The sequence below is a fragment of the Corvus hawaiiensis genome, chromosome 3 (genome assembly GCF_020740725.1).
Source record: "Corvus hawaiiensis isolate bCorHaw1 chromosome 3, bCorHaw1.pri.cur, whole genome shotgun sequence".
NCBI classification, from domain to species: Eukaryota; Metazoa; Chordata; class Aves; order Passeriformes; family Corvidae; genus Corvus; species Corvus hawaiiensis.
This window is the reverse complement of record NC_063215.1, coordinates 60,959,717-61,103,895: the sequence shown is the minus strand read 5'-3', so window position 1 is coordinate 61,103,895 and position 144,179 is coordinate 60,959,717. Positions and strand designations below refer to the sequence as shown.

The window sequence follows — 144,179 nt, the reverse complement described above, 5'->3', positions numbered from 1 at the left end:
ACAGGCTGAGCAAACTCCATTGCCATTGGGGACTACAGACACTGCCTTTCTCAGGAACTGAAGATGTGCCCTGTTGCAGTCTTCACAGCCTTTGAGCAATCCAAAACCAGGTTAGTGAAAAGGAAGGTGGAAAGATCCCGTTTTCAGGAGTAATGAATCAGAAGAGGAAGAAAGCATTTGAAGTTTTATTCTTTATTCTTAGCATTTCTTCAGCCTCCTCAATAGGGCATGCAGTCTCAGTGGAAAAGGGCAAAGCAAGGCACCTTCCCAGTATCATCAAAGAACTGGACTGGCATGAGAATGCAAGGAAAAAACCAAAACTAGTGTAGAGATTTGAAATTCAGGATCTGTACAAGGGCATTTGATACAAGAATAAAAAGGACCTTCTACATTGGGGCAATACAAGAGTGTTGCTGTGTTTTCCTAAGCATATGAGAGTTTGTATATCAATATTCAAAAAAATGAGAACTGGGCATTAATGACAGGCAGGAGAGAACAGATTATTTTTCAGTCTTATTTCCATAAAAAAATGAAGGAGGAGTGGATGAAGATAGACAAAGTAATGCCCTAGAGCAATGGTGTCACTTTGAGGACCATGTGACATTACATGAGAGCATTCATGAAGCCAGAAGCAAGGAAATGGATGGCAAATTGTGACAAAAGCAGGTAAGTCCCCACATCCACTTTTTATGCCTATCCCAGAATGTAACAATGTCCTGAGCTGGAAATTGCAATGGTCAACAGATTCACAAACTCACCAAGAGCCTGTGTCTAGCTTAATAAATATATAATATTTTTTACTTGAACATCTTTCTTCTTCTTAAAATTTTCTTAATTTATTGACATCAGTTGTTGACTTTTTTTTGTTCTCGTGATTTTTCTTGCTATGGGAAGTTCAGCAATTTTGAAAACCAGATCCCAAGTTTTCAGTCTCTTTCCTTCTTAACGTCAATGAGACTTCTTAGGATAACAAATAATTCTGTTAGCATTTATATACATCCATGTGTATAAATGTTTGCAATATCAATGTCTAAATATGAACAAAAAGGATGCATATCAATTTTCTACCTACCGACTTCTAGTGCCTTTCAGAATCCCTGAGATACCATGCCTGGCCTGCAGTGTGGCTCCATAAAAGCCTAATTTTCCTGTGGACATATCTGGCAGTTCTGTGATGATATCTTGAGTATCCAAAGATGCTGCATTGGTTTTGGCTGGGATACAGTTAACTTCTTTCATAGTAGCCAGCATGGGACTATGTTTTGGATTTGTGCTGCAAATAGTGGGAATAACACAGGGATTTTTTTGTCATTGCTAAGCAGTGATTGAGCCCATTTTTTGCAAGAGTCTGATTTATTTCCATTAATTAATAACTGTTCTGTTATTATTCATCACTTATGAATTCCAATTTTAGTTCAGTGCAGTCATCCATGTAATATCTAAAACATGGTTTTATTTTGTTTCATTGAAGTAAAAAACAAGTATAACAAATCAAAACAAAGCATAAAATAGTTTTAGAAATAAACCTCTCACAGAAAAATATTTTTATCATCATTCATATTTTTAAAGCTTCATTAAAGTACCAACTTTCAATTTTCCATAGTTACTCACACTCTGTCAGGAGCTAGATTAGCATTGCTTCATATCCTTTCAGATTACCCTTAACACCAGCAGCTGCAGTTTTTGTGCCCTTATAGTTCATAGCTCTTCATGCCTAATGATTTTTTACTTCCTCAGGCTCCAAATCTTCACATGCTGATAAAGAACGCATTTCTTTTCATTTCATATTTTGGGTGTTGTAGTTGATAACAACCATCTTTGCAATAGAATTGGTTCTCTCTCCACAGTCACAATTTCCATTGCAGAGACAAGTGAGATGCTGTCAGGCTACAGAGAATAAAAGGAGGATGATCACCCCCTTAGATCAGCAGTTTCAAAACAGAAGCTATTTAAATAAGAGTGTAATGAGCTTCCTGAACCTGGACTTTCCTCACCCTTGGCTGCATGAACTTGCTTTGGACATTGTTTCTGGGTGTCCTACTGTCAGATCCTAAGCAAGTGAGGTCCTTCGTAGGTGATAACTTTAAGCCCAAATACCAGACAGATTTGAACTCCAAGAATAAGAGAAAGATGGTCTCTAAAACCTTTGCATTTATCTAAAGCCTCCGATACAGTGAAAGCCATACCCATTGCCTGAGAACAAAAAATACCCCTTCTGTAAAGAGCAGAACTAGAACTGTAACCAGTTGATTCGATTCTAAACTTGCCCTCCAGGGCTTGTAAACATTTATGGATGTCTTAATGAAAGTGCTTGATAACTCCATGTTTCAGAGTAACTTCGCATCAAATAATTTTACAAATGAAATGTATTGAGATGACACAATTTATCATAATAACAGCACAAAGTAGGCTAAAGGTGAGCCATCCAAAAGATGCATCCTATACTCCAGTGGTGACAGGGAAGGGAGAGCACTGATTTGCCTTGTTCTTCCCATTCTCTCTGTATGGGCAGGAAAAATAATTGCCACTGAAGCTGCACTCCCTCTTTAAATGGTCTTACAGCTTGGTTTTCTGAAGGTAAAGGGAGGTAATAAAGAAAGACTAGATATGTTAAGAAGCTCTGCACAAACCACCATTGCTATTCTTTTATTTTGTTTTCATATCAAGATTACAATGACTCATGATTTCTGCCTGACCCTAGTATCAGTTGACATCTCCTTGTCTTTCTTATAGTACTTTACATGAAGTATAGAGAGCTATGTCCTAAAAGGGGGTGTGCTGCCTTTGTTCAATATACTGGATTTTTCAAGTAGGGAAGACTAATGAGTTTTTTCCTCCCACCTTGTTACACACTTAAAAATAGAATGTGAAAGAAGCTTAAACAACTCTCCATTATGGTGAGTCAGTGAGTACAAAGTTTCTTGGTGTCACTCCATATGAAGTTTATATCTTTCTAAAAAGAAAAGCATCACTGCTGCCTTTTGAATGACTCAAAAAATGCTGCTCTGTATCTGTCAAGCACAGATCAAAAACAAAACTGAAAGAGAAGACTGTATTTGTAGGTCAGAAGTTCAGCTCCTGCCTCTGCAGGAGGTGACAAAGCCCCAGGTCCAAATGAATATCTGTACATGTACACTGAGTTTAGACAGAATCTTAACACTAAATTTGAGTTTGCAGTGCTCACATCTTTCATACATCTGGTATCTCTACTCAGAAATGCTAAATTTCCCAAGTGCCTTAAAATCTGTACCTTATTGTGCCTAAAGTGCAGACATTTCTTGGCACCTTATCAACCCGTCTGTCCCATCAAGAACCAAGGTGTTCCTCACAGTATTGCCCCAGGAGTCAGGTTGTAGACAGCACTCTTTGGGGAACATCTCATGAGTCAAGTACAATACACAGCAGCATCTTTCTTTTGCTGCAGCACTTTATGGACAGACAGAAGGTCCATAAGGAAGACTGGCATTCAGCCTGGTTTTCAGCTTCAGGGTGACTCTCATTGCCAAGGAGATAACTTACTGGTGCATTTATTTGAGTGTTTGTGGCGTGGGAAATTCTTCCATCCAAAAGTTTCTTCAAATACATAGCATCAGACCATCACAAAATAGAATATTGGACTTTTGGAGTCCCAAGGAGTTTCAAATGACACAGGTTTGAGGTGAGTAACTGGCATTTACTCCAGTTTAGAGTAAACTATAGGCAAGTCCTTGTGGAATTTTCGTGGGGAATAGGCCTCAGTCAAGCTGCAAGGGTAGCTGAGCCAAGTGAACCCCAGAGTGCCTTGTGTTTGAAAACAGGGCTGTCCCTCTCCTTTATGTGTACTGAATTTGGGCTCTTGGGATTGGGTGGGGTTTTCCTGAGTGAAAGGATCAGGCCTGTAAGTGGTCTGAAGAGTGTGTGTACACCTAAGGATAGGACTGATATCCACCCCTTCTCCCCAAGGCAGCGGTTGGTTGATTTAGCATCGCCCTCCTGAGGCTTTCTGCATTCCCTGCAGGATTTTGTCCCTGGATTGCTTTGGCAGGGAGAGGGTGGTGAAGCAGGATGTTCCATTTCACTGAGGGAGCCCAGGCCTCCTCCAGTCACATCCAGCAGCACCTGATGGAGAGGCAGCATTTTCACCACGTTGTTGATGTAGGTCAGAAAGCTGTCCAGCATCACATCCCCAGTGAGAGGAAGGCCACTTGTGGCTTCTGAAATGCAAAGTATCAAGCTTTGTTTCTTTAGAGGCTTAAGCACAGACATCTGGCATCTGTCCACTCACTAAAAAAGCAGGCCCCTGAGAGAGAGGGGCCTCAGGACAAAACATGCAGGATGATTGAACATGCAGTCTGATATTTTATTTCTTCTATGACTGTTTCTATGAAAAACTGCATGAAATTCATGGTGACATTGGTTTCAAAAGGATTATCAACGTGATTATACTGACTAGAGAATTAATTAAACACTGACATTTGTCAAAAAAGTCATTGAAATTCTATTACTTCATTATTAGCATAATGAAGAGATTGTGTTTGCCCTCTCTGGCAATCAATCAAGCATCTGGGATGCACTCCAGTGTCGAGGAACTAAATGTAAAACCAGAAAGTACTTGATTTTGAAAAGGGGTTATTTTGCTTGTTTGATGGGTGCTATACACTATTTTTCAACAGTTAAGTATTTATTTTTGTTTTTCAGATGATAACTGGTAAAAGTCAGAGATCACAGATGGCAAAGTGAAATGGCTTACTTACATTAAGGGAGCAATTTGAACTAGAAATATATAGGGTAAAACTATTAATTTCCTCCATGACTTTCTATCTGGAGGTCTCGGTGTTTTATTACAGAGATCAGTATCATCCCTGTTTATCAGTGATAAAAGTGACAAGAGAAGTGAAATGATGTGTCCTTAAATAACAAAGCCAAGACCTGAAATCAGCACTTGAGTTTGCTGCTCTGTCATCCAAGTAAATTGAGTTAATGCCATTTTCAAAATAAATGGATGAAATTGTCCCTCACTCACTACTGAAGCAAAAAGTACTACTTAATCACAGCAAACAGCAACATAAGCATAGAAACCAGTATCTCATAAACATGCTGCTTGACTGCCAGCAAAGCTAAATACCTTCAGTCAGAAGCAAGGCAGAATCATCAGGGTAATTTGTTCTCTTGCTGTCAGAATGCAGACACAGTTACCCTCCATTGCTAACTCTCTATTTGAATCACAGTGCCACATGTACTTAAGGCATAGCCACGCAGCAAGTCCTGCAACTTGATGCCAGGAATTGCTTCATCTGCTGAATAGCAAAGGCCCAAATGAGCCTGTTCAACAGCATTCCCTGAACATTCAATTGAAACTCTTTTCAAATATTGAGATTTCTGCAGGACCTTATAATTTTTCACATAGCAGTAAGATATAATTTATTTTTCTGGTCCCTCAGAGACATGGAAAAACATGAAAACTTGAACAGAAAAGAGCAGCTGGAGCTCCTCTACTAGTAGTCTCTCGCTAAGTGTGACCACTCATATTAGTCACAGGGCTGTTGGGTCTTTTCTCAATCTATGGTAACTGTGATGGCAGCAAAGATTTATAGTTTATATATCTTTTTGCTTCAGCTGTTATATTGAGGTGTAATTCAGGTGGTGGACAGGATGATAAAACTCAGCTTACCAATAAGGGAGGATAAAACAGATTAAATTTTAGATGTGGCTCAATTTTGGCTTAAAATCAGATAATTTATGACTCTGCATGACTAAACATGACAAACCCTCAGATTTCTTTTAGGGCATAATCCTGGGGATTTCAAGGTCCATTTCAGCAGTTCCTGGTAGTAGAGATCTTCAGGCAGCTTGGGTGGATGTCAGAGCTGGCTCTCTCTGAGGAGGGGTCGCAGCTGCTACAGCACCCAGAGCTGAGCACTGCCCTGGAGCAGGGCCTTGGCCAGCTGGACCAGCAGTGTGGGCACAGGTACAGCAGCTGGTGTGGCATGTCCCAGAGCAAGACTTGTAGCTCAGGGCAGACTGGCAAATTATGGCTGTTGGTGGGATGTTTGCTACTGCAGAGTGGTGTGCTGGATACTCATCCGGCCTCATTTCCTCGTGTAGCCTCTCTGCCGAGTCTCACTTGTGCTCATTCCGGCTCTTGGCATGATATCTGATGCAGGTTGTCCCCTCTCCTTATGATCATTTTTTCCCCTTCTTCTCCTATTAGCACAGGCAGGGCTTAAACCATGACTGAGTTTCCCAGGTTGTTTTAATACGGTTTTCATGTCTGCACTTTCATGACAAACACAGGTTGCTGTAGCCTGGTGGTGAAGAGGATTTTTACTACATTTTACCATTGCACAGTTCCATCAGCAAACACAGATCTGCACCACAGAAACTGCTGTGAGGAAAGAATGAGGTGGGGACCTAGTACAAATTAATTATAGTGTTAGACTAAACATTTTTTAAGTGTTTCACATTTGCTTAAGCCTTTCCTTTGAATTTTAACTTTGCATTTCAATTTCAAGCCATGAAAAAAAATATTTTTGTAATGTATTCAAAAGCAAGTAAGTAAATAAGCTTTGGAGTAGTGAAGGCAGGAAAAAATAGCCTTTTTGTATTTCCAACTTCTCAGTGAAAATGGATCATTTCCCATTCAAAACTCCAAGTTCTATAGCTTTTAATTTTTACAAAATAAAATGCCACGTCTTAAAAAAATATATCCAAAAATGTATTCTCAATCTGAATGATCATAATAGTGATGAAAGTGAAGGGGGAATATTGCACAAAATACAGGCCAAAGTTAACTACCCACTTATTAGAAGATGAGCAAAGTTTCTTGTGGATAGCTGTAGTTACCCTGTGGTTATTGTTATCACTGCAATCCAACATCCTTATTTAACACCTTCTACCCACCCTGCCAAATGGTCTGTGGCTGTAGTAGCTGTGATATAGATAAACTTGAACTATGAAGACCAGTGCTATTTTGGAGATTTTATCTGTGTCTGCAGAGACTCAAAGGCTCTCCTTGTGAGCCTCTTCCCCTATTCCTGCAAATGGTCATCAAAAATTATATTTCATACACTTTTTTAAAAAACCACATGTTTATGTACTATTTTTATTTCGTTTCAGTGTTATTGGTACTGCACTTCTGGATTGGTTAGGGTTACCCTGAAGCTTGGAGGTATTTTCCTTCTCTACTCCCAGCAAGATGTTCAAACATCCAGCTTTAAAATAAGATGTCACAAAAAAAATCTTTATTTCTGTGCTTGTTATTCCCCATTTGATAATTTTCCCTAAGATGTTTCTGCATTATTTTTCCACACCTCATTAAACTGTCTCTAAACCTCTACTTTGCTTTGTGAGCAATCACAAAGTTGCAAATTTTCAAAGCTGCTACTCAGAAACCTATGCTCTTTAGCTTCCTTCAGCTTTTCTTTTTCTTTATGGCTTGTGGGCTTATTCACACCTTTATAGAGTTTTAAAAATAACCTAGACCTGATTCCATGCTCTAAAACTTGAGCCAGACATAGTTAATTTTGTACCAATGCAGCTATTTTATTTCCTCTTAAAAACTGAGCTGCTCTCTGGAAAAAATGAAGCACCAACCCTGTGAAAGAAAGATTTGCCAAAAATGAACATTTGCTTGATATATGAATTTTTTCTTTTTTCTATATACTCTAAAGGATAATTTTAAAGTCACTTTATACCTCCAAAGTAGTCTCTACTAAATGAGACATGCTTTTCAAACCTAATTATTTGGTGTATCCGTAACAATTGGGCTTTGTTCATATAAATGATATTCTAAGTCTGTAATTTAGAAAATTATCTGCTATTCTAGAGACAAATAGGGGTCATTTTACTCATCTCTAACTTCTTATCTTATTTGTCCCTATTTTTTGCTATGTATATATTTTCTCCCATTGCTAGGAAAAGAGAAGATACTTTGACTATTTCATACTGAGAAGAAAAAAATAAAGCTTTTATTTAGGCTAAGAGTACATTTGGCATTTTACCTCATTTTCTTCTATCAGAAAGTTAAGTGCTCAGCTCTTTCCAGAGTAGATACCTTCCCCCCAGAAATACCTAAAAATCACGGAATTATAGAATTATTTAGTTTGAAAAAACCTCTAAGATCACTGAGTCTGACTGTTGGCCCAGCACTGCCAAGTCCACATCTAAAACCGTGTCTGTAAGTGCCACACTTACACACCCTTACAATACCTTCAGGGATAGGGACTCCACCACTTTTCTGGGCAGCCTGTTCCAGCGCTTCACAACCCTTTTCATGAAGAAACTTTTCCTACTATGCAATCTAAATCACCCCTGGAACAACTTGAGGCCATTTTTACTTGTCCTATTGCTTGTTACTAGCAAGAGAACAATCCCAGCCTGGCTATACCCTCCTTTCAGGCAGCTGTAGAGAATGGTAAGGTCTCCCTGAGTCTCTTTTTCTCCAGACTAAACAACCCCAGCTCTCTCAGCTGCTCCTCATCAGACTTGTGCTCCAGACCTTTCACCAGCTCCGTTGCCCTACTCTGGAAATGCTCCAGCACCTCAATGTCTTTCTGGAATGAGTGGCCCAGAACTGAACATAGGATTCAAGGTGCAGACTAAAGACAGAGTGATGAGTACAGAGGGATGATCATTGCTCCACTCCTGCTGGCCACACTATTTCTGATAAAAGGCAGGAGGCCTTCTTGGCCACACTGATGGCTTTTTTTCCACCAGGCAGTTTTTCTGATCCTCTGCCCCAAACCTGGAGCACTCCCTGTTGTTCTTATGACCCAAATGCAGGACTCAGCACTTCATCTTGTTGAACCTCATAAAATTTGCCTCAGCCCATTGTTCCTGTCCAGATCCCTTTGAAGAGCCTATCTACTCTCCAGCAGATCAATATTCCCACCCAACTTGGTGTCATCTGCAAACTCACTGATGTTGCACTCCATCTCCCCATCCATAAAAATGTTCTAAAGAGCTACAAAGATATCCTCATTGATAAAGCTGTTAAACAGGACTGGTCAAAACACTCAGTCCTGGGAACAGCACCTATGACTGGACATCAGCTGGATGTAACTCCATTAACCTCTACTCCCTGGGCCCAGCCATCCAGCCAGTTTCTTACTCAGCAAACAGTACATCTGCCCAAGACATGAGCAGCCAGCAGAATGCTGTGGGAGACAGTGACAAAGGCTTTACTAAAGTCTAGGTATCAAAAATGCTAAAGAATTTTGTGTCTATGGGAGCCAGAGAACCGAAGTGGTGTTTATGATCTACATACAGAAGTTGTTGGGATATCTTTATTATGCATATTTTCAGCTATTTTGGGAAAGATCACAACAAAACCTCATTTTCATCTACCACGTGACAAAAAGATCTCATGACTGTTGGAAGAAAAGTATATTTTCTAGGGTTTTTTTAATCAAGCAAAACAGAAAGGTAAGGAATGCAAAACAGCAACACTCTTATGTGATGTGCCTTGGCACGGCTGCTCTAACATATTGCAACCGTCTGTAAAGTCTCCATCAGCTCAACACAGACACACCTGGACTTCTGACCCTTTGTCCAAGGCTTGTGTCCAAGGGCTGGGCTTTGGGTAGTCATGCTGTTTTATCTGATTGTCTTATCAGTTTTTGAAGAGACTTTAAAGTCCCAAATCCCCATTACTCTCCCTCTTTGCCATATTCAATGAGATAAAGCTTCTTTCAACAAGAATCATTTCACCTTTGTTTTTTCTGTGAAGAATCCATTGTATTTTTGAATGCTATGGAAACTATAGCACAACAGCCACTTAGAGATACTATCTTCTCTTTACTTGCTTGCCAATCTTGTAGAGCAGTCTTGTCTCTGAAGATTAATGTCTGAAATTGAAATACTTCTCAGTAATTTTGGTCTGGACAGGTCCTGGTTTTGTTAGACTATTTTGTTTCAAGTTGCTAGACTGTCATCTCTCCAGGCTCTATACAATTATTTTATTCACTTGATTTGCTACAGGGAGGGAATTCACATTGAATTCAGGCTGAGAACGAGATTTTCTATAAATGAAATTTCATATTTTCATTTAATCTTCTGCTTCTTCTTTTCTGTTTCTCAGCTGTGGTTTTAAAAATAAGAGCTTGCAAACTCCCCAGTAGTCATTCAATGAAATCATAATCCCTTTTCTGTCAGAAGTCTGCTGCTGAGACACAGCTTAAATACTGCCTTTTGCTGCACAGATGAAAGGCAAGAATAGGAACTTGAAAAGAGAACTCAAAGACAATACAAACACCAATGATCTTTATAAAAGGTAAAGGGAATAAAAAACCAAAAATAGACACCTAGTAAAACAATAAAGGTATGCTATGGATTTAAACTTGACTTATCCCTTAAAGACAGAAGTCTCTGCAAATTACAACAAGGCTTTATTTCTCAGTCACCCAGTGAAGGAATATCTATCTAAAGGATGGAGTTTATTAACTCTCCAGTCACAGCCAAGTGACACTTTCAGTTTGGCAGACAAGGTGTAAAGCTGGACATCATGAACAAGTTCTGGTTTGTAGGTATTTTTCTCCATAGCCCTGTGTGGGTAACTAAACTGGAATTAAAAAAACAAACAAACAAAAAGTTATTTTATTTCATGGTAAAGATTTGTAGAACACAATGAAACGTGGTCTTTTTTCTTTACAGCATTTTGATCCTTATATATTTATAATTGATAGTTTTATATTTATTAAGAGCCTTTTGATCTTTATAGCCTTTGCAGAGGGAAAGTTGTGGGTACTGCTCAGTTGCTGGACTGACTGAAAAAAAGCTGGCATTTGTTGAACACCAACAGAAGCTTCATGAGGCATTTAAGTTTTCAAGTCCAAAATGTGTTCTTGTCAATTAAAATATATTTAATGGACTCAGTCTTTCTTCTTTTTTTTTTTTTTTTAATAGAACCATTAATACATTTACCCATTCTAATTACAGAACTCATTTCTATTCCTATTGATTTGAGCAGTAATTTTCCCATCAGATTTAATGGTGCAGTACAAAACTAAAGATTATCATCAGAATTAAGTCCCCTGATGCAACAGCTTTTATAAATTTATGTGCGTCAAGTATGGTAGGCACAACACATTCAAGTTGCTAGGGTCAACTACCAACTGTTTTCTTCCTATCAAAGCTGCATTTTTTGTGTTCCTCTGCTCAAAATTATTCTACATATCTGATTTACACTGTTTCACTGTGACTACTTTGTGACATCTTTTCAGGTCCTGAGTTAGTTTAGAAACAAATAAATAAACAAACAAACATAATAATAATTCATTTACAGAGAGAGGTTTTTTCAATATCTCCACTATGTGAATTGTAGCACTTAATACTTAAACCTAAGCATCAAATAATTTTCTGGCTATCAGTGAACATCTGTTTTAAGTGTGTTTAGTGTGAAACATATATTCCTTCAAGCATTCTATATACACCTTATTTTATACACCTCTTCTACTATATACCGTAGTATTTGGGCTTGGTGTACAACACTGCCTAATTAAGTCTACCACTTGCATTACATAACCATGCTGATGGCACCACTGATTTTCAAAGAACCTCCAAATTGAAGTTATATATATTAGTTGCATAGATCTATATATATATAAATATTCTTGGTAATTTTTGGTGACTGTTTATGATAATCTTGTACATCTCTGGGCATTCTTGAAGTCTTCCTTTTAGTCCAAAAAATAAAGTTGTTACATGTCTATTCATGTCTATTTTTGTAGATACTATTACTATGTTCTTTATGAACATTATTCTCTAACTCAACAGAAGGCAGAGGAGGAGCAGATATGAAAGGCACACATCATCTAGAAAATATGTATGTACCTAGAGGTATTTAAAAGACACAGTGGATTGAGCAATTTGCTTCAGGAATTCAACGTTCAGTAGCTAAGGAGTTGCAAGCCTGATTTTGCTAAAACCTAAAGGCAATTCATTAAAAAACCCCAAACACTAAAAACTTTTACAACAATCCTTGAAAGAGAAAGAAGTTTCTAGGAAGTTTGAAATTATGCATATTAAAACAAAACAAAATGAAACAAAAAGCCCCCACAGAAAATATTTTGAGAAAGAAACCCCTTAGTAATTGATAATTGTCATCAATCTGTCACTGTCAGCAATTTGGATAAAAATTCCCAGGGAACAAATTTCTCCATAGCGAAACAGAGGAACATATTGTCTTCGGTCTCCTGGAGCACCACATACTGGAAACCTTCATAAAAAAACAAGACTGGGGGATCAGGCTGATCCAATATCATAGTTTCTGAACCAGTATTGGAATTGCAGCTTGATCTGATAGTGAAATTTACAGAATAAATTGACTTTGGCAACTTAAGGAGCTTCTGTCTTTCCCCTCCTATTCCGAGTCTTTGATGTCTTGTCCTTACTCCCATTCAACACCCAGTGTTGAACAACTGGTTTTGCAAGTCATTCAGAAAGCATCCAATTTATATTTGATTTTGTAGAAGATTGGACAAAATTAATTTCTGAATCCAGTGTAACTTTTCAAATTTATTGAACAGTTTATATTTGAAGGTACCTATCGATTTCATCTTGTCCAATTTCCTACACATGTAAGTTATTCTGGCAGAATTCATGCTGTTACAAATTTTCTGGAGAGATGTTGGACTTAGTACCACGGAGAGGTCCTATCTCTGAGCAATTTTCCCTGTCAAGTTCATGTGGTGCATCACCTTTTCTTGAAGAGATGATGCAGAAAGAACATTAGTCTGAAATACTTCCAATATGTTCAGAGAATTTCTTGTGTCTCCAAACTCAGAGCTCTGTGAGCAAATTTCCTTCAAAGTTTTTTGCCACTTGGACTGAGTCCCCTAGATAGAGGATGAGATTGATTTCATCCCTACATGCCTTGAGCACCAGCATGGTAGCAAGACCAAGTTAGACCTCTATTGACATATCTCCTTTTTCTTCTGAAAAAATTAGCCTGTGCTTGTCCCATACCTAAATATCTGAGGTATTCTCTGCAAGCTTGTTAATGTAAATTGTATTGCTTTGATGGGAATCTCATTAGCACCCGCTGCCCTTTGAAGTGCTAGCACTTAGAAATTGTGGCCATCAAAACAAAACAGAACCACTCTTTCTACACTGTTCTGCATCCCTTATGCATCAGAGTAAAGTAAATGCAATATGAAATCAAATGCTGCCACTGGTTTCATCCCCTTAATCTCATCCAGATAGATTGCTTTGCTTCATCTTGCTATGCCCCTTCTTGATTTATGGGGAGCATAATAGCGGAAGACTTTGACTAAAGATGTTCTTGCTGGGTTACTTAGTATCTCAAGGCCATATTCTCGTACTGATTATGTAAATAGAAATCCAAAATTACCCTATGAATGTAAGCGAGATTGAAATACACTGCTTCTTTTTGCCTCACTTTCTTCAGTGTATTTAATTCTAAAACTTCTTTATAATATGCAATAAAAGACTCACTCTGTTGTGTTCTTTTCCAGGATCCATACCATTGTTTCGATTTTCATGGCAGTAGATGTTTTTTCCCTTTTGATCAGATTATGCAACTACTTGTCTATTTCACCAGGGAAGGAGGCCCAGGACTAGCTGCCTGCAGCTAGGCTTTTCTCATCAATCTACAAGGAAAACCTGCACTCCCAAACACAGTAGAACACTGAGAGATGCTTGCACAAATGTAAATGATAACTAAAAGCATGATGCACTTAATAATAGCTTAAACAACACTTTATTGTTTGCTGTTAACTTGTGCCGCGTGTCTGTCTAGAGGAACATCAGTAGTGAACACTGATGGATGAAAAACTGCAGTGTTTTAGTGCCTTCTTGTGCTGATGCCTAGAAGTGCAGGTAAGTGAAACATTAGGATGAATTTCATTCTGCTCAGACATAAGAAAAGAACAAACTCCTGCTGCATTTTTCAGCTCTTTGCTGATAATACCCAATAACAACCTAAAATTTCTCAGATAAATAGATTATTTTCTTCAGTGACAGAAAAACATTTTAACTCAGCCAGCAGCCACTCTAATAGTTGGCTCAAAAAACCCAAACAAACCACTTTTATATTAAAAATGCCTGTTCTGGAAAAAGGTGTTGCCTGGAAAGGTGTGATGCTATGGGAATTGCTCTTAGTCCTTTAGACCCCACAAGTGTCTTGCTCAGAGTTGTACCCAGACAAGTCAGTCACATGGAAAAGCCTCCCTTTGCTGTGAGCTGGATATTCAGGTCAGCAATGCTCATGAATAGAATTTAGGCAAACTTCATACCCACATAAGCATGTGAGTGGAAAGATTTGGAAGTGAGTTAGAAGGACTAAGGAAAGGGCAACTGAACTGAATGCACAATGTCATCACTTTGTTCCAAAAAAGCAAAGGGCAGCACCATTTCCCTCAGTAGGCTCAGGGTGCAGCACTTCATCCTCTCCTTTGGGCATAACCATGACAACTCCCAGCCTAGTTCCCTGCTTTCAGAGCAAGAACACAAACAAGGTCAAAGTCCCTCTAGCTTCATCTTCTTTTTGGTTGTCTGGATAACCCGGAAATGCAGAGAAGTTAGCGTTTTGCAGACTCATGCTTTCTTTGCAACATGAGAGCAAATCACTCCTTTCCTCAAATCCCCACCTTCTGGGCTCAGTATCCAGTCATGTTTCACTCAATGGTATAGTCAAAAGGCTTAAGAAACAGAAGGCAAGTAAGATTAGCAAATTCATTCTCTTTGTAACTTATTTTTAAATTTTCAGGCTACACATCAACAATGTCAACAGTGTCACTGTTTGAGAATTGTTTTTAGTCTGCAAAAGTAATTTTCTGCCTTTCTTATTATGGAATTTTCCATTTTCTCCTGAAATATGTTGCAGGGTGTTAAGATAACATCTCTTTCTGAGGTATAAGTCCACTACATACTGCATAAAATATAATGAACTGACTTATAGAAAAGAAAATACATACAGACTCTGGAAATATAGATCAAATACATGGTTTGTTAATCTCTGGAACTTGCTCAAAGAAAATCCCAGAGGAAATTCAAGCTCTTGAATCATTTTGAATGCAGTGGCATTTCAAAAAGTAGCTTGGTAACATTGATGTGTTGAAGATTGCTGAGACTCAATTATTTCACAGGCCTATATTCTCAAGATGTCCCTGACAGCTGTCAGCCCCGAACACTCAGCCTGAGAGCTAAGGTACAGGCTTGATTATTTCCACTTTGCACATTGTCACCAGCAATAAAGATTGCCCCATGTGAATTATGTCCCCAGAGATACCTATGTCACCTCTGTGGCTTTGCACAGGGGTAGTCGACAGAGGCACTGGAGATGTTTCTTCTTCTGAGCCATGAGAATGAATGGGTCCTACAGCTCAACTTCTGCCCATTTAGCCTCCCAGGACCACAAGAAACAAACTAAAAAAAAAAAAAAACAAACAAAAAACCAAAAAAAACCCCAGGAACACAGGATCAGGGGATTTGGTTTGGGGAGGTTTTTAAATTATTTCAGTTAACCAAGAAACCATTTATCTTTTCATTAAAAAAGGGTAAAGGGGATGAACTGCACTTCTGTGTGGTACTATTTTTTTGTGAAACTATTTTTACAGAGCCACCGAAAATTACTCTAAATTAAATATCCTGAAATTTTCCTGCACAGGAAATAGTAATTTGTTCACAGAAGATAGACATAAAAGACATAATGCACGTTTTCAAATCTAATTACTATTAAGTTCTCTACCAGTTTAGGATGTATTTCAGGAGATGTTTATAAAAAACCTTACTTTTAAAGGCTGCACTTATTTCATTGAGAATATTCTGTCACTAGTTTTCCATCAGGCCTCCAGCAAGCTAATCAATTAAAGCCTCTTTGGAACAACAACAAAGTTCCAATCCATTTGGGTCACCGTGTGAATTAAAAATGTCATTACTGTGGGAGTGCCTTTGTCCAAATGCAGAAATATGCTTCAGCCTGGAGCCAGTTTTCCGCAGGTCAAGACACCAGCTGATGTCAGTTTGAAGCAAGTTATTTTATTTTGCAGTAAAACGGAAAGAGGAGATGCCAGTCCTCTTAACAGAATGATTCTCTTCTTGCTCCAAATAAAGGCCCAGCTACTGGCAATGCATTTCACCACTAATATTCTTAACATTTTCTTTGGTTCTGTTTTCCACCATGATAAGAAGTGGTTTCAAAAACTGGCCTCAATCAATCACATTTTTAAAAATTTCAGTGGAAGAAGTTCCTTTGTAGTTTTGATTCTCAACACATATTTAGACTACTTTGAGGGTAACAAAGATAAATTAAGAACTTATCATTTCAGATGCATCTTTATACAAGATTATAGAAAAATTCAGAAGAGAAATAACATGTCTTCTGTTGTTTAGTATCGACCTAGATCATTCTCAGAAAAGTCTGCAGTAGCTTGTGCATCTTATTTATATAAATATATATATTTATATAAATTACTAGCTACTAACCAGGTATGAGCACTCTGTTATATCTCATATTCCAACCCAGTAGAGGGCATTGTAAGTATATGCTCAAAAGCTAGTGTATTATGCAAAGCCAGAGATTTTCTACATCATCATTTGAGTTCCTAATTGCTTAGAACAAGTAGTAGAAAAGTAGCAGAAAGAGGCAGGCTACGGAGAAGAAGGGCAGGCACTGTTCTCCCTGTGTGTTGTAGTTACAACTATAAGCAATGGGTGCAGATTAGAGCAAATCATTTTTAAGCATAAGAAAAAGTCTTCTAAGTGCAAGGACAGTTCAGCATCGGAGTAGACTTCCTGAATGTGGGATGTTTATCACTGAAGATCTCTAAGAACTGACTGGACAGATGTCTGTAAGGAATGGGTTAGGGATCCCCCTGGGGAAGATCATGGAATAAGCAAGCTCTTGAGATCCCTTACAGCCTTGTTTCCTATGACTGGTTCCAGTACTAAGTGGTTTCTCAGACATACTATAAATATTTCTTAGATAGGCTCTCCATATTAGGGTGCAAAAGCCCAAAATAACCCCTACTACTGGTTTTGGAAGAGAAATGTTGTTACTTAGTAACTGAATGAACATTACATTATAGAGACATAACTGAATGAACATTACATTATAGAGACATCCCTATATAGGTGAAGAATAGTACCCATTTCAGAAATGGCATTTGATCTATGTTCACACTTAGGTAAACAGGGTCAGATTAAGTTTACGGTTATGTGTGGCAACCAAGAAATGATTGCTAAGGAAATGATTGTTAAGGAAAACAGAAAAGCACACAGCTAGGAAATGTATTAAAATTTATTTCATTAAGTGGGTTTTTTTAAATCCTGTTTCTGTAAAGTTTAAATTATATCTGGATGTTTGATAAAAATTATCAAAAGGAGGTAAGAAAGAGAATGTCTTATTATCATTTTCTTTCAACCTGTACTTGTCCATGGGATTGCCCCAACCCAGGTGTAAGACCTTGCACATCTGAAAAAAAAAAGTTATTCTATGCAGAATAATCTTAAAGAATATTCTGGAAGCATCACAATCAAACATCCAAAGCCAAAACTTAGCAGGGTGGAATGGTAATCAAAAGAGATATAAAACTGTATATGCTATACTTCAACCATTAAGTGAGTCTACACTCCTAAAGCAGAATTAGAAAGAATAGAGGAAAAATATATTTTGCATTTAGACCTGGGTAAAGCGCATTCTTCTATTTTGTCTTCTTTTTTGCTTGTTGATATTCAGAGAGTCACAAATGCAGGCACAGTGGCAAAACAGGAGGATACCTGATGTTCAGAGTAAGAGAAAATGAAAAAGTGGATAGGAGAAAGCAAAGGAAAAACAAAGAAAACAGCAGGAGATGGAAAGCGCCAGAAAGTATCTGGGCTCACTTTAATTTACACCATTCTAGAAGACATTCAAGCCCCTGAGGGAAACAGTAAAACAAATTCATTAAAAGAGGTATAGCTTATTAATCTAGCCTTGGAAGAAAAATTGATTTTTCTTGAAGAGGAAGGAAAAAGTAGTTTACAGAAAAATATCTCCATGGAATACAATTCACGTATGGAAATTAGTGCTGCAGGCTATTCTGTTGGAAAACTGTGCATGGAAAACAAAAGTTCTGTAAAAAAGATCAGCTTTGCAGCTTAGTCTTGTATAGACAACACTGTGATAGTTACCGGTGTTTTTCTTCATACTGCGAAGTACATAGTAATTATCAGCTACGTTTTTGAAAAAATCATACATCATGTGACACAATTATATAAAAAATATTTGTGTTTCACCTGTCTGGAGCATTCCTCCACCAAGGGAAGAGAATACTAAGCTTAGAGGGACAGGAGTAGTAGTAGTAGTAGTAAGGTCTTTGCAATTATTTTCTTTGTTTATCATTGAATCATAGAATGTTGGAAGGGACCTTGAAGTTCTGACCAGCTTCCCATGGGCAGCAACACCCTCCACTAGACTATGCCCAAAGCCCCATGCACCCTGGCCAGGAACACTTCTAGGGATAGGGCATCCACAGCTTCTCTGGGCAGCCTGCTCCAGTGCCTGTATTGCAGAAAGTGGTGTTCATCATAGATAAATAGTTTAATTATTTGGATGTAAGCCTTCACTGTTCAGGCCATTCAAGGTAGTTACGTCCGCTATTTTTAGACATATATATGTAGGAACCTAGTCTGAATGAGTTCTGGTTCTCACACCAGTCCAGGAAAGGAGATAGGCAGAGATGCTCACTCAGTCCTAAAACTGGCAGCTAAAATACAAGCAATGCCTTTCAGGAGATGCCCTAGCTTCTCCAAAGACTATAGGGAGAACTATAAGTATTTTAGATCATATAACGAATTTTTAGGCAGTTACAGAATCACAGAATCAAAGCATGGGTAAGGCTGGAAGCGATCACAGTGGATCATCTGGTCCAACCTCCCTGCTCAAGCAGGGTCATCCTAGAACACATGGCACAGGATTGTGTCCAGATGGATCTTGAGTATCTCCAGTGGGGAAGACTCCACAACCTCTCTGGACAATCTGTTCCAGTGCTCAGTCACCCACACAGTAATGAAGTTCTTCCTCATGTTGCCTATTGTCCTACTGCTTGGCACGACCAAGAAAAGCCTGGAAATGTCCTCTTGACACCATTCTTTCAGATGTTTATAGACACTGATGAATTCTTCCCTCAGTTGTCTCTTCTCCAGGCTGAACAGGTCGAGTTACCTCAGCCTTTCCTTGTAAGAGAGGTGCTCCAGTCCCCATCATCTTCATTGCCCTCTGCTGGACCTGCTCCAGGAGCTCCATGTCTCCCCTGTCCTGAGGAGCCCAGAACTGGACACAGCTATCCAGATGAGGCCTCACCAGGGCTGAGCAGAGGGACAGGATCACCTCCCTCAACCTGCTGGCAGTGCTCTTCCTAATGCACCCCAGAATACCATTGGCTTTCTTGGCCACCAGGACACACTGCTGGCTCATGGACAGCTTGGTGTCCACCAGGACCCCCAGGTCCTTCTCTGCAGAGCTGCTTCCCAGCAGGCCACCCCCAGCCTGTGCTGGTGCCTGGGGTTATTCTTCCCCTGGGGCAGGACCCTGCGTTGGCCTTTGCTGAACTTCAGAGAGTTCTCTGCCTCTCTCTCCAGCCTGTCGAGGTCCTTCTGAAGGGCTGCACAGCACTCTGGAGTATCAGTCATTCCTCCCAGCTTTGTGTCATCAGCATACTCTCCAAGAAGGCATCTGTCCCTTTGTCCAACTCACTGATATTCATAGAATTCAAGTTAAGTAATACTGTGCCCATTATGGAACATTGTGGGACACCATTATTGACAGGCCTCCAACTAGACCAACTAGATTGTGATCCTCTGGGATCTGCTGTGTTTTCAGTCAGTTCTTAATCCATCCCACTGACCACTCATCCAGTTCACACTTCCTGAGTTGGCCAGTCAGGATTCTGTGAGAGAGTGTCAAAAGCCTTGCTGAAGTCGAGGTAGACAGTATCCACTGCTCTCCTTTCATCCACCCAGGCTGTTGTTTCACTGTAGAAGGCAATCATGTTCATCAAGCATGATTTACATTTAGTGAATCCATGCTGACTGCTCCTGATCACCTTCTTGTTCTTCAAGCAGATAGAGATGGCCTCCAGAATGAGTTACTCCATCACCTTTCCAGGGATGGAGGTGAGGCTGACCGGACAGTAGTTCTCTGAGCTCTCCTTGCCCTCTTTGAAGATCAGGATGCCATTTGCTTTCTTCCATTCCTCAGGCACCTCTCCTGATTTCCACAACCTTTCAAAGATGATTGTGAGTGGCCTCAGTATAGTCTCTATCAATTCTCTCAACACTTGTGGATGCATCTCATCAGGACCCACAGACTTGTGGATGTCAGCTTTGGCTAGGTGTTCTCTAATCCAATCCCCCTGGACCAAGGGAATCTTCCTTGCAACATTCCTTTACCCTGGTCTTCTGGGTCAGAGATTCCAGAGAGCAGGTATTGTCAATGAAGAACAATGAAAAGAAAAGGCATTCAATAGCTCTGCCTTCCCTGCATCCTCTGTTACCAGGGTCCCACTCCATTTAGTAATGAGTCCATGTAATCCTTTCTTTTCCTCTTGTTACTGATGTATTTGAAAAAGCCCTTCTTGTTGTCCTTGACATCCTTGGTTCAATTTAAATCCAGAGGGGCCTTGGCCTTCATTGTCTCATTTCTACTGGCTCTGACTGCCTCTCTATATTCATCCAGGTGGCCTGACTCTGCTTCCATCTCCTGTGCATTTTTTGTTTATGCCTGGGTTATGACAGGAGTTCTTTATTCATCCTGTCCCCTTTGCCCAGTTTCTTGCTTACCAGGATGCAACATTCTTGAGCCCAAAGGAAGTGACTCTTGGATATCCACATACTCTCTTGGACCCTTCTTCCTTGCAGCACCTGATCCCATAGGATTCTTCCAAGAAAAATTAAATAATTAATTGAAATTAAATTTGATCTTCAATTAAATGAAGATTAATCACTTCTTTAAGGTCATATCCTCCTCAGTCACTGAATTCAATCTGATATATTTATTAAAATATATAATGCTATATATATAAAATATAGATATTATACATACAGCTATACTATATATATATATATATATATATACTATATAGCAGCTCCACTAAGACAGAGCTCCAACTCTAGCACAGTGACATTTCATCTACTATATAAAAATCAGGGAGGTTCAGGTGCTGAGGCTGAAGAAGATACTTCATGCGGCTGCGTATGTGTGTACCAACACCCACTCGAGTTCTATGCAGAAACAAGGCAACCTTGAATTTACTGCTGTCTTTGCAAGGATACTTAGTTGAAGATGGTTGTCTCTTGATTTTCACCATTACTCTAACAGTGTGGTAATCCCACTTAATATGTGGAAAGGAATATTGCCTCATCTACAATTCCTGTCATGACAATGACAAACAAAGGGATGACTTGTCTGTGGTGCTATGTCCTAATGCGTGTAGCAGCTGAGACATATTCAATAGATACAGCACTTTCAGAAGTTGGTCTTGCTTCTGCCTGATTCTGAGTTTCTAAATATGATCATGCAACATTTTGTTGCGTCTGTGAGCACAAATATCTAATGGTAATCATAATGGTAATGATGATAATGTTAATGATAATGATAATCAGCCCTACTGCCCTTTCCAAAGAGCCAAGTCCCACTTGTCAAAGCACTTAAAAAGTTCGCTGAAGATATAGTCAACAAAAGCTTCTGAAAAGTTCCCGATATTCTACAAGCTTTAAATGACCCCTATTCCATACACTTTTGAACAGTGTCCAATAGGATTACCTAATCATAAAAGAGGGATGCAGAAAAAAGAGAGGGGAAAAAATTTGAATTTATCTCTGTCACAATTTGAATGTAGATCTGTCCCTGGATTAAAACCAGTCATTTATTTTTAAAAAAAATTTTAAAAAATCAAAAGCCTTATCAAGCAGAATAACCATTGTAACCATACCTCTGTTTCTCTCAGGAGTATGAGAAATATCACATTGATTGAAATCTTTCACTCTGTCTCAAGAATAACATCCACAGGAATCTTTTACTGATTTTTAGTTAGTTAATCAAAGTGCACTGAGGACCAGAAACCAAAAAAAATAAGGTCTTTTGAAATCTTTCAGGAATTTGATTTTGCTATTTTTTTATGAAAGGCAACAAAGCACCATGAGAACAGCAGCATATAAGAGTGCATTACACCATAAGGAAAGGGGTTAATATATGAGCAGAATGAGACCTAAAGTGGTTTCAGCTGAGCTTACTTACTGATCCACTCAAAAAAAATTAGCTTTTAATGCTTTTTGAGTTAATTTTCACTCATCTTTAGTTGTAGCTTTGCTCGGCTTTGTAAGACACTTGAACAATTAGAGATAAATTTTATAAAAATATGCTTGCCTTCCTTGGAAAAATGCTGTTGTTGTTACTTTCAAGAACATCTACACACTTAACTCCTCTTGAAAATCCCAGTAGGTACATACCTGCATATTTTCATACTCAGGTACTTGTGTGAACTTGCATTATAACTGAATTTTCCTAAGCTGAAGAAACTTTTTTTAAAGGGACAAACCATGAGTATTAAGTGCTCAGCTTAAATCATTAGTTATTTTTATTTGCTATCTTGTCCAGGTCCTCCCATTCTTTTCTGCCTTCTGATTTAATATTTAAAAATTGTTAAGCAATTATTGCTGATTTAGAGGAAAACAGGCTTGTACAATAGTGATGATCCTTACAAGATTTCATTCTAGAATACCAGGAAAGCTTTGGTGCTACATGTACATATTTCTATAAATAAGAGCTATACACAGGTAATTTGTAAGTCCCTACAATAATGTTTCATGTAACCCAAAAGAAAACCTTTTAAATTCTGGTCATTACAACTACTGATTCAGGAGCCAAATAAACATCTTGTATTTGATGAAGTAAGATAATTTTCACAGTCTTAATATTTAAGGAATTATTCTGTGCAACCCATTAAAAACACTTTCCTAATATTTAAGAGTATCAAAGGAAAACCACATCAAGAGCACTTAGAAATCTTGATGCACCACTGTAAGGTAACCTAGGCTGGATTTCAAGAGCATCTTCATTGCGTTTATAGCTGAGAACTTGCTGAGACCACCAGAGCATTATAAATACTCTATGACATAGTTTTACGGCATTATAAACACTCTACCAAATGTTGCAGTGCATCTACTGGTGGCCATTGCTGCAGAGCACTCAGAGTCATGGAAGACAGGCCTCCAGAACACCAAGTCTAATCCTCACCCCGTGGTTATGGCAAGTTCCCACGTTCCCAGTGGATCTTCGTTTACATGTTTTAAGTTTATTGGTTTAGGACTTCTCCACCCAGTTTTATGTAAAAGTTCATGTTTATGCATTTTCCTTAATTGCCTATGTATTAGTTCTGGAAAGTTCTCCCACTGTCGATGCCCCATTGGTCTACTCATGTAATTCCCTCCCTTAAGTTATCCCTATTGGATATTCCTCTGTTGTCTCCTCCTCCTCAGTCACTCCCCATTGGTTGGTTCCCTTTGTTCCACCCCCATATAAAATACTGCATTCTCCCTTACCCCTGATCTTTGTCCCTGGACTCTCCAGGTGCAGTAAACCGGTTGGGACTTATACAAAGACCCGTCTCTCATCCTTTGCCTCCGCCGATGCTTTTACATCATCTTTTTTTGGGGCTCTCTCCTTGCAAAGGAGTCAGATTTCCCTGCTTGCTGCAGCTGACACCAAGGACATCTGCAGCTGGATGCTGTGCTGCCTCGGGCAGCCCCAACAGTGTCAATGAAATAGTTTTAATTGATATATTCCTTTACTTAAACATACTCAGTTAGAAGTGATCGTTTTGCAATTTCTAACAGACATTTTCTAACCAGACTGCTCTTTTCAGTGTTGTTAAAAATGTGATGTACAGCTGATCCTATCAGCCTCAACTTCGGCTGAGAAACTTTAGCTTTAGCCTGAAATATTTTCTTTTTACATGGTAATAAACGAAGTCTTACGTTTCTATGGCAATTGTTAATGACTGTGAATATGTTGTGTTACACAATTTAGTGTTGTGCATGAGTTTTGTTAAATACTAGAGTTAATATATCAGTTTTGATTTTGTTTTCCACATAAAATGTATGTTTTAGATTTGTTTTGTTTTTTAACAGATAAATTTCCACTTACTTCTGTAACTGTTCCATGTTTTGAAATATGTAGTCATTTTCATAATTCTGGTGGCATTAACATCACTTCTTGAGAAAATAAATTTCAGAAAGCAGTTTGAAAGAGATGACTTTCCACTAAACAATTATTTTTCTCGAGTTTTGAAATAAACTTATTACAAGAATTAATCTGCTGCTCTGATGACAGCAATTAAGTCAATGTGAGTCACATGAGGAAAAAAAAGTTTATAATTCTTAAGGACAATGGCCTGAAACTCTGGAGAGAGAAATTTTCCCACTTAACATGGAGTTATATTTATAATAGTAGGCTTAAAATTTTTTAAAGATCTGGCCCAGAACTTTGATAATCATAAATGCTGATTTTTCAGTAGGTGTTACAAGAAAAGCAGATTCCAAAGATTTGGAAGAAAAACAATGTTGTTCCAATAACTGGGAAGTATAAATAGAAATTATCTGCCTATTGATGGGTCTTTCAGTCTGATTTTGTTCACGAAAACAAAATGGAACTGTTCAATCTGGACTCAGTTAATAAAAAAAGTCAGTAGTCAATAAATGTGGCTCATTTAAAAAAAAATTACCAAGTTTTTATTATACCGATTAATTTCCAAGAAAAGGGGTTAAAACTAGAAATCTCATCTCTGTGTTTAGTAGTGATATAGTTGAAATACAGTTGCTGTCCTCATTTTTTGACGGTTGCACTGCAAGGAAAAAATATTGCTACGTTGGGAGAAACTTATAAAAGATCCACAAAGATGATTAAAGGACTGTGAAACAAACATTTTTACCAAGGATTAAGAAAAGATGGAGTTAGGACAGGTAATGTTATCACAGAGTAAAATCACCTATAGGCATTTAATAATAATGTCTTAAAATGACTGGCAATAAATAATTATTATAGCAGAATGAGATATAGCAAAGCTTGGTGACTGGGTGAAGAGGAAGTTAGAGAAATGCACAAATATGCAAAAAAGATGGTATCAAAAAATCTGACCAGTTGTATTCTATTGTTCATCACAGTAATTTATCCATAAAAGATACGTGTTCTAGTTGAAAACATATGAGTTACAGTATATACATTGATTTAATCTTATGAAAGTTTAAATATCACCATACTGTGACTCTATCAACTAAGTCAACGAGAGCTCCAAAGCATCTAAACTAGTGTTAGATAGGGTCTACTCAGAAAGTAAAGTGCTGCATAAGGAAGGATGGAACTAAATAAAACATATTTCACTTTCTCATTTATATAATACACATTTGTATCCTAACTTCTGTCTTACAGTCTCCAGCTTGTGCTTGCATAGTATTTGACATGAAAGCAGTGCTGTTTGCCCCATTTAGACTCACTAAACCCTCTCCTGAAGGTAGTAGGTCACTGTCTATTCTATTGAATGACCCATTTGGCCCAACAGATTGATTTTATTGATAAACCATCCACTTGCCCAATAGTCATCATTAGGCTGAAGCCATCTAGGGCAACTCAGCAGTTTATATCTTTCATAAATGTGTAAATAAATATATCTTTAATAAAAATTTATTTGTGCATTTTTCTTATAATTGCAGGTGACACAGATTTAGAAGGTCAAATTCCATTTTCAAAAGTCCTTTACACTCTAATCCTCAAAGAAATTTAAGTCTCTAAGAGTCATTAAATGACAGAAATATCTTACAGTAAATACCACTAGTTAGTAAATGAAATATCAAACATCACTGCTGAAAATATGACTGGGCCACCTGAATCACTCAGGCAACATCAAGTATGTAGAAACCATGATACTAAATTCTGGTTTTCAACATAGTAGTGAGTGTTTACATATGAATTGCCTGATTCTCCAGTAACAGTAACTTGTCTTTAAACTATTCTTCAAACTGTAGAAAAGTTTAGAATTCTATAAAGTTCATGAACTTCATTTACTAAAACTTAAGGATCTGAGTAAGGTCAAAATAGCAGAGAAATTTCTGTGTGATCTCATGAAGAACCATGGTTCTTACATATCTGTAAGAAACCAGTGTTTATAATTATCAAATCCCTTATTGGACAGATGTGAAGTGTAATAGTCTCATTTCTTCCGTGTAGGAGTTACACCCACTTCTAAGTAACTTGTTGGTCTTCTCAGTCCCACTTCTCAATACCAAACAGCAAAGGCTGTACTCTGATGTCCTTATCATCACATTTGCATTTTAAGTATAGTTGATAGCACTGCAGAAAAACTGCCTGAGGACCATAGGAGGGTCCTTGTCATTGATAAACTCATTAGGTCTAGCATTACAAGACACATTGATTAACTTCTAGGAAAATAAAGGAACAAATAAAAGAAGTTCTGGTACTGTCAATTGGATTACTATCATAATGAGAAATACTTTCAGAGACAGAGTAACACTGCTTTAAGAGAAGCAGTTTCACTGCTGATTTTACATCTGTGGGTACATGATGTGGGTACATCACCTTACGGAGGGTATGTGAGTCACCCACAGCCCTTCACCGGAGTGCTTCTCTGATAAAGCAGTCTTCCAGAGAACAGAGAGAGTAAATTTTCGTTCATGTAAAATTGTGCAGAGCTCCACTGAAAGGAGAAACTCAGCATGCCCAGGTAACCTGTCAGTGCTCCTGCCCTTGATTCCATGAACTACCATTCAGGTCTTTGGAATCAGAGTTTGTAGGGAGGCGTTCAGTCCAGTAATGCTTTTTTGGCATGATGGGATTAATGATAGTGGGGGCCTGAGACTGAGAGCCCTGTTACTGCAAAATGTTTGAGGTTTCAGAAGTTTTGTGCATATTACAACAGCATGAAAGTAAAGCCTTCAGAAGATTTACCAAAAAAAAAAAAAAAAAAAAAAAAAAAAAAAAAAAAAGAAATCATAATGATGACTTCATTTATGATCAAAAGGCTCTTTTTTTTTCATGCAAGTTTTCTTCTTTCCCCTGAGAACAGACTGGAGACTATATGTTGAACTGCAAAGGAGTTTTCCCTTAGGTAAAAACCAGTGTCTCTAAAGACATCTTTTTTTCAGTAGAACAATGCTTAACAATAAAAAAAACCCATTTTCTGAAGGTGATTGTCTGTTCACTTGATGAATTAGGCAATAGTCTAAGGTACTTGGATAACACAGAGCCTCTGTTATCCACAGAGACCAGATAGGTCATAATTCTAATTAGCTAAAACATAAAAATTTATGTGGAATTTGGCTGCAAGGTTATGTTTGTGATGACTTCATAGGTAAAACAATATTAAATACATCTCTCTTTTTGCACTACCAACGGCATTCCTGACTGTCTGTCTTGCAATTCATTTTCAAAATTCTCAGTGGTAAAAACCTCAAATGGGATCCCTCAACTCTGTCTGGAGATACTCTTATTCACTTGAAAATACTTCATTAGAGCTGTTAGACTTGTCATGTGTTTCTTTTCCTCATCTGCTTCCTTAAAGTAGTCTACTTTGGTTGGAAGTGACTGACAAATAGAAATGAACTAGGTTTTTTGTTGTAATGATTTAACCCCAGGTGGCAACTAAAAGCCATGTAGTTGCTTATTCATACTCCCCCCAGGTGGGACAGGGAGGAAAATTGGGTAAAAAAATGGTAAAACCTATGCATTGAGATAAGAGCAGTTTAAGAACTGAAATAAAATAAAACATAAGAATAATAGTAATTATGAGTGGGTAATCAAGCTCAGGTCATATACATATTCAAAATTAATATACATAGTCTCAGATTGTTGAAAATAGGTAGCAATATATGCATAATAATTTGCAGTAATAATTTGGTAAAGAGGTGAAATTCAATTCAATAGGAAGACATTTGAAAATTTATTTAGGTTGCTTTTGTCAGAAGAAGTAAACCTTCAGGGAAGTTGGATCTTTCAGCAAGAAGAAAATTTGCTCTGAAATTTCTGCTCTCACAGAAATCAAATTAATGCCTATTATTTCTTTTTCCCATCCTATGTAATGTCACTACCACAGTCTTCTCTACTGCATTGGTAAAATCTTTCTAGTAAACTTAATTTTCCATGCTATTCTGAACAATTACAAAAAAAAGTGTGATCAACCTTTGCACTGAATTGATCAGAAATTCATAATATAAATAATTGGATTTTAATTAGTTCTTTCAATAGTCTATTTCTGAAATTTGCTACAGATAATCAGTCACTATACTAATGCAGACCAGCAGTAATTAACATTCAGCTTTCTGGCACTAATCGCCGGAACCATGGCTTGCTTCTTAGTATTTAGGGCAGTCCTTGAAAATAATGTGATAAAGCACTCAAGAGTGTTCAACCAATTAGCGTGCTTGGATGAGTGAGCTTTCCAAGCCATCTGATTTTAAAAGTGGGTGCCTCATGCTGTGGAATATTCTCTCTGCTGAATTTCCAAAAGACTGTTCCATTAAATAATGGGGCTGGAGAGGAAAACTGGAATCAGAATATATTAACCTGAAATGAAACTCTGTTAGTTGGTCAAAGAAAATGGATGCCACTTAAAAAGGAAAAAGAAAAAGAAAAAAAGAAAAAGAAAAGAAAAGAAAAGAGAAAAGAGAAAAGAAAAGAAAATAAAAGAAAAAAGAAAAGAAAAGAAAAGAAAAGAAAAGAAAAGAAAAGAAAAGAAAAGAAAAGAAAAGAAAAGAAAAGAAAAGAAAAGAAAAGAAAAGAAAAAAGAAAAGAAAAAAAAGGTGGAAAAAAAAAGTAGTGTCTGGTAAAAAAGGGTCTGGTTGCACTTGTGAATTTTTCATTCCATTCCAAAAGCCAGATTTGCATCATGATAGCAAACTTATAATGGGTAGGTAAACCATGGTTATGTTACTGTGAGAATTAACCTTTCAGAATGTTTTGTGGAATCAAGAGGGTTACACTCTCTGTGTTGTTTTGCTTATGATTTAAGAGGTTCAGCAGTCTCTGAATGCAGTGTTCTTCTTAATATTTATTACAAAGATTCACATTTCATTGAAAAAGCATCCCACAAGTCTTAGGAAAAGTTCCAACATTTTCACAAGATCTAAAAGCAGCTGAAAATTCCTTTTGGTTAATACATGCCATTAAATAAACAAAATAGCTGTGTTTTCTGTGTTGGCTAAATTTGCACACAGCACTCTAAAAAATATATCTTTTATTCAAAGTCATGCTGTTAAGCAGAACCTGCAAATTATAATCTGTTTATTCTCAGGTGGTTTTTATCTAATGTACTAAAAAAGTGTCTGATTTATACATTTGAGTTTTTAAAGTTTATAATCTGCTAATAACATAGTACTTAACTAGAAAAATCTCAATTAAAATACACTTTTAGGATTTTTTTCCTAAAGCTCTTGAAAATTGTTAGTCTATGCTTTAATGGGGGGAAATGAGATCTATAGGATATTATTGGAAAAAAATTGAACAGTTTTAATCTAGATGATAAAGATCATTTATGTCTATGCTTTCTATGTTACATCTGAAAAGTAATAAGGTGTATGGAACTGTGAACTGCATCATTAAGTCTCACCCATACGCACATGCCTTCATTTTCATGCAAAGAAAATGTGAGTATACTCTAGGGAGAGGAGCCACTGCAGAACATCTTGAAAATTACGTTTGAACACAAGCCTATAGGCTCATCCATGGAGAGGAATTTTTTTTGTCTATGCTGACAAGTGAGAAGTTTCAGGATCACTCTGATAATACTGTGGCTAAAAGCCCCAATATGCTTGCTCCATTTTCAGTCTTAGTATTTCTTTCAATCTTTCTGCCTCTAATATGACATCTGAATTTCAAGGACTGTCTTTAAAGTTGCACAAGTGCCTGTTAGACTGTCTTTATCTTGTGGGAATCACACAGTACACAAGCCCAGGAGGCCTAAGTTGTATTCCCCAAATGCAAGCACAAAGCTGAATACTGGTAGTTCTCACTATGACTGTTGTATTCACCACTGAATTGAATTAGCTGCACATTTTCCTTAAAAAACAAAATAAACCCAAACAAACAAACAAAAGCCAAAACTAAACAAAAAAAACCCACAAAACCAAACCAAAACCAACCAACCAAAAACAAAACAAAAAAACCCCACAAAACAAAATCAAAAAACTGCAACACCCCCCCCAAAAAAAAACCAACCAAACAAAAAAGAAACCCACCACATGCCCCCCCCCCCAAAAAAAAAAGTGCTAAAATTGATTGGAAGAAATGACTGTGAGGAGCTAGGATGTGAGATGACTACATAGAGTTCTTTCAATAGATTTTGCTCTTTCAGAGATAAGCTCAGTGATGGGGAAGGTCACTTTTAGCTCCTAAAATCCTCACTAGCTGCTGTGAAAAATAATAGAGATTAAAATGTCAAGGAGCTCCCTGAGATGTAGGAGATCAAGAAAAATTTGCTGAACATTTCCTACATCCTGAAGATCAAATCTCTCAAGAAGATACCACACAACAAATGGTAGGCAGCAATGTGGAGAAATATTCAAAGAAACCCAAACCCAGCAAACCAACCAACCAACCAAATGAACAAACAAAAAAAAAAAAAAACCTGCAAAAAAGAATCTCCTTCCAAGAACTATAGAAGACAAACTCAGGAGATGTGTAAAGCTAAAGATTTCTGCAGTAATTTTAGCTTCCTTGAATATGCTGTGATTTGTCACACACATCCTCATCAAAGGAATGCAAAACAAGATTTCTACCTGGAGGTACTAGCTCAGTCCTCCTGCCTTCACTATTATCCATGTGGAAAATCTTTTTCTGCATTTGAAAATAGAATTGAATGGTTTAAGATGTGCATGCTCTTTCCTAAGCCCTTTTTGTGCTCACAGTCCTGCAGACCAAGGGGGGTAGGTGGTATGATGCTTCCTGAGCTCCAGCATAATTCTCATAAATTCCTGTCTCTTGTGTGCACTTGTGAAAAAGAGAAACACATGGGTCTGCTTTCCTACTTTAATCATCCCAATCAAGTCATTCCTTTGATCAACATCACAAATCACAGTACATTGCATATTCTACAGCAAGTAAGGGAAGGGTGTGCTGTAGATTGATATTCAAATGGCACATAAAAGATGTGGAGCACAGATCAAAGAGGAGAATGTTGTGTTTGGGCTTGTCAGTTGTGTTGTACTGTATTACTTACGTCTTTGGTTAACAAGGGTTCTGAAAACAGGCTGGGTCAATGAGCTGCTAGGGGAAAACTCACTTTCTGTTGGCTATTCAGAGAGCTATCATGCCAACCTTTTATTGACTCTGTTTTCTAATTTGATCACAAAACAGCTGAAGAGGCATGAAAATATGTATCCACACAAGGAACATCTAAAACTTTTACTGTGCTTTGGGTCGCACAACATCATTTTTCAGCCCATTAAGTCCTTATATATTGTTTCCATTTGCATGATGCTTATATATGGCTTCCATTATCATGCGAATCTGGTGAGACATGGAAGTTCTGCTACCCCCTTCACAGATGGGAGACCTGAGTATCTAAAGCTTAAGATCAACACTGAGCTTCTTTTGCCCAATTCTCTCTACAAGATATGCTATGCCCTGCAAGGACCCCACATCAGCTCCCCTTCTGCACTCTGAACATACACATCACCAAATCTGTTCCTATCACATGGTTGTCAATTAGCATTAGCCCTTTTTTATCTCTCTGAAAATTAATAGCATGGCCCTCCTGTTCAGTTCTGTTCCTTCCAAAGCACTTCAAGCCTTCATTTATGCATGTGAGTATTGAGTTTTTTCAGGTTTGTTTTATTTATTACTATTATTATTATTATTATTATTATTATTATTATTATTGTGGTGGTAGTGAGTTAAGCATTATTTTTGTTTGATTTTCCTTAATAAATGAAGAATCACAGAATGGGTGAGATTGAAAGGGGCCACAGTGGATCATCTGGTCCAACCTCCCTGCTCAAGCAGGGTCATCCTAGAACACATGGCACAAGATTGTGTCCAGATGGCTCCTGAATATCTCCAGCAGGGAAGACTCCACAACCTCTCTGGACAATCTGTTCCAGTGCTCAGTCACCCACACAGTAAAGTTCTTCCTCATATTCAGGTAGAACTTCCTGTGCAGCAGTTTCTGTCTCTTGCCTCTTGTCCTTTTGCTTGCCACCACCAAGAAGAGCCTGGAAATGTCCTCTTGACACCATTCTTTCAGATATTTATAGACACTGATGAATTCTTCCCTCAGTTGTCTCTTCTCCAGGCTGAACAGGTCGAGTTACCTCAGCCTTTCCTTGTAAGAGAGGTGCTCCAGTCCCCATCATCTTCATTGCCCTCTGCTGGACCTGCTCCAGGAGCTCCATGTCTCCCCTGTCCTGAGGAGCCCAGAACTGGACACAGCTATCCAGATGAGGCCTCACCAGGGCTGAGCAGAGGGACAGGATCACCTCCCTCAACCTGCTGGCAGTGCTCTTCCTAATGCACCCCAGAATACCATTGGCCTTCTTGGCCACCAGGACACACTGCTGGCTCATGGACAGCTTGGTGTCCACCAGGACCCCCAGGTCCTTCTCTGCAGAGCTGCTTCCCAGCAGGTCACCCCCAGCCTGTGCTGGTGCCTGGGGTTATTCTTCCCCTGGGGCAGGACCCTGCATTGGCCTTTGCTGAACTTCAGAGAGTTCTCTGCCTCTCTCTCCAGCCTGTCGAGGTCCTTCTGAAGGGCTGCACAGCACTCTGGAGTATCAGTCATTCCTCCCAGCTTTGTGTCATCAGCATACTCTCCAAGAAGGCATCTGTCCCTTTTTCCAAGTCACTGATGAGTAAGTTAAGCAATCATGTGCACAGTATTGAACCTTGGGGAACACCGGTATTGACAGGCCTCCAACTAGACCCTGTGCCACTGATTGTGACCCTCTGGGATTTGCTGTGTTTTATTTCTTAGAAATCCAATACTTTCATCCTCTAAAATCTTTAAAATTTACTGGCACAGATTGTCCACTCATATATGTAAAATTGACCGTATAAAATAGCCCATTTGCATATAAGTAAGCACATGCAAAACTGTTTGCAGAATCATGGCTTCACTGTGCACATCATAAATTTGGAGAGGGCTGCCTGTGGCTCTGGCTGGGCAGCTATACAAATGGCTTGCAAATAAGGAGCCAGCAGACACTTCCTTTTCCTTGCTTTTAGGAGTGGTCTACATCCCAAGGCACATACCTATTCAGTAAAAGAGAAACGCAGGCACTTCTTCCTGTGCTTCTGTTTCTCAGATTGAGGTTTGGGAACACTTACAGTGGGACAAGTAACTTATGCCAAGTCACAGTGGTTATTTGCATTGTGATCATCAGGGTGCAAGGCATGATTGGATGGTGATTCTCAGAATTAAATACTCTCCTTTTCTTGGAGTACTCAGTAAAGAATGAATAGCTAATTAGTAATTTGCTTTGGTGTTGTATGGTCAATGTAACTACCCTTAGATTTGTCGTTTCATTCAGTTGGGAGGAATTGAGCTAAAATAATGTGCAAAAAAGACTTGTGTGGGGTTTTTTTTGGTTTTTTTCTTCCCTAATCCATTTCAAAGCCTTGAGCTCTTACACAGGGCCTTTTGGCATATCTGAATGCCTTTGTCTGATTAGCTCTCAGAGAATGATTTCATGGGGGCATCCTTTTTACTGGGGTTCATGTGCTGGTAGCAAGATGTGTCCTTACTGGGCATTTTATTTGCTGAAGATTGAGAAAATGCTTGTGAAGGTGAGATACCGGCATGCTCATCACCTTTTACTAAGCATATTTCCATATTTCACCAAGGCTTTGTAAGTACTTGGTACAGAAACAGCTCTGTTTATTGGAGGTGCTTGTTCCCCAACCTCCTGGGACTGTGCCCAGTTGCAATCACAGCAGTGTTAGAGCAGTTCCTTCCTGTCCCTTTGATGTAGCATTTGCTTTTTAAATTCCTGCTGCTTTCACTCATTTTTCTCAGTCTGCTTTTTGGCTTGATTTCTGAAGGTACTGGAGCTCTTTCAGGGACAAAGCTTTAATAGGGAGCGCATGTTCCTCCCACCTCACTGTTTTGTTAATTCATAGTGTTAAAGCTTGAGCTATTTAATAGCTCAAACAACCTCTGCAAGGACTGCAGAGATCTGCAAGGACTACATCAAATACAGCATTCACGACATAATGCTTAGGAGAAGTCAGCTCTAATAACCAAGAGACTGAACTCTGTTTATTTCCCAGTTTCTCTCCTTAATCCTTCAAGTTACTGCAGGAGTTTAAAGAGTTTAGGGCTTTGGACGAGGCACTTGGTGCTTGCAGGATGAAACTATTAGATGTCAACTGCCTTGCAGCAAAAAGTGTAAGAACATCACTGTTAGAAAAACTGAACAGACTCTTGTATTTACTTTCATGATCCAAGAAGACCAAGGTGCAGATGGCAAATCTGACATCAACACCAGATCTAAATAGGTTATAAAGCATTTTGATTTAGACTGTCCAAGGTGTTTTATATAATTACAAAGCTTGTGTTTACAATTTTTTATCATAAAATTGGCAGAGGTCTTACAGCACAACACATGGATATTAGAGAACAACAGGCATTTTTCTCTCCATATACAGAAGAAGAATGAAGATATAAAACCCAAACTGAAAGCAGAAGGCATTGAATCTAGTATTTTTCCCCTATAGTGTGGCTAAAAGCACAATATATATTCCAAGTATACCTGGTATACCTGGAGGGATTTATTTTCCTTTAGACAACTCTTTTAAACCAACTTTTTTTCTTTTTTTTACAAACACAACATGTGAGAGCTCAGGATTTCCTAAACAAATGTACTGTAAATTAACAGTTGGAGTGAAAGAAACTGTAAGTGTTGTTTAATGGACTCAGCACACTTATTGTTCTTTATGTGAATAGTGTTATCTCTTCATTCATGGTTAAGCAACTTACATTAATATTTTAAATGGAAACAACACTCATTTCCTTTTAACATGTCCTACCTCCGTAGGATCAAGGTCCCAGTCCTACTCCAATGAAGTCTAGTAGGAGGAGGATCCAAGTTAATTTTAGGAACTGTCAGACAAATTTTGCCTTCAGTTAGACCGTATGGGCTTCTGTGGGAGTAAGTGGGTGGTACAAGAAGCAGAATTACTCTGTTGTCCTTTCTTATTCATACTGTGCCAATCATCACAGCATCTGAACACTTTCCCAAATTAAGACTAAACAAAGAAGACTAATGTCTCTGTCATGTGAAATTTCCTCTCTGTTCCTCCCCCACAGAGAAAAGTTATGTGAATTCTGTGTGGGAGGGATGTTGTGATAATCACATAAACAAAAAAGGTAAATGTACATTATAAAAAAAAAGGAAAAAACCAGCAGACATGCTTATTTACTGCATGTTGGGAAAGAAAAGCCTACATAAGTGAGCTTTATAATTGAACCAGAAATGCTTCTAGTTTGTTGATATACTCTTCCTTGAAACAGATTTTCAAAATCCAGACGTGGTTTTCACTCACTGTAAACTTTCAGTAATGAACACTGGAGTCAAAATGGGAAGCCTAACAGTGTCAACCTAACAGTGGAAAGTATCATTATTACACACTAAAAAAAAAAATAAATGTAAAGGACATCTTATAATAATTTGAATTATTCACTAAAATCTACAGTGATAATATTTATATTTATTTAATAAATTAAATTAATTGATCCATACGACAGAGAAACTCTGCAGCGTCAGTTTGTTTTGGGGGCTAAATGCAATGCAGAAGAAAATCTTGTCAGTTACATTTCAAGCCATCCATCCCAATACTTAGACTTGCATGACCTTAGGTACAAATCTTCTAATGATGTTAATTAACCCTGTGTTAATTAATTCCCCGGTTTCAATGTTCCTGTGAATCTATTGATTGATAGCGTGCTTGCAGAAATTTTGCAAGTTCAAGGGACAACATCCCACAAAAAGGAGAAGACAAGGCAGAGACCAGGACATACTCCAGTCCAACACACATTACCAATCAGATAATCTTGCTGCTGCACTAAACGTGGAAAATGCTGGACTATTTAAATAGAATCTAGGCTAATACCTCATCATACTGAAATGGCATTGTCTTTGCTAGGCAGAAAGCAGGGATGCTACAAAGTTCCTAGAGAGAATCAAACCAGCCCTTTCCCTAGGTATAAACTCGGCTTTCTTCCAGGTTTCTGTGACCACACTTAACACTGAGCCCGTTAAGTGCTGGGTATCCTGGTTTCAGCAGTTACAGCTCTTTCTCCATAAAACAAGCACTGATGTGCACAACTGTCAGTCCTGATGGTCTATGCTGGTAGCTCCTTGTGCTAGTTTCATCTGGGATAGAGTTGATTTTCTTCATAGTATTGGGCTATGATATTATGCTGAATACAGACTGTTAATAATATTGAGATGTTTTTTGTTATTGCTGAGCAAGGCATACACAGAGACAAGGCCTTTTCTGCTTTTCATACTGCCATACTGGTGAGGAAGTTGGGGGTGCACAGGAGGCTGGAAGGAGACACAGCCAGGACAGGTGACCCCAAATGACCAAAGCGTTATTCCAGACCATATTACAGAAATATTAAGTGGAGGGAAGAAGGAGGAAGGGTGGGACCTTTGGAGTGGTGATGTTTGTCTTCCCAAGTCACTGTTACACATGATGCAGCCCTGTCCTCCTGGAGATGTCTGAACACCTGCCTGCCCATGGGAGGCAGTGAATCAATGCCTTGTTTTGCTCTGCGTGTGTGAGTGGCTTTGGCTTTCCCTATTAAACTGTCTTTATTTAAACCTATGAGTTCTGTAACTTTTACCCCCCGATTCTCTCCCTGATAGTGCTGGGGGGGGGAGTGAGTGAGGGACTGCCTGGCACTTGGCTCCTGGCTGAAGTTAATCCGTGACAGTCCTTTACACAGAAATGTTAAGCTCTCTGCCATTAGCTTTTATCCTCTCCCTTTTTTCCTGTCTTATCAGCAAAATTATCCCACTCCTACAACTGTATTTCTTGTGTGTTGATCAGGTTGTTATTCTCTTAAATTGGATGTTCTCAAGCATTGCCTTTTTATTTACTTTGAAATGCAAACTTCATTTCCAATTCCAGCACAATAGTTCTACACCAAAACCCAGGGGAGCTGTGAGTGGGTAAGGAATAAAATACCAGATTCACTTTAGACATATATATTTTATATAGAAATCACATAGCCTTTGGTTTCACAGTCAGGATTTTTTTATAGTCTCCTACATTTAGACTTGCTCCATCCCTGGAGCTACTCAAAGCCAGGCTCGATGGGGCTCTAAACAACCTGACCTAGTGAAAAGTGTCATTGCCCACGAAAAGGGAGTTGGAACTAGATGATCTTCAAGGTCTCTTCCAGCTCATGATTCTATTTGACTGGATGACATGATTTGTGATTTGACTCACAGCAAATTGATAGATTGAGCCAGGGCTTAAGAGTTTGGTAATTAAACTTCCCTTCAATTTTCTGTATGCACAAACAGATTACCTGGTGATTCAGAGATTCTTACAAATGATAATCCAGCTGTCAGCATCACCAGAAAAGTCGGACACCTTTCCTTTGTTAAGTTTCATAATAGGATATGATCTAAAAACCTCTAAAAGATGCTGTTGAAGAAATCGCTCCCAAGCGTGGTCAGAGCTGAGGAGGTGGGATTTATCATAAATCAGATGAGGTCTGGAAGGCACTGAGCAAATCTCAGGTACAAAAGCAGACTTATAAAGCAGTTTTCTCAATCTTGTGTAACTGAACTACATCTTCATCTAGGTTGTGAAGCAGAATTGAATTTGGCGATTGACTCCCAGACTGAGCTTGTATAATTGAAAGGACAACTTTATCCAAGATCTGAATTTATAAAGGGCTGTTAAAAGAATGACCTGGATAGTTGCTTGAGTAATTTTTTTCATCAAAATGATTTCACAGAAAGCCCACAGCACCAAAGGCATTGTGTGTCTGTGCATGCATGTGCAAAACCATTTGTATTATTTTCTCCTATAGCCAGTGATTATGTATGTCTCTCAGAGGCTGCTACTGCATGTAACACTGTGAGAAACAGAGCAGAAATAATTTTAAAAATACACAGGCACTGCTTATACTCCTCTTTTCTTACTCTTATTGCCTCTTATTGGAAATATCAATCCTATACTAAAAAAAAAAAAAAAAGATTTTATTGTTCATTGTTGGTTTGCAGGGGTTTTGTTGTTTTGGTTTGGTTTTTAAGGTTGTATACCAAAGGTCCCTTTCTTGGATTATGTTCTTACCCATTAGGGATTTATATGACAAAGAAATGTTTTCATATTACTGACTATGGGACCTAAATGTACTGTGAACTTCATTTGATCTAAATTAAAATAGCACTACTATATATACATGTACTTTTATATATATATATATATATATATACACATACATTACTTCAATGAATTCTATTAAATTTGGTGGAGTTGTTTTTTAATTTATAGTCTTTTAACTGAGATCAAACTATGACCATGATTTTTATAAAATGGTAAGTGAATTAGAGGAACCAATTTAAGATGTTTCTAGAAGATCATCATTACAGAGCAGACCATGCTTCTTTCCTGTCCTTTCTCTTTGGGTGTCTTAGGTTGTTAAGTCAAAATAATGAATAATTTCTGAAATACTATTTTTTTTAGTGTTGGCAACTTTATCTATCTGCCTTTGACAACACATCAATCATGAGAAATACCTGGATCTCATAAATAACAGTTGGTCAGTATAAAAAAAGATCTGCAGTTTAAGGTGCTTTGATGTTATTTCATTTTATGTCCTTTGATTTGATTCATAAAGTGGTAGTTAGGAATTCTTTGTAGTACTCCTTAACTATATTCCCAGATGCTTTCCCTCTACTATAGCTTTGATTATATCTCAGGAGCAGTCCTTTTTGATTAGAAGGTGCCAGTTTTAAACTTCCATTCTTCAGGCTTAGTTTGCTGTTCAGGTTCTGGTCTGTTGCCTTCTGGGCTGTGACAAGAATTGGTCTCAAAAAAAACAAATCATTCTCAAAAAGACTCTTTTTCAGCTTGTTTCTTCTTTCTAAAGTATTTTATTGGGCAATATCAGCCACATGTCATTTTTTGAATTATTAGACTTCAGAGAGATTTACCAAACAAAGGATTGACCTTTAAAAGCTTGATTTTTACACTTGCAAAGAGTGATGTTATCCACAGCACATTTATAGTTCTATCTTAGTTTTGAGACAAACTAGAGTTGAAAAGACGTTGGGTTTCATTGTGGGGAAGAAGAACAAACTTGGTGAGCAGATTTTGACTTTATACAAATTTCCCAGAGTTTATCAATTATCTTTTATTATAGAAGATATCATGAAACCTAATTTACCACACTGTGATTCTGGATTCTGTTAAATTAAACAAAGTTTCTCAGGATTTACAGTAATATGCCCTAAATTAGGTTCTAGCCAACAGTTTCAAAAGGGAGAGAAGGTTTTGGCTGATTTCATTTTAGGAGCTCACAGTGATTTTTCTGGAAAAAAAAAGTGTGAGTTCACATTTCTCTGTACAATGTTATTGGGTCATGTTTATGGATTAGGTTCATCAAACTGCACAATATTAAACAACTGACACAATGGCAAGCTCCTTCCCTTTTTTTAAAGTGCAGTAGGCATATGTGTTAGAAAATAAAGATGGAGTCTTCCTTAAGAGAAATGACATATGAATTCAAAACAAGGGTGACAGAAGAGGAAAATAAATACAGGAAATTTTTAAGGGAGGGAGGATAAAAATGAAATAACGAGCTGATGTGGCTGTCTGGTTTTAACTTCAGAATTGCTTTATCATTTTAAGATAAATAAAGACCAGTCTAAAAGTCTTTAAATAAAGACTTATCCAGGAGTCTACTACTGAGTTTTGACAGATAAATAATAACCATATATGAGAAATAAGCATGTATGAGAGTAACCTGATGAAGCCTGTTGGTTTCCAGTCAGGTACTCAGGTTATTGAGACACAATGACAAATTTGGGTGGCAAATTTACAAGTCTTCTTATAATTTGGATTGATGTTGTAATTATGATATACTCAAATAGAAATGCTTTCGGTTCTGCAAGTAAGGCAAAGACCTTCTTCTTTACGCTCTAAATGAACCATAAGTTTAGGACATAAAATATTACTTTAAAAATTAAGAATGAAGTCTTCAGGACTTTGTATCATCTAAAATGATACATAGCTGGAATAAAGGACCACTTCCTTTTCTTGTTAGTGAGAGTGCAGCTTCCACTCTTCCAGAGTCATAAAGCCAGAGGTCCATAAGATTGCAAGAGTGATAACAGAAACAAAAAGCTGAAAAAGTCCAAATGGAGCCATAAAAAGGCCATTTTGCACAAACCAGCATATTTTCTAATTAATTCTTTACAAATCATTGGATTTACACCCATTCCCTATTTTTCACCTGCAAATTTCCAAAGGAATTAGGGATGCTGTTGGTCCAAACCTGATGCAGTTTACAACAGTAATGCTGGCCAAGGAAAGCTTGGTATAAGTCACTACTTACCAGCTTGGGATTGCCACACAAAGTGACTGTGGGAAAAGAGGAAACAGAACACATCCTAGATATCCTAACACCTGCAACTGAGAGAAGAAATTAAATTAGGAAAAGCAAGCTATATAAAAGCATTCTGAATTTATGCTAATTTTGGGCTGAGTGTAGCAAAACTGCATGAGCACTGGGATGTTCTCAAAAAATTTTAGATGGTCTTTAATAGGAAAGTTTGAAAAGCACCATTTTCTGATCAGCTGCATATGTCACTTGCAGGTCAACGTCACTCTATTGTTCTGTGAGAAGGACATTGAGGTAAAAAACGTCCTGATCTCTCAGCATTTTGATAAAGCCATTTGTTTTCAGACTAAACAGTAAATTTATCATGCAAGAAAATCCATCGGGGGACTGTCTCTTGATTTTCAGGAGAGTATTTCAGAAGTCAGGAAATTGCCACTAGGTTTCCAGTATTCTGCATAAGACTGAAATTGGAAAAAAAATAAAAAGTCAATAACTTCAATGAAAGCCACAGTGCTTGCACATGGCATATCCCTTCTGTGAGGGGAATTAAACTTACTGAAACTATTCTTGCTCAAGTAGGCAGAAAACACATTTCTGTTCTACCTGTGACCTCTCACCAGGTCAATTCCATGCCCATCTACAAAGTCTGTTGTTGGCTAGCTAACCTGTGGGTTGTGTCTTAAGGTCAACAAAGTCATTGATTTGTAAGGACTGATGGAAATTTCTTTCATAACTTTTATTAGAAGGTTATTTTCAAATAAAAAGCATTGCTTTTTTATTATACAAATTCAAAGTTTTCTGACTAGGGCAGTAACCACTTCATTGTTCTTGCGTCATATACAAGTTTTGACATGACACTGCTTTTCAAATATTCAGACAAGTGATCAGACACAGCCAAAAACAATTAATTAAGAAAATGACACAAGAAGAGCTTCAAATTTTCTTGTGGTGGTCAGACTAAATAAGCCCTTGCAGTACATTTTGCGGCCATTTGTTCTGGTTTTATAAAAATGCTCCAATCACTTTTTTCAGTCTTTATTGACAAGTTCTTAAAACAAACTAAATCATCTGGAAGTGTTTGTATAAGTGCTTACAAGACAGAGAATTAAGTTCATACTTCCATTTATTATTGGCTTGAAGATGGGATACCCCAAAAGGATGTGTTACAGAATACGAGGCATCCTTCACAAGGACAATTTAATGACATTTGCTAACTCTCTTGGCTAACGTTGCTCACCTAAGCCACCTTGTGTGGACTCTCTTTGGCTGTGTACCATTTTACTTCAAAAACTTTTCATTTTATACATCACAAAGAGGAAAAAGCAAGCACTGACCAGAGAACGGTGTCTACATGGTTGTTTATATGCAAATAAAATACCATTAGAAAGACCTGACATCGTCTAAAGAGGAGTGTGTTAGAAGTAATCTACTGTGTTGAATCACATAACTAAATTATTTGCCCCCACATGAAGGGCTCTAAGTCCGCAGGTAGAGCACAGTGGCCAGGCCCCGGAGAGGGAGAGCTCTGCCTCCATCTCTTGGTGATCGAGAGGAAGGGCAGCCAAAGGAGACTTTTTCATCTGGATTCTTCGTTGATCCAAAAGCCGGGTGAGCAGATGCTTGAAGGGAGAGGACAGCTGTGCTGTGACACACAGGGAAGCTCAAGTAGAGATCCATTCATGTAAGCTTGTCGCCCAGGGCCTTCCCACCACTGCTTTGGGACCCACCCTAACTGCAACCAGAGGCTGTGGAGCTGATTCAAGAAGACAGGAAGAAGGTCTAGTTTGCGGTAAGGAATTTTTTCAAATTACTATCAGATACTGATTCCCAGTCATTAAAACCCATATGAATTTGGCAGGGTTCTTCAATATGCAGTGACAAAGAGGGAATCAAGAACAGAGAAATGCCTTTGCAATGGGATATGACATTTACTGCTGAAGCCAACAAGGTTGTCAGCACAAGGACCAAAGCTAAATCCTCGCTGCAGTGCTAAAGGGTGCAGCTGCAGATGATAAGCCCGGGAAACATCCCAGCTGCCTGGAACCAAGGCTACCCCATGTGTCTGGAGATGGTCGGAACACACAAACCCCTGTCACCAGCCTTTGGCACCAGAGCCAGGTGGGAAAGCTGCCTCTCTGATGCTGGTCAGCTCTGGGCTGAGTTAAAAAACTCCTGCCACACAAAATGGGGATGATTGATGGGGTGATACACCACCCATAGCAGAGGAAGCTGCTCACCCTGCTCCTTTGACCATACAATAAAACTTCTGAGGCTGAGAGCTGTAAAACCTGCCTTACAGGGTGCTGAGGAAAGGGGAAAGTCTCAGCCACAGATCAGATCCTCGCTGCCTTGCCACCAGCTGCATAGCATAGGCAGAAATATGCAGGATTAAAGCCACATAAATGTCAAAAGCTTCAGGTTAAACAACTTTTAAAGATATACCATGACCCTTTACTTCCATAACATATGGTGTTTCATGGTTTTTCTCCTTGAAAAAAAGTTCTTAGTTCTCTCAGAAACCCCAGGTGGTCACCTATATGTGCTCCCAATCCCAAGTCTTGCTACTGCTACCAACTTTGGAAGAGGAATTAAATATATTTCAAAAATAACAATTTAAAAAAATGGGCTCATCTAATTGCTAGACACAAAATTCATTTCTTCACATTATACTGAACACATTACCTGTACTTATAATAGAGAACAGATACCACCTAAACTCACAAAATAAGATAACCAACTTTATTGCAACACATCTACCTTGTTCTATATTTAGTTACAGTTTTCCACCTGGAATATTTGCCTCTTTTGAGAGGTGGGCTTGTATTCACCCCTATTCTGTGGTTTCAAGTGCTCAGAGGTTTTAAGTCAAATCACGCCACTTTGAATTTCAACAGTATAAGCTCCTATAGCCACTCTTGTGCTATGACCTGGAGGGGGTTTGGGGCTTTTTATCCACTATTATTTGCACTCTGACTTTTAGCTTCAGCTTAACTGAGATTTTCATGGAAACATGAAGTAGACCAACTAAGGAGAAATAATATATAAAGCACAAGTCTTTGTTATTTCCTTTTACCTCCAAAAAATATATGACATTATAAACTAAGTAAAAGACAATGAAAATTACAAACTTCTACTTGAGAAAGTAATCAATATGCTATTCTTACAAAACTTCTTAAGTATGGAATTACCACTGAATCTCTATATAAGCCTCATTTACTGAGAACAAGCATGTGCTTAAAGGTTTTCTTGAATCAGGGTCAATTTTTAAAAGTAATTATTCACTGAGAAAAAACAAAGTTTTAGGGACATCACGTTATGATAATCCCATGACTTTAAAGGGTAGGGATGATATCGTGGATGTCAACATTAAAAAAGAAACATTAAAGAGTTTGTGGATCAGCACACTAAGTAAAAACTAGTATTTCATTGTTTAACCTTAATCTTGATAATTTATTGTGAATTTGTCAAGATTCATTAACCCTGAGATTCTCAACCACTAAGGAAACAGACATGTTCCAAATACTTCATGCTAAATGTCATTTCTTGGGAGATACAAGTGGGGTTTATGACTCCTAGTCTTAAAATCTTACCATTGGTCCTTTCTGCTCAGTGCCACTTTAAGACCAGAAATGTTTTGCTGCAGAGCTCAAAGATCACTTGGTTACTGAAGCAAATCTCCATCTCCTGCTTTTGTGCAATGAAACATTTTAAAATCTATTCGCTCTAGCTGCTAAAGAAAGGGAATGTAATACATTTAGCTCTAGGAATGGTGCTAGGAATCTGCCTAGCTTGCAATGAAAGAATATATTTGGTGAAATGGTAAAATGAAAATACCACTTTACTATTGAGCTGTGATCGAGACCACCAGGGCAGCTCAAGCCCGTATGAAGCCATCTCAAGCACTAGAGCTATAGTTCAGTTTGGTTTAGTGGCAGTGACATTTTTCTTCTGAGTCAACAGACTTTTGGTTTTTGGTGGCTGTTGGCACATAATAGCAGCCTTTGAAACACTGATTGCTCAGCCAAAGTTAACAGAAACAGCTGCAAAACAAGATGTCATTATCTCTGGGTCTAGCTCTGAGTAAGATACAAGAGCATTGCCATCTGTAAAGAGCAGTTCTTTAATAAGGGGACTTCTGAAGCCTTTGTTTTCTGCATACAAACAAGCCAAATTATAAAAGTCGCTTGGGGAAATCTGAAAGTGGACTCTCAGAGACAGACTCTGTGTTCAATTTGCTGCTACTGCAAGAAAAAAATCTCCCTTCCACTGAGATGCTGTAGCTCTAATCACATTTTACAAGCCAGCTTTCCATGCAAAGAGCCAACAGAAGATGATGACTTCTTTGACTCATTTGCTTTGGGATGAAGAGTTAGGTGGGGGAGTTAGTGGTAGTTTGTTTTTTTAAAATTTCATGGTTTTATGTATAGCAGCACAGAAATGTCTATTTAATCCTTTAAATGAATCTTAATAGTGTCAAATAACATTAGACAGTCTGATAGTTATTAAAAAACCATGCCTGATAAAGAACCACAGTATTGCACAGACATAGATAAGAAAGATTTTTGCATGAAGCCAACCATAAACACACATAAATACATCTCTGTAACTGCAGGACATTTTACTGACCCATTTCCCAGCTGACGCTACAAATATAAGTGCCTTTAAGCTGTTACAGTACTGCTGCTTACAAACAAGAAGTAACACATTTTAAATATTTCATTTTGTATCACATTGAAGTCATGCTGGGGCCACAAAAGAAGATCATGACTTTATGATCAATATTAGGTCTTCAACTATTGAGTTGTTTTAATGTTAGCCTTTGATTTCTTTTATGTTGAAGATATGCAGGGAATACTATTAACTGACTCTAATCTTGAAGAGTTCATGACCGTGACAAGTGTTAAATGCCTGGATTTCTACAGGTAGAATATAAAGTTGACTGAAATTATATAGCCAACCAACAATTGTGTAGACTTAATACTGGAAAATAAGGGACCTAGCTTCATGCCCTTTAAATTTTACAGACATTTAATGCTGAAGTAAAATGATTTTATTAGAATTATTTGGACTCTTTGTTCCAGAAGGCCTTCGCAAGTACATGTTTTTATAGATCTTCACAAGTTGTTTTATAACACATTTCTCCATCCATTTCTATTTTTTCAAAAGACAGTGACAATTCTTTGGAAAAACAATGCAAACAGGTTTTAATTAAAAAAAAAAAAAAAAAGAATGCATGGTAATAAGGAAACTGTTTGGGTTAAGAAATGCAAAGCATGGAACAAAACACATATACCAGGGAGAGAGGATAGAAAGGCAGGGAAGAAAAAGTCATTGAGAGCAATTGCAGGGCTCTAAAATAGGCACAAGGATTAGGCAGTGGCCAGAACAGAGCAGTAGAACAGCTATTGAAAGGAAGTGGATTTATAAACAGGAGTTCAAGCAACAACAAGGAATGGCTTCAGTGCAGGAAGCTATGGTAAATAGGAATGGCTGGGCTTGTCCAGAGCTGTGGGAAACATTAAAAGAGTAAAAAAAGCTGAAGTTTTTTATTCATTTAAACATTTTAAGCATAGCATTTTCAAACTTATAGAATTTGGTATTTTTCTGATACATGGATAAAATTATTTTCTTTCAATCCTACCCACTACTCAGTCTCCCTTTTAAGTTGAACATCTCTATGTAGCTACTAAATCTGTAGGAGAAGACACTTGCTTTGATTGGTTTCATAGTTTTTGCCAGAGTGGAACTGTCTTCCTAATATTAAGCAGGTATGAAGGCTCACAGTCTTTACTATGAAGTCATTAAACTTCAACATGTGAGGTTAAAGTTAAACAAATCTTCAGATTATTTCCTAAATATGCAGGTTTTTCCTAACTGAGGCCTTAGAATAGCACTGGTGCTCTTAAAAGCTGTGGACAGATACTCAAAAAATATTTTAAGCACTGCAATTAACTAGTAAAAACACTGTTAATGTTTCATACATACATTTTATCCTTTACAATACTCTTTTGAGAACAGTTTCTAAACATAGGGAATATAACTTAAATTTCTATTAAGACTCCAAATTGCCATGCCATTAACCTTTGGTAATCAAGCAGAGTTGTGGCTTCCAGTTCAAGGACTTTTCCTTCACAAGAATCAAGACCAGAAGAAAAGAGAAGTCATGGTTTTGTGGGGAGAGACTTTCAGAGAGCTTAACACTGGCTTTAGTCCTTGTGAGATTCAGAATTTGAAGCTCCTATCCCAGAAGACAAAAAATAAGCCAGACAACCAACACAACATACTGTCATGTTTTAAATGAGTTGTGTTTTGAACACAGATTCCCGAGAGCCGAGCTGATTTTGATGTGCCTATGCTCTTACAGCTCTCATGCAAGCTAGCCCTTCTGGACTGCTTTCAATCCTTTTAATTTCAGCCCTACTAACATATGTGTCATTTTGGCTTCAGTTTTTGTAGCACTCCACTTTGGGCTTTAGATGGGATACACAGGTGTGTTGACCAGTTTTGCAAAGAGATTTGATACACATTGTTGGCGAGCCACAGAACCACCTTAATGCAGCCTTGTGCCTTTTTGTACCATCTTGCCAGACTGTTTTAGTGGAGTGGTAAATACAGTAATGCATTCTCTCCTGAGATATTAACATTTCTGGATTCGTGGCATGATTTGACAGGATCCAGATGCCAAATATGTATTTTTCCAGTGCTGTTGCCTGGAGGCATATCAGGCTCCAGATTTCTAAGGTGCAGTAGGAAAGCTAAACAGCATTCTCTATTGAGCAAAAATTTGGAAACTGGAGTTTGAAAAGATCGGACAAACTAACTGGCATGACGTGGCAGGATTCAGGATTCAGACGCAGATTTTCTGAGCATCCTGGTCTTGATTCTCACAGTTGACACCAACAGATCCATGCAGATCCACACTGGTTCTTTATTCAGAAATTGTGCTTCAGGTGCCCAACATCAAAAAGTTACCTGGCCACTAAATCCCTGCCTCTCCCTTGGCTTCAGAGAAGAATGAAGTGTTGGATAGTGGTTTATACACTTTTTATTTTTTTAAATCTATTTGGACATGCCGATGTGGGGACCAAAATAAAAACAAAACGGGAGCCCAGCACCGCTGGGCTTTCACTCCTCAGCACGGCGGCGTGCTGCTCCCGCCGTCACACGCTGCCAGCCCACGAGCGGGGATGCTGCCGCTCCGCCGCCCCGGCCCCGCCGCCTGCAGAGACCCCTGCCCCTGGCTGCCGGCGGAGCGTCCCTGCGACCCGCGACGGCGCCCGGCCGAGCAGCCCGGGGCAGCGAGCGGCGGTGCCGGGCCGGGCCGGGCCGGGCCGGGCCGTGACTCACCCGCCGGGCCAAGCGGGGGAACTCCCGCTGCCGCCGGGCTCCGCCGCCGCTGGCAGAGCGCATGTGCGGGGGCTCCCTGCTCCGCGCTGCTCCTCGCACCCTCCCGCCCTCCCTTCCTTTCCGCCGCCCTCTCTCCCTCTCTCTCTCCCTCTCTCTCTCTCTCTCCCCCCCTCCCTCCCTTCCTCCCTCCCTGCCTGCTGCCTGCCCGCCTGCCTGCCTGCCGCCGCCTCCCTCCCTCTCCCCGCCGGCTGGGTGCTGAAGTTGGGCGGATGGCAGCGAACCAGCTGCGCTAGGGACGAGCCGCACCAACCCTTCCCGGGATCTCAGCGCCAACTGCACGCAGCCGGGCGGGGGTGGGTAAGGCGCTCCGCGCTTATTTCAGCCTGAACCGTGGTAAACGGCACCAAAATGTCTGCTTTATAGTGATGCAAAGGGGAGAGGGGGGGAGGAAACCACACCGACCAAAGGGAGGGAATGGGGGGGAAAGAGGAAGGAGGGAGACGAGAGGATGGATGGATGGATGGATGGATGGATGGATGGATGGATGGATGGATGGATGGATGGATGGATGGATGGCGGTAGAGTGCAACAGCAAATGCATTCACCGGAGGGACAGGCTGTGTGTAAGCGTGCCTGTGTGTGTGTGTGTGTGTGTGTGTGTGTGTGTAACAACGGGCGGCTTCGGCGCCGAGGCTGCAAGGTGGAGTGTGTGTGTGTGTGTGTGTGTGTGTGTGTTTGTGTGTGTGTGTGTTTGTGTGTGTGTGTTTGTGTGTGTGTGTGTGTGTGTGTCCTGCCCGCGATGCACAAAGGGGTGGGGAGAGGTGCGCCGGGCTCTACCCGCGCCCCCCCTATCTCCGCCGCCTCCCGGTTTGTGTTGAGGGTGCCGCGGGGCATCCGCCGCGCCGGGCGATGCCTACCAGCCCGAGCAGGGGAGGGATTGGGCCGCCCCCGGGGAAGCCGGGGGCACGGGCTGGCGGTGTGACAGCCGCCAGCTCGGAGGCGAGGCAGCGCTCCTCCTGCCTTTCCTCTTGACCTTCCCCTGCCTGTAACGTGGGTCTGCTTCGCGCGAGGAGAGCTGGTGTATTTATTATTATTGTTGTTGTTGTTATTTCAATCCGAGGAGCCGGCGGAAGGTGAGGGTGAACAAGCGAGTTGTTGCTCTAAGATCAGGAGTTGGTTTCCCATCCCTCCCTCCCTCCCTCCCTCCCTCCCTCTGCCCCGTTTCTCGGCTGCCCCACCGGGCCGGACCGGACCGGCGCCGGGGAGCCCCTGCAGGCAGCGGCCGCGGAGCCCCGGGCGGCACCCAGCCTCCCCCGCCCGCCCTACCCTGCGGCACCGCCATCCCTCTGCCCCGGCCTCCTTCCCGCCCCTCCCCGGGAAATGTCGGCGGGAGGCGGGCGGGGGCCGCGGGAGGAGCAGGTGGCCGGGCGCGGTCGGCGGGGCAGGGATGCTCCCGGTGCGCCGCGCCCGGCTCTGGGCAGCGCGGGACAGAGGCGAGGCGGCACGGCCCCGGGCGGAGCAGGGCTTCCCCGCGCCGCTGGGGAAACACCCGCTGCCGCGGCGCTCGGTGCGGCGGGGATGCGGTGCCGCTGCCCAGCGCCCGAGACCCGCCGTGTGCTGCTCCTGCGGGCTGCGCCTCTCCTCGGGATGAAACCGCCCGCAATTAAGAATGCCGAGGTTGCCTCGCTTGCTCGGCTGCCAACCTAACATTCATCTCTATCTGTTCTTTTTGATTTAGAAGGAAGCCTTACTGGTGCTGTCAGGCTTAGAAACAGCTGGGGTGAAATTTATGGTTTTCGGTATTCGGTTTCATTTCTGTATCTGGATTTTCACCAACGTGTGTCATAGGTTTGCAGCCAGATTCTTTTGCAAAATGGATGGAATCTGAAATACCTTGCTAGGTAAATATAAGTAAGTTACATATTGTCTGGCAATACTGTTATGGGTAACAGGTGAAAAATAGCTTCCTACAAATGTAATATTCACGCATTACAAATGTGGGGAGTTCTATAAAGGAAGTTGATTCTTTTTCACATCAATGGATGCTAGTGTCATCATCCTTACATAAATCATTGGGGAATTTTCCTGTGGCACAAGCCATTTAGGCAAACAAACTATTTAACCTTTAAAGAGAAACAGTGTTGCACACTGTTATCACTCTTATCAAGCACATATTTTTATTCTACCTCATACCCAGAAAAGCAAAGTCCTAATAAAAGATACATGAGCCCCACCCCAGTAAGTTTATGGCCTAAGACACAAATGCTATGATACACACAAGTATTTGCGTCCCTGAAATAACATGAGCATTAAAGCATTTAAATGCCTTTCTCCATCAGGGCCTTAGATCCTTTTAAGTAGCCAAAATAAGAACATAATTTAATTAAAAGAATACGATCAAATAAATTGCTATAGTGAGTTGAACATCTAGTCCAATATCCTGGCTCTGACTACAGTCATTAGCAGATGCTGAAGGGAGAAAAACATAAGAAACAGGATTGGCATACAGGGATCTTTTCCTGGTATATCCTTTCAAGTTTCAGCAACACGTAGAACATGGATTTCTTAAACTGGAGTTTGCTCCCAGACCATCATGTTTAATAAACGTTGAGTTTCCCTACTCCCTTTTTTACAATCTGTTTATGCTTTGGTCTCAACCTTGTTCTGTGGCAATGAGCACCACAATTTAATTATGATTTGTGTGAAAAAGTACTTCCTTTTGTTTGCTATGAACCTGCTGCCTGATAATTTCAGTCAGTGCTTCTTAGCTTTCATATGTGACAAGGAGCACATACTGTGTCTGTGTAAGGTGCCAGGAGTGTCCACTGTCACCAGAGCAGGCACAGCACTGGCAGGCCAGGTCCCTTCATTTTACCAATCACCAAGCTGAGAGGCCTACCTAGGAGTGCAAAGCTGCACTCAGCCCTTGGTCTTTATGTTGAAATCTACAGATAGGAATAGTTATTCTTCTCCTTGTTGTGCAACATGGATACTTATGCACAAAGAATTGCCCTGAACCCATGAACTCATTTCAAGAAGGCTACTGAAAAGCTGTCTGTTGAAAAATACTCCCTGCACTATTGATCTGAATTGAAATCTGACTGACAGCATGGTGAAAAATTCCCTATCCCAATGCAGTTTTCTACCTACCCTGAAAAGAAAATGAACTATTTTATTCTTAACTGCAATTCTTATTTTTAACCAGTGTATTAAATACAAAGTGCAAGCTATATGTCAAGGGACATATATATATATATGAACTCTGTGCATTTGAAGTAGCATCATTTTCTAATTGTTCTGTGTAATGTTCATTATAAGGATGTGCATATTGAACAACATGCATAATTTCAAAAGTAAAGTTTAAATGTCCCATAAAATGTACCTGATTTGTAAGGAGCTATGACACAAGGTCTCCTTCACAAGAGTACTCCTGAGTTCAGTCCTGCTTGAGGGGGTACTGATGAGACCAACATTGCAGAAAACTTCCCTGATCTCACTGGTAGCCCCACTTTGATTTTGTCATAAGAATAATAAAGGAATAAGAGACCAGTGGACTACAAAAACAGAACCCGGACCCAAAGACCCAGAAGTTCTCACAGTTTGAAATCAGCAGCAGACACAACTTGGAGCACAACACGATCCACAGCAGAACGTGATGCAGTAGAGAAGGGTAGAAACCCATGGGTTGTGACGTTCTTCACAAAAAATAAAATGCTAGAAACCTCAGATGCGTTAATCCCCATCTCCCAAAAGACTAGAAGAAGGAGAGGCTGAGTGGTATTGTTATGGGGACAGGATAGGAGGAATGTCAGCCAGTCTTGGACGTGATTTTCCACTTGAAAGTGGCATATATGTGTCTGTGTGTGTGTATATGTGGCAGAACATAGAAATATGTGTAGAGATATATATATGGTATATACATTTTTCCTAACGAAAAGTATGTTATCTTAAATAAATTTTACAATCCTAGTACCTTTAAATAGCACTTTCTTACTTGTATGCTTCACATGCATGCCTTTAAGGATGAACATATGGAGATTTTTATGAATATGCCAGAAGTGTACTAAGTGAAACAGTATTAGCTCTTACAGAGATGTTCATTGCAGTTCCATTAGCTCCCTCCTGATCATGTTTTCATGATGTCAGGGATTTATTTTGCACTCATACCAAGGTTTCAGCTTTTTTAGTGAAAAATATATCCCCACTATATAAGTAGTGCTTATTCTGTGAATACAGAATGAGTTTTCTAAGAACATAAAATTCATGTGCTAATTGGCTCGAGCTAAAATTAGTAAAAAATTAAATCCTTCACGAAATTTAGCATTTCTGTTGACGTACCCTTTGTTCTAAGTAGTTTTTATAATGAAATAATGCAATCAAAATTTCCATACCATTAATTAATTAAAAGTTTGTGCATAGGGTATAAAAACAAATGAATAGATTAAGTTGTAATTAAGTTTATCTGTTCGTGTTATAGCTAATGGCTATAGCTATACAGGCTGTAAGTAGAGTTGTGTGAATAGCTTGGCTGCAGACTCCTGAGGGTCCAGTGAACCCTCCAAAGAAGCCCAGCCCTTTAAGCTTGGCGCCTCTGCAGGTCTTGGCTACAGAGGGTCTGAGGCAGGGAGCTGCATGCACATTTCACTGTGATTCTCTGGAAAGTTAACCGTTTCAGAGAGGTCTTTTCTACAGAGATTTTGTGTCTCTACTTGAAGTTGTGTGTTTGCTCTCAAAAGGTTTTCCTTGGCATTGCTGCTGTCTCTGGTGTGCACAGAGGAAGCAGCCAAGCAGTGTGACTGTGGCAGGGACCTTAGGGAATGCTTAAAGCACACAAACAGATTAACTCGGGGTCTGCACTGCTCCTCTTGCCCAGCCACCATGTAGCCTTGTGCCTTGACCAAACCAGCATAAGGGCTTGATTCTCTAGTGTGTCTTATCTGATTTGCACTGCTCCAGTGATGCAAAATAGATGTAAACGCAATTTAAATTACTTGTGTGCTTTGAAAAATTTGTGGTTTTCTGGTATATTAGTGAATCTGGACTTAAATAAAAGTAGTTCAATCAATTTAAGGTTGATTCTATCATACTGTCATAAAAATTTTGAATCATAGTTTTGTCTTTAAGTTCTTTGTTTATGAAATATAAATGAAATGCATCTTACCTTTCATACAATAGAAATTTTCATACATTATTTACTTTGTAAGCAAATGGCAGTAAGTTCTTAGAAATCAGTAAATGTCTAAATAGAATGTATGTGGAAAATTACAGATAAGGAGATAGAACAGAAAGAAAATTTAATAAAATCTTAAATCTGGCAGCCAAGCATTAAAAACATGCACACATCATAAACATTACATCTGTGCTGCATAATCTTTCTCCATACAAAACCAGTATATAGCTAGCCTAGGTTCTTCTATCTAGTGAGAAAGGGGTAATTAGACAGTGATGCATTAACACAGCTACGTTGCTTCTGCTACCAAAGCAGCTTCATTTAAAGCAGTTTGGCTGCTCTCTCCAGTGATGCCAGCTCTGTGCTTGCTGAAATACAAGAGATCACAAGCTGAACCGCTGTCTATAGCCCATCTCTGTACATACAGACGAGCAGAGCGAATGTCACAGTAATGCTGCCTTTAAAGGACACGGCCACTCTGACTCAGGTCCCTGATTAACTGATTATGTCACTTTGCTAAGTTCAAGTCCAAGCAAGACTTGGTCTTATTTTTGTTTTAGGAAGGCTGAATATGGTTTGGGCAGTTTTGCTGTATTATGTTTTGCTGTACTGTGGTATACTGTAACAGTGTCTTCCTTTATCAGCAACTCATGTCAGTTAAAGTAAAATAATCCTATGAGAGAAAGCAATTAAAGTCCAGGAAGCATGGATGAAGGCTGTCATAGTATCCTTAGCACAGCAGTTTTATACCTGCTTCCAAGACCAGGTTTGGATGTGGCTTTGAGCAACCTGGCAGGGGGGTTGGAATTAGATGATATTTAAGATCTGTTCCAACCCAAAGCACTCTGTGATCCTGTGATTCTCTGATACTGTAGCTCAGGCTGCTTTCAAGAGGGAGATCTCAGAACACTGACCACCCTTAGAGGCAGTGTGTCCTAGGCACGTCACAGCTGTGGCAAGGAGCTGCAGGAAGTCCTGACATTTCTCACAGTACCGCTGGCTGACTAGTATCTCCATATATACGCTGGTGTCATAGAAGCTTAAATTAGAGGGAAGCCATAGAATGTCTGGGCTGGAAGGGGCCCTACATATATTTAATTCCAATTCCCCTTGCCATGGACCAGGACACCTTCCACTAGACCAAGTTGCTCAAAGGCCAGCCTGACCTTGAACACTTCCAAGGATGGGGCATCCCCAGCTTCTCTGGGCAACCAGTTCCGGTGCCTCACTAGCCACACAGTGAAGAAATGTAAAGTAAATTTTTAATGCCATTGTTGCTGTTTATGTTTTGCTTAATGGGAACAATCTTCTGAAGTAAGGAATTTCTTATCCAACTCACCTTATTCTGACAGTATTGCAGACAGCACATGCTCTCTGATATTGACATTGCACCAGACCTTTGGATAGTGTAAATGCTGCTCTCTCAATGATTTGCATTATATGAAAATTGAGAACAGTGAATAATAATTTCCTGTACAAGAGCTTCACAAGTAGCCTGGATTTAATGAATGTAGGTGGGAAGTGTCATCCTTATTACTCAGTGTCCAAAAGGTACTTTTCTTTCCAAGTCTTATTATCTTCAGAAATTACAAAGTCCTAAAATATTAATCAGATACTTCATAGCTTTCAAGATGGGTTTGGGAAGAGTGAGATGTAAAAGTTATTTTTTTATCATTCATATAGAATGGTTTAAAAATATATCTAGTTTGTTTTAATGCAGTTGTCTTATAATGGTCTGATAATCTGACTGATACAGTTTGATATATCTGATAACCTGGTAACTGGAATCTAATGTGTAGAATTTTTTCACTATTATATGTATTACATTTGTCTAGATAGTTTTATAAACACTTACTGACCCTCACAAAGTAAAAACCCCAGAAGATGTTAATAAACAGAACCTCAGCTGTATGGTAAACATTGTGTTGACCAGAATAGATAAGGCTGTTTTCAATTCTTTGATTATTTGATATGTAAAATTAAGTCACAGAGCAACCACAAAAAAGATAAGTACTCTGTGGTGAGAATCTTGAAAGGATGGAGGGAATACCCATACCCAGTTGTTTCGATCTGGTTTAAACCCAGAAGAGCAAGGAAAATTAAGTCTCTGAGTATAAACCGGAAAGAACTTAGAAGGTTCGAAATATACCCAAAAACGAGATTAAAACCAAACAGGGTTAGGTGTCGGTGCCAAATAATTGGTTTATTTTATTTAATAGTAAAAGAGGCAAAAAGAAAGAAAGAGAAAATAAAGAAATAGAGAAAGAAGTTTGTGTGGGGAGGGTGGAGGGCCAGGGAAAGAGTGACAGGGATTAGGTGGAAGCATATCACCCATGTGAGGGTCCCAATGATGTCTCGTTGCTCCCCTCCATCTGCTCTGCTGGTGGTGAGGGTCCCCCGTCGCCACACGCCACCACACCACGCGCAGAAGAGTACGGAATCCCGTGGATTAATGTACACTGTGGGCCAGGTGGGAACACCTCTTGCAGGGGCCGGCTTGACACTGTCCCTTGCAACACTGAGGGTCTGTTGCACCATCTCTGGGGCTCCGGTGCAGGGTCTGGGCACCCCTTTGGGTAGAGGGGGCCTTTGATGGGCCATGTCACCCCCTCTGTCCTTCATGTGGATGCAGCTTCTCCCTGGTGAGGACCCCTCAGCTGGGCTCCTCTGCACAGTGGAGGACGGGCAGTCACTGCGCCTCTGACCAGAGGCCTTTCCAACACACACCCAAAGCCTCTCTCCCCCCACCCCTTGGTTCGAGGCAGCTGATAGCCCTGGGGTTGTGATCTCCATTTCTGAGATCTTAAGCTTGTGCTCTGTGAATGTCCCCAGCCCTGAGTTGTTACTTTATCTTATCTTCATCAGCGAGCGAGCGGTGCAAGGCCTCAGTCAGGGCCCATCCCGGGTGCAGTAGTCTTCTCTGCAGCTTTTGTAATACAGTTTTAAAAGTCCTTCATGAAAATGTTTAAGTCATAAACTATAATATTTCGGTCTCTGACACCAGTGAATGCAGCTACTTCATAAACTATGAAGTTACAGAGGCAGCAACTTTGAGCAGATAGCTCATGTAGGACTGGGCATTGGTCAGTGATTCAGAATACAGAAATCTGACTGTTTATTGGATTTGTCCTCAGCTCTCTTTGCAGAAGGACCATCCCATATCCAGTATGTGTCTCAAAGCCTATGCCTGCACTGCCAGTTGCAGTCTAGAGATAGCTGACAAAGGTTGGACACTCCAAGAATCTAGTTAAAGCAACAAGACTAGCAAGAAAGTTACCTTATTTTACCTCTACTGTCTGTATGTCACCTTGCATCCTGCAGTATAGACTACTCAGAAACTGAGAAATACACTCCTGAAATTTTTCTGTTTTTAACCTAAATGGCTCCTGAGGACATTTGCCATCAAATATATCCCATACTCCTTCAACCATTGTCTTAGCTCCTCTTAACCTGCTTCAATTGATCAGTAACCATCTTCATCTAAGGATATCACAACTGTTGTTTCAATAGCAGTCAGTGCTAAAATACAGAAGTGCTAAGGTACAGAAGGAACATGGCTTTCATGTGGCTAAGGTTTCGGCTTTATGTAGCCAAGGTTGTAGCCACAACTCCTGTGAGTGCAGGATTGCACTGAGCACTTCTTTTAGTTGTCATGTCTCTCAGTTTTTGTTAACAGTCCCAGGTTTTTTCTCTGCAAACTAGCAGAAACCTGACCTTTTGCACCAGAACTTGATTGTCTATGTACTGAGTTGTTAGAATGGTCCCAGACCTGACTGGAAAGTTACCACATTCCAGGGATCATTCCCAAAAAAATGCTAATACGAGACTGTCCTGTTATGCAGAGTAGGTCACTCTAATTGTATGAATGAAACTAAATTGGGCATTTAGCCCCAGAGCCAGAGAACAAGCCCTGGAACTGTTTAGCTTCCCCATATAGGCACATCACATCTCTTCAGGAAGGCCTCTGCCTTTGGCCTGCATTCTTTCTTTTCCGGCATATGATTTTAACCAAAGGAAACCATGTTTGCTGAGATTTACTTAATGATGGATCCAGATCATCTCAAGTCAGTGACTTGTCTTTGTTAGCTTATATTGTTCCCTTGATATTTGCCTACCACAAACAAGAGCACTGCAGAGTTATAATGGTTTCTTCTATTTTGTTCACAACAGAGGGATAGCTTGTTAAGTTGTATAAATGAACATATTCCTGAAGGATCCAGTTAGTAACACATCTGCTTAATAGTTATTCCCCATGTTTAATTTCAGACCAAGATTTATCAGCTTTTAATACATTTAATGTTTATAATGTTGACTTTTATCATGTTTATTCTAGAATCACAATGTTGTGTTCACTAACTGAAGTCAACGTATATATGACCATACCATCAATTTGGCAATCCTATATAAAATATTAATATAACTATCTCATACCCATCTCAAATATATATGGTTTTAAAAATTACATTTAACATAACTCATATTGAATGGCTTTGACTATACTGAGTTTACTCAGGTCCTTCATGTGTTTATTACTATTAATATTCTATCAAACCCATGGGACAAGGTCGTTATGATTTATGTTCAATATTATTTTTTTTGATACATAACAGGAGAGAGAATTGTTTGAATATATTCTTAAAGAAAGTGTAAAGTTTAGGAAAGGTGAGTGGCTCCTATCTGTATGTGCATGAGGTAATAGGAAAATTATGTATCTTATTATGTACCCTTACTTCTGCTGAGCACTTTTCTTGGTCAGGCGTATAACGCTGTGGCAAGTACAGTGTCCTGGTTTCATACAGGTAACATTTCAGGAACTTTTAAGAAAACAGAGAATCCAGAAAGTTGAAAATAGTAAAAGAGGAGGGGACTACTCATCATCATATTATTATCCTGAGAGTCTAGCAATTTAGTGAGCACTGAGAATAAATAAAGAACACATTATGAAAAGGCCATTCCTGTCCTTCCAGATTTTTGGGATTTAGACCTAGTAAGTGCTTTGAGATAATCATTCAATCGTGCTGTCTTTTCTACAAGCTCACTTTTTAAACAACCACTGAATTACCTTTGCATGCTGAGACAACAGCACTGCTATTTCACAGAACAGAAATGCAGATATATATCAATTAAGCAATTAGGGGATCGCACAGTAAAATAGTGGCAGATGAAGAAATTAAATATACAGGACAAAATTCTTGTTGATTTCAAGGGTTAAAATTTAGCATTAAAAATCTTGTCTCCTGCTCCTGCTTCCCTGTTACCAAAGTAATGCTGACAAACATCAGAGAGAGCTTAAGATCCAGAAAATCTCCAGATCCAGATAATTTCCAGGACAAAATAAACAGAAGTTAGTCTTTCTGATCAAATATTCTTACTCATTTGAAGATGACCAGGTAAAACCTCTCCAATATAGTTACACTGTTCCTTTGAATATGTAATCTGAATATCAATATGAAAAATATTAATTAGGGCCGTGTTAGAAAAAAATTGCTCTGTAGGCAAAATGCTGCAAAAACATGAAGACTTTGGATGATTGAGCAATGTAGACCTGCATTTAAAAAATAAAAAAGAGAGAATGGAAGCATATGGCAAGTAGCATTTTACCTTCTGCATGTATGTATCCTATGACTTTCAGCTCATCAGTTCTTTAAAAAGATATGGGATTTTGGGGGTCCATTAAACCACTACCTGTAGATCTGTCATCCTCATAAAACTCCAGTATAGTGAGCTCAGTCCTGTTCATGACAGAATAACACCTGTCCAAGCTTTACCAAATTATGTGTTAAAAAAAAAATCGATGCATATTTATTTTAGCTTGGTTGGTTGTTTTTATGACATGAGTTCCTGTAATATCACAGTTATAATACAATAAAATATTTTTACAGGTAAAAAAAGGGAGTGGACTAACTAGTCAATGCATACCTAGTTCTAATAATGAAGGCAGCATACCTTTTCTAAACCCAAATTACTCTGAATTTTAACAACACTTTGTTCTTGGACATTCTTGGATCAGAACTATGGGAGATGTTTTAACTAGTCCATATCAGCATATGCTTTATACATGCTTATATATATTTCTTTGTAATTTAGTCTCAGATACTTTGAATTAATTGCCTTCTGGTTATCACAGTGAGAGAACACACCCATGGGCTGTGGGGTATAAGTTAACCACTAATCAGCTCCTCCAGTAAATTTCCCATGAAGTATGGTGATAGACCAAGTAAATGTAATTTAGTTTATTTTGTAATGAAAAGAAGTAAGCTATTGTATGTCCCTTGAAAGATGGGGGAAAGATCTCCTTGAATTCAAGAAAATATGGTCTAAAAGAGCTTTAATGTAAGAAGACTAAATTTATCTGAAAGCGTAATTTATTGTAGATCCAGCTACAGATGGGAGACAATTCATAGGGGTTTTAAGACTCCAAATAATTGAATTGCTGTTAATGTTCAAGACACTTTTCCATTAAATTGAATGGAATTCTGTGGCAGAAACTATTCTTACATGCAATCCTAGTCATCATTCGCATTTCAAACATATGATTGTAAGGCTCTGTTTAGGCTCCGTTAAGTAGAAATTGTTCTGAGGGGCAGTGAGATCAGACAAAACAAGGGGACTGAATGCCAGAGACACCTTGATTTTGACTGCTTAATATTTAGGTGAGACAGTTTTAAATTGTGCTACAGCCCTGTCCTCTAAGGTAGAGAGTGTATCCAGCAGGGTGCCAAGGAAATCAGCTGCTATTGGGCCAGGTGGGCAGTGTGTGCTCAGCAGTGCTCTGGGTTAGGCTGCTATTCAGTTGTATGGCTGTTTGCAGCAGGTGCCACAGTAGCAGCTTTAGGAACATTGGAAAATAGGATTGTATGGTGAGGGAAAAACCCTGGCTAATTGATTCCCAAACTCTGTCTGTTTCCATCAACCAAGGAAGGTTGTTACCTTTTTTTCCTTCTCTTGATCAAGTTGATAATAAAAGCAGGAAGCCTATTTTGGGGTTTTTGTTGTTGTTGGTTTGGGTTTGGTGGTTTTTTTTGGGGGGGTGTGGTGAGAAGGAGGTTGTTTGGGGCTTTTTATTTGGTTTGGTTTTTTGGGGTTTTTTGGGTTTTTTGTTTCTTTTTACATCTGTTCTTACCCAGAGGCTGTTCCAAACCTCCTGTTGAAAACCTTTTTCTCATTTCTAGCCACATTCACTCAAAGACTGGTATTCTCCATTTGCTCTTGTGCAATCATCCATATGATGATTGTCCCAGAAATGCTCTTTGGCTCAAATGGACATGAAAAAATGAAGAGAACACTCAGGATGAAAAATATGTATCTTGTGAAACAAGGGGGCTGAAATGTCATGACAACAGCTCTCCTCCAAATCACAAAATCCCTCCTTCAGCCTTTTCCCTTCATAACTCATCTGTGGAGCTCCCTGGAGCAGGAATGCAGTAAAGTCTGTGTAGCTGCTCCATGAGCATTCTCTCACTCTTATTTACATAAAGGGGATCCCTTGATAAGGAGTGTTCAAGGTGCAGCTAACTCCTGAAGACATCTTAGAAGTGTGCTGCTTGAATTTCAATGCGGTGTGATCCTCGCTGTGAATAGTGGCAGCAAAACATATGAAGTCATGTGTGTAAGAAAAGATTCACCTACATAAACTTTGGGGCAGCCTAAAGGGTCTTTTTTTTTTTTTTGGTCCATCATCAAAATACATTTCCATGTTGATTTGTATACAAGAAAAAGCTTCAGTATTAGTATAATTTCTCAGACAAAATGGCTCTTTCAGGAAACTCTTCTGTACATTACTTAAAAGTGCTTCGTAATCTTGGTATCCTGTGGGACTAGATAAAGGTGTAAAATATCAGTGTAGACATGTACTAGTCTAGAAGAGAAGGGTTCCAGCAATAGCAACTGTGTTGCAAATGCATTGGTTCACCTACATGAGATTGCACAGGGCAAACAAAAATGCCATCATTTTGATTTGTTGTTGCGTGACTCACCTTCTAAAGAAAAGTCAGATCACAAGAGAAAATTAAACATTTGTCAAGGAAATGAAGAATCTGGGCCACTAAGATGAATTAGTGATTGTTGATGATTGTTCTCAGACTTCAGTTCTGTTATGTTGACCCACTTGCAGGCTTGAATGGAAACTGATCATTCTTCTTTATGAGGGTTTCAGAGTCACATCTAAAAAGTTGTTTTTAGAGCCAAGAAGAGGTTTGAACTGACAATAACCTATCCTTTATTTCACCTGTTATCATCCTACCTGTTACTATGCACTGTGAAAAATAGCACTATCTCAGGACAGGCACTTCACTAGCAAAAAAAATTTGGCTGCACCCAAGCCTTTGGTGGCTGAATAAGGATTAAACATTTAATGTGATCAACAGGCAGCTCTGCCTCCCACACTCTCCCACAATTAAAACCTTTACTTTTTCTATTTAAAAATAATTGTATTGTTCAAACAAAAGTAAATCAATTCAGAAAATGTCTACATTTGGCTTTGAGACTCAGATTTTGAATGCATGGTCACTGCTTCTGAGTGATGTATAATAGAAATAGAAAGGTCAGTGCTATTAGCACATTGAAAACATTTCCATCCACATCTCCTTCCTAAGATGTTGCATGGGTGAAATACCAGCAGGCAACGTGTGTCACGTGTATTGTCTGTGTGTGTCAGAAAGCTGTCCCCTGATCAGAAGGAGCAGCCACTTCGAGGTTGTAGGTATGCACACACCATTTATTAAAGGCCAGTGTGGAGCTCAGAGACTCCCAACAAGCATGTGGGGACAACACTGAGGTGGCCTGGCTGCACAAGATGAGCACTTATCTTTTGGGTGTCCAGTGGATGGTCCTCCATCAGGCACTGGACATCCCACCTGAGTTCCTGAGCCTCCCTGGCCCTGCTGCTGTTGTGATGCCACACAGGCACAACTAATCTTGTCATTTTATTCCCAGGAGAGTCATGGGGATGGACCATGGGAACTTGCCATGCTTAGACGTGTGGCAGGGAACTCTGGATTTTGTTCACTTTTAAGCAAAGTTTCTCAAAGGCAAACAGAAGAGTTCCTCAGCACATGCTTGCTCTTGCTAGGACTCTAATCTGCAACTCCCCAAAAAGAAAATTTCAGGTGTGGATTTAGACAGAACACTGTTGGCAGGAATAAAGAATACCTAACCTTTATCAGTCTTTCTCCAGAAGCCACAGGTCACAGCACAATTATAGCAATAAGGCTGTAATTTAAAGTGAAGCCAGAGAAAGAAAATTCCAGGAGTTTTGAGACATTTAGATTGTCTTTGAGAAGTATTTAAAAATATCCTCCATCAAAGTATCACAATACTTGCCTACAGGTCTGCCCCAGAGAGGAAACATGTTAGTCCAAATCGGTAATTGCAAGGCAAAACTCCTTCCTACCTTTCCCCCCAATGAAACTACAAACATGAACACAGGCTTTCACCCTAGCAGAAAAATCTGCGAAATCTTACTTTGTGACCAGACATGCAGGTGGTTCAATTTAATTCTCAGTAGTTCTTTCCACAAAGCTAAAAAAATTCCCTGAAGGAAGAAGTGCTTGAGTCAGCTCCACAGAGAACAGAAGTTTATCCTATTCACTAAGTGGGATGAATCTTCTATTGAGATGCTAAGTGTTGTTTCATTGCCTTCCATACAGCCTTTCCATAAGATCTAAAGAACTTTTTATGCCACATTTATATTCATTGTGAGATTTTTGCCCCTGGCTCTCCAGCTGTTTCCTTGCTTACATCCCGAGGCAAGAACTGCTGAACTTGGGGAGCAGGAAGACTGAATTATTGACAGGATCAGATGATTTTAGAGTGTGTACACCTCAGAAATAACTATCCAGATGTTCCAGGTGAAAGGACAAATCTCAAGGGCAGAAGCAATGACCAGCACAGACTGAGAGAACACAGAAAATTTGAAAAGGACCTCTAAAGCCTGAAAGGGCAAGAAACAGGCATAATAGTGAGACTGAAATGTCAGCAGATAGCAGTGAAGGATACTGAGTGTAACATGAGTCTGGATGCTAGTTAGTGAAGAAAGAAGGAAATTAGTAAAGAACAGGTGAATTAAAAGGCTACAGTGATCAAGTCTTTGAAGTATGGAATAGCAGAGAAGGACAGTGAAAAAGTAAATGTATTAGAGTCACTTTTTAAAATATAAGCTGATTTATATTAGCTTTTGATTATTAGATGTTTGTAGCATTTGAGGAATTCAGTCTTATAAGAAGTTTGTTCAGCCTGGTTATTAAGAAAGATATTACAGAAGTCCTGCTTTTAAAAAAGTGTTAAAAATTAGAAAAATCCCTTTATGTGCAATAAATAATGGCATATGGGCAACAACAACAACAGCAACAAAAAACCCACACTAAACCAAGGTTGCTTTCTTTTCCTATCTGCACTAGAATTTCCTCCGGAAACACTCAAAACTATGTGCCATTTAACTAAATTTGCTTGATCTGGAGATAACAGGAGATAAGAGCCAACAATTAGATGATGCTTCTATTCCTGCTCCTCCTTTCTTTAAGACCTTTCTTATCTGCAGCATGCTTTCTAATACAAGACTATGGTCCTAATGAGGAAGGTACTGTTGAGTCAACTGCAAGTCTCCAAAACATTTTATTGCTGTTTGAGATAATTCGAAATTTCATTGTACCCTGATCAGTACCCTTAGCATTAAAAAACTAATTTTGTTTCATTGTTTTTGTCTTTTGTTAAAAAAAAGTAGTTTTCTACTATCGAAAATTTCCCTAAAATTATTTTCAGCAATTCTGTTTATGGAAGATGCATAAATATTATAGTAACATACTTATTGGCACCACTGGTATCCTGAATACCAACCCTCAGGTAAACAGAAAGTGGTCATTTCAGTAATGCCATAAATATGCATTCAGGGATCAAATCTAAGAGCTCCGTAATTCAGGGGATAGAGGCATTTCTAGTAGTCATCTTCTTGAGGAAAGCACTGGGATTAGATGAGAATTAAAAAATGCAATTAAAATATTTCTCTTCATTTAAACATTTTCTGTAGCTCCCTCCTCCATGCAGCCTTCCAGGGTGAAGTATCTGTGCAGTGGTGGAGCTGGCCTAGCATAGAGATGGACAAGGAGGGATTTATCTTCTTTACTCTAGCTGGGATGGCAGTAGCTGCTGTATGCACCTTGACCCCAAACTGCTACAGATATTAGGCATCCAAACTAGGACTTAGTTGGCTTTCAGTCCTCTAAGAGGACTTTGAGTATCTAAGAACACACAGTATCTCTTTCCCCTCTCACCCTCAGGTACCCAAATTTCCCCAGTCAAGTGCACTTAGTGCCTATTACTCATGCTTGAAACTTCTTCCTGCTAACTAGGTCACAACCAGCTCTCAGCAGGACGTGTTGTCTGCCAGAGATCTCAGAGGACCTTGGTCCAGAAGACACGCTGAGAGTGTGCTTCTCGTCTTCTAAAAGAGCTGAACTCATCACAAAACACTAGACACGAATGAACTGTCATTCCAAAACACAGCCAGGGAAGGAGACTGCTCAGACGTAAGGTTTGTGGTTATTTCATGCCTCCTGCCCTCCCCAAAACTCTTGCCATTTTCTCAATTTTTTCTCTCATAAAATAAAGCAGGAGGGTTACCTCCAGCCCAGTATGTGATACACCTGGGTTCATGCAATGTGAAGCTGAGGGAATTCAGACCTTCCCCTCCCCATCACAAAAAGTCTGCCCTAATCACCAGTTTTGAAGGTATTCAAAGGCAGGAACAGTCTCCACTGTTACCACTGACACTATGCTGTTTTGCAAAAACACTTACCCAAAATCCCATTAAACAATTAAAGAAAAATTAGCTGGGGACACAGGAAAGCACCCACTATTACAGTGTTCACTGTGGAGTATGAACACCTTGATTTCTGCCTTGTTCTAAGCACTAAAGACTGTTTAGATTGTGGGAGCCACAATCTTTTAATTAATTTAATCTTTGCAATATTGAATAAAAGCAAGAAAGCACATCCACCATCTCATTTTACAAAGCATATTCTAGTCCATAATGTGTTTTTTTTAAGGAATGACTCAGGCTCCTAAATCTAGGTGAGGGCTATGGCTGCAAATCTCAGGCATTCTGCAGTCCAGTCTAGGTTTCTAAATCCTGGGAAGGGACAAGGGCAAAGCACTCTCTTGGTCACCTATCCTTCACTCCTAGTTGTGCAGCCTTTTATGCCAGTCTAAGCCAGAACTGCTGCCCCTCTCTCCCTGCTACATATAAGTGACTGCAGTGAATCAATTAGGAGAGTTAATCCACCTGACAGCTAATCATTTGCTTCTAGAGTTAGTTTTCTGCCACAAAATTTAGTGGTGTTACTACATGGTAGAAACACATCAACCAGAAAGCAGGAGTCAAAGGACTGATGGCTTGAACTTAATTTGACTGAAGTTGCCAAGGAGCCTCATGCTTGGGATGCTGCTTTTGGGAATTCATTCTGAGGTGTCTCGTGTTGTCACAGTATTGCAGATGCCCAGGTACATTACACCAGGCTGTTGTCTTCTATGAGAGGGAAAAAAAATACAAATCCAACAAAAACCCTACAGAAATACGCACACACTCCCAAACCCCACAGAAACCACTCTAAGAGCAAACAGCTCATAGCTTCTCTGCACCCAGAGCTGTCTGGTCTGAGTGGGAACAGCTTTGGAGAACCCGGCACGCCACACAGTGCACACTAGAAGCAGGAGCATCACACTGGCTTTCTTATTTCCTCATTTTGGTAAAAGTGCACATGTAAACTGTGATTTCATTTTTTTTCTTCTGGTGTTCTATTTATTTGGCTCCAGTTTTAACTTTCAGAGTTATGCTTGTGTTTAATATTTTTTATCTTACAAAACGTGATCATATGCAATAGGACTAACTTATAATAAATAACTGAATCAAAAGCTAAAAAAAGTGGTCAATTTACCAAATGTTGTTCAAATAAATAGAAAAATGTAATTAGGACACACATTAAAACCAGCACAGTCTAGGTGCCTACATGGGACAAAGGCTAAACCTACACTAAATGTTGCTTAGAACAGAAAACATGCCAAGTTCTCTTCAAAGAACTGGACATCCTAAAAGCTGTTTATCCTTGCATAGAAATTTGGCAGCTCTGTGGTTATTCTAAACCTGTTATCCCATAGCTTCTTTCTCTTTTCTGTTCCCTAGTTTTTCTATAATCAAGGCTCCTTAAACTTCACTGGGTGAAGATACTCACCAAATCTGGATGCTGGGTGCACTGAAGGCAGACCTTTTCTAAACATTTCATCTAACACAGCTTTTGGTCAGGGCAAAGACGAGCTCTTCTGGGAGTTGTGTCAGACAATTTTGAATTGTTGCTTTCTGTAAAAAAAAATACCATTTGTTTTTAATCTTTCAAGTGCCATGAGAACATCAAACAAAACTGTAAGGAAATCACTTCCTGGGGTCAGGACCCATGCTGATGGAAGCAAAATGTGGATGGATTTAGGAAACTCCACTTAACATTTCTGAATTGTCAGTCCCTGGTTTCAGAAACCCATGGAAGAGAAAAGAGAATGTTCCCCTAGTCCATGAAATTATCAGTATGACAGGAGTCATATGTGGAAGATGAAAGCTGTTGTTTAAAAGTGATTGTAGGACTGAAGCAAATAATGTACATCAGTTTTGGTAATTCCAGACAGGGCTTCCTTAATGCAGACAGGCACACTGCTGTGCCTCCCACACAGCAGCTTAGAGAAAAGCTAATAGTAAATTTTTACAAGTTAAAGTTTTTCTCTTGTCATTTACATTTCTTTTGTATCTGTCATTATCATCTTGTCCAAGTGCCTCAGAATCTTAAAGATCTTTTGCTCAAGTCCAAGCTCAACATTTTGACTATCTAGAGAAAAATAAAAACTCCTTTCTTCTCATCATCAGTCACTGATTCTTCCACCTGGTTTTAGAAAGCAAGGTTTAAGTTCATGATGAGCAGAAAAGGTATTTACACCTACATCTCTTGCATTCCCTGTTAGCTTTGTATCTGCTAACAGCTACATCCCCCTTTGATGCAACGTACACACAAGGGAGAAGTCTGGAGCCACTCATTTCAAACCTGTAAAGATTTTTAAGCTATATATATGTTTCACAAAATGGAAAAATTATGTTTTATGAGAATACCTGATTTCACAACCTCTAGTGTCCAACTCCTTTTGAAAGAAGTAGCTTACTAAAAGACAATAAACAACAATCTAGTCAGATTTCTTGAATTCTAGGATAGTCCTCAGCTACTGGATCATCTTTCTTCTCCAGTGTGTTGACTATCTCTGATCAATGTGGCACGGTGCCTGACTTGGGCACAAGTGGAGCTTCCTTTCTTAGCTATTTATTAAAGTTGTAAACGGCCAGCTGTTCTAAAAAGTTTGATGCTTATGTTCTTTAGTGGAATCTGAACACTTGCTCTTAAAATGCCTCTGGCTTATCTACTGAGACACTGCCAGATGTGAATCATAGCATATTTTCCTGCTGCCTTCTGTGTAGGGTTGCAAAAACTGAGAAAGTTTCCAAATCTCCATAACCAGATTTTCTATTTAGTTAATATAAGCATTAACTTTGTGCTGTTGGGTTGGTTTTTTTCTTTCCTGGAAGTAATGTCTTGCTTATACACTGACAAATTTTAAGATATGAGAGAGCAGTGAAGATGAACACAGAAAGACAAATCAAATAAAGAATCTGTGTGGTTTGTTAGGGGAATGCAACAGCAGAGAACACTGTTAAAACCAAAGTGCAGTAAGTGAGAGGGCTTTTTATGCTAAATTAAACTTTAATTATAAGGATTGCACCAGGAGCTCAGAACTTTTTTCTTTAGTTAAAAAGCATGCAAGCATCTTTATGTGAGTCTGAGAAACAGACTGACCAATTTTCTAAAGCCACTCATGAAAGTGTCACAAATGGACAGAAATGGGAATAAATGAATAAATGGGGAAGCAACATTTCTATCCATTGCTACAATAACTTAGATGGAAAAGGAGACACCATTAAAAGAGAAAGAGTGATAAAAGCATATCACTAGACCGCTAAGTTTGCCTTGCACTTTGTTGTAAAAGCTAGGGATCATCAGTCTGAGTGTTCTGAAAGCACCTCCACTCATCAGGACTCAGAAAAGCAGTTCCTACGTTTTGTTATGAGTCAAGGCAACAAAATGTTTTTAATGGGCTTTCAGGCTTGATTTTGGAATTATCATAGTGTCACTTATGGTAAAACTAGAACAAATAATAGCATCTGTCTTGAATATAGCCATCTCAGCCCCATTACGCCATAGCAATGCCATTAGAAGCAAACTGGTTTTCCCGTCTTCTCTGCCTATTAAATTATCTTCCAATGTGATGTGTTTGCCAAGCACATCTAAAGAATGATTAACTGTTTATATATTACTTTAATTTCTCCATCTATTGCATTTTCTGATTTCCTTTCATTTATGTCTTGAACATCAAATAAAAAAAGTAATTTGTTGCCCCCATTTGATAAAGAATAGCCTCTGTATCTGAAGGAAACTAGTGGTTGGCTTGCATCTGGGTTAGCATAAGATAGTTGGGAGATTATGGATTAGGGACTCCAAATTTAAAGAAATTAACCTTTTCAGGTTGTGGTATGTTGCTGGACATATTCAAACTGTGGTATGTAAGGTATGTTGCTGGACTTTGGTTTGGGGTTTTGGTGTTAGGGTTTATTTTAAACATCATCTTTCAACCTTTCCCAAAGGAAGCAGCTGAAGTAACCCATATAAACTGCAAGTGTGCCCACAGGGTAACTAATGTCAGCTGTCACTGAAGAAAATGTTCAAGTCTGCAAAGGTGTAGACCATTTAGCATGGGATGGAAAACTCTGAATCTCTTTCATATCATTTTGGGGACCAAATATGACACGATGCTGAAGAACAAAGTATTGTTCTCTTGAATTCAGTATTGTTCTCTGCAGCTTATCCTTCATAAACTCGCTTGAACTAATGGACTTTGATAGCTCAACTACCAGAAAGGCATAGCTACAGCAGAACACCAGACTGAGAATATTTGTGAAATCTGAGGTCAGTCTGTTATGTAGTCTACATGGCTGCTGAACCTCACTGACTCAAATCAGTTTTCTGACATGGTAAAGCGTAAACCATCTTTCTTTTTGCCAAATGGTTGTGAGCTGCCACTAGAGCCTCACAGTAGATATCTCTGTGACTGAAGCATAAGCACTCACTGGATAACAAGGGAGGACAGAGAACAGAGAAAGGGACCTGAAAAAGCTGAGACAGCTGGCAGAACTGCTTTTGTAAAGGAAAACAAGGAGAGTGCCTGCAGACCCCTGCGTCATGGCATATGTCATCCTCTTGAGCTAGAGTGGGGAGGAAACTGTCCTCTGCACTTGCCCAGGAGTAATCCTGACTCATTTAGAAGACACAGTGTATCCAAGCTATTACGTGGCTTTTGGAAGAAATAATCACTTTGCTTCTGCTTGTTCTATAGCAATTTGATATCTCGTTATCAACCTTTTTGACTGTCAAGAAAAGTTAAAAATCTGAGTCCTATACTATTCCCTCATTCTTTGTAGGAGTAAAAAATGCATCTAAAAAATCCATTCTGTTTTAAGAACTTTCTCCCCCATTCCCCTGACCATAAAAAGAGAAGAAAATAGACAAAAAACCACCAAAACTTTAATTGTATCCAGTATGAAATATGTTCAATTCTGTCTGGGGACATTTGGGGCATTCAAGAAAACCTCGTGTTCTGAATACTTGGTGGTTTCCTGTATAACTCTGCAAAATATCCCACCAAAACCTGATGCACTTGCCTTTAAGTTTAGATGGACAGTTATAGGAAACCAAGAAGAATAGAAGAAACCTCTTCTTCTAGGGTTATTTGGGAACCTGATGCATATCTCATGTGTTTGCAATCTGATGGAAATTCTATGCAAGTGCATAAAGCTGCTTCCTTACCAAAATGTGTCTTTGCGATGGCTAAGGTGGAGTTAAACCAGAAATAAATCTGGGCAGCTTTGTTGGGTCATTGGTTGAAATGATTACTCTTTGATCTACACTACAGGTGCTCTTCAAATTATGTCTCCTCTCCGACAGCTCATGTAAAGCTTTTGCTCACTGTTCACTTTCTCATTTTAAAATGCTAGTTTATATAGTTTTCCAGTTTATAAGTAAAGAGATAGTAAATGGTGCCTAATAATTCCTAGATGTATTTATGATTCAGCAACACTGGAAAACAGCTACGCAAATAACAGATACCTGTGAAAGAAGTACCAGGGTAATTTCATAATCTTTGAACCAGAACTTTTCAGACACCAGTCACTGTGTATCGCTCAGTTTTGCATCCCTGATCCATTCAGTTGTCCAGACAAGAAACCTTTCACACAGTTCAAGTACTGAGGTGCAATCATGACTAAATATCTTGTCATAACATGCAGTAAATGTGACTGTAGTCGCTCCGTTGCTTTATGCATGAAGAGGAGTAATTCTTTTTATCACATACTAGATTTTTTTTTGTACAGCTTTACCATAAATGTCAGATATTATAATTATTATATCAGGTATTATATTATTATAATATTATATTTCTCTTCATGCTTCTTGACTATTTGACACTACTTGACTGTGTGAAGCTCTAGCTTTTCCTGTCCATTATGCCCAAAGTGTCCTGTTCCTTCAGTTCAATCATCTACTTGTACTCAAAATGAATTGAGCTAATTAGCAGGTGTAGCCTAGATGTCTGTAACAGAAGAGATTACATTGTCTAAAAGTTCTAAATATTGTCTTTTTTTTTCTTATTGTGATATATATACTCAGAATAACCAATTTACTTGTAGCTGCCATGTATTTGCCTTTGTACATCCCATTGCCATTCCAGTATAATTGTTTTATTAAGTGGAAAAGCTTTGGTAACCTAAAAAGCTTTCATTAGTATTCATTCTAAGTTACAAGCTAAGCTTGCTAGGGGGAACACTTTTCTCCTGTAAAATAACCAGGTATATCCAACTGAATCAGTAGCAATCAGTTGATTAGAAACAAAATTAAGGTATTTATTTACATCATAAAAAGCAAGCAAATATGGTTTGGGTACAAGAAGAATTCTCAATGTATTCACTAAGCATTGGTTTGGCTTTTTTTCTTAACCAAGTATTTATGAATTCTATCGCTTGAGCTCTGCTTTTCCTCTGAATTGTTTGCCCATTTTCAGTCCTATTACAGCCGTTTTCACTATTCATGTGGAAGCACTCAGGGTGTTTTCAGCACAACTGCTTGAAAACAAGATAAATTGGATTCCAGAGGAGAATGAAACTTTTAAATCCAGAAAATTAGTGGTTTATAGGCAAGTAGGAAATGGATATTATCATAAATGTTTATATTCTACTTTTCACTTGCTGGCATCTCTAGGAATGCGTTGACACAGAGTCCTAAATGGTTCCAGTCTAGAGCCAGAAAGATTTGGCCTGTCCCATGAGCATCTTTCACATTTTCAAAGTTGTTCCTGTCCTGAATAGTGACAAAAAGTCTTAAACACAAACACCCCTCATACCTGGGAAAATGTGGGTATTTGGTTGAACTAATTAAAACAAGGTTTTGTTATTCCTTTATTTCAATTCCCAATATAAATTGATTAATTTTGAACTAAAGATTTCTTCAAATGAAAAACTGGTCTTCATTGATACAAAACAAACTAACTAAACCATTTTAGTGAGATATTTTGGCAACTTCCAAACTTGCTATGAAAGATTTTTTTTAAGAAAACATCTGTAAAAAACAATTGTTTCAGCAGTCAGTTTTGATTTTGACAGTTGTATTTTTTTCTAATAAATATTTAATTGGAAATTTCCTGACCATACCTCTAGTAGATTGATATGGGAGTTGGCTAGAAGTTGGACACTTTGCAAAAGAAATACGATATGTGTGTAACCCAAGGAAAAAAAGAAAAGCTGAGGAGTGAGGGCATAAAAATTAAGGTGATGTTATCTCAGGCAACTTCTTTCCCAGAAAAATCTCATAGTGAGCAGAAAGCATTACTCATTTTATTTGCGATGACTGCAAGGGGAATTAGCATGGCCAAACTGGCCCTGTTTATTTCCCTGCCCTGAAGAGCATCTGCACACCTCTGCAGGACACAGCAGTAGTATATCAACATGCACAGTGCCAGTAGTTAAAACCTGGAATTTCACAGGAGATGGGTGTCATCAGTATCTCTTTTTGATGCAAAAAAAGATTAAAGTCTAGATTTTCCTTTACTCCGTGGAATAGCCTTTGTGACAGTGATGCCCAACAAAAAGTTTATGCTCTGCTAATTGCAGGGCTACAGAAAACTCTGTACGTGAACAGAGTTGCAGAGCTTCCTGTTCCTCTTGAAATACCTTAATAGAGTAATTACTTTGCCAATTACAAATTAGCCCTGCTTATAAAGCATCTCCTCATTTTTAGGCTGAATTTCCAAGAAAAAAATGGGGTTGTTCTTTGCTGCTGTTGCACCTCCCACCAGATTTATTACTGCTGCCTCGAGCAGAGGCGGTGGTGAGGTGCACTGCCACAGACAGCAGTGGTACTTGCAGCAGGAGCTGTACCTGTGGAGGTGGAAAAAGTGCAGTCATAAGAACAGTATCAAAAGAGTTGGGTACATGTAGGATGAGTTGGAATTCCTGCATTCCAAGGGAGAGGAAATGAGATGCTGGAGAGATTTTAAACCTTTTTATTCCTCCAAATCAAATCCTCTTTCTTTTCTTCTTTTTTCTTCTAGAGTGCAGGAGGATAAGAGTGATTACAGTCTCCCTGTGCAATTCCATCTTTCTAGCCACAGACATTTGGGGGCAGATATAATTAATCTTTTTCTTGTGCACTTGAGAATGCCTTGGGATACTCTCCAAGTCTCATCTTCAGCAGATACCTTTGTTGCCCAGGGGGAATTTATATACTGAATAAACTTGTGAATTTATTCACAAATCACTCACTTTGAACATCCTAATGGATACGTTTCAAGAGAGTTTGAATAAATTATGCTGGGAATCTCTGGTGAATAATTCTTCATCTAAAAGCAAACAAATTCTCCTTGAGAAGGTGTGCACCATGTGTAATTCTGGAGCAGAACTGAAAAAATGACAGAGATACCTGGTTACCTGGTTCACTTCAGCAGCTACTCTTCAGTGTGAATTTTAGAGAACAATAAAACAAAAAGATAAAAGATACTCAGGGTTTTAGTGCAATGGCAGAGGTTGTTCTTTCAACCATAACAGCAAAAGTAGTCTCATTTCCATAGGCTTTGCTGACATTAAAGCCCTGGATGTACCAAGAGTGTAACAGATCACTTTCTCAGCCTCCATAGGTAATGAAATGAAGTCTGCAGTCTTGAAGTGCTGAATGAGAAGTAGGTGGAGACAGAGATGGAATCATTAGAAGTGCCAAAGTGGCTGGCATTCCTGATTAGTGCAAGAACACCCAGGCTCACCACCACACCTTTGCAAAGGAAGAACACTTACAATAAACTCGACATTGCATTTACCACTAAACAAGAAGATCAGAATTTGGTCTTTTGCCACTAAAGTGTCAATTCATTAATACAAATAATAGTTTCAATACAGGCAATTAAAATAATGAGTGATGAGAATAGGAAATCACCACTCCAGTAAAATTATTCTTCTGGATTAATTTGAATTTGAAAAGAACACAAAGCTAATAGAAGAGGCAATGGACTTTTTGAGCATCTCTTCTGGCTCTATAGCATAAATTAACTTGCACAAAAATTAGAAATTCAATCCAATGGTAATCTGCCTTACTTAAATATTTGTGTTCATTTCAGATGATTGAAATAACTTTGCAAAACATCTGACCTTTGATTATAACAACTCCAGTCAAAGTATTTCAGGCATTACTTGCAAAATAGCATCTTTCCATTGCACCAAGATCTTCTCTACCTGCTGTTTCCTAATTGGCACTTCCAGTAATGGGACTTCACTGATACATTGTGGGGTTTGGGCATTGAGGGAAAAGCAGTGCATCAGAGGAGATAAATCTAGCAAATGTTCCCAGCATTCAGGAAATTGATGAATCATGGCATCAGTGGCAGAAGCAGTCTAATGTTGAACTGAACAAATCTGAGAGGAGGCAGGGAGAGAGGAGAATCCCCCCAACTAGAAACATAGAACATAACCAGAAACATAGAACATAACCAGAAAAATCTTTCCACCACTACCACACTGTTGGAAACCCGTAGTGTTGAAAAAATTCTGTTTTCCAGCACTCACAGGGAAACTTTGATTTATCCTTGGCAGAACAACATTAAACATCTTTCAGTAATTTGCAGCAAACACAACTGTTGGCTTTTGCAGAATGTTTTGCATTTTTTGAACTATATAACTGAAATATCTCTCAAAAAGTTTGCCTAATATCTGCTGTGAGCAGCAACACTTAAGTCCATTTTTCTGGGAAAATGTGCAGTCATAGTTGTGAATTTTATTGAGTAATTCATAAGTGTTTCAGGATAGAACAGGTTATTTCAAAGTTTTGTTTATGGATAAATATATCACAAGTAAGATACCTGGTGAGTTCACAAGAACCTGAGCAAGAGTGTCCAGCAACATAATCCTTATAATTTTTCATAAGCCATTTTTTGGTTCAGCTGAATTAGCTTTTCTGTCAGGGCACATTTTACCAACAGAGTACACAACTTTCAGGTTCTCATCATTTTCATTAACTTGATTCAGATTATCTGTAATGATTAATCAACTTGAAAAGAGCTGCCTGGCAACATGCCTTTAACCACTTCCTGCATATGATGGAAAACATTGTCTTGACATGGGAGAGAAGGGTGGCAGATGTATTTACATAAAAATAGCAAAAAAAAAATCTCCCTCATATTGTCATGTTCCTGCCTCCTGCTGTAAGAATTGCTTAGTGGAGTTGTCTCAGCCCATTCTGGGGGACTTCATTCCTGCAGTTCCCTCTATGGAACAGCATCCTTCTGTGGGCTGGAAGCAGGGATGGAGCCACATGTTGGGTTTGGAGGAGGGTGGATACACAGGGACCTTGCAAGGGATGTTTACCTCAGCCAGGCACCAGTCCAGAGATGACAAAGCAGTAATGGAACCTGTCACCCCAGCCTTAGGGGAAGAAAGGAGCAGGTCATCCTCCACTGAGAGCTGGAAATCTGGAAATGGGAAAGGCTAATAGAGAAGTTTTAGATATTCTTTTATTTTGACAGGAGTCAGTGCTATTTGAAAAGGAAGGTGGGCAGGAGCATTATGTTTCCAAAAGTAGATGGTACCAAAGAATCTGTTGTGTTTTGTTATTTTTGACAATTCAAGTAGAGGTGGTTAATGACCTGTGCTGTGCTCAAACTAGGAAAAATGCACAAAAATGAGCCCTAGAAACAATGAATTTTATAACAAGATACTACATGCAAGTAAAAACAGAGCTAAGGACTGGTCTAGATTTCAAAGGTGATTTGGGGAAGGTGAATTTAGATACAAAACCCCACTAGGACCGCAATTTGAGACAAATCCCTTGGCCTACTGAAAGATCCATAATTGACTGTTATTAATATGTTTAATAGGCAAAGGAAGTGCCTCTGCCTGAACTTTTGAATGATAAATAGGACTTTGACATTGTGGAAAATGAAGGCATACATAAAATGCATGCATAGAAATAGACCTGAAGTAGAATGGCATTCAGAAGTCAAAGTCCACCATGGGCAGCACCCCGCAAACAACAAAAGTACACCTGTCCAGTGTGGAAAAACTGAAGGAATTGTGTTGGAATTTGCCCTTAGGAAGATTCTGCAAATTTTAGGAAATGCAATGAGCAGAAGAAGGCTTCATTACAGTTGAAGACAACCCTGAAATGAAAGATGAATGGATTATTAACTGCAAATATATGGAATGCTCAGCTACCCCATGTTGAACGGTAGTCCAGAGACCTCTGCCCACATGCTCTGTGGGTGCCACGTGTGCCTGCCATATCCGCCTCATTTGTTCCACATCTGTGAGCTCCTCTGTACAGCGCAGGGCAATTCTTCTCCATCAGTTGTCTCCAAGCATAACTGAGTAGTTCCACTGGGATTTTTTTTGTTCTCCTTGTCTGTAATGTGGAATGAAGCCACTCCTAGAGATGTGTATTAGAACTAGCAAGGACTGGCAGAGTGGCATTAGGCATTCTGACTTTGTCAAGTGTGCTGGGAAGAAATGCTGAGTTTTGCTCTTTCAGTTGTGTGTTCACTGAATGTACCAAAACTTCACAAGAGGCATGAGTCAAATATAAAGCATAACAGGGAAAAATAATTTCGTTTGAGAGCTCTTGAAACAAAGCAGTGGTCTCTTTATTGAGAAATATTGTGTTTAATGTCGCTCTCTGAAGCCTCTGTTCTTACTTGTCATTGTGCTTAGTTGCACACCATTCAGATATCAACAAGGAAAGACATAAAGTAGAACTCTACACAGTTGTGTTAAATATTCATCTTTGTCTCAAAGGATAAGGATTTATTTAGCTGTAGCAAATGTAATGTTTTTTGCTTTGTGAAAAAGCTACAGTGTCAGAGGAATCTCTGATCCACATCATGAAACTTTAGAAACCACTACTATGAAACAACCTTATGTCTATTACTTAAAACACAGATAGCTTTGCAGTAAATGAAATTAATTTCACACAGTTTTCTGCGATTTATGCATTTTTTTATAGATTCTGTCTCTAAAATCTTTTATGCCTTAGGTTTTGAGAGTATCTTCAGAGATGTTCACCTTCAGAGTGAGAGCTTCATCTTCACTTTGCTTCAAATTAGAAAAAATTTTAAGAGCTGATGCAGTACAAAAAGTACTACAATAGTAGGGATGTTTTTTAAAGTCCTATCATACAGAACATGTTGCATTTTTCATAAGAGGAAAGATATGTCTTGGTCCGTAACAAGCTCTGCTTGCTACAGTGCCCTGATTTCCAGTTTGCTCAGTCAACAAAAGCTTCATTATTCTTTTATTGTAAAAGGGATTGGAAGAAAAGGTACTAGAAATTTCTATGGTAGAGATTTTAAAGCAACTGATATTACACATAAATATTATAGAATAACATACTCTACCTTTTGACTCAAAAGAATCAGCTGAGGCAAATTAAAACAGGACATAAGAATTTTGACCTGAAATGAGAGCTAAATAAGGCCTTTCAGATGGAATACTTTGAATTTTTAAGTCTTATGGGACTAAAAAAAAAAAGTCTAAAGAAACATTTTTTCTAATATTTGCCTTTTTAAAAAGAGGCTTAGGTAGTTTCTAATATTAAACTTCTCCTTAGCCTGCTGCAAAGTTTGGTAGCTTCAACCATATTTTCTAGTTTTATTGCATAGCTTGTTTCTCCTCCCCAAAGCACATGAGAAAACTGCACAATTGACAAGACTGAATCCATCCTAAATACTCCTGACATAAAGAAAGAAATAAAACCACAGAGGGGTCTAGCTATGCCAAATTCAATGTAGCTGGGCTAGAAAGCAAGCACTATTCTCCTTCCACACCCTTTTCCAGCTACAGCCTTCGTCCTTTTCCTCAATGACTGAAGGTAGCTCTTGGTATTATTCAGTGGTGGGCTATCCAGCCAGGCTGTACTGCTCAAAGCTCTTCACATTCATCTCCTTCCTGACTTTCTGTGTCGGTTTCCCAAGCCGATGATCTTTGTGAGACCTTGCTGTGTCATCTCTCTCTCTCTCTCTCTCTCTCTCTCTCTCCACTAATTTCTTGTATGTCATTCAATTTCAACCAAATGACAGGTCACACTTTCAAAAGACAATCTCAAAGGCAGAAGATTAAGCCAAGTGCCTGGAAAAAATCCAATAGCCAAGTAAAGGAGAGAGGTCCTACAAAAGCTTTTGTGGAGAGAATCACAGCTGAATGTCTGGGAGAGGGAAAATTGTGGGGAAGGTAGAGTTGCAGATAGGTGGATGGGCCAGATCTGCCATGCCTGTAGCTCTTTTTAATCCACTTAATGCTGTGCTAAGCATACAATCAACAGGCTTCCCAGAGCTCTTGCACAGTTATTTCAAATTAAAACATTACCTTGTCCTCTTATGATTATAGACATAATTTTTCAAAAATTCAGCAAAATTCCCCTACCTAAGTATATTTCACTGGCTAGAGGATATATTTCTCTTTCTGCAAAGCTCTGGTTTGTTGGTTTGGTTGGTTTTTTTTAATGTTATGAAATATTGGATATAAGGATGGCTCTGAACTTCCCTTGTGGAATCTGTCATCTGTGTAGCAGTAAACAAGGACATCAGGCTGTACTGCCAGCTAGCAGTATTTAAGGGAGGAGGGATGCTAGACCAGACATTCACATCAAGCTCCGCTCAGTCACGTGACAGCAGTGTTTCAAGAGGTCTTGTCTGCTGATCTTCAAAAATCTATTTTTTCAAGTCAATTCACTTTATCTCATTGCATACTCTGGTGGAAGAGCTCCTTTAATGCCTTGCTGTGCAGTAACATAGGTAATGATTGCAAGTCTGTGCTAATGCTCAGCATAACTGTGGAGAGCTTGTAAATGTGACTATAGAAGGGAAAATTTCATACAAAATTTGCATGATTCCAGAGATTTCTAAGGTTTTAAGTTTTCACAGCATGTTTTCAGTCCCTTGTGGTTTAGCAGATTTTTTTTTACATTGGTATAATGAATAGACTCAGATTATGTATGAAAAATCATGAACTTCACATTATGGGAGAATAGTTTTAAGTTCCATCCTTTAAACTTTATGCAAACCAAGTGTTAAAAGTAGACCTTTTATGTAAGCACCACAGTGTTCCCTAGGCACATATTGCTTCAAGTAAACATCATACAAAGAAAAGGGGGAACAAATTAAATTCTCTTACTGTTGTTGTTTGTCCTCCAAAGTAAAATATCCTTTCTGCAAAGGAAAAATTATGGATTCTTTCTATCAAAATTTTTATTTAGCATTTGTAGAAATTATAGGAAAAATAACTTGCATGCTTGATAGGGTAAAAAAAAGAGAAAAAAAAAGGAATAAAAACTCCTATATTGTTTTATAATACTAAGTTTTCCATACTGCAATAACTGTCAGGTTCTGCAGGAAGACATAATTTTTTCTTTACTGTTGGTGAATATGAAAATACATGCACAGCTTGCTATAAAATATTTGTTTACTGGGATGGTTGGCATATTGTATTTTCAAACTGACACATTAAAAAATGACCATGGGAAGAGAAAAGAAAGGAGAAGAAATAATTGGTTTTGTTTTCTTTCTCTGAACCTCCATACATCCCCTCCAACACACAACATGCTAAATACTTTTAGGGACTTTCCACAGTAGTTTCAGAACATCTCAAGCCCTCTGCCTCAGTGTGGTATTTTGGGAATTTCTATGAACTGAGAGATACCACTTAGACTGTTAGGTATTTTGTGTATAATTTAGACTTTATGGCTTTTTGCTTCACACTTGCATCATACCTCTATGTTTACAGGAGGGAGGCTGTGCTACAAGTGTTCACTGGCAAGTAGCTCTGAAGACGCCCATTGTTCCAGTCAAGCTAACAAACAAGACACTAGTGAGGATTCAGGCAGCTGAGGTAGATGCTCAAGTGATGAGGTACACAAAGGAGGCTGCAACTTTCTGCATGGGAATCCTTCCAGTAAGAGAAGGGATAAAACAAGGACAAGAGAAAGGAAACTTGCTTTCTCTCACTGAAATGACAGTAAGTTCTAGAATGCTCTTGTAATGGCAAGGGGATTTCACCTGGAAGTTGGATTTTTTTTTTTTCCTCCACAAATCTGTTTTTATTTTCTGTGCTGCCTAGTGAGTTGTAGTGACTCTTGCTGTGGCAAGAGTCTATTATATTATATTGCTCTGCAGGTTATCAGTGTCACAGCAGAGCTGGCAGACACCTTAGCCAGGTAAAGAACATGAACTCAGAAGAGGGAAGGAGGCCATGGAAAAGGAACTGAGCTAGGACACTGGTGCAAATCAGGAGGAGGCAGATGGTCTCATGAAAGTCTATCACTCTGCTGTTGGCTGAGTGCATCCTGCACCACTGCCTTGGATTGTTGCAGGTGAGTACAAATCAAAGTTTGAAGAGCACAGTGTCATATTTTTTAAAATCCCTCTGGTGTTTTTTTTCTGCTGTGAGAGTACCTTAGATGCGAACAGTTCAGGGCCTAGATTGGTGGCTTTCACTGCACAGAGATGTATTAGGCTTGGGGCATAGCTCACCTTTTCCATGAGATTTAGGTAGAATTTTTATATATTTGACCACATAAATGTTGTTGCTGAAATGTTCACTTTGTTAACACATAAATATAGTCCAAGGTACACATTAGTTGGAAGCTGTGTGCCTGTTCTTCTATACATTAAAAAAGCCTCCCATTAAAAGTTTGGCTTTTCAAGCCACATAGCTTGTCTTGTCTCAGACATCACTCTCATCTCTTGCTCCAAAATGGTTCTAACCCAAGATTTAGTCAGGTAAATTCCTTATATTTTCATTGTCTTCCCATTTTCCAACTCTAGTCATCTGCCCTTTTTATTTCATGCCAGTTTTTCCTGGTAACTTGCAGAAAGAGATAAAAAAGCCTGTGATAGCTCCTCCCAGCTACTGTCCTCTGCTGGTGGCTGTGATCAGTCTCCCAGCTCTCTCTGCACTGGTGAAGCCCCAGCCAGGTTTCAAAACCAGCTGTTAGGGACACAGCTGGTAAGAGTATGAGGGAGGGAGAGCACCAGTTAAAGGATGCAGCAAAGCCTCGAGGAAATATGTGTCCACAGCACTCACTCCAGCACATCCACATATCCATGAGCCCTTCTGCTAATAAAGAAAAGGGCCACATTCTTTTTATAAGTGGGAAACCTCACATGTGATAGACCATGAAGGACCTGATGCTTGGTAGCAGCAGATGGAAAAACGAGTGTTGCTGCTGCAACATGCAGGTAAACAAAACAGGATTAAACACAGAACAAGCAAGTACAGTGAAAGATTCAGACAGTAGAAATACAGGATTTCAGGCAAAAAAAAACCTTCTCCAAGCATGGTAACAATATCTGGTTCTAATAGCAAGTGCCAGGCTGGTGGAAAAGAGCACATCCCTTGCACAGAGTAGAACTGGTCTCTTCCTTCCTCAGACCAGCAAGCATTAGCTCTACCTGGAGAAGCAGAAGTATCAGGAGCTTGCTATGAGTTTAACAGAAGTAGCACAGCTTGTGGGAGGGAAGTGGAGATTCATTACAGGTGGATATGTACCAGCCTGGCCACTCCCTGCCAAGGGCAAATATTTCTTTAGTTCTATGGTCATGAAGTTCATAGAAACTGTAATGTGAGCAGGAAATGGCACCTGGACAATTCCAGCCCCTGCCTTTCATGTTGGAAGCAGCCTATCTGAATGTAGTGTTTGGATTCATCTTCTCCCCCTGTTCCAAGCCATCAGAAAGACCTTAAGGCTGTTTCTATGCCACCTTCTGCTACTCTCCCTCTCAGTTATACCACGTTAAACAAGTACCTTCTCTACACCATACTAATCTCCTCATTTTGTTTATATTTATTATTTTATTTTATTTTTTCCTTTTGAGGGTGGCTGAGGAAAAGAGGGCTGAAACACACAGAGATCATGTCAGAAGATACTTCAGAAGTCAGTCAGTGTAACTAAAATCAGCATGACTGCCAAATATCCAGTTATTTCAAAAAGTTATAGTCAGGAAGCCTTTTTCAAGCTCCTTCGGTTCAAATTTGAGACTTTCATTTTGAAAAGGAAATTGAAAAAATAAAGGGCCTTTGAAGTAGAGGATGCAAGTCTTCATCTTACCGTGAAAATATAGATTCTGTCATTTCAGAGACTAGAACCGTGTCCATTGTGGTTTCAGAAAAGCTCTTCTCACACTAAAACAATTTTTCTAATCCTTTCCTTTGTCTGCCAGGCTTTCATAGCACGTGCACCATAAACAAAAGTTATGTGCACTTATTTGATAAAATGCTGCCAATCCTGCAGATGAAAATTTTCCAGAATGGTCTTATCTGCAGAAAAAGTAGTTCCCCAACAATAAACTTTGTTTGATACTTGGATCGCACCTGCAAATCTGTTTAGCCTGTGTTGGCTACAAATTCTTGTGCTATGCTTATGGCTTTTTTCTTAAATTTCTGCTGAAACTTGTACAGCATCTTTGCAGTTCACATAACCCCCAAATGACAGCTGGCTTTTTATCCAGAGAAATGGCTTTGAGCACAGGAAAAGTTATTTATAAATTACAATGCTAATGCATACAGTAAAGCTCTCTGGGTTCTTAAGTGTCTTCTTAGTGTCCTCTTTATGAGAAATGTCAGAGACTTTAACAAAACACTTCTTTTCAGTGGTATGTCAAGGTCTGTATTTCCCCACTGTAATGAAATTATCTTCTTAGCTTTCTAAAGTGTACTGGCTTCATGTCAGTAAGTCAGTGGAAGCCATGCTAGCTGTAATGAATTAATTGTGTAAACAGGATTCTTAGATGTTTTTCAAACACACACGAATAAAAACGATACACTTAAAAATAAATAAAAGGTTTCCTGATCAGTTTTACATTTTGCTTTTTATAAAATGTTCCTGAAGACTGTAAAGTGCTCTTAATCATAATTTTAGCACAGCTCCTTAAAAACTACATGCAACCATCTCAAACTTTTCAATAATGCATTACTGTCAGGTTTAATGTTTTGTTACTGAGCAGTAATGTCTGATTCAGAAGCACAAATGCATATCTACTTGATGATGCAGAGATTTAAGAAAGGCTTCTTCAGGATACCAAGTTCAACATAAAATAATAAAAAGAAATCTCAGACCTCCTTTATGATTACAAAGGTGTCTGGTAAAGTCATAAAAAGAATATTACTGTACAAAAGACAAAGATTTCATAGTGTTCAGACAAATGGCACAGTTTCAATTGAAATGAATATTTGCATAGCAGTGTCCTACCCTAAATAAAACATTTAATGTCTGAACACTTTTTGCCAGTTTTCCACTAGAATCCTTTTTCTATTTCTCCTATCCTATAATGGATAGAATGTCCACTTTATGATCTTCTCAGGGCTTGCTTTGAAAAACTTTAGAAAGAGTCCTACTACTCCAGGTCAAAAGACCTGATAGGAGAAAGATACCTGTATGGCTGTAGTGGACCACGTGTCTTGAAATTTTTTTGCTGAGTTTCAGTAACTAATAGACAAGCAAGATGTTTTCTGCAGACACTCAAGTCTTCAGTTCTCCAAAAGCAAAAGTCAGTAGGTGCAGTAACCTGTTCTCTGAGCCAACAAGTATTTAAAACCTATGATTTCAAAAGTTACTACTGAAAGGTGGTAGTAATTGCCATTTATCCAAGAAGGATGACGTCATGGGGGCTGTGCAGTGTCTTGGGCACTGCAAGCTGCTTAAGAGAAAGAAATTCCCTTCATGGTTCTGCTACCTTGGTAATCAGTATGGGACCATCAAAGTTAAAATCAGTGGTTGATACAGCTTGATATAGGTAGCCAGGCATTTAAAATTAAAATCTTTTATATATGCATGCCCTTCCTTGGCTGAACTCATCACGCAGAACACAAGAATCTGTGCACTGGCCTGTATGGCACATCAACATGGGGTATGTACTCAATATGAAGTTCTAGTCAGAAATTCATGGGTCAACTTCTGTCTTTATTCAGACCTTCTTACACTTCACAATTTCTTTGAACTTAGACATGCAGCTAAACAAAGTTTTTGAAGAACCGAGAAAAGCAAATCTCTTAAAATTTGGAGTTATAATTCACATTCTGACATGACTACTGTTAACCAGAATAGTTTTTAGGAATTGCCTCGTGCATTGATCTTGCTTTCAAAATACAAATTCTTAAAAATGCAAACATTCTAAACTTTCCATACTGCTGCAATATCAATTAAAGTGCAGTTAAGATTTCATTGCTGCCAATAGCTTCTAATTCTTCTGTAAAAGACTATGGGTACATTGAAACAAGTTAATGAAGTCCAAGATAACTCAATTGCACTTCTTCTGGTAGACTTCTTGTCCATTACTTTGCATGAATTCATTTGTGAAGTACTGAATGACTTTCAGAATTTAGTAGCAAAAAAAAGAATGCACCCATGTCAAGGTTTCTCTTGAAGAGCAGAGTAGTATGAATGCCATTACTGTATGATGGCTGTTAAGTGGTCAGCAGCACTCAAAATGGTCCCTATGGTTCTGCTGTCTTGATTTTGCTACTTGCTCAGCATTGGAAAGGGTGTATGGAAATCTTTATAGCTCAGAGACATCTGGTAAAATCTTGTGGTCTGTCTTCATTTAGCTTTAAAACACTCCTCCAGATGAATGAAGACAGCACAAATAAGAAATCGATGTTGTGTTAGGGCTGTCTTTGCATTGCAAGTGCAGCACGTGCATCAGTGATATTATTTAACTGGCAGCTGTATCCAGACTCTGTTGCACGGTTCTGTTACTCTAGAATGTCTGTTCATAAAAAACCCTATGGATTTAAAACAGATAGCATATCACACTGGATTTAAAACAGCACATCACAGATCATTAGATGTATCACATCACAGCATTCTCTGAGGGTTTTTGCTTAGTGTTTCAAGTCAAAGAGTGGTCTATACATTAAAAATTGACTGACCACTTAAAAAAAACCTCACTATTTGAAAAAAAAAGCAACTGTATTACAGGGTTATCTCTGTCACTCTCCTACTGACTGTTTTAGGAAACTAAAACTCAAGGAACCAATCAAAATATTGTAAAGGTCATGCAATTATCCCCAAACAACTCATTTAAAAAATTCAAGGAAGTGGTAATGTAACTCTGTTCTTATAAACGCTGAGATTTTCCAAATATATGGGAAATCTAAAATGGTAGTTTGAAGTCTTGAATTCACAGGATACAAAGCTTTCCTCAGTGTACATTTTGGTTCTTACAGTGAAGCCTGGATGGGGTCTTAAATGGATATTGTGTACCTTAATACTTAGAGTTTGAAGGCTTTCAAAATCCCTAAACTTAAAAAAAATCCCTGTTAGGAATCAAGTGAATGCCAGTAAAGACAGTGAAAGCAAGTATGGTTGAGATTGATAGAGTCACATCTGGGTCTGAAATAAGCTGGTTTAAGGTATGAATTTATGTAAGCTACACAGTTGAGATTTTGTTCCTTTATTGTCAAAGTCAAAAGAAGTAAAGCAAGGCGGGAGAACTGATGTGATAGACCACAAAAAAAAAAAAGATATTTTAAGGGCTAAGTTTCTTGCCTGGAGGGTAAATCACCCTTTATATCCTTAAGTCACTGACTGCACCTTTCTTTTGCAAGGTGATCTTTCTTGCCTATTGCAAAGTTTGAAAAAAGACAGATTGCTGTAGCTGATTCTGCACCAATTCTGTCCTAAAATCTTAGACATTGCGTCCTACCTGCAACAAAAGACAAAATGCCACTTCCTCTCTTTATAAAACGGTGCATGTTTGTCCTCACCCTTATACGATCTCTCTCTTTCAAAACAGCCATTAGATAATGGTTCCAGAAAATAGGATAGAAACTCTTCTCAATCCCCTGTGGAGTTTCAAGATTTTTCTCTGATTTCATAGTGCATGAGCCTCTCCAGGGAATGCCTTCACTATGCTAAGAGGGGGACAGAAATTATTACAAGAGGGTCATGTGCAAGGGGAGGCTCCAAAGCAAGCAAAGAGGGCCAGATGGGACAGTGCCAAAAGTTCAGAAAATTGCAGAACTGTAAAGATAGCCTTTTGAGGCCAGGGGAAAAAAAAAAAAATAAAAAAAATCTCTTCATCAGAAGAGAGGCATCAAATTAAATGATTGAAATTATGCAGCCTGTGTTTTTTGCCCCATCCAATATCTTGGGAATCTCTGGGGAAAACACTTTAAAACCTAGCTAAAACAGCACAAATCATACAGGAGGGGGAGAGTCAGAAAGGTGCAACAATTCAGAAATTGCCTTCTTTTCATTTTCTAGAGGTACTCTATGGAATTTGAAAGGAGCGTAGCCTGTATTCAACAGGGCTTCCCACTATAAATGTAATAAACCAAATGATTCTTCCATCAGTTATTTCTTTTGAGCGCTCTTCCCAGGACAGTGGTCTGTGCACAAGGGGATTTCTGTGATAATTACTCCTGGGAACCCAGTGGAATAAGTGGTAATTACACTATCTAAACACAGAAATAGATCCTTGTGCCATTTGTTCCAAAACTAATAGGAAACCTTACTCCAAATTTCTATGGGTTTTTTAGGATTCATAATCTTCCAGCATTGCAAGATTGAAGATACACACAGGGTTGCACAGATCTTGCTCTGCAGCTTATAAGAGCACCTGTCTCATAACTGGTATAATAAACAGTTGCTGTACCCTTGGGTTCCTTTCCTCAGCTACAGAGCAGGGACAGCAGATGTTCTGCAAAATGAAGTCCTCCGTGATTGTGGGATTGCTCAAAGGGCCATAATACCTACCCACCCGCAAGAGAATGAGTCAGTCAAGCAAGCTGGAATACTATTCCTATTTCCTAACAGTACAAATGGAAATCATAACACTGTTAGTAAACCATGCCACCAAACGGAGGCAAAGAACCAGATGCAAAACTAGCAGAAGAAATTGATACCTGTGACATGATGGTCTGAGAGATCATATGTAGTGTACCTAGGAGAAAAACTGTTCCATCAGAAAAAAGGCTCACCTTCACCATCTGGTACTTTTGCCAAGTTAGAGGGTCTCAGGAAGAATAAAAATGTTGAAAAAGCTAAAAGGCAAACTGAGGTCTTGGAGACAGGGTGTGTTATTTGTACTACTGTTCTAGAAGGTCTACTCAGAATCAGTTCATGACATTCTAGTCCTTCACAATGATGTACTAACTTTGACACTTCAGAAAAATTGTTCATTTCATTGGAGTGACTTGCTGAATCAAAGATTCTAAATTTCTTTTTTGTGCCTTGGGCCAAGGCACCAAATATAAACCCTCTGTCTACTCAGTCTCTTAATATAGCCAAGAATTAAGATATTCCTGCTTCTGCATCCTAAATAATCTAATTGAATCAATTACTGTTTTGCGTAGATGACATCTGGTATTTGCAAATAAAACATGAAACATGAAATCCAACCAAAATAAGCATGAAACTAAAGTTTCCACCCATCCAACTACATCCTCAGGAAACGTAATAGTTTTGCGTCACAGGGTGGGTTTTTCATATTTCTTACAGACTTCAGCTTAGAAGCTCTCCGAGAGAACGCAACACAAACAGAAGAGCAGGGCTGATGACTTTGACTTCAGCCAGTGGTTAAGCCAGTGGAGTGAACACTTCATGTATTCACTGAGAACACCATCCCATTGCTTGGAGTTTCAATGTCATGCTTTTATTGATCAGTGCAGCAGTCATGCCAAGAAAAATCACTTTTTTTGTACCGTGAGACACAGTAAGGGTCAGAGCAAACACCAACGTCAGCTGTGGAAAGGACAGAATCTGAAATGCATTAAATACAACTTTTTCCCACTGTGCCAGTAAGATCTTTCCCCATCATATTTGGAAGGTAAGGATAGTCCCAGTACATAGTATCCATGTTTATAACCCATGTCAATATATACCCCATTGCAGCACTTTGCTGACGTTGCAATTAATGCTTTATTGTACTAGGGCCAGAATGCACACTCTCCTTGGATGTATATACAGGATTTTGGGAAGTTGCTCACTCTTTCTTTCTTTCTTCCTTCCTTAGGAAAAAAATTCTTTACTGTGAGAATGGTGAGGCATTGGAAAATGTTGCCAACAGAAGTTGTGGGTGCCCCATGCCTGGCAGTGTTCAAGGGCATTGAGCAGCCTGGTCTAGTGGAAGGTGTCCCTGCTCATGGCAGGGAGATTGGAACTAGATGATCTTTAAGGTCCCTTCCAACTCAGGCCATTCTATGATTCTATGACTCTGTGATTCTTTTCTTTCCTTTATCTGTTTGTTTTCCTTTTCAAATACAGCCTAAATAGATAAATATTACTGTACCTGCAATCAAGGACTGCCCTTTTCCTTCTCCAAATAATGCATGGCCAGACAGGGGGTGGGTTATGTGCCTTCCCATACTCCAGAGCAGTTAGAGCATAGCAAAACAAGCAACTCTGCTCTAAAGACTGGCTAGACTGGCACGGAGCAGCCTTGGAAGAAGCTATTTCTCCTGAAATGCTCTAGAATGGAGAGCCACATTTCCTCACAACTCTGTGTCCTGCCAGACATGCAAACCTCTGAAACAGTTGGCCATGGTAGTCCATCCCAAAAGATGAGTGCTGGAGAATTTTCAGTGGTTGAGGTTGCTGGGCAGGATTAAAGGTGTGAACCATTCCTGTGAAACCCCATTTCTGATTGTACCTCTCTGCCATGTTCCGTGTGTTGGGAACTGCAGATGCAGATTTGACCTTTCTGCAGCTGTACAATTCCCACCCATTTAACCATCACTTGCTGACAGTGTGAGCAGGAATGGAAGAAAGTGGTCCTCACATTCTCCTTGCCTGATGTTCAGTTTTCTCCCTTGCTCTGGCCCAAGTGCTCACATCTTCCCGAGGTAAATGAGAAAGTGATTTGAAGCAAGTTAAACCCATTTTTTTTTCTTTTCCCTCTAGATTAAATTTAAATCATGCCTACTCTTTTACCCAATTCACCAGGTACCTGTACAAATGCTGCCACCAGCACAGAGAAGGGGTAAAGCTCAGGTGAGGGAATAAGTAACTGTGAGCTGAGCAGGAGAAAAGGGAGAGAAATAAATATCAGTGGCAGCAGCATCTTGCAGTTTGGTAAAGTTTTTGTGAAACTACAGCAAAGTCACCAATGTCATCATCATGTCTGAATGGATAACCTTCATCCTGTCCCCCTTATTTATAGTGCAACATATTCTAGCCATAGTACATTTTTTATATACAGCTAAAATTGAGGAAAAAAATGCTTGACTTCAGGTACACAGGTGGAATGAATGGGATTACAGCCCAAAAAATGACTAAATATGGGTAATTTGACTGGTTTCTGATACTAATAAATTTTGTTAGGTTTTTTTTGTTGTTGTACAAATATTTCTAGAATCACTGTCTTAAAAGAAACAAGCATTCCATTTGAAAATATCTGGCTTTAATTCCTTTAACTATAGCCGTTGCACTTGCTGAAGAAAATACCAATTTACAGCATGACACGGCTATCTATGAAATAATTTAACTGCATCACGCACAGTCAGCAGAAGTTCTGCACTGTAATTTGGAGAAAGAGACTTCATACTGTCACTTACTCTCTGAACTACATATTATGCTTCAAGAATTTTCCTGCCTTCCTATCTATTGTAAAAATTTGGGCAGTTATCCAGTTATGCCAGAGCATCCTTTGTTAACCCCAGAGGGTTGCATTTGACATGAAAAAAAAAAAAAGTGTGGGTTTTGTTTGCATGTCATTTTAATTTTCAAGAGCAGCTATAAACCATAAGTAATATCAGTAGCATAAGCAGGTGCACCTACCAGTAATAGTTAAATGGTTCTTCATTGTTTGATTTGACCAAACACTTCCGAAATTGCTTGATTCTACTCAGTGACAGTATACATGGAAAAGGTAGCTATTCAAGAAGCTGCAATAACCACCAACCTTGAGTTCTGGAGCATGAGTTTGAGTTCTGCAGCGTAGTATCCTGTCTTTGTGTGGTTGTGTGTAAGCTGTCATGAAGGACACTATTACAGAATAAAAACCTCGGAAGTTTTAACAACCATGTAAATGAAAACTCTCAAAGCTGCTGCTTGAGTGCATGTAGAAGAAGCAGCACATCTCTGGTTTGTGCATGGTGTACCCAGGTGGTAAATCAGAGTTTTCCTTTCTCCAGCACTCCTGGCTGTAGCAGGATGCCCTGGGAGTGTGGGACACAGTGCATGCTGCTCACACCAGGCCATCTCTACCTGCTTCTGTTTTAAACCAGGCTCCTCCCCACAGTAATCTGGTAATCTGTTAGTACTTTTTCTAAGGCAAAAGTACTAAATTTATTCTAATTTGTATGTTTGTACTAGCCATTACTGTGGGAAACTTATAGTTGTTGTACAAAGGTGTGAGCCATTAGAAGGACCCTGACATCTAAACCTTCCTAAGTAATGTAACTTAGCAATAAATGTTCAACTTCTTTTGAAAACTAGATAATGCATGGTAAACTACTTCCAGCTGCATATTTCAAGTCAATGGGAGGAAAAAAATCTTGGCCTAATAAAACCTAGGAAAAACTGTCAATGAGAAAAGATCTGTGACCAGAAAATAGTCTCAAAGGTGGAAAAGTATTTTATAAATTTTTAAATACATATTTATTATTCATTTTTATTTACTGAGAATAACTCTTAAGTAGCAAGCCTCTGAGTTATGACATCTAAAAATCTTGGCTCTTACCAGACAGCTGCCTGTCATATTCTATCTATTCCATTAATGTCATTGGTCCAGCATAGACTAAAGAAGTCAAAAAGTGGAAAAGATCAGTTTCCAACTCATGTTTAAGGTGAATAACCATCCTGCTGTATTTTTAGTACAATGGAAAGAGCTGTGATAGTCTTGTGGTAAGGAGCAACCAAGTCTCTACCAAGTGCTACACAAGTTGTGTGGCTTGCTGTTAAACACACTGATCATAAACAGCCCTTTGAGTCCTGCCAAAGCAGGAAGAATGCGTGTGATTCAACGGCACAGGAGCGTAAATGTGTCACTGAAATGTGGTCTTCTGGAAACTGCTTTTAACACAAAGGAGCTATTTCTTGGCCAGCTCAGTTGATGGTCACGTGCTTTTGTTGCCATGAGCTGTGAGAACCAGTTGCATCGGACATTGCTGTAGAAATGTGAATGTAATTTATGATGGTCTGTAGTAATTCTGTACATCTCTTATGTCTGTGTTCTTATAGCCACTTGGGCACTGAAGTAGCTGAAATGAGAAAGAGGCAGCAGTCACAAAATGAAGGAACATCAGCTGTGTCTCAAGCACCTGGAAACCAAAGGCCCAACAACACATGTTGCTTTTGTTGGTGCTGTTGCTGCAGCTGTTCATGGTATGTCCTGTAGTATATTTGCTTCCATATCCACCACAGGTAAACAATGAGAATGGAAAGCACTGGGAACATGCAAACTTCTGGGAGAGGAGGCACAAGTTAACTTTTTACTTAAAAATTTGATTTAAAAATTCCCTGATTTGGTTGGACATCTTTTGTGTGAATATGTGGTGTCCTGTTATATTACTAATATAAATTCTGTAATCTGAAAACACGAGCCTTAAATTCCACTTTATCTTTTAAATGGAGTGGCATAATTTTAGTGGCTGCTTGTCCCTTCCTCAACAGAGTTCACTTGTAAAGTCAAAGATTTAAAGTTAGTTTCAGAAATACCTTTAAATTCTCAGTGTCTTGAGATGCACCAGGTGTTTATTTCTTATTTTTATGAACACAGTATTGAAATATAAGGTAAATGACATGCAGTACTGTTCAGAGCCTGGCATCATATTAACTAGACAGTTCAGGTTTTTTGGAGTGACCATTCCTCTGTGTATCTGTGTTATTTTCACTTCAATCAGCCATCTGGCCCTAATCTAAAATCTGAGGCTATTTGCTTCAGTATATTTAAAAATACATACCAGCATGTATGCACTACGTACCAAATGGGACAGGTTTTTTTCCAAGATACTGACACACCCTGGAGGCAGTAGCGGGGTGGACCTGCCTTGGCTGTTACTTCCAGTTTCACCTTTGGAGCAAGGATGAGCCAGAGCTCATGTGTTTATCATTAAAGTTTGCAGTATGTTCAATCCATATTGCAAAATAGGTGGAAGGTTATTAAATAGGAAATAAAGAGAGGGTGTTTTGTCACTTTTCTCTCTGCTCTGGGACAAGGGCACAATATCAACTATACTGTTACAGGCCAGAGATTCATTTATCTCAGTATCCTATTTCAGGAAGCGACCTTTATCAGATACCACAAGGAAAGGATAAAACAAGTAGACATGCACCTCCTCAACTTACCCAATGTAAAATACCTCACAACTACTGCCAATCTGCAACTTAGGTATTTCCTGGCCCAGAGTTCATTTCCATGTGGTTTATAGACCTTGTTGGAATTTTCTTTCCTTAATTTGCCAAACCGTTTTCTGAAGTGACTTCCTGAACTCATCTAAACTTTTGGCATCCAGGGTTCCCTCTAGCAATAAATTCTACAATGAGCCTGTGCACTCCATGAAGTATTACTCCCTTTTATTTGTGTTAACCTTCTAGAAATTAATTTCATTTGATGCTTCCTTGTTCTTATGTGAAGATCAGTGACTAATTGTTCCCAGGATGGTCAAGATTTTACAGAGCTCTCTCATATCTCCCTTCAGCTGTTTTTTCTTCCACAGTTTTCTCTATTTTAATCTTTGTGAAACAGAAACAGCCCCAGACCATGATTTATCCTTATCTGTCCTATTTACTCACCTACCTTGTGTCTCTCTATGTACTTTTCCTATTCTACTATTTCCTGTCTGAGATGTGTGACTAAATCTACTTTAGATCAAGGTCAAGACATGGGTCCACCATGGTTTGTGTTTGCTCTTGAGTTTTGTTACTAATTTCTCTGCTTATTTTTTAACAACCCCAAAGATGATGTTTTCATGGAGTTACCCACCCTGAATACAACATCTCTTTCCTGAATGGAAATAAAGCCCATCATTGTGCATGTACAGCTAGGGTTGGCTTTTGCCTTGCATACTAGAATATGAATAGCCATAAAATATCCGTCTAATTTACCAAGCTTAAAGATAACTAATTTTATTTTTTAAGCATGCCGTAACTCAAGAAAATTTATTTGACAACCATACCCTATTTTGAAGCTCTTGTGACCCTTGGAAGCCTCCAGTCCTTGGAAGGCAATACCATTATATATGTAAACAGATTATGCATCTTAAATCTAAATTAGAGTAATTATTGTTTAAAACATAGGAAGTATCTTCAACTGCTCTAGTAATTTTTTTTCTATCTTTCTGGGTTTTTCAGGGCTTGAGGTTGGGGTTTTTTTGGTTTTTTGTTTTGCAAAATAGGTTAGACTGAGCATGGAGAAATCCTGTTAGTTAGTTTTCAAGATTAAGTCAAATAAGTGATCAAAGGAATAGTTACATCACTCAGGTTTGCTAAAATCAAGAAGACAGAAAAGGTGATGTATTAAGTATCTTCCAGCTGTATCTTCTATGATTCTGTAGTGGAAATTCCATTAGAGGAGAGATGGGACAAAACTTTGAAAAAAGCAGTATGAAATGTTTCAGAATCTCAATTAAAATGAAGTAACTGATTGTGGTGCCAAATGCGTTTTGTAAATCAGAACTGTCCAGGAGGAGTACAGATTACTGTTCTTGACTCAGTAGTCTACACTAAAAAATTACAAAAAAAAAAATTTAAAAAGTAACTAACTTATTATTCTCTCATATGCAGGGGATTCTAGCTAATTAATTCTCTAGGGTAGTCCTCTGTAAGAGAAAATCCTAATCAGCAATTGTAACAGGTTCTCTGGACCTAATGTTATTACATGCTTTCCCTAGTTCCACAGGTCTTTATGTTTGAGTAACATGAATTTCTCAAGAGATACCTGTCTGGAAATGTTGCTGGATTCATTAATGGGAAAGGCAATGTTCTATCAAGATTAGAATTTTCTTCAGTTTTTCCACCTGTGTGTGACTGATGATAGCTCTTACATCACTAACCTCTTATTGCCTCAACTTCTTCACCATTTACAGAAATGGAGGGAGTATGTGCCGATTTTAGTAAAATATTTTCCTTTTTTCCTGTTCAAACAGTTAGTTCAATAGTTCATATATCCAAACAAATCATTAGAATTCTGAAAATACCTTTTTTGAATCATGTGATGCTTGTTTTCTTCTGTTCTACCCCATGTTAAAATCAGAATAGGCATTAAGTCTTCTGTTTGCACAACAGCATAGGCAAATATTCACACCTTTGTTTGGGGAAACAACAAACTTCTTGCCTAATAGAGACTTGTTAACAGCAAAAAATTAGATTGAAAAACTATGCAGTACATCTTGTTCCAAACCTTTTTTTTGTTTTTCTCTATTATGTCTTTCTTAAAGGTAACAACTCTTTAGAGGTTTTTTCTATTGTTATGGGATAATCCTTGTAGGTAACTCAGCCCCAAGCAGATGCTTCTCACTCCTCACCAGCAGGATGGAGAAGAGAATCAGAAAAGTGAAAGCGACAAAACTCTTTCATTGAGATAAAGCAAAGCTGTGTGCACAAGTAAAACAAAACAAAAAATTCATTCACAGCTTCCCATCAGTTCAGCCATCTCCAGGAAAGCCAGGCTCCATCACGTTACAGTGACTTGGGGAAACAAACGCTGTAACACTCAAACTCCATCCTTCCTTTTTTTCTTCTGCAACTTTTATTGCTGATCACAATGTCATATGGTACGGAATATCCCTTTGGTGAGTTGTGGTCAGCTGTCCCAACTGTGTCCCCTCACACTTCTTGTGCACCCCCATCCTGCTCACTGCCAAGGCAATGTGAGAAACAGAAATCCTTGATGCTGTGCAGTGACTGCTCAGGAGCAGCTATAACATTAATGGGTTATCAACACTGTTTTGGTCAAAAATCCAAAACATAGCACCATAAGGATTCCTGTGAAGAAAATTAACTCCATCCCAGCCAGACTCAGTACATCTATTGGCACTGATAATCATCAGGACAGTAAATTGCTCAGTTTACAGGGACAAAGCAAGACTTATTACCAAGCTTTGTTCAGATTGGAAAAGAATGGAGATAAACAGGATTATTAAAATGGCTATTTTTATTTTAATATGTATGCTCACGATGTTGCCCAGCTAGTTTAAGCTCTAAACTTGTTTCTGAGTACAAGTAGTGAAGGAAACAGTCTGCCTCAGTGGAAAAAAATAAAGTGCTTCTGAAGTTCCCAACAGGAAAAGCTTGTCCCCTTACAGCAGAAGCAGATGATACATCCCTGTGAAGACCTTCTGTAGACCTTCCTCTCTTCACTGACCAGACATAGACCTTAGGCACTCATTTCAGGAACACTGCCTAATTAAAGCAGCTAACAGATAAGTACCAGTCACGTACCTACAGCTCTGTAACTGAATCACCCCATGTCTTAAGCTTTTGCAAAGCTCCATTCCAATAGACGTCAGAAGAATGTGCTTCCTTACGAGGTGTAATTTCAATGACTTGGGTAGCCTGACTTGCAAAATTTGCAGCAAGTCTTCTAACATCACAGTCCATAATTTCCTCAATTATGCTTTCTCCAGAGAGTTGCCCATTTAGTACTTAAAGCCATGACTTTATAGTTTTGTTCTCAGCTTGGCAAGGTAAGAGGAGTAAGCTTGCTATTTCACCTCCCCAACCTTATTTACCAATCCATTACTCCAGCTTCCTGAGCAGACATAAAACCAGTTGCTCTCTTGCAAACACTTGCAAATGGCCTTCTTCAAAAAAACTCTTCAGGCACTAGCACAGGGAGGTTGGCTTTTCTGCCAATTTTTTTTGCTTCCTCCATTGTCTCCCACCTAGAGCAGGAGTCATATCTTTTTATCCCCTCTTCCTTTCATAAGGCGCTCAGTGAATTTGAAAACTCTGATGCCCGATAATCTGTCTCCTTTTCCTGTACACAGAAGGCTCAGAAGGCATGTGACATCTACCCTGCAAGAGACCTTAGCAGTACAGCACTCTGGGGGACATTGAAAGGCTTCCAGGGGATAAGTGAAGATGATCACTTAGCTTCACTTGTAGCTCAATTGAAGGGAGTGAGCTGAAAGGCCTTTACCTGAAAAGGTAACCACTGGAACTGCTGAAGACTTGTGGAAGAGAGTTTCCCACACACAAGAGATGCCAGGGAAGATAGGATTTTTGCCATCTTGGCAGTAAACAAGAGTTGCTCTTGGCAAGAAACCTCTCTCTTCAGTTCTTACAACGTGTCTATGACTGCTGTGAGTTGCTCTGAAACTTCTTCCTGATGACGTTGCTACACAAATATTTTTCTTTATTAAAGGGAACATTTTCCTTGCAAGAGTTTAGCAGTTAACTTGAGCTTACAAGTCACTTGTGCCATGAATATGAAATGGCAGAAACAGTTCTAAGAACAACTGTAAATTGCATTAATATTTGTTATCCTCCTCCTAACAAACAGTGTGCTCTAAATGAAAAAAAAAAACCCAACAAAAACCCCACTTTTTTTTTTTGCACTTCCCACCGCTCTAGTATTTTGAGAGGAATAACATTTTCCTGGCATATTCAATGTTATTTTGCTATCAAAAAGTAGTGTCAAGGCTTTGCATGAGTCAATACAAGATAATCTCTGGGGGCTACAGTCATGGCTACTTTATTTTATTTAACTATGGTAGAAAGTTTGAAGGACAGAGAAGCAAAGAACACAAAAACAATTTAATGCAATAAATTACAGCCACATGTTCATAAGTATGTCAAAAACAAAACCCATATCCCTCTTCCAGTGCCTGTCTGCAGCACAACTTTTAGACTAGGAGCAGACTAGAGGTGGGCTGGCACAAAAAAGTCACCCAGGCTCCAGGATTTTGTTAAAGCTTCTGGCAAGGAAAGAAAATCTTTATCATTGAAACAAAAGCACTGATATTGAAGAATATATTTTTGCTTTAGATTTTATTTTTAATTCTTCTTTTCCTCCCTGAACACATAGGACAACATGTCTGAAACAAATGTACTCAATTGTCTGTGTTTACCTTTTCAGAACATCACACCTGAGAAAAAGCAAGTATGGAAAAATGCATCAGGAGTTACTTTAGTGCAGAATACAGAAGTGCAGGCTACTGTTCTCTATTTTACTGAAATAGCAGGTGATATTTTTAAAAATATTTAATGGGAAAAGATGTTCCAATCTGAGCCTTTTCATACTTTAAAATATCACAGAATATTACATTTTTACCACTTGCTGTTGCAGAGGTCAAAGATGAAAACATTCTGTCTCTTTCCTGGAGAATAATTTATTCTGAGGGAAAGTAGGCTTAACTAGCACAGGAGCTCATGCTTTGTGCAGCTATGGGACAGTATCATCTGATCATGAGAGTGTGATGTGCAGCACTGGTGCTTTCTTAAGAAAGTAGCATCAGTTCTTTGATGGGTAGTATTTAAAGCTAGATAAAATCCATTATCTGACTTGTCACACAACCTACTGAACATGGTTTTCATGAAAATCAGTCTTAAATCACCTTGTCTTTAAATCCACATATCCTCAGTTCTGAGGCCATGAGAGAAAGCTGGCAAACATTCCTGTTGTTGCTGGAATGCACCATGGGGTGAGTGTGGACTGAGGATTTAAATACCTAGTCCTCAGAAAAGGACCTCTCAAGGTTTCCTGAGATACTTAAAATAAAATAATTAAATTGTCAGCATTTGGAAAAATAAGCAGAAGACACACTAAAAATAAATCACTTGTCAAGTATTTATTTTTTCTTACTTTTGTAAGTTAACAGTACTTACTAAATAATACACAAGTAAATAATTTCTTTTCCCTTTAAAGCAAAAGAAAAGGATGATCTCTAAACTGAAAAAAAAACAGAGCAGGGAAGCATGCCTTCCTAATAGGTATGAAATTTAATAAGCTCTTTCTCCTTTGGAGTTAAGATAGGGGAAGTGATTTTGCTGTAAATTTATGGAAGTTTAGGTCCTCAGGGCAGGCTGGGGACAGGTGGCTCTGTTCATGCTTGTTTACACAACTCTCCTAGGACAACACAGCCTGACTTGCCAACCTCTGGGCTTGTGCCCTTCTGTGACACTGGGCCAGATTGTCAGTGTTAGCCTAATAATTCCTGGAAGTCTGCTCTCTCCTTGAGCCAGACCACCCCTTTACCTCATATGTGATTCAATACACAGCTTATCCCAAAGCTCCAGAGCTGGCAAGTAAAGGCAGCTTTGGGATAAGCATCCCTATGAAGCAGATGTGAAATGCTACCTTTTCAAAAGAGCAGGGCACATTTCTTTGCCACAAGGTGTAAAGGTAGGGGAGCTCACAGATATGCTAACTTCTCCTGACTACGAGCCCATAAATTTTCCTGCTTCTGCTTCTAAAGAGTAAGATGTGAATGCAGGAAAACAAGATGTTACTGGCAAACCAAAAGGACTTTAGAAATAAAATTTACAGAAAACAAAATTTGAATGTAAAAAAACTAATGAAAGACTAAAGTTAACCTACTGAATCTCACGAGAACCTGCCTGGGTCACTGTGGAGCTCTCTTCTAAATTAATCAAATATATCTCACCTCCCCTCATCAAAAAGCAACTAAGAAATCCCTTAATCCAAGCTCATGCACCACCTTTTGTCTTCTTCCTTTCTTCTTCGCAGCCTCCTGCCACTTACCTCCAAATTCCTGTGGGAGCACAAGCTCTTGCACAGCCTTGGAATAGGGGCAGGTACAGTGAGCCACCAGCTCCCAGAGCAGAAAGGGGTTTCCACAGGAAATTTGCCAAGTAGATTTGATGCAGGCTATTGCTTTGTGGGACATGCAAAGCAAATTAAAATCATGTCCTTCTCTAGGAGAAGGCTGTGAGCTACACACTGCATTTATTTTGGCAAGTGGTGCCAAGGGGTAGTCACTAAGGCGCTGCCGGTCAACCGTGAAATCATGGTGGAAGCACAAAGATACACAAGATGTTACACAGATGTTCAGCATATATAAATAATTCTAAATTAATTTCCAACCAAGAACTCTGGTTTGAAAAAACTTTTAACACTGTAAACTGAGTCCAAGTCCATGCAAACTGATAAATGTTTCTGTTTTCAAACGTATGAGGTAAACTTTTTTTTCCCCATAAAAAAAATAATAAAAATACAAGGCTAATGTGAAGAGTGGAGCAACAGCTTCTTATGCAGCTGCTCTGTTAACTTTCATCATAAGCTAGTGGCAGAATCCTCATTAACATCAAAACCAGACCTGGGCTCTCTGTGCCAAGCTTTCCTAGTATCAGGATTTTATTCTTAATAATTTAAACTTTGAAAGTTCATTTCATTTTGAGGAACAGATGGAGGCTCATGTGTTTACTGACATTTTTCCCCATCTGTGATAATGCAAGCAGGTTAGAGAATGAGTAGATTGTAAACATAATAGATTAGCAAATTTTAAATAAATGTTTCTGAAGATTCACAAATGAAATGCAGATTCCTTTGTGTGTAGTACTACTAAGATACAAACCTCTGATCAGTCTAACTGCAGAAAATAGTCCTATTTCAAGCAAGCATTTCTGTAAAGAAAATTAAAGTAAAAAAAATTAGAACTACAATCCTTCTAAATTGAAGAATAAATACATGCTCAGAGGGGATTTGGGATTACACAAGGCTCATTCTAATTCAGTGCTGCAAAAGATACCAACAGTAGCTCCTTAGAAGGAGAGAGCAGACTAAATCTAGTTAACTTTAGAAAATGATCTTGATTCTGTCCTGGCACAGCACACAAGAGTGTATTCAGGGACAGCTGCTCTTGAGGAGACTAGAGGGAGAGAAAGCAGTGGCAGAATCACTTCCACTGCTGAAAAGCAGCTTGGTGTCTCCTCTGAGGCTGTTTAAGAGATGGATTGCTTCAGAGCATCAGCATCTTGGCTCTCCCTCACCCTTCATACCAATTTCCCACCTGCCTGCACCAAAATGCTATTCAGCTTGCTGTCTGTGGAACAGTGGCTGTAGGAAGATTCGTAATGTCATGACAGATTTTCTGTCACCAGAGCACAGCTTGACTGTTGCTGTGGAGAAAAGAAAAAAAAAATAAGAAGTCATGAGTGCTGAGAATACCTGAGTGCAGCTTATGCTGTGATTTTCAGGTATTAGGATTTTGGAGCCTTCGAAATCTCCCCTGACATGGTTTGGGCTGGTTTTGGTTTTCTTATGACAAATTTGCAATTAGGTATTTACACAAAGATGCATTAACTCAGAAATCTGTTGAAAACCACATAAATGGAGAAGTACATGAAAAGTCACAATGGGTCTCAGATCAAAATATAAGCTGAAGTAAGGCATGTTGATAGATGGTGACATTTTAAAGGTGCCAAAGCTCCCTTGCAAACCCTCTGAACTTTATTCATTGTGGAATAATAAAAACGTTGATATTCAACATGCAAAAACTATAACAAAACACCCTTATCCAAATTAAGCACACTGGCAGTGTCTATACCAGCAAACTATACAGGGCCAGGGTCTAACATGGGCTGCAGCTAGCATGTACAGTAAATTGTTGGCAAGTATTAACTCCCTGGCAGAGATCTGGCCAGTGCCAAAGTGCAGTCTCAGTCAATGGCCTGTGGCAGGTGCAGAAACCCTGTTTTGGGTAAGGGCTTTAGTGGACTGTAGCTATGTGGTGCCAGTCAACCTCCAGACACTCCCAGACCATTTTGTCTGCAAGAATAAATGCAGCCTGTAGTTCCAAACCAAAAGAGAAAAAAATAGGCTACTAAAATCTGTCAGCAGCAGAATTTCCATCTCACATAGGTTTATTTTTTAGCCATGTATAATTCCAAATTGGTTTAAAATGTCAGTTAAAACAGGAATAAATGTCTAGCGCTTTAAAGAGAAAAAATGAGAATATTTCATGGAAATGAGTCTGGACCCCTAGTAAGTAGCACTTATTAGATGGAGATCCTCTCACTGGAAAAGTGGGTCAGACATTCATTATGTGAGTCAGAAAGGCAAAGGAGATATGAGTCTTGTCTAGTCACCCTTAATAATTCCATAGCACATATATTTGTCTAGATGGCAGCTCTGGTTCTTCTGAAATACCTGGGTGAGGGCCTGATACTGGCAGATGCTGAGCACCCATTGTGGAGGAATGGGTAATTTCAGTTCTTGTTGACATCCATGCTGAAAGTGCTTCCCAGCTGAGGGCTTTTTCTAACAAAATTTGGAAACCAGCACCAACACAACAGATGTCTGTAATATACACAGACTGGCATGGAGGGTCTCAATCCTGTTTGTTTTCTGGAAGAATGTTAAGTGGGAGATTCCCCCATCTTACTTGACTGTGATGTGGATAAGCTTAAACTAGTTTAGTCCGGGCTAATTTCACAAAATATGGTGTCCATAAACATCCAAGTAGGAACTATGCTTTGAAATTTCCTAAAGCTCTCTTTAACTGGATTACTTTGCAACACCTTATGAAAAGAAAAATGTGAGTTTAGTGTGAATGTTTCCAGGCATTTCTTCCCATTTCAAAACTACATCTAAATCTGTGGAATCTATCTACATTACCAAAGTAATGACTGTATTCAAGCTCAATTCTTTACTGTTGCTCCTACTTTGATATCTGAAAACCAAGAATAATAAAGAAAAAGCCACAACAGAAACTGAGACTAGGCTCATTTATCAGAATTAATTGAGACCATTAGGCTTGCTTGCTAGTGATTTGGAGGGCTTTTATTCATCTAGCTACCCTTTCAAGGGATACAATTTCCATTTCTTTGAATAATACAGAACTGTCACTTTTAATTGTCTCAAATATATGAAGGAATTGTTTGCAAAACAGCTGTAGCCAGGAGTAAGGACACTGCAGATTGTCTAGTAATTAAATGCGTCCATCATACAAGATGGAATATGAATGGTAATATTATTCTGAAGGAAGGAATGAAGCTGACAGCCAGACTAGCGATCTGTTGGGTGACCTTAAAAGAGAAATACATCCTTGAGTTGAATGTTGCCTAAAGCAGAAGCCATCTCTAAAGTAATGGAAGAAAGCTAGAATAACTCCACTAGAAATCATTGGTAAGAAAACTTTGTCAAGTCTTGGGTTTCCTACCTGTACAGAAATTACATTCCACATATGAGAACAAAAATCTCAAAAACATATCCTAGAAAGGACTAAAAGTTTACAAAAGTTGTAATTACTCCTGTTGTGGCTATCATTATGTAAAAGTAATATAATCTCTCTAAGGTAAAATCCAGCAGAAAGTATATTCGCTTACAGATTTTCAGAAGATCAGAAATATTGTGAGTAAAAAAGAGTATAGGAAAGTCAGATTGCTTTAAATCACTAGTTCTTTCCTCTCTTGCACAGTTAAAAATTTTGCTCATGGCTAGTTTAAGTTTGAGGGAGATATTGTCCTTTATTTCAGAAGTTCAAGTACAGTGCACACTGGTAGTTTCCATCTGCCTTTGAGCTCCTGCTGAGCTGCAATATCTGGAGGTAGGTAGGTTAAATCAGTCACACAAGAGCAGAGGAAGAAAACAACACGTTCAGCAAGGCCGTCCATTAAAAGGGCCAGTCTTCTTTCACATAACATTTGACCTGCACTGACCTTGAGAACCAGTTCTCACCTTCACTCTGAAGTCATCCTGAAATGTAAATGTAATTGCATTTTTTTAAGTAGACCCCGAAAATATTCCTCAGTTGTAGTCTCTTTTTAAAGATGTTGTTCGTGGCACTATTGACCACACCTGCAGCACTGTGTCCAGTTCTGGGCTCTTCACTGCAAGAGCCCTGTATATACTAGTGTCCAGCAGAGGGCCTCTAAAATGATTGAGGAGCTGGAGCGCCTCGTGTGAGGAAAGGCTGAGAGACCTGACATGGCTCCACCTAGAGAAGAGAAGGCTCGGAAGGACCTTAGCAATATGTATAAATACCTGAACTGAGTGAACAAAGACGGTGGAGCCAGGGTGTTTTCGGTGGTGCCCAGTGAGAGGACACCAGAGGCAAGGAAAACAAGCTGCAACACTTGAGAGGAGGTTCCCTCTCAGCATCAGGAAACACTGAACTCGGTGCACTGAACTCAGTTTTAAGACTGAAACTCAGATCTTAAATGTTTGCAGAACATTTCTGGGGCTTTTGGGGACTATTTTAGGATAACGTCCCTTTTATCAAGGGTTTTCCAGGAGGTTAGTTTTTCCATTGACAATGTACTTCTGAATATTTTCTAAAAGACAAAAGAATCAATATAAAAATTACTTCAAAGATCACATTGCAAATATCAATCTATGATGTAAGATGTATTAACATGTGGATTTTTAATTCCACAAGGCTTTGCTTTCATATTTTTTCATGGGGTCCAAAAGGAAAATGTAGTTTGGACAAATTTGCCAATTTGTCTGCCAAACATATTCTAATTTCAACTTTGATGGAAAATACAGCAGGAAAATATAGCTTGTGGCTTTAGAAAGACACTGTTAATCTGACTGTCCTTTATGAAGAGAAAAGGTTACCAGATTTTAGATCTATTCCATTTTAAAACATTAAATATACAGGAAAGGGAAGAGAGTGAAACACTGCAGATTTGCTAAAACGTTTTAAGTACTTGCTTTACCGAGCACATCCCTCTATGACTTACTTTAATTTAGCACTCATATCTCAGTAAGGATGATCTACCTTCGAGGGGCTATGTGGGATGCAATTTAATAGCCTTATGTAATGATGTTACATAAACTCCAAAATCTTGGCCAAGACTTCCCATTAACAAAGAGATGATTATACTCTTAAACAGTAGATCATTTGGGTTCAATTCTGCTTCTACTCAAGCTGAGGAATAGCTTAATACTTAATACTTAATACTATCAGGACAGAGCTAAACGTCTTAACTGACTAGACCTTGATAGCCTGAGGTGTTCCAGATGTCTTAAACTGTGATTTCCACCAATCTCCTTTTTCTTTTATGGTTTGTAGTTGAATCTGTATTGACTTTTGACCAATTAGGCTGAATGCTGCACAATATTAAGAAAACACAGCAACAGAAAACCAGTAAGAAATTGAACCCACTCTCCCCCACATTCAAAGATACAATCACAAATGAACTGAGAAGTTTCTTATTTCTCATGGGAAAGTTCACAACTCTCAACATAGATGATCTGGCCTTATCATAAGCCTTTGAACAAAAGATCTCACAGAACTTAGTCCAGGTTTTCACAAGGAAGAAAAATAGGACCCTATTCATTTGTAGTATTTTAAAGTGTATTTCCTTCTGAAATCTTAAATATCTCACAGGGCTGAAAGCTATCCCTTCACACAGAAGAGTTGAAATAGCACTGCAAGAGCAGCACTAAAGAAAAAACACAGGAGAATGGGCAGTGATTCTTTCAGTCACCCTGGATTGCTGCTACATCACTGCTGTCAGAAGTAAGACAGTGAATGGGCCAAGATACCCATCTGTAGGCACGAGGGGTTTTGACTACATCTCTACTCCTGTGTCCACACACTCCACAGCCATACCATCAATGCTACCCTTCTAGAAATCTCAAGACTGTTTTAGGGAAGCAAGGATATTTCAAATACAAAAGAAAAATGCAGGTTTTGCTGTGCTTTGGGATTTTACTGCTGTAAGGCATTGTTCTTCACACTTCTCTGCACAGCTCTTAGTATAAACATGATTCTGGGTGAAAAATGGAGATGTTTGCAGGACTCTGAGAGATGAGGCTCTAGTAAATACTCCGTGTATCATGAAGTTAAGAGTTATAGCTGCTGGATTTCCTGATGAGCTGTTTTCTTAACAGAAAATCTCTTTTCTTGTTATCAGAAAGCCTACTGGAAATCTGCTATGACAGAATGTAATTTTTCTAAAGAGCTTCTTAAATTTAAGCATAATATTTCATTTAGATTTGTTCTTTTATTACATTAACTAGAATTGCTCACAGAAGAGTAGTTAGAATTATGGTAACTAACAATTAATAAAACCAAGACAACTGATTATTTAATTTTAAATTGTAACAATAATTATTTTTAAAACAATCAAAAGCAATTATGAAATGTCATTAAACTTTTCCACAAACACTATTTTGTTAGAAATCCAATTCAGAAGTAAACTAATTTTAACTGTCAAATCTGTGCAAAACACAAACTCAATTCCAGTCAGCTGCATTCTCCATAAAACCCTGGTGGAATGGCCTGTGAAACAGCTTCTGCATCCATCCTGGTTAGCAAAAATCAGACCTGAAAATTTACACCTTATGCTCCTGCTTGGCCCACAGGATTTATGGTGTGCAGAAATGTGTGCATGGGAGCCAGAAGTTTGCCTGCATTTAATATTACCGGATCCTGAGTAGAGGATCCTAAGCTTTTTTGTTGAAAGCACATTCACAGCACATAGAAGTGCCCAACCATCTGTTACAGACTGTTTCTCAGCTGTATGCTCTTCAAACAGATTAAAAAAGGGGACAAATATGAACTACAACACTACACACACTACAACAAAACAAACTGAATCAAGGGGGAAAATAAAACCAAGAAAAATTGGAAAGAAAAAAATTGTATGTTTCCTAGTCATTGGAAGAGACAAAGCATTGGAAGAGAAAAATCACTTATTTCACTTTATCTTACTTTTTGTGACCTATGAGAAAAAAAAACCAGGCCGTTTTTTACTGCAGCTTTTATAGTTACAAGCAAAAACAATGAGACCACACTGTAAGCTGAACAAAGAGCTGGGAGGTTTGTGACTCTGCATTCTATCCCTCACCTGATGCTTTGAAATATCGGAAGAGTTTTTGCTACAAAATCTCCAGGATGGTTAACTTGCAAATAGTTGCATTCTTAAAAAAAAAAGTTTGGAGTTTTTAGTTACATGAGGTAAGACTCACAGAATCAGATGTCAATTTTATAAATTCAATTTGCAAACATATTTTTTTTTCTACTCTAAAACAACTGAGTCCAAGCTGGAGTCTATGCTTGTTTGTTTTTTTCTTTTAAAAACAATTTGGATTATACATGCCTCTTGCACCATCTTATCACCTAAGGCAAATATAACTCTGGCACTCAGAAAAGTTAGCACCACAGGTACCTGGACTTTTTGAAAGGAGTTTATGGTTTCAGTGGACATTGCCAAGTAGGCTGATTATAGCCTTATGGTAATTGTTGGCTTTCCCCCAACAGACTGCTTTCCTATGTCAGTCTGCTAAACACAATCTCATCATTTAGTTTTAAGCACAAGACAATTTTTTACTCAGAGTGGGATGTAGCTATTTTTCATTAAATTTCTAACTTGTTTTCAATATAAAATTTCACATCCTACATTTCTTTACTGAATTCAGTGAAGAGCTGTAAATCATTATCTTGTTCAAGAACTAGGATTGACACTAATGACAAAAAAAACTTCAAATTTTTTTGATCTGTTTCTTATTTGTAAAAAAATTGTTATGTTCTTCTGACTGAATTAAGACCAGATTCTGATCAGTTTAAGCAAATGATTCCATAGGCTTTTGACCACCATTCCCCTTCAAAGTCTCTCACAGACTACCAAGGCAGACATGGGAATAACAAGTTTACTACATCACTTACGTTTGCCTTGCAGACCTCCACGCATCCATGCAAGCCTCCACTCTAGAATTCATTTATTACCACAGATTTGGCTGACATTTTGGAAATACTGTTATTATTAGAAGAGTTTTAGAGTTTTAGTCTGTCTTGCTGTTCTTACAAGGACATAAACTCAGAGGTCAGGTAAGAGATGGATTCCCTTTCTCTCTAATACAGCCAGGGGCCTGAAGGATATATTGCAAGTTTATCTGAGCCTATGAAAGTGTCTAGTACAAGGCATCACCTCTTCATAAAAATAATTATTGTAGGTCTAGTTCTTCTCAGAATAGCCATTCTGGATATTATTCACTTACTGTAACAAAGTGAATTCTTTTCCTAACTTTAATAGAAGCAAGTTTTTTGCCCTTTACTCAGCTTACAAAAAACAAGTTATCCTTGGATAATATTGTTCATGTAACATTTCATTCTCATTGATGCCTATTTTTGTGACATTAAAAGGGAGATAGAAGACAGTGATTTGAGATTAATCTAGCTGTATTATTCTTTATGAATGGATCACAATAATATTGCAGTTATTTTTCATTATTATTGATTTGCACAGTGTAGCAAAATCATCATTTGCCTCTGTGCATAAACAAACACAGTCTTGACTAGTATCCAATGACATCAAGGTTAAATATTCTAGCTGCCACGAAAAAATGAGGTGATAAATTGATTTTGAGTCATAAGTTAAATCAGGTTTCATAAAAGAAATTGATGAATCCCAGTAGAGTTGTCTTTTCCATTATAATACAGCATGTGGGATATAGGGACCACATCTATCTCTGACATCTAACAGAGCATGCCTCGGCATTTAGGAGTGAGCTTCTGAATAGAACTGTGCAAACAATTGATTTTTCAGTCACTGACTGTTGAACCACAGTATTGAAGACAGTCTGATCAGATTGAACTACAATCAAAAATGAAAAAGATTCTATCATGCAGTTTTTTGCATCTGAATTAAAACCAGAAAAAATATATTTGTATTCATATAACATGTTTTAAGCCAGACACTTGTAATAAAAGCAAAGGTATCAGAGAGCATGGAGATCATTAGGAGCACACCCATTTTGAATGGAAGGGTGAAGGTATGTACCCAGCTGGCGAAAGATTGAGACAAAGAGGGGCACCAACACTAAGAGTTTTGAAAACCACCTTCCCCTCATTTCAGAAGAATGCACTAAACATGTGTTCTTGTTTGCATGTGCAGTAATTTGTTTGTTTAAAGGCTTCTCCTCTTCCAAACAGAAAAGAAAAGATATTTCCTATCTGAATCTATTTGGTAAATTCAACTTGTGTTTTTCAAGAGTTTTGGGGAATGGTCATTTTACATCATCTACCACTGTAATTTTAAAATCAAAATTCAGTCTTGATCTCTTGAGGTCTTCTGTGGGAAGAGAGATGTGGTGGGTTTTTTAAGAAAGTTAAAAATATTATGCCTCTTGATCTGATGATAATAAAAATTTCTAGGAGTAGGATAGGGAGAAGTGCAGTGCCAGTGAGATACATTCTTTCAATCAAAGGGTTGATCAGTGAAGGAAACCTTCAGAACATCTGTTATCCAGAAAATCTTATCTGAATATTGATTTTCATCTGAAAACAAAATTCTGCTTTTAGATTATGTATGAACAGTTGACTTAATATGACCTTTGGCCTAGAATAAGGAAGATTTTTCTGTTACTGTTGTGGCTTGAGGGCTCATGGTCCTACTGTGTAACATAAACTGGTCCAGCCTAAAATGCAGTCACTGCCCAACAGAGACTACAAACTTCATCTACAAAGTAGAAACTGAGCACAGATCTCCTGAATGGCCAACCCAATAGCCTACCAAACTAGTTCACAGTGTCCCAGTTTGATTTCTGCTCCTTATCTGCATGTCAGCACAAAAAACACCACTAAGGCAAGAGGTTTTAATAGTCACATTCTCTTCAGTGCCAGACATAATTGCAAAATACTGTGATGATATACTGCATATGATGCACATAACAGAGAAAATACCTAAGTGAGTAATAGCTGGTATCAGCCATGCATGGGCAGAACATTAATCCTGGCACCAGTCACAATGCTTTCTTGACATAGTGATAACAGTAATTTCAATGATTCACCAGATTTAGGCTACTCGTCCATGAGAACCTGACTCTTGGGAAGCAATTAAATACCATTTGTTCACAGAGAATGAAAGATCAGGTCCAAGCTCTAAATTACCTTCAGTTTTTTAATGGCAGTAGAAGGTAAGTGCATCAGTAGGGATTCAACTTACAAAAAGGCTAAAACCATCAGCTGGAAACACCTGGAGGAAGAGTCAGTGAGATATTTGCTCGACTCTCTTGATGATTCTATCCAATTAGCTTGGCTTTATCTTCTCATGCAACAGGATGCTTCAATACTGATTTAGCTAAGTAATTACTCAAAAGAACAATTACTTAATTGCTGAACTTGAATATTAACAGCCATATAATAGCAGCTAAATAAATAAAGATTGGTTTTCTAAATCCCAGCAGTTCCCCCAAAAACACATCAGGTAGGAACCTGGACCAGCTTAATCTTATTTGTGGTCATTTTTTCAGTACGTATGCTTCTTCAAGTAGTCCCTGATCATTAATTTTTTACTTATAAAGTGTGTGAAGTTGCAAAATAGAAATGCATTCACTCCAAGCAGAAATTACTCATAATAATACTGTTGCAGTAGTTCAAGAAACTTATTGGTTTTGTAGCAGTCAGGAACCCAAGATATATTTTAAAAGTGCATCAAGCTCAGGCCACTGAAGTGTTTTTACTGTACTCTCCAGAGCAATAAAATCAGCATGTAAGTGGGCAGAACAAATCTTCCATATAAACAGAAAACAAACTCATGCTTGTGTTTTCCATTTAAACTCACCTTTAGACATCCCAAACTCTCCCGTTTTAAGGCATTAGTAGTTTTGTTGTGCTTTTATCATGGCTAATTTGCATCTCCAAATTTCAAGGATATCTGCTGGGTGTATTCCAACTAATAAATAATAATAGCACCAAAGATGTTAGTTTGTATCAGATGTCTCTCTAGTACACCTCCCTTTCATTTAACTACTTTTTGATAAGGTGTATCAGCAATTTCCTCTTCTTAAAGCCTTAACTAAAATAATTTTGTTAATCTTTAGCCTGTTGCTTTTAGTCTGTTTAGTATTACACTATAAGCATAATCCTTCTGACACAATCTGATAGCTTCAATGATGGATTAATGTATCAAGGACATCAGCTCCAGGTATGCAGAACACCTTTGCTTCTGTGGACTGCTTGAATTCCACAGAGAAACGTGAACAGATAGGATGTTTCCAGCTGAAGACAGCAACATAGGAAAGAGCAGTGCAGTGTTGTCATTCCAAGTTAAAAGGAAGCAATCTGTTATTGTGATCAGTTACTTAAAGGCTGCTTTCAAGCTAGCTTTGCAGTCACAAATGCTTAAATATTTAATTATTTCTCTAAGAGATCATGAAGCAGTTCCTTGAGTGAAAACAGAACATGCCTGAATTGAATGTACTTCAGTATAAGAATGATAGTTTCATTCACAGGAAAAAACATATCAAAAGTAACATATTTGATGGAACTCTAGCCTTGATGGATGAAGATAAACAGAAGTTGAAATGTAGTGCTGGTTTTGTCACAGGAAACATAATGCAGAATTTAGGCCAAGATGCATTACAAATGTAGCACAGTTTTAAATGCAATACTCAAACGTATTCCAACCCAGTATGACACTTCTTTGAAGAGTTCTCTATTTTGCAGCGCTGACTAACTTCAGCCATTAAAGTCCAGTTATGAATGGTGAGATGAAGGAATCAGGGCCAAGTGTGTACCTTGCATTGTCACTATGGTATAGATACCAGAAAACTGGTATACTATGTTCCAGGCCCACAATCTGAACTCTTTATTGAGGTTTTTAAGAAAATCAAAGTGCATACTGTCTATCAGTTATTCCTTTGATAAAAAAACATTGCAATGAAGTCAACATGGCCTTCTTGTTCCTATTCCTATTTCTCTTATTCACCACTCACTACTTCACTATTCATTGTTTCCCCTTCATCAACCCATGATGGTTTTCCCAAGTCTAGCAGAGATTTTGCATAAGCAAAATAAACAGTATTTGATCCCAGATAACAGATTAAATTAGTAGTGTATACTGACTGCTCTCAGATGAGTCACGTTCTACTTCCAGTAAGACTCTGCATCCAAACCTTGAATGTCTAGTGCTTGACAAGTAAATTATTTCAGTACAGCTTAGTTGTTGCTCATGTGATGAAGGAAGGAAAACAGGCAGCTTCATTCTCTTTTAGACAGACTCAAATGAACACCCTATTGCATTTGCAACCTACACAGGCTGTTTCCTCCTTCCATGGTGTTATTCTTCCATGGAACCAAAGGACACTCTGTTCTCTGCACCCAGCAGAGAAGACAAATGCTGCTCTACCTATGGACTGCAAAGGAGGGAAAGAGGGAGGGAGGGAGAGAGAGCTTTGTGCCTTCCCTGCTTCTCCCTCACTCCAACTTTGTGCTCTGTCCAGATGCAAGGTGACCCTAAGCAGTTACATGTGTGGACTTAAAGATTACAAGACAGAAAGAAAGTGGATGGTCCCTTTTTTTTTCTCCTCCTGTATATGGAACTCCTTTCTGTCTTTCCTGGGTGCTCCCTCTGTAGACTGATGAACAACAGGTCAGAGGAGACAGAAAGGCTTTTTACCTGCCAACCCCAGAGTTCAGGATGTGTTGTTTCTCCTGCAGCAGTTGATGACACCCTAACAACCTTAGCAGCACTGGAGCTGCATTCCTACGCTGTAACAGGGGAAGCAGGACCAAGGGCCTGAACTAAGGTCTTGGCAGGTAAGTGAAGGAGCAACCAGTATCAAAGAGCTTCATTTGCAAGTGTACGTCTTTGTAATGTTTAAGTCTTAATATGTGCTCTGCTTTACCTGGGAGCTTAAACTTCCAGTTTTTAGAAGAGTATTTGAGAATACCTATTAGCTCTGCCAAATGCTTTAAAAAATGTTGAAGAAACTCATAAATGCAGAGAACCTATAAAGAAAGATTATTTGTGCTAAAGATGTCTCAGAGCTGGGATTTCTTCTTAGAGCTGAGCAAAAGTTTTTCAGATTAGTGGGGGAGGGAGGAGCTTTATGCTACAAACGTATGTTTTTTAGCAAGACTTAGGGTGACTGAGAGCATCATTGTATGGTGAATATTTAATATTCAAAATACGAGCTGGAGATTGGAAAGGGGATTTTTTGCTTGGTTGCTTGTTTTCTCTCAACTGTACACATTTCCTGATGAAAGGAAATTTCCATCTCCTTACTACATTCCACTTCTTAAGCTTAATTATCAGAACCAGGGTTTCCATATGAATATCTATGTCACTCAAAACATACTTTATTTCAGTAGTTACCAGGAATTGTGGGCTTGCTGGCAATACCATGTTCCAGAACATTCACAGAGAACACACACAGAGGAAGTCTTCACCACTACAGCAAATCTGATTTAAAAGATATTTGCAGAAAAATAAGTGATTCTAGTTAGCAGCTCAAAAAAGAAAAAAAAAATTAAAAACATCCTTGCATAAAGGAAGTCTTTCTTTCCCATGCTTGTGATAATATGAGGGTAATGGATGCCTTTCTGCTCAGAGGCCAGTATGTTTTATTTTTTGGAATGGAAAACAAGTTTAGGTCAGAAGAGGAAATCATAAGGAGCTGCCACATGCTAAGTTCTGTATCTGAGCCATCTACTGCCACTGTATCTCGGAGAGAGAAAAGGGAAGATTCATAAAGACGGAAAAACTATCCAGAACTGGTGGGGCATCAAAGCCCCATCAATGTCCAGTTCAGAAATTCATATCCCCCCTACTCATACTGTTGCTAGCATTCTCAGTTAACTAAGTGAAATCACTCCAAAAGTCACCTCTAAGTATTTGCCCATATTTCAGTGGATAAACTGTGAGCTTCTAAAAAACTGTGTGGTAATAGCATGTGGTAATAGCAACTGTAAATTAATATTCATCAGAGTTCAGGGGAAAAGTAATTGTAAAAGTTTTTCTCCAAAATTTTAGAGGCAAGAGTGAAAAACGATACCCTATATAGGTCTATATCTTTTAAAAGTTTGCGTTACTATAGTCATTGTTTTAAATTAACTTTCTCTAGACAAAATAAAGTGTTGTACTACATTGCAGCCTCACTGTTAGGAATGAAGAGAGAGGAGACAATGCAGGAAGGCCAACACATACGACCAAACTGGAGAGTATCCAAGTCATAGAAGAATGGTAAGTTGGTCAAACTGTTGTGTAGTAAGTATTTTGTCTTTAACTAATATCAAGAATTGTCTTGCGTTTAATTCTTTGGGAATGTCCTCTTAATTGCTTTTCCTCCAAAAAATTCTGTATGAAAGGAAGCAAAGTCTGTCCTGACAATGAAATGACAGCAGAGACATTTATAAGTCAAGCTTATTTACAGTTTCTTATTTGTGGGGAAGAACCACTGGGAGGAATGGAAGGTTCATGGGTGGTTCCATATGTGAGTCTCTATAAGAAGCCTCTGCTACCTGTGAGAGCATTTTTTCCTGTCTATCCAGACAAGAAGAAAAACTAATTGTCACAAGTGTACTTCATGACCAGATTTTTAATATGGGCGCTTTCATAAAACAGCTTGAACTATGGTTTCACTGGAATTAACCAAAAAACATATACCTTGCAAACTGGGTTAAACACACTGAAAGTCTGAGCTTCTACTTCTGTCTAAAGCTTGGGCCCATCTTTATTGTGTGGGGAAAAATGGTAATCTATCAGGGGCCCTGAGTTCTCTAATCCCATAAAAAGGAAATTAAAACTTTAAAGGACATATATGATGCCAAAAACAACCCAAACAACTCGTTTCCTTTATTGCTAATCATGGTCTTTTATGAGAAGACAATATGATAATTTTCTACAAAATACTATAGTGAAGAGAGCTTCCCAACAGACAATAAGGAAGCCCAGGTTGTTTGTCAGCCCCATCCACCTCAGCAGGTTCTTTGCACTCTCCTCAGCAGACAATGCAAAGTCCTGAGAGGACTGTTCACCTTAAAATCTGTGTTTAATCTTTTTTATTCAGTTTACCATTACTTTGCAAGATAGTTTAAACATTAAAAACTTTGTGATTTATCACAAATAGCTTCCCATGATCCAGTCTGCCTTGCATGCAGAGTAGGAGTTGATAAATTGACTTGAACAGAAATTATGTAGACAAATGTCACTTATTGTGCATCACGGTTATACAGAAGCTGTTGACAACAGCTAGTAAAGCTCTTGTGTTAGATCAAGAAGGAGAGGGTGAGTGCTCAAAATTAAGTTTGAAACTATGTTTAACTGTTAAGTAACCTGGAGAATTACTTTCTTAAGCTATTCATTGGTACATTAGTGGATAAGGGAGGCAAGTAAGTCCGATCAGTTACCCAGTGCATCTACTGGTAAAAGCCACAAATATTTTCCTTCAGGAAATGGGAATAAGGACTTTTCCCCATTTCTTCTATTTCCAGTTTTGCCAGCAAAATCCATCACATCTCATGCCAAAAGATCATCATTCAGGTCAATAGCATGAAACAGAAGGAAGCTTAGCAACCCTTAGGTGCAAGCACAGAGAAATATGCTAATTTAAAATCTCTCTGAATCACTACTTTGTTGGGCATCATTAGTATGCTTTTGGCTGCCAAGAGCCTTTTGTTTATCTTGTTCTTCCTAAACCAAATCATGTACTGTCACCATCAGAGGCAGGCAGGGACATCAGGTGTCATCTAAACTCCTCATGAAATAGAGTCTATTTCCAGTTTCTTGGAATCTCCTTTAACTGCAGAGGCAGGAATTTATTGCTGTTGTGGGGTTTTGTCTTTGAGCAACATGGCTAAGAACACTACCAGAAAACTCGTAGAAAGTCAAGTGCATGTCTCGTAACATTAAACACGTTTAGTGGGCTATTGGGATAATGGATGCACAAGTGAAGAGCAAATGAAATTCCCCTGTCACTGCTGAAGCCTTGTTGCTTCCAGTTTTCACTTTAGACTAAAGTGCAGTTGAAAGGAGAATTTTTGGATGAATGTACGAAAACACTGTTACAAAAATAGTAGCATATTTGTAATGATATTTGCTTTTTGCAGCCAAAACCCTACTGCAGATGAAATTTTGTCTTGGGCTCAGAATTTTGACAAGATGATGAAAACACCAGCTGGGAGGAACCTTTTCAGAGAGTTTCTTAGAACGGAGTATAGTGAGGAGAACCTGCTTTTCTGGCTTGCATGTGAAGATCTGAAGAAGGAACAGAACAAGAAAGTTATTGAAGAAAAAGCAAGACTTATATATGAAGATTACATTTCTATACTATCACCAAAAGAGGTAAAGCTGTAAATGTTACATTTGCATTTTCTGTTATCCCAGAGCAGAGACGTTATATCCTGGACTGCGAGGTGAGGGTCCGAAAGTCTGTCATATAAAAGTCTTAGTGTGAACAATAAATCAGGAAAGGAAGGGACAGAGACAGTAGAGATGCAGGCACTGGGCCATTTAGCATTACCAGCTGCAACACATCCAAGTTTTCTATAAGGCTCAAAAACTCCAGTAAGAGAAGGCTGAGAAACAGGTTTGCTTCTTTAGTAATGCTACGTCTGACAGAGAGAGGAAGTAAGTAATGCAAATGGATTTCTGGAGAAAAAGCACGAAAATTAAGGAATTTAAATCAGAATCATTATAGATTTATCTGCTGCTACAGCTGTCTGGGAGAAAATCCAAATTTCCGCTGGTTATTCCTATGTGAGAGTCCAAGAATGAAACTGACATATTTTATCTAATGAAACATATAATATCTAGGAAATTATATAAGATTTTCTTCAACCCTTTAACTGACATAGACAAATTTTGAAATTATCTTTGCCTGTAGTGAAGAAAAAGCAAAGCTACCAAACCGTGTTTTGTAATACAGAGAGATATATAAATATATAAGCACTATAGAAGAGTTTTTCTTAGGCCACATCATGTACCTTTATCTTCTTCGCCTTGTCTCTGTGCATTGCATTTGAATTCCTACTCAATGGCATAATTTATGCTCACTGTGGACCTTGATTCCTACATTTTACTTCTTCACTGCGTTCAGTAATAATTTGCAACTTAATCCATGTGAATGAAGCCAAGTGATTTATAACTCCATTATCTTCACTTGTGCCATAGTGTCTGCTTTTGCTTTGGGGTGAAATACAATTGCCAGTACAGCAAGCTAATAATAAATTTTTCTTCTAATACCATATTTTTACCAGATAGGTATGTGATGAATGCTCAATTGTCTTTTTAAGCTAAGACCAATGAGCATTTAAAATGCAGACATTAAGCATTGTTTGACTTAGAGTTTAACAAAGCTACTCGCAAACTTGGTGCACTGGATGCATACAGATCTCATCAATCCAGTTGCTCCTGCCCATACTGGAAATCTTAGGAGGCAAACAAGAACTGTTTGCAATGCATTAGAACAGCATGGGAACTGAAAAATTCTTGTTCATCCAGGCATCCCATTCCAGATGTTACCTTTTGGCATAAGAGCTGAAATATTTAGCATGACCCATTCAGTGAAGAAGTTATTGAGGCAGAAGGTCTTAGTGTTCTAAACAGATACTTTGTATTCATCTGTTTAGTAAGAAAATACCTTTAGTAATCCCAACTAGTTTTGCCATCTGGCTTTAGTGAGTCACTGAAAAAATACAATGCAAATTAACAGTTCCATAATTAATTTTGTTTTTTGCATTCTCTAAGTGCAATTAACTTTTATTATGCTCAGTGGCTCAAAACCCCACTATCCTGCCAAATTTGAGGGGTTTTTTATCCCAGCTATTATGTTTGATATTGAAGAACCAATTAGATGCACAAACTGGTTTTGTTGATTTAAATGTGTGTGCCTGTGTGTCAGGGGGAGAAATGCTTAAATCTTAGTGTGTCCTTTCTGTTCTGCAGAAATGCAATGGCCTGGGCTTGAAAGCTATTCAAACACATTATGAAGACACATGGTTGCAATACTGCCACTCAAAGCTACCATAGCACTGTAGTCCTGCCCACACTCACTGGCTGAGCAGCCCCAATGGTCTCTCATAGTTGTGTCTTGTATCTGATAACCAAGTGACAGCAAATATTGGAGGAGAATGAGCTTGTCTGCTCTGTCAGTAGCATACTCCAATATGCCAACAAACCAACAATGCCAGATCCTACAGCGGGTACTGAAGATAGAATGAAAATGTATATTTAATTCTCAATGCTGTACCACATCACACCAGTGTATTTCAGAGTGCTTCACCATATATGAAAGCACAGGCTCACACATCCTAAGATATTCTGCATTTCCATCTTGGTTACCATCCTTCATGTGTCAAGGTATCTTACATGGAGCTTTCCAGGGTTGAAGTCAATCCTTCAGAAAGTATGAATATCTTCCTGTGGTTGCAGAGCAGTAGAGTCAGATTGCAACTTGGTATAAATCACAGTATCTTAACTGATCTCTGCTTGGCATTTCTCTACTCAGGAGTTTAGCCCTTTTCCTCTTAGCTGAGTAAATCCTTGCTGGCCCCAGTGGGCTTTGCTGCTACTGCCATTTCATTTAATCCAGAACGCATTAATTTACTAGGTTTTAGAGCATTTTATGGATAAACTGTACATTCACTCAAATTTCTAAAGGATATTCTAAAATCATCTGTGCATTCATCCCAAGCATAATATGTCCTTTTCTGCCTAGGCACAGGAGTTCATCACAAATGGTAAGTAAATGAGAAGCTAAAACTGAAACTTGCTATCAACTTCAATATGGATATATGATCTCCTGAAAGTATAAATTACCAGATGTTAAAGAATCCTGAAAAGAAGAACAAATCTGAAATAATTAATATTAATGGGGAGATTAACACTATAAAAATGATAAAAATGCCTGGGTAATTTATAAAGAACAAGCGTAGTGCCTGAAAAAAAAAACAGAAAAAAAAATCTCTAGGGCAGCCAGATAAGAATGGTGAATAGAAATCTTCCAAAGGTTTAACCACAAATGCTCAGAAAAAAACCCTGCAGCTCTCTGAATGAGGGTAATTCAACATTCATTTCAGAAAAGTAATTTTAAATACATATAAATTTTTAAGGTAAAATAATATATTTTCAAAAACTGCAGCTGCATTTCACTGTACAGATCTTAGGATGGATGCAAAGACCAAATCAAAATTGAAATAGAGTTGATGGTCTCAGTGCATTACACAGCAATTGTGTGATGATTCTGAAAGAAGCACAGAGCATTACTTGAATAACTGATAAACTCAGCATGTTCAGTGGAGCCCTGAGAATTAAAGATACATATTACAGCTTTTCCACTGTTACTGTTTTATTATTCTGTGCTCATCTTCTTCAGGTTAGTCTTGATTCCCGGGTGAGAGAAGTGATCAACAGAAACTTACTGGATCCCAGCCCTCACATGTATGAAGATGCCCAGCTCCAGATATACACCTTGATGCACAGAGACTCTTTTCCAAGGTTTTTGAACTCTCAGATTTATAAGTCTCTTGTTGAAAGTATTACAGGCTCTACTTCTGAAACTTAGTTTTAATTTTCAAACAAAATAACTTGATTTTTTTTGGGGGGGTGGGTGGGATGGAAGAAAAGTAGTTTAATAACATCTGCAGCTGGGTTCCTGGAGAACTACAGTTTAGCACTACTCAGGCTACTGTGAAGAAAACAAATACATATTATGGTCTCTGTCTACATTTTTACCAAGGTCCTTCTTGCTCAAGATGGCGTGGGAGGGGAACAATGGATTTGCCAAAATACATTTGTTTCACACTCCTTTCACCCTACTGCAGTCAAGATTGCAATGATGTATTTGTAGTTTTATGAACAGTCTCCTTGTGTATCCTCACACTGCATGTGCAAGGTAAAACTGCTTCACTTACCACTTAGTTGTTGCAATATTTAATCCAATAACATAAATTATATCTGTATTTAAAAACTTTTTTTTGTGCAATACAATCCTATGGTACATAGAAACAATTGCAGCAAACCAGAAAGAGGCTTGCATTTTTTAATATCACTAACTAAAAAGCCAATTTTTAAGGTGTAGCATTACTCTACATGCTCTACTGAGTACAATACACTGACTTTTTGAAGCCAATATTTCTGTACAGAGAAAAAGAGCTATTTATCACTGTTTATTTAAAATAAATCAAGCGGAGGATTCCTCTGGGTGTTCACTGCCAAAACTGTGGCATTTTCATTACAGAGTTTGCAATGTCAAAGAAAAAGAAAAATAAAAGAAGAAAAAAAAAAGCACAAATCACTTAAAGGGATCCATTTCTGGGTGACACAATCTATGCGCTGATATTGTTTAATTGTTAAAAGAACAAAGATTTCAATGTACATTTCAGATGTCAGATACTGTAATTGATTTATTAAAGACTGGCTATCCAGTTCTAACACTGTTGTATAATGTTATGTACTTCAGAAAAAAAAAAAAAAGAAACAAGAAACAACACAAAAAGCTTGATAATTTAGTTTTTTGAATAAAGAAATTTAATAAAAGATTGCCTACATGTAGCATTTTAGAGCATTTTAGAACATTTTGATGAATTGCATCTGTTCTGTAAGATATTTTTTTTTTGAAAGCTAAATCCGGTAAAAAATGTTTTTAAATGAAGTAATGTTTTATGAGGTGGCGGGTTAAAGAAGACTTATCTTAGCTTCTAGCCTCATTTATTTTGAATAACTCCTTGAAAACAAGGGGTTTGGAGAGTAATATTAAACCAAATTTCAAGGGCTTCTAAACCCACAGATCTTACCCAAGCAAAATGCCTACAGAAACACAATGGGTATCTTTCCTGGGTAAAGATTCCTGTACTGAGCCCTTAATGAGAGCTAAGGCAGCACAGTACTCCCATCACTAGGCTGCCATGGTGTTTTTAATAGGTGTTTGCTTGGCCTTTTTATCAAAAATTGTCCAGTTTCAGGACACATTTTGATGTTTAAAGAGACAGTGACTTGGAACTTAAAAAAACCCCATCTTTCATACCTATCATATACAAGCAAAATGAGTGTTAGCATCCCTCATAAACTGCTAAGATATACCAAGAAATCGCTCTGAATACTTGTTAAATATATATATATATGTGTGTGTGTGTATATATATATATATTTAATACTGACAACCATACTAAGACTTAAGAGGCAAGGTTCTTCTCACTTACATAGGACTGAAGATGGCATAAGCCCATCGCTTTCGATTGGACTGGAAGGTCTGGCAGTTGTGTCCTTGAGTGGAATCTGGCCCAAACACAGTTGGCTCCAACCACTCAGTTACTTCCTGCGGGCAGCGTCCGGTGCCGGCTTTGGTGGGAGCTGCTGCTGCTGAGGCAGGTCTGCGGGGACACAGTAACTGGGAGGATGCAGGTCTTAGTTTATCTTCTGGGACTTATTTTTTTCCCTTTGTTTTACTACCTCTCATTTTCTTAATTTATTGAACATGCTTCAGATAGCAGGTTTGGGGAATTTTTTTAGTCATTCTTTTTACTTGAAACCTGTGTGCTTTTTTTGGATATATATATGAACAATTTAACAAACTGTTTCTTAAACTCATTTGGTTTTGTAATTTATATAGAATTCAGGAGATGATTAAAAGGGCTATTCTCTATTCCCTATGCAAATATTTTAACTGTTGTAGTGTTTGACAAAATGGGATCTAAAACAAAAATCTGCAAAGTGGAAAAAACAAATCTGTTTACAGTGGCATTGCTGACTATCCTACCATATTCAGCACTTTTAAATATTGTTATTTATGAAAATGTAGTTTAAAATGCAAGACAAAATATTTATAAATGTTTCTTTTAATAAATACCTGTTTTGTCTGAAAGTGCTACCGTGTTATGACAACTTTATTCATGTTGGTTAGCTACTTACCATTATGAATAAAATATTCAATTATTATACTGATAGAATATGAGCTATGATGTTTACAAATCCTGAGGGGGGAAAATTCAGTGAGAAAGGACTGCCTCCTTCTACTGTGAAATTCTGTTAGAAAAAAAATTTCTCACTTTTTTCTTAATTGGAATTTAACTATGGTCCTATATATGTCTAGTATCATTTGACTAGTTATATTTACTTGGTACTAAACATATACAGCATCATATATGTATATATTTACATAGTGTAATTTCAAGTTGTTGGTGTTTGAGGCACAACACATTTAGTGCACACATCTAAGCAATGTGTAAGAGACAAAACTGCATGCATAAGTCTTGACAAATGTAGACTTGAATATTCTTAATGTTACTATTTGATGGTGACCTGCTAATCATAAGCTATCTTTATAAGATATTTCACACAGGTAGAAGTTCTTGTCAACACAGACAAGTCATCCTTTCATGACAGTTATAAAGCTAGATGTGCAGGCCCTAAAATATTACCTTAATTTCTAGCATAAGATTCCAAAATCTGTATTTGGAAACTGTGACATCATTTTGAAAAATATTACACCAATCTTCAGTGTAATACAGCAATGAAATCACGTTCAAAATTTATTGTCTAAAATCCTCTATTGGGAAGGATTTAAAAATTAAACATAGGATGTAAAGTTTCTTTCTTGGAGCAAATGCTCATATTAAAATGTTTAATATACATTTTGTTTATCGGTTTGGGTTTCCCAAATTTTTTTATGACAAAAAATGGATGTGGTCCAAATGGACAATAAGTCATGGTGTAACATGATCTCATTGCCTATCATACAGTTCTTTGAACACAAATTGTAAAACAGTCAAGCTATTAAACTGATTTATTGTGCATGCAGTGTACAATACACTTTGAAAAACTGCCTAAATACACTTATTCTATAGCTTGGAATAAAATAAGTATGTATATAACTTGTATTTCAGTTTTTCATGAGAATGTATATAGCAAGTGCACTACAGAAAGTGAGTTATGTTTTTGTCACTTTTGCCAAGTGTTTAAAATTTCTGTCAAATAGACCCTAATGCCAAAGAGCCAAAAATAAGCAGAGCACTTCTGTACCCTCCTGTCCTTCAGGCTGCAAAGAAGCTGAATCTATATTGTGTTACACGTGTTCAACTTAGCTGTTTACAGTCGGCTTTCACGTAACTGAGCTTAAAGTAGCTTGGGATACCCAGGATGAAGCAAAACATACAGACAGTATTATGAGCATTCAAATTAGCCTGAAGGCACATGTGGTATGAAGGGCACTAGAGGTTTGATGGAGAAAAGACATTTGAAAAAGAAAAGAAAAGGAAGATGGCTGCAGGTTAAACAGCCACAGCATGGTACTATGGAAATGTGGCCATAGTGTGTCCAGGTCCACAGCCAGTCCATAACTCACTTGAGTACCTGTAGAGTCCACAGTCCATTTGCAGGACGACAGAAAGTGGACACAAACCAGACTTCAGCTAGCAATAGCTATTTTTTAAATTAAAAGCATGCTGAAGTGCTGCTAGGCTGTGGTCTAAACCAAGCAAATAAAGGAGACCTACACTCTACCTTCAACAGCCAGGCTTTAAGATGTCACCTCATGCCGAACTTGATTCCCTAGGCAGCAAATTCAATTACAAGGAACATTTGTCTGTGGAGCCAATACCTAAAATCAGGTGGGGGGCTTTTTCAGTAAGAGCAGCTTGCTGGACTGACCATGCTGTGAGCCCACTCAGGAACCCACAACTTCATATGCAGGAAGTGGTTGCAAAAGCCATTTAGCAGAAGTATTCCACACCACCAATTCAAAAGCAATCAAAGCTGATACAAGAAAGTCTCTAACTTCAGCTACTCTCTACATCACAAGGAGTAAAGCCTCTATTTCCACTGTGTCTGTGAGCCTTCTCCTGGCATTGTTGACCCATCCAACAGAGCCTGAGTCCTTATCAAATCCAACAAAGCAAAAAATTAAGGTTACACATAGACAGACAGCTGCAATGTCTTCTCCAAGTTGATTTGAACCATGTCTAACTACCAGCTTCCAAATAGGGTTTTTCTCAGCCTATAATGCTGGGTTTTTTTAGGAGACACAAGAGTAGCACTGTAGCACATCCTGAGACTTGGACACAGCACCAAAAGTCCGGTCCTGTTCACCAATTCCCTGAATACATGTGCAGTGACAAAGCATCAGCCCTGTTCGAACATGTCCTGAATACTTCTGCCGGCAGTACAAGTGATGTTGGTGGGATGAAAGAACAAAGCTGGACAAAAATTTGACAGAAATAGGGTCTGCATATTACTTTAACATTATACCAAAAGCCAGGTTTGCCCCTTCCTTTATCCATGAACTCACTCTGTAGAAACCCACCCTTTTCATTTAAAACAGGAGTATGATTCTGGTGATTCAAGTGCTGACCATCAGTCTCAGACTACTTTCTTTCTTTTCTTTTTTTTAAAAAAGCTTTATCTTAAATTACTTCTTACTCTAAATTTCCTGAGTTTTCCATAGGTCTCTTCACAAGCTGGGCTCACACAGCAGTTAGACTCTCATTCATTGTTACAGAACATCAAAATATTATGTCCGTTAAAGCATTCATTTGGTAATTTTTCCTTTATGCTTCTGGAAGAAGACTTCAAGGAGCTTCATGGGCAGACAATAGTGGGTGCAAGGGAAGCTTTTGGTGGGTGAGATTTCATAAGTGATGGCCTGGGGTTTTTATCAGTGTCAGACAATTCACACAGACTGTACATTCTCCACAAAGGTCTTCAAGTGTGATTTTTACTTATAAATTATTGCTACACTGTATTTTGCCAATACACCTTATCCAAAATTATGCATTTAAAATCATAGGGAAACATTTTTATCTAGCCATTAATTTTAATGTTTAATATTTTGAATAGCAAATTCTCACACTGGCCTCTGGATTTCCATCACGGAACAAAAAACTTCCAAGTTTTCTTTTTTGACTACCACAACTACTTAGGTTTTCAAGAATTACTCTTGCTTTTGATATTACATTAGTGAAAATAAGAATTTACTAATGTTTCATAAGGAAGTTACTGTTATTCCAACAGTATGATTTAGTTGTAAGATATGATTGCCTAGTTCCAGTAAGACATGAACAAGGACAGAAGAAAGGCAAGGACACAACACTGACTCCTCCAATGATTGTAATATAAAATGCTGCCTAATAAAATTTTATGGATAGCTGCACCTTTTTATAATAAAGTATATTCTTCAAACTCTTTTGGGTTTAGCCAAGAATCTCATTAATGGTGTTACCTAAACCAAGGTTAATATGCACTCATGGTCTGCATACCAGGAGGGATTTACCCAGATCATCCTACAACACACATCACACCACTGTTCCTAAATGGCTGCATCTTCACTGCCTTCCCACTTAAAATTTTGATATGAAAGACTGTATTCAGATCTGTATTTTGTAAATGGGTTGTCTTTTAGTCTCACCACTAATCTCTGATGTGAAGGCACTGTCAATTGCCCTTTTTTGTACCTCTGACAATTAATTTATTTTCTTTTAAGTGCTTAATGTTGCTCTGCTTTCATTGTGGGGTCATCCTTTCACAATATTTGCATGTTCCTTCTCAGTGTACGTTAATTCTGAAGATTTCTTCTGGAGGGAGAGGAGAAGGTCTGCAAGAGTAACCTGGATATCCAAAGCCCCAGCTCACACTTCCCACCAACCTCACTTTCACCTATGCAGCCTTTAAAGCGCCCCGGTAGGAACCTCAGTATCCCCGAGGCTCTTGCTCAGAAGTCTTGCTATAAGCTTGGGGTACCGACGATTTAGAGCGGTTTGAGCCTTTTTGATTTCCTTTTTTTTTTTTTTTGGTTCAGAATTACTAAAACTCCCCTCCGGGGCCTGCAGGGGGCGCTCGGGGCGCCCGGCCGGGGGCTTGAGGCGGAGCCCGCACCGTCAGCGCTGGCCAATCAGAGCCCGCCCGCCCCACCGCGTGCCGAGGGAAACCGAACCCCTTCGGCCGTCTCCGATAACTTCCGACTACAAAAGAGGCCACCGCCGAACCTCTTCGGCAATTTCCGGAAACCCGGAAGGGAGGGCGCCGAGCGCGCTCGGGCACCTCCGGCACGGCAGTGACGCCCGGGCGACAGGAGGGCGGCCACGCTACCGCCGCAGCTGGACATGCGGCTGCTCTCGCGAGCCCTCCGCCTGGCTCAAGGCTGCCGGGCGGCCGCGCTGCCCGCTCGGAGCCTCCGGGCAGCGCCGGTGGGATGGCCGCTCCCGCCGCGGCGCGGGCTGAGCGCGCGGCCCGGCCTGGAGGAGCTGTTCGCCGCGCCCTCCCTGCGCCGGCTGCTGGAGGCGCGCGCGCGGGGCGAGGGCGGGGCGGCGCCGCAGCTGGCGGCGCGCGTGAGGCGGCTGCGCGACAAGGAGCGAGAGCTGCGCGACACGCGGGAGCTGGCGCAAGGTGCGGCGCGGGGCGCGCGGCGCGGTTGTCTTGCGTGCGTGACGTCACCGGGGGCGGTGCTGAGGGGGAGGGCGGGCAGAGGCCGGTTCATTTGCATACGCCGACGCGATTGGGGGAGCGGCCCCGGGGGGGCGGGCGCAGGCCGGCGCGTGGCGCCGCGCGCGTCCCCGGGTGTGGGGGGCGACGGCCACGCGCGTGTCAGTCGGGGGAGCCCGGGGCGGGCCCCGCGGGCCTTCCGGAGGCACAGAGACGGCCCGAGCACAGGGCAAGGGCACGAGTGAGTGGGGAAAGTACTTCCGCCGGCATGGGAAGTGCTGATACTGGAAGAGCGCCTGTTTCATACAAGACAAAGATAACTAATCGGGGATAGAAAACTTCTAAAGTTTTGGTGGTGGTTTTTTTAATCCGTCTTTCCCTTGCTGCCAAGACAGACCAGCCCGCCTGCCTGTCTTCGTTTTGGCAGTCACAGACGTCAGCACCTGAATCTGCTCTCTCTTTGTATTTGACTTTGTGTTGTGTCAGTAGCTGCACACTTTTAGTTCTGCCAAATGATGGAATATTTTTTTACCCTGAATCAAACTTCATTTTGATAGCAGTTAGAAAACCAAAATGTAGAAAAGGAGTACTTTGGGATCGGTAAACATTCGTGAGATGATTAAATGTTGCCTAGAGCTGTAGTATTCAGATTTCAGCATACAATGATAGGGGTATTAGTCGTTTTAACAAAGAGTGCCGGATGTGGAGCCGCTGTGCTCTTTAAATCCCTGATGTTCCTGCCACACTTAAATACAGAAAGTAGTTTCTTAGAGCCATGGAATGGCTGGTGTGGGAAGGACCAGTCCACCTTCCTGCTCAAGCAGGGACACCCACAAGTTGCTCAGGGCTTCGCTCAGTTGGGTTTTGAGTATCTCCAAGGATGGAAATTCACAACAAATCTGTGCAATGTGTGCCACTGTTTGACCACCAGCACAGTAATCATTTTTTATCATTGGCTCGGATTTTGTTTTCTGATGTTTAGGCAGAACTTCTTTTATTTCAGATTTTTCTCATGTCTTATATCTGCACAGGATTAGAAAACACTTCATATGTACTTAGTATCATCTTTATAGATCATATTAGTAATTTGATTTTCTGACAGGTTTAGTGTGTTGGGGGGGTGGGTTTGTGTGGTAGTTTGATTTTGGGTTGGTTTTTTTCTTTGGTAGAGTAAGTTCTTCATGTGGTTATTTTTTCAGAAGGTTTTGTCAGAATGGCACTGATAAAAGTCTGAGGATTAACCATACTTAAATATTCCAGATGAGAACGAAGATTTCCGGAAGCTTGCAGAAACAGAAATTGCTTCCTGTGAAGAAGAGATAGCTGAACTGAAACAACAGGTTAGATACCTTTATAAAGCCTCTGTTTGCTTGCCATTCTTAAATTAACAAAGCCAGATTGTCTTCTTGGGGGTGTTGGAACTAGGTGATATTTAAGGCCCCTTTGAACCCAAACCATTCTATGAGTCTTGCCAAGATGTATGTGATAAATTCCTCTTCTCCTCCCCTCTGTGCTAGTTATACTGCTCAAATAGTGTCTGTTAGATATGGAAAATGAAAAAATCAGGTGCTATAAAGACATCCTGTAAGCAAGTGCCTATTTGTACCTGAAAACTTTTCAATCAAAGTATCTTTTTAAGTAGGTGCTATAGTTTGTCTTGTCTGGGTGTACCTTTATGGATGTCAAGCTCTTTAGCCCTTGGAAATGTTAAGCTTACATAGTATCACTCACCAATGGTTTTGAAAAAATTTAATACTATGTAACTACTTTAGGCTGCTACTTTATATCAATTTTACAGAGTATGTATGTTATTTAACAGAAAAAAAAAAAAGATCATTATGTAAACAGACTGTTTTAACTTAATACTACTGTTGAAGTAAAAACTGCTATAGTCACATTGTTTATTCCTCAGACAAGAGTACAACAGTCACCTTATAAGTATTTTTTGTAAGTATTTATGATTCTGCCAAAAGAAGTCATCGTCTGTGGAAAGAACCATCACCTAATGCTAGTAAAAGACGAGGATATGAAAGCATTTGCAAATCATCCAGAGTTTTGATCCAGCAAGCAAAATTTTGATACAGTTTTTTCGGTTTTGATGTATCTTTCTTCTGCAGATCAGGCTTTTCTTTTTAAAATAAATAAAATAATAATACATTTGAGTTGTTCTTGAAGGACTGTGCTCCTGAACATCCATACCTTCTTAGCTCTGCAGTTGAGATGGAATTAAAGAGAAATCTGATTAGAAAGAAGATATTCAGTTGTCTTGCAAGAGCAGGCATGTGTCCTGTGGTTTATCCTCACAGTGCTCCTGATGGATTAAAAACTTCTGTGAAGTTCTATGGCTCTCGAGAGAGAGGCCTGTGTAGCTCCTGTGACTGTGAACAGACACAGGGAGCCTTCCTGCAATGGAGCATCACCCTTACACACCTCTGCCTGGTTGAAGCCTGTCCTCAGGGCAGGAGAGCACAGCCTAGATCAGTTACAGACTTGTCTGGTGTTTTATACTGTTTCAGGTGTGGATAGCAGTGCCAGAGAGGAGTCTTAGCTGGGTGCTTTTGTATTCACAGATAGCGTTGCTTTTGATTCCTTCAGAAGAAACAGATGAGAGTGATCTTGTCTTGGAAGTAACTGCCGGAGTTGGAGGGCAGGAAGCCATGCTGTTCACCTCAGAGATATTTGATATGTATCAACGATATGCTGCTTATAAAAAGTGGAAATTTGAAGTATTAGAGTACTTTCCCAGTGAAATAGGTCAGTAATGAAAATACTGTAACTCCTTAATTCAAGTTGAAACACTCGTTCATATGACATAATCTTCCTAAGGAAACTAATTTGCACTATCTTAATTTTAGAAGTGGAATATTGTTTGAATGTCTGAGTACAGTTTTCCTCAGCTTCTGTGTTTGGGAATGAAACCATTTCCGAAATACTATTAAAATACTAAAGTGCTACAAAGAAAACTTGTCTTTCAATAATTTCATTTCTACATTTTAAAACTATTGAAAGACAAGCGCTTGGCAGAAGGAAATTTAGAAAGTGATGCAGATATGTTGGTTTAGCTTTTTTTTTTTTTAGAGATAAAGATTACGTAAACTTTACTTGACTACACTGTTCTTCTTAGTTACCTAATGTTTTAGTGTCTACAGATTAGTTTGGTGAAAGATAGAAGATCTGTCTATTATTGTGGCTCTATTAGCAGAAAGGAATCAGTTTTATTAAAGTAATTCTTGGAGTTTAATCTAAAACATCTTAAATTTATATGTAATATTATCTCATTTATAAAATAAGGAAATGAGATGTTTGGCTATAGCTCATCTGTAACAGCTGTTAAAATCTTTATTAGAACTTGATTTTAAAAAGTGTTATATATGTAAAATGTTCGAATAACTTTCTTTAGAGTTCTTAGCAAGTATTTTATTTCAAGTTGATGAACATGAACTCAGACTCCCTTCTGGTGTGGCTGCTGATGATTCAATTAATATACTTCTTTTAAAATTTTATGACACTTGAATTCTTTATTTTCTATTACCTAGATTTGTTAATATTAATAAATTTCTTGTATGGTCAAGAGGTCCTTTGCCAAGTAAACTGTTTTTACAGTTTGAGTGGAGGCAGGGATGAGAAACTTCGTGTTACAGTGCATCTTGTTGCTGAAAGAGCAGTCATGTCCATCTCTATTCATGACCAGGCAAATACTTTGTGAGGAGCTGAACCAGTTCAGCCTTCAAAGCCAGCAGAAATCTGTTTACTTACTTTTTTTAAAGTAAACGGAATGAACATTGTACAGGTTAGATTTCTGTAAACAGAAAAGAGGAAATGTCTGAGTCTTCTTTTTTTCACATACTAGGGGGAGAGGAGAGTTGCCCTTTCCATTAAGGCAAGACTTGGATCAGGTAAACCCCAGCAGTCACATGCACTTCACCTACAGAGCACAGTTTCAGTCAGCTTAAGCAAGGCCTGGCTTACCTTCTAGCCAGCTGTATGTTTCTTTTTTCTCAGCTCTAGCAGTTTTGAGGCCACCATGCTAACTGGATTAGTCCCCTGATTTGGCTTAAAAGCCCTGTTCTGGGATAGCTGTAAGTCAGGTCTGACTCAGCTTACAGTCCCGTGATTAGAAGAAAAAGGGAGTTGGGCTTGGCTACCCTTTTGGTAAAAGCTCAGTCCTTGGACAAGGAGCCCACATCCTCAGAGATATTCTCATTAATGCCTTAAATGGGAAACTGAAGTAATATATTAACCTAGTATATATCCATCCATATTTTCTCTTTGAAAGGGCTAGGTTTTTTTAATGCCTATATGTTTAAATATGTATATTTAAAATCTGTTTTGCTGAGGGCTTGTCTGTGTTCCAAAATTAACATATAGGATGTAAATCTTAGGAAAAATAAAGGCAGCCCTAGCTTTTGTCAGCCTCATGCAGTGTATTTTTTGATTTTGCATAATCACATATTATTGAAACAGATGCTGGAAATAAATTGGGAGGTAGGGGCTCTATATGTGACACGGCCAATGAAATGGATGTTTGAACCCTCGGGTTCAAAGTGTCTGTGCTGCACTGAGTAAGAGTGGGGCTAAGGATGCTGGTTACAGTAGGCTGTTACATCCTACCCATGTTCCATTTTTATTGGTTGCATGAGCAAAAGCAAAGTCCTATCTTGAAAGGTCAAACTGCTTTATTTCAGAGAACTCCTGAATTTGAAATCTGGAGGTGAGCATGTGTGAACAAGGTGAATGTTAAATAAAGCTGCAATAAAAAATCAGTTAATCAGTTATAGTCAACTCTTAGATGACTTTATTGACCTACCCCAAGGGATGCCACTGTGTAAAAATAGCATGTTGAAGATTCAGAACACATGTTAAAGCACAAACTCACATGTCATTATTTATCCACTGCTTCTCACCCTGTAGTGTCAGGCAGAGACACAGGTGTGGGACTTTTCCCCAATATGGGTATAAGATCCCACGTAAAAAATTAGTGCAAACTTATACCCTTGTTCTGAGTAAATCAGATTTCAGGATAGAGTGGGACATTTTATATGAAAGGGGCAAACACAGTTATCAAGAGCTAACTATATTTGACAGGCCTACAACATGTCTGCCAGGGTAAAAAAAAAAATCATCAAGATTTCATTAGATTTAGCTGCAGTTCATAATAAACCTGTGTTGGTAATAGTCAGTTTGAAGCAGTATGATCTAAAATACCTGTCATTTGAACCAGTTTCTTGGTCATCATATGCTAAGCACTATAGGCATACACATCACTACAAACTTTAAAAGCAGAAGGACAAAAATGATGTGAAAGAGAAAGCCAAACTGCCTCTTCCTATCTTTCACAAACATGACTGTAATACAAAATATATTTTAGTAAAGTTATGAGTGAACATTACATTTCTGTAGAATAAAAACATTTGTGAACCTTGTCCATGGAGGAAAAAAACCTGGCCTGTGTTCTGGCTGATGACTTTTTCCTGTTCTGCAGGGCATTTTCAGATTTCATGTTGTCTTTATTTTCCTTTTTTAAAAAGCTGCTGTCTTGTCCGTATGGCTGAGTTCCTTAGTCTGAGAGATAGCCTTAACCAGTATTTCTGAGAAGTATGTGCCGCTTCTTTTCCTCAGCTCTGGTTTCTTATTGCAAGACTTGAAAAACAATACTTTTTCAAGGCCACTTGTGTCTTCTTCAGTCATTCCCTTGGCACACCATCCACTGTGCAGAGAATGGGATCTGGGAATTGGGCTGCATTAAAAAAAAAAAAAAGGGTGAAAAATTATATTCATTTAAAGTGCCATCACTTCTCTGATCCTTCATTACACTGCACACCAGTAAGCAAGGAAGAGCAAGAATGTCATAAACTAGTAGAGCAACAAACTCTATCCCGAAGTCATGATTGCTTTGGCCTTGACTTCCAAGTTCCAAACTGTTCGATGCTTGTAGGATGTTGCTGCCAAGTGTTTTGCTGGAGGTATTGGTAAGAGGTGCAGGAGCTGGTGTTCTGTTCACTCAAGGAAAGCAAAAGAGTAAAACTAAATTAAAAGGCAAATGTGACACGAGTAGATGCATAGAGGAAAATGGATAATAAGAAGAGTACGAAAAGTACTCAGTTATACAGAGCTGGGGTATTTTTCCCATTGAGTGATAAGGTTCTAAACTAACAATAAAAAAAATTATGTTTCTGAAAGTGCCTTTCAAAATTTGATCTTTATGTGGACTAACTACTGGTATTAGAGTTCTATTGTGTTTTATGATTTTATGTGTACATGTATGTACATTGTTCATAGACAAATTTTTTACATATATAAAAAATTAAATTGGACTCTATATAAAATAATTGGACAGTCCTTTCCTTTTTGAGATAGAATGTGAGCAAATGGCTTTAGGATTGTCCTTGCATTTTTGGTGTAATTTTGCCCAAAAATGATGAATGGTAAATTCATCATTTTAAAAAACAGATGCCAGTGATGTGTAAATACACTGTTTGAAGTATAGCAGCATAGTACCAACAGTTCTTCTTAAAGGTTTTGCAGCTGTTTCTCTTCTGTGTTTAAGGTGGCCTAAGACATGCAGTAGCCAGTATAGCAGGTGCTGAGGCTTACAAATACATGAAGTTTGAAGGAGGAGTGCATCGAGTTCAGCGGGTACCAAAGACTGAAAAACAAGGACGCATTCACACCAGCACAATGACTGTTGCTATATTACCCCAACCTACTGAGGTAACATTTATCTTTTAGTATAACAGACATTACCAGGAGCAGTGTTTGATACCAAGTGTTTTCTGCCTCTTTTGTTATTCTCACTAAATGACTATTTTAATCTTAAATTTAAAGTAGGTCATATTTGTTTATTATTTTTATCACAGGGATGAAATAAAGAATTTCTGTCTTTTCTCATGATGCTAATTTCAAGAAAGTCACCGACAGTTTATTTGACTATGACTTGAAAATTCACTGTGACTGTCTTGTGTGTTTTGTGGAAAACTACATTTTCTGCAAAGTAACAGAAGACTGAATCATTTTACCAGGCTCATAGATTACTTCTTTTAGCACTTCGTCTTTCCCATTTTTGTAGTGGCCTCACTTGCCTGTTCTAAAGTGTATGGGTAATAATTCGATCTTGCTATATTTGCTTGATTAAAACCAATAGACTAAGAATTAAAGCTTTGTTTTGATCTTAGTTTCATGTTAACCTAGCAGGTTGTCAGAGATGTCACTCACTCCTGTACTTCCTTGAAATTGTCTTGCTCCTTCCTCACAGAGACTTTTGCTCCACCACAGAGCCAGAAAAGGGAATATCTTCTGTTTTATTTAAAAACCATCTGATCAAGCTCAAATACTGGTTAACTCCTCTAGAAGAGGATGCAGATCTCTCATAAGAGGGAGAAATTAGTGCTATGGGATGGTTATGCCATTAAGTTATTATTTGGCTGATTTCTGGGGTTGCATCGTGATGCATTCCAATCTGATTACCAAGATTTGTTTATGTGAACTACAACTCATAAACGTTCAGAGGTTTGCTCTTGCATGAATGTGCCTTCTAAAGTAAACTGACTGTGCATATTTGATACCTGTCTAGAAAGAGCACAATAAAATACTTTTTTTCTTTTTTTCTGTCTCCCATGACAGATGAGGCTGCAAATTAGTCCAAAAGATCTACGGATAGAAACAAAGCGAGCTAGTGGAGCTGGAGGCCAGCACGTCAATACCACAGATAGTGCTGTACGGATAGTTCACATTCCAACAGGTTCTGCTTCATTTTTTCTGTTGTACAAGATCTACATTCCAAAACTGTTGTCAGGATTTCCTTTGAAACAACGGCTTTATTTTCAAACCTGGGCAACAGTAGAGCAGAGGTTTTATGTAGTTTTCATGTCTATTCATACTACTTTAAATGCACCATCTTGTGCCCAGTCCAATTTTTAACAGTGAAGACTACTGGCTTCAGTAGTTAAGCTATCCATTTTGCTATTAAACATGACACTCTAAAAGCATCCAGATCAGTTTCTATCAAAAAGTTATATTTAAGTTTTCAAATAATGAAAATGACACTGAAAAATGGAGTAAGTTGAAATCTAATGATTTGCATTTTCTTGACTAGTCTCCAAAAGAGAGATTGCACTATTTCTATATTAAGACATTACTTTTTAATTGCAGAGTCTACTCAGGATGACAGCTCCCATTTGTCTGCTGGCTCCTTTCCCATAGATGACACACATAATTAGGAGGCCCATCCCTCTGGCTCAGGTTAGGAAACATAGCAGGGATAAGATACACCCCCAAACACTACCTGATTTTAGCTGTCCTATGGGGGCTTTTTATTGCCATTCCCAAGCCTTTTACTTCCCTTTGAGCAATCCACAACAGCCTTCTTGACTTTCGTTGCATTTTAACTTTTCCTCTTCTCTACTACAAACATTGCTCAGGCTTTACAGCCTCAGGGTAATCCCAAGTGCTTTTTATCTTCATGTATCCACATTTTTGCCACCCGTTTCTTTGTATTTGTTTAAAACATTAATCCATTCAGCACTTTTTGCACCACCTTAGTAAAGCAGAAGGTAAGCAGTGGAGAGGATAAAATTCTGTTGACTATATGGTGACAAAAAGTTACTCTGGATTAAAAACGTTTTGGATTGCCTGCATGTTTGGATAAAAACACAACAAACTAAAGCCAGCAACTGACCTTAGTTTTTGCTGAAGGCAGTTATTAGGGTGTCTTAGAGAAATCTTAAAGTGTATTGCAATTTTTTTGCAGTTATACATGGTTAATAGGGGAGTTCATACCTCACATTATCTCCTGACTTCTTCCTGTTCCACCTTTCCCTTCTTCATTTCTCTGATCTCTCTTCCCTTAAAACTCTCCTGTTACTACTTCTATTTTTCTCATCCAAAATCTTTTTATAAACCTTCCCCACAATCCAAAATGTTATTAATAAACAAGTCTTTCATAAAGTAATACTATGTAATCTTATAAAATCATCCTCTAATATTACCAGAGCTACTTAATAAATCCAAATAACTACTTAGCTTGTGCTGTATTTCTTCTCCCCACTCCTTTTTTTGGGCTGTTGGTTTTGTGTGTTTTGGGATGAGAAAGCACACCCTTTTATTTTTTTAAATAAAACAGTGCTGCCTTTTTTATATTCTGATCATATTCTATGCACTCACTATCTCATGTGTTTTACTGTTGCTTAAGTCCTACTTTTCCTGGAACTGTGGCCAAAATTTACAAGTATTCAAGGTGTCTTTTATTAGTCAGATCACATCACATATCTTTTATTTCATTATCTATCTGTTGCCCAGGTGAATTAAATTTCCACTGAATTAAATTTCTTGTCTTATGGCTTAAAACACCTGTACAACTCAGCCTACACTTCTCTCCCAAAATGTATTATTACTCATTAATAAACCTGGACTTTTACATTCCCAGTCCAAATGTAACAGCCTAATGTAACATAATAAAAATCTTACAGAAATTGCAGAACTCTTTTAGTATGTGCTAATCTGAAGTGCTAAATGTCATGATATTTTTGACAGGGATTGTGTCTGAGTGTCAGCAAGAAAGATCCCAAATTAGAAACAAAGAGAAGGCTATGCAAATGCTATGTGCTAAACTATACAACGCCAAACTAGAAGAAGAAACCAAAAAGAGAAACAGTGCTCGAAAGATTCAAGTAAGTTTAATTTAGTTGTGATATAAATCTGTACAAGCATGTGTTTTTAGGGTAACCCCTTTGTTGAACAGCAAGTAGTAAATGGAAATATAGAGCAACAGGAGCCCAGGAAGGACTTACATGAGGCAAAAAAAAGTCATAGAATCATAGAATGGTTTGGGTTGGTAGGGACCTTAAAAATAATCTAGCTTCAACCCTCCTACCATGGGAAGGGATGCCTTCCACTAGGCCACTCTGGAGAGCAAAATTTGTGAACTCCCCAAGCTCTCTAAACAGCAACATTACATTTTACTTCAGCAATAAAGGTCATGTATTAGCCAGACTTAAAATTATGGTGGTATGTAAGTCCTAGAGATCCAGTGAAACAAACTGGATTGCAGCATGAAGAACCAGAATAGAATTAGAAAAAGATGCAGTAAAATTGTTCTTTTACATGTTTGAGAACAATTACTGCAGCTGTTGAAGTGATCTGAGTACTATGTAACTAACAAATTTTGTGTAGTCATGGGAGGAAGAGAAACCTTTTGCTTTATATGCTTCATCAGTATTTCATCATTTTTGTAAGATGATGGTGATAAACTGATTCTTCTTCTTCAATAGATTGGGACTAAAGGAAGATCAGAGAAGATCAGAACATACAACTTTCCACAGGACCGGATTACAGACCACAGAATAAGCAGATCAGTGCATCATGTTGAGTCTTTCATGCTAGGGGAAGAAATGCTAGATGAAATGATACAAACTCTGAGAGAGTATGCTGATTATGAATCTCTACTGGAAATTATTTCAGAAAATGAAAAAAAGAATTCCTCCTGAACATTGTTCTTTCTCAGGCCATTGCAACAGATGCAGACCTTGGTCTGCAAAGAAGTTTCTCAGAGCACCACCCAGAAAATGGAGCTTCTTTTCAGGTCATGAAAAACATCACAACTTGTTTCCTCATGACTACTAAACAGTTTTCTTACTTGCTGAGCAAAAGACTTTATTATCTTCATATAAGACATTATTGCTGCAGCAGTCCTTTTGAAAAGTAAATTTGACTGCACCAGAAGTAACAGCAGTTAACTTTTTCCACGGAGAAGATACTGATACACCACTCTCAAAAGGTATGCATACATTAAAAAAGGAGTTATTTCTAGTTCCAGTTTTCATTTAAACTGTAGCTTAACCATCACACATCAGTGTGAAATAGCTTACTTGAGAGAAGAAAAAAAATCCTATTTTGTTTGAGTGATTGGAAAAAAGTGATAAATAAATGACCCCACTCTACCTATCTGCATATTTATTAATCACTTATATGTATCATGGGAGAGGGAGTCAAAGTGTATCTCTGTCATGTTTTCAAGGCCTTCTGGCCCTTATTTATAAATACAAAACAAGTTTAAGAGTATCCCTTGTTCCAGAAAAAAAAGCCATGGATGCCAAGCGATGAATCATATGAATTGGTTTTGGAATGAATGTTTGTGTTCCTGAGTCAAAAATGAAAAGAATTGTTACAATATTGTTCACCTGATATTTTAGTATCCACTTGACTTCAGTTTCTCCTTTATGGTTTTGACTGTCCAAGTCATTGATTTTCTGAAGGTTACATGCTATGACTGGCATCTTTGGTTTTGTCTATTTATTTAACAGGGTCTTTAAACATTCGATACCTTTATCAGCTTTTTTTTCTAGTAAACACTGCATGGTAACTATGACTGAGTTCCAAATCTTTTAATTTAAGATGCATACGTTAACTTCAGATGGAGTGTGCACAAGATGAGGCATACATATTTCCTGTTGGTAAGCATGAGACCTCGGTCTGCATTTACTAGCAGTTTTACAACTCCCAACTGGCCCACAAAAAAGTAAAAAGAAACATTGACTCATTTTTTGTGTAAAATAATTAGATACTGATTGGAGCAGAAACTAGGGCTGAAGTCTTCGTTCTTACTAGATCAGTATTGTAAATAGAGAGTACTTGTGACAGTCCTACTGACTTGACTTTAACCAAGGCCCTCTTACACCAAGTGATAGATGGAGTTTGCTGTTCTTTCTTGCTTCAGCTTCATATTCCTCCAAACAAATAAGGGCCATTGATTGGACCTACACACTGGACTACTGCATGAAACTTAGATAACTGTTTAGGTCTTTGTCACCCTAGACCTTCCCTGATGTTCCAGCTTGTAGCCTGTCTGGCCAGATCCTGCCTCCCTATTCTCATCTGGCTCTTGAACAAACACTAAATGTGTTGTTGCCTTGCAAGTGGCCAGGCTCTGATCAGTATGAGAAAAACCAGACATCATGTGGTTCTGGCAGGAAGCCAGAAGTATTCCAAACCCATCATCTGGCAGTGCTGTACAAAGGGGGACTTCACTGTCCTCCTTGGCCTGTCATGGCAAGCTTTACTGTGTAAAGACTTGAAGTCCTGTGCTTGCTTTGTATGAATTTTAACACAAGGGATTTTGTCTCTGCAAACGCAGCCTCCTTGAGCTGTGAGCAGATTGCCTTTCCAGCAGTGGCAGGGATCCCTGCACTGGTGTCCAGTCAGCCTAGCTCCCAGTAATGCTCCTGCTCACTCTGCAACTGCTGGTAGCGTTGGTCATATAAAATAAATACAATTCTTTTATGGGAAAGAGCCCAAATCCACCGCCAGACTCGAATTACAGAACGGTGAGGTTGGAAGGGACCACCGTGGGTCATCCAGTCCAACCTCCCTGCTTAAGCCTAGTCATCCTAGAGCACATGGCACAGGATTGCATCCAGGCGGTTCTTGAATATCTCCAGTGTAGGAGAGAATCTTCCCCCGGTAGAGGAGCTTTGCACGTTCGGAGCGTGCCAGGGTGATGGGAACATCCCGGGCGCGTCCGTTTAAAAAAGCAGACGCAGATGCAGCTGGGCGCCAGGCTGTGCTTAGGCGCGTGTCAGTGCCGGGACGCAGCAGCCGCTGGTTCCTTGGGGACCAAGAGCGGTGTGGGGCAGGAGGGCGGGAGGAAGGGGCGGGCGGGAGCGGCCGCCGCGCGGGAGCCGCGGCCGCGCCGCTCGCGTCCCTCCCTGCGGCCGAGGAGGGAAAGCGGGGGACGGGCCGGCTCCGCCCGCCGCGCCCGGGATTGGCCCCCGCCTCCTGCCCGCCTGCCATTGGCCGCGTCCCGCTCGCCGCCGCCTCGCCATTGGCCGGCGCGTTTTTGGATACCAAATTTAAAGTTTTTAAAAAGCGCCGGGCGAGAGCGGCCGCGCACTCACTGCCCGCGGCGGCGCCGGCGCAGCCCTGCAGGTGAGCGCGGGGTGGGCGGCGAGCTCCGCCGGGAGCCGCTGCGGGGCTCCACGGCCAGGGCTCTGCGGTCGGGCCGGCTCGGGGACAGCGGGCTCCGCGGTGAAGGCAGCGCGGTTAAGGCTCTTCGGCTGGGGTGGCGGGAGCTGCTGGCGTGCGTGGTGGCGGGACTGTGGGGTGCTAGCGGCGCTGCGGCGGGACCAGACGGGCTGGGCACGGGGGGTCCTGGCGGCCGCCCGGTCCCAGCGCTCTCCCCAGCCTAGCCCCGCAGCTATCCCGCTGGCGGGACGGGACGGGGTGGCGGCGCAAGGGTGGCCAGGGAGCGTCTGGATCCCGCCAACGAGCCACGTGTGGGGTGGTCCCGGCTGCTCGGCGCACTGGCGGGGCCGGGCCGGGCCGGGATGGGGATCGCAGCTCGGCTCCCGCCGGCGGGCAGCTGCGGGCGGGAGGCGCCGCGCCGCGCTTCTCCCGCCCGCCGGGCCACGCCGTCGGAAGGGCATCCCCTCGGCGCGCTCCTGCCCGCCCCGCCACCACCATTTGAGGGGGAATCCTCCAGTGCAGGGGAAAGGGGAGACTTTCGAAGGCGCGGGGTGAAGTTCCCGGGGCCGTGGGGCACGGCGGAGCCGGGACCTGGTATACCTGCACCGACCCGGGCCATCTTGAGCCCTGGGCGGGAGTAGCCTGACAGCGCCGCGGGGGCCCGCGGCTGAGCCCGCTCCTCCGGGGGTCGGGGCAGGCCCTGGTGCACCGAAACGTGATGGGGGGATTTTCCAATTCATCAGGATTTCAGCCCAAAAGCTTCTCTGCTCGTTCGCAAGGAAGCTGGGAAGGGGAGGAGGAGGCTTAGGAAAGGCTTTTATTTTTCCCCCAACTCACACGATACAAAACCAAAAGCCTATTTGCTCCTTTCTCCTATCAAACGTAGGTACAAAGAAGGAACTTTGTCTCTAAATCTTTAATGGAATACATTTTTCTCATGCCTCTTTCCAGAACTGCTGGAAAGTGCTTAAATCCTTTAAAATTCTTACTCAAATGGGGAATCTTCTATTTCCTACGGTTTGCAAAGTATGTTAAAATTTACTTTCCCCTTAGATTTAGCAGGGGAGAGATGGCCTCCTTCTCCCCTCCAGCCCTCGCCCATCCCCCCGCAATTGTTAATATAGATAGCACCGTATTTCGCGGGGGAGGGGAATGAAACAGGGCAAGAAAAGCTCGATTTCCCTATGATATCTATTGACCTCCCACCCTCTTGAAATCATGCTTGTAAGTAACCTTTATTTCACTCTGACCATTGTTTAAGGATAATTTGCATACACATGCGAGCACTCAAGTCTTTCCTGTGCCACCCAGCCTCCTCCCTTTTCAAAAATGCCAGATATCTGGCTGCAGCAGCAGCATTGCCTCTGGTCTTGGATGCAAACTTCAGGCTTCTCTGGCCTGCACAGGCCTACGGTCACTCATGGACCCTCTGCCACTGGTGTCCCTTTCAGGGACCTCAAGTGTCTTGACTATGTTGCTACCTTTAGGGAAGGAAGTGGAAGCACTGGTGTGTCTCATCTATGCTGGTGAAATGGTGACCAAGTAAATCACCCAGTCAGTTTTCTTGCCCTAGTTATATGCAGCACAAAACTCTTGTTTTTTTGAGAAGATCTTACATAGATTTAATCAGTGGCCATTCAAATCCTTAGTTCCACTAGTTGTATTTTAGACACTAGAGGGTGAGTTAGATAAAAGCATAAAATTCATAATGCAGAAGGGAAGCATGGTAGAGTCTTTATAAGAAAAAGAATTTGTGATCTAGTTTATGCTGCGTTTTAATACTGCCTTGTTGTTTCTTGCAGGATACAAAAAACAAAATGAAATCAAACCTTAACCGCTCTTGCAAAATGAAGCGTGATTGTGATTGTGTGTCTCTTCATGCTGGGTTTACACCATTGAGATGTGCTGTGGAGAAAACAAGGCTGGAAAAATCCTGCCCTTTGAATTATGAGGGAGGCTTTTGTAAAAGCTGTGCAGAAGAACATCAGAAAATACTCCTTAGTGACTCATACCATGCAGCCACCAGAAGTCTAGATCTTGAAGATGGAGAAAGACCCATACATAACAAAGAAAACAACCAAATAACCCAGAGACTTGATGAATGTATCTGTGAAATGGAGGCAATGGAAAGCAGTAAACTTCATGAGGACAGCGGTTATTCCTCTATGTTAAGTACTCCATATGCTGATGCAATAGAACATGAGGATAGTTTACCTTTGGCTGGGAATCTCTGTGGCACACCAAAACATTGTCTCATGAAGAACCAAAATGAAGAACAGTTTTCAAAGAAGACACTATTGCCAGTAACCCATTATGAAGAAGTGATTTGCTCAACTTTGAAAAAAAGTGGCAAAAGAAATCTTAAGTCTTGGGCTGCTGTAGACAGAATTGTTTCCAAGGGAAAAATTGAACTTTGTAACTTAATTGGAAAGAAAATGGGGCTAGATAGAATAGATATTCTTGCTGAACTCTTCCAGAAGAACCTGAAGCATATCTTAGCAAATATTTTAAGGCATCTCAGTGAGATGGATTTAGTAAAGTAAGTATATTGATGTCATTGTATTTCACAGGGAAAGGAAAAAAACCTAATCCAATGCCTTAATGTTTTATATATGGGTCTTGTGACATTTACTCAATGTTTAGTATTGTGTGTTAATATATTAAAACATGAACAGGCAATGTAAGCCGCAATACATAGGGAGAATGTCTTTTCCCTAGAAAGCAAATTAAAGACTACACCTGTGAACATATTCTATCTTTACATAGAAAAAGAAAGAGATTACAGTTATTCTTGCTCGTAAATAAATCCCTTTTCTAGGAGGCAACTGATATGTTTGTACTGTCGTTGCAGTTTTGCCAAAGTCAGCACAACATGGCAGAAGATTCTACAAGAAGATAAATGGATTTTCCAAATATATAGCAGAGCTGTGAAAAACCTTTCTGTAAGTTTCTGCACTGAACCCTCAGTGGCTTTCTGCTATTTCAGGTCTCCTCCTAGCCTTAAGAGATCACAGAAGAGTTTCTTAGATTGAAAACTGTCACTGGAGTGTCTGAGTTTGTCCTGTTGGGATGCCCTGTCTCAAGTATTGCTAGTTACATCAGTGACTTTGGGGACCCCAAGGAAGGTTGACTGAGAAGGTGACCCAAGGAGACATGCAGATATTCTTAAGAGCTTTCACATGTCCTGTGTTACAGAGGAAGGCAGGAAGGAGAGAGTCACTGCCAGCACAGCCCTAGAGACTCCCAGCAGAGGCTTGGTTGCTTCAGCATTCCCCACTGATCCAGAAGGGAGAGAGACAGAGATAAACCACTCAGCTGGCTCTGTGAATCAGGTTCTCTGTTTATAGCAGTAGTCGCTGAAGTCCACCATGCCTGCTATGGAAAACTGAAAAGTTTTTTGCACTATGAGCTATTCCTAATGCCTCTTTGTCCTATGAAATAAAAATTCTGGATCCATTCACACTAGCCTTGCATTTTATCAAGTCAGGACCCTTAAAACACTAGGAGTGTTTTTCCTTTTTGAGAGAGACAGACAACAAACACAGGCTTAGGATCTGCCACAGGGTGAGGTTGTCAACCAGTTTGGGTTTTATGTAGTATTTTACAGTACTGTTAGGGTGAAACATTTGTACACCACTGAATATTCATCCCACAAAGTTTGATTTCTTCCATTCTGTTGTATGCTTTTTTGTTTAGCTTAAACTGGAAACTTGGTGGGTGGAGTTTATTTTTCACAAAGAAAGCTTTAAGCACTCCTGTTCACCATAAAGAATGGGAAGTACTGATATTTGCTTTGAAAAATTGTGATTAATAGGTTATATGCTCTGCCTAAATAATTGTGTTAATATGAAAGTAGGATTACATAATACAAGATGGTTGGTTTTGAACCAGAAACTAGGGAGCTGTTCTATGCATTTATAACAGAAGTGACTCTGAAGGTTATGGTAAAATCAGTAGCACTCCTTGGTGTGATGCTTTATTATTGGAAACCTGGAGGAAGGATCAAAAATTACTTGTTGACTTCTGTTAAACAAAAAACACAGTATCAGGTAAGTTCTCTTCTCAAATTAAAGTCTTCTGTTTTTCTTTTCATCAGAATGTCACTAAGGCACCAGAGCATGCTGCAACAAGAGAGTATGTTCTCTACAGAGTGTCCTTAGCTTCCATTCAGAAAGCAGCCCCACCAAAAAACTCCAACAAAAAAAGCACCAGGTCCAAAGCATCTAAGAATCACAGCAGGCTCACGGAGTTTTCTGAGGTAACTGGTGATTTCCATTAATTTTTAATTTCTCACATGTTTTCTGGAAAACAAACACCTTGTAAAGCATATTTTTGAAAGTAGTATCACCAATTTCAAGTGCTTGTAATTATTAGCATGGCTGCCAAATTTTGCTTAGCGCACCTATTTTAAGACAATGTCAGAAGCTAAGTAGAGAATATTATATACTGGGATGTTCTACATCCTTTTTTTTTTTTCTTTCTTTCTTAGGCATTTCACTTAGTGGTTTTTTTTTTTGGCTTAAATTTTGTCTTGGTCAGATATGAAAAAGTTTAGTCATTCCCTGTTCATTTCCATGGGTTTATAATGAATCACATGTTTTTCAGACAAGTAATATCACAAAAACTGTCAATTTTACTTCAAAACTGAGGGACAATTAAAAAAAAAAAGGACCAAAGATTTAATAGTTCTTAGTTCCAATCTTTAGAAAAATAAGCAATGTGTATTTCTTTTAGTCATTTTATGGGGTTTTTTGCCAACTAATTATCTGGCATTCAAATGACTTTTTAAGCTACATATTTATAGTGTGTAACACACTTGGAGTTGTCAATAACTGCTAACATCCTGTTTCCCTTCACCTTGTTATTTTTCTTAAGCTGTCTTTTTTTTCCACATACTTGCAATGTAGACCTGCACCTATATCTTGTAAGACTTTTAAAAATGCTTGATGGAAGTTATTGCCTGTTAATAAGCAAATGATTTTCCCAACTAGAAAAAGGTTTCATGCTGAAGCTCAAAAGTCTTATTCTGCAAATTGGTGGAATAAGAGAAGAAGATAAAAAGTCATTGGAAAATATGATCAAGATTAATATTATTATTATAGGACTTTGTAGCACTAGGAATGTAAAAGTACAACTGTTTAGTAGCAGTCTAAAACTTTATTCTTGTTATATGTCTATACACAACTACATCATGAGGTTTGGAAGATTCGGGAAGGCTGTTTTTCTTACTGCTTTTGATTTATCCTGTCCTTTAACTTTTGAATTTTAAGAATACAAAATTGGCTGCCTCTATTCCAGTACAAAATACTTGCAATTATAGACTGATTATTCCTGTTCAGTCTTCATCAGAATTTGATGCAACAAAAATTAGGCTAAATTTTTAATTTATCCCTCCATATTAGGAGAAGTTATAGTATGTTTTGTGGCACTTAGATAATATCAGGAAGTATTTGGAGAGTGTATTTACCCTCTGCTCATGATTTTCTGTGTATGCTTTTTCCAACAGGCTGCCAGGAACTTGAAAAACACTGAAAGCCTTAAAGCTTGCCATCGCTGTGGCTCACCTGCCAAGTATGATTCCTACCTCCAAAGAGCAACGTGCAATCGTGAAAGTTGTGGCTTTGACTTTTGCACCAAGTGCATGTGCAGCTACCACAGCTCCAGTGACTGTGTGAGCAGCAAACCCGTGAAACACAACTCTACGGCAGGGCCGCTTCCTGGGACTAAGAAAAGCAAACAGAATCTAAGGAGATTGTGATCCATCCCTCCCAATACAAATTGGCAAATGGCCCGTATAAGTTATTTTTAATCATCCACAAAAGAGAAGGCTTTCTGCTATTCCATATTAATAAAAATGGTTAATTCTGTTATTCCTCTGTACCATTTAATCATCCTGTTCAGAAGGGTTTTAAAAGCATTTCTAGTGCTGTCAAGTGAGGTGAGTGAAGCCCCTTTTAATGTGAAAATATGAGGGAGACTAGATTTTATGATTTTTCAGAGCTTTGCCTTTGATTTTAAAATGTCGACATTCATAATACCATTTTCTCTGATGGTTTCTCTTCTGTGAATCTTAAATTGCTCTTCCTTCATTTCTTTCAGAAAGTGCAGCTTTCCTTGAACCTTTCCCAAGTTTAAAAAAAAAAGTACTGTATGTTGGCTATACTGCTAAAAAATACTTTGACTTTTTTTTGAAATCATAAGCTAATTTTAATATTTGTATATATTTGTAAATATTATTCATATTTGTCTTGTAAATGTGAAAATAAACGACTATTCTCAACAACTTGGTTGCCAAATCTGGCCTTCCTGTTTATCGTCCTAAAACATTGTTTCTCACGCTCTCTTTGCAGGTTTTCTAGTATGTGCTTCTTAAAGTTGTTGATTTAACAAAGTGCAAGTCCTCCTGGGTTTGTGTAAAATGTACTGAATCAATTGTCATGCTGTATTCTTGCAGCTTTACCTAAAGGCTCTTAGCAGTAATTGCCAATAGTGTCAAAAGTGCCA

General features: G+C 39.0%; 3 protein-coding genes across 12 annotated transcripts; all 3 read left to right on the top strand.

Annotated features, from left to right (window-relative positions):
• Positions 1-48,081: 48,081 nt before the first annotated feature.
• Positions 48,082-121,176, top strand: RGS17 (regulator of G protein signaling 17). 8 transcript variants are annotated; one of them, XM_048297890.1, is made up of 7 exons: positions 48,192-48,262; positions 49,648-49,810; positions 90,915-91,058; positions 112,476-112,553; positions 114,419-114,653; positions 117,685-117,806; positions 118,048-121,176. In XM_048297890.1, the coding sequence occupies exons 3-7, from the start codon at positions 90,940-90,942 to the stop codon at positions 118,145-118,147; spliced, it is 654 nt and encodes a 217-aa protein (XP_048153847.1). In that variant the 5' UTR covers positions 48,192-48,262; positions 49,648-49,810; positions 90,915-90,939; the 3' UTR covers positions 118,148-121,176. The 8 variants fall into 8 exon arrangements, with proteins under 8 accessions (XP_048153850.1, XP_048153851.1, XP_048153847.1 ...); XM_048297886.1 differs by having other exon boundaries at positions 48,194-48,262; positions 112,464-112,553; XM_048297893.1 differs by lacking the exon at positions 49,648-49,810 and having other exon boundaries at positions 48,082-48,262; positions 112,464-112,553.
• A 3,114-nt stretch (positions 121,177-124,290) lies between these two features.
• On the top strand, positions 124,291-135,659 carry MTRF1L (mitochondrial translation release factor 1 like). The gene is made up of 7 exons (XM_048299083.1): positions 124,291-124,685; positions 125,982-126,061; positions 127,292-127,475; positions 131,269-131,432; positions 132,342-132,459; positions 134,250-134,386; positions 134,987-135,659. Exons 1-7 carry the CDS (start codon positions 124,403-124,405, stop codon positions 135,200-135,202), a joined length of 1,182 nt encoding a protein of 393 aa, XP_048155040.1. The 5' UTR covers positions 124,291-124,402; the 3' UTR covers positions 135,203-135,659.
• On the top strand, positions 135,417-143,903 carry FBXO5 (F-box protein 5). Of its 3 annotated transcripts, none has more exons than XM_048299081.1 (5): positions 135,417-135,492; positions 139,478-140,214; positions 140,527-140,617; positions 141,772-141,933; positions 143,182-143,903. In XM_048299081.1, exons 2-5 carry the CDS (start codon positions 139,493-139,495, stop codon positions 143,431-143,433), a joined length of 1,227 nt encoding a protein of 408 aa, XP_048155038.1. In that variant the 5' UTR covers positions 135,417-135,492; positions 139,478-139,492; the 3' UTR covers positions 143,434-143,903. The 3 variants fall into 3 exon arrangements, with proteins under 3 accessions (XP_048155038.1, XP_048155037.1, XP_048155039.1); XM_048299080.1 differs by lacking the exon at positions 135,417-135,492 and adding an exon at positions 136,059-136,168; XM_048299082.1 differs by lacking the exon at positions 135,417-135,492 and adding an exon at positions 137,594-137,639.
• The last annotated feature ends 276 nt before the right edge of the window (positions 143,904-144,179 follow it).

Coding starts and splice junctions, on each gene's coding strand:
- RGS17 (XM_048297893.1), top strand. CDS start 90,940: ATGAGAAAGAGGCAGCAGTCACAAAATGAAGGAACATCAGCTGTGTCT. Junction 112,554..114,418: donor ATCCAAGTCATAGAAGAATG/GTAAGTTGGTCA, acceptor TGCTTTTTGCAG/CCAAAACCCTACTGCAGATG. Junction 114,654..117,684: donor CTATACTATCACCAAAAGAG/GTAAAGCTGTAA, acceptor CATCTTCTTCAG/GTTAGTCTTGATTCCCGGGT.
- MTRF1L (XM_048299083.1), top strand. CDS start 124,403: ATGCGGCTGCTCTCGCGAGCCCTCCGCCTGGCTCAAGGCTGCCGGGCG. Junction 127,476..131,268: donor GTACTTTCCCAGTGAAATAG/GTCAGTAATGAA, acceptor TCTGTGTTTAAG/GTGGCCTAAGACATGCAGTA. Junction 131,433..132,341: donor TATTACCCCAACCTACTGAG/GTAACATTTATC, acceptor CTCCCATGACAG/ATGAGGCTGCAAATTAGTCC.
- FBXO5 (XM_048299080.1), top strand. CDS start 136,145: ATGAGGCATACATATTTCCTGTTG. Junction 140,215..140,526: donor AGTGAGATGGATTTAGTAAA/GTAAGTATATTG, acceptor CTGTCGTTGCAG/TTTTGCCAAAGTCAGCACAA. Junction 140,618..141,771: donor GAGCTGTGAAAAACCTTTCT/GTAAGTTTCTGC, acceptor TCTTTTCATCAG/AATGTCACTAAGGCACCAGA.